This window comes from Malania oleifera, chromosome 12 (assembly GCF_029873635.1).
Source record: "Malania oleifera isolate guangnan ecotype guangnan chromosome 12, ASM2987363v1, whole genome shotgun sequence".
Taxonomy (NCBI): Eukaryota; Viridiplantae; Streptophyta; class Magnoliopsida; order Santalales; family Ximeniaceae; genus Malania; species Malania oleifera.
Genome location: NC_080428.1, coordinates 65,133,579 through 65,237,040, shown reverse-complemented (window position 1 = coordinate 65,237,040; position 103,462 = coordinate 65,133,579). Strand labels below are relative to the sequence as shown.

Below are 103,462 nucleotides of genomic sequence, written 5' to 3'. Positions count from 1 at the left end.
TTCGTTTCGGGTGTTTTCGAGTTTTGGCTCGAAATCGAGGTAAGGTTCGATTTTCAGTTCTGATTCTGTAGTCTTGTAGGTAACAGAGTTGTGAGTAAGTTTTGTACTATGGGTTGTAGGTTTTGGAACTCAGTTCGCAGTTTTGGGGCCTTGGAGTTCGGGATTTGTTATTCGGGGAAAAGGTAAAGAGATTCAGTTTATGTCGGTTATTTTTTAAATCGGACTCGGTAGAACTGTGGTTCACAGTCATGTGTGTGTTTTGGTTACTCATTTGGGGAAATCTAACTGGTAAAATTGTGGGTTTTTCATGTAACAATTTTTGGGAAAAAGGGGTACTAGGCTGCATTCCCTGGTCTTATTCGAAAACCTTTGGTATATTGTGTTACGTATTGTGTTAGGGATGATCGTACCTTGAATTTGTTAAACTGTGTACGTTTGAAAATTCATGATTTATGGATTACCAAATACATGCATGGTTGTGTTTTAAAATGATATGCAATAGGAACTGGGATCCAAGTTGTTCCAGGTACTGAAAGAGTGTCCGATTTTATATCCGAGGGCGTGTGTTTATCGCCTGCCACGTTGGCAAGAATGTCCGGCTCTATATCCGAGGGCATAAGCCCTACCGGCTGATCACCAAAGGGTGTGAATCCACCAGTTTGTACCATCACGATGCCATAGGAGCCTAGGGTTCGCCATGTGTCGGGGACGTCGTGTATCGCGGGCCGACGCTGGGTATTACGAGCTGGCTACGGACCGAAGGGTGTGACAACACCAGGTTGATCATGTGTGTGTGTGCGTGTATGCACTGTTTTGAAACTAGTACTGGAACTGCATTTAACTGTGTATGTTTTGCTGTCATGATAACACTCAAATGTCACACACCGATATAACCTGTATCTACCTTACTGAGAGGTGTCTCACCCCTACTGTACGTACATATTTTTTAGGTCCATCAAGTAACCGAAACTATCGTCCTAGTGTGGGAGCGTAGTGGTCGGTGTACTGTGAGAGGTACTTGGGTAAGTACTAGGACTATACTGGGTGGTCTTTTGGTGGTTTTGGCTAACACTCGGGGTTGTGTGGTATTTTGCGAAGTTTGACTCCTTTGTGTAGACTCTGGTATGTTACTGTGTATGTATAGAAAGACTTATTTTCCGGTGTGTATATGGTTGTATATGAATGTGTATAGGGTGCCTAGGAACCCCATAGGGTCGGACCCTCATTCATCGTATTGTATCTTGGTGATTTGTATTATACCGGGACATGTTAGATTACTATTTCACCCTTGGTCCCATCTGGGTTTGGGGCGTGACAACTTGGTATTAGAGCTAACCAGGTTGTTAGGTCTTATAGACTTGGTCAGGCGTAGCTGTGTGTACATACCAAAGTATAAGATGTTGGAAATGGGTATAGTAGGTCAAGGGTTGTTTTGTTGCCAAATAGGGACTCATTGGATGTGTTCTGTGTTTTTCCGAGAATGACGATTTTAGTAAAATCATGGCAAACCATTGATGATATTCGTGTCGGTGTGATAGGACAGACCTGGACCCGTGAGGTGGTAGTTAACATGTTTAGTCATAGATGACTGTGTTAACGGTACGTGTAGTAGGGATATTGATAGATTCCTATTGTACTTTCAGAATGGAGCCCAAGGATAACGACCTGGGAAGTGGCTCCGAGGAGACAGCGAGTGATGAGTCTCCTACTGTGCCTTGAGGACTGATGAGACAGGTCCTACGGGAGATCGGTCGGAGTGTCAGGAGACGCGAACGCCCTCCTATGTCTGTGGGATGCACCATTGAGGGGTTCACACATATGCATCCTCTGACGTTCTCAAGAGGACACAACTCAACGATGGCATAGGACTAGGTTAAGAAGATTGAGAGGATCTTGGAGGTCGTACATTGCACAGACAGGAAGAGAGTTCTTTATGCTACCTTCCATTTATCTGGGGAGGCAGGGCGATGGTGGACTGCGGTGAGTTTGCTAGAGAAGCAGAGAACCGATCTAGTAGAGATGACGTGGAGCCGTTTTAAGGAAGTGTTCTTTGACAGATACTTCCCGGCTTCTGTACGTGACATTAAGGCAAATGAGTTTTCTGCATTGACTCAGGGGAGTATGACGTTGCAGGGGTTTGTTGCTCGGTATATAGAGCTATCCTAGTTTGCCCTGTGTTTGATCTCGAACGAGTACGAGAAGACTCGGAGGTTCGAGAAGGGCCTGAGGAAGGACATCCGCAGATTAGTGGGTATGTTTCAGATCTGTGAGTTTTCGGTTTTGGTGGATAAAGCCACTGTGATTGAGACTGGTATCCGAGAAGACGAGATGGATCAGGAGTCGAAGAAGAGGCCAATACCTTCTAGTTCTCAGTATAGATCTCGTCAGGGATTGTGGAAGAAGAGGAACAAGGGCTCGGGTTACCGACAGAATACCGAGCATCAAGGTTCTCAGATGAGCCAAGTGGGTGATCGTTGTACCAGGTGCCGCAGATGGCATAGCGGTTAGTGCCAGCCATACCTTGATACATTTACCCTGACGCTTCTCCGTTTCTGCCTTAAATACCTTGAATTTCTCAAAGCATTTAGACTTACGGTGCATCAAATAAATATACCCATACCTTGAGTAATTATCAGTGAAAGTAATGAAATTCTCAAAGCCACCTCTAGCCTGGATATTCATGGGGCCACACAAATCATAGTGAACTAGTTCTAATGTCTCTATTGCTTTATAGCCCTTGACCGAAAAGGGTCTCTTGGTCATCTTACCTTTTAAGCCGGATTCACAGACTGGTAGTGCCTCCACTTCTAATGAACCTAATGGATCATTCTGAACCAGCCTTTAAATCCGTCTCAAGTTAATATAACCTAGACGTAAGTGCCAAAGATAAGTTTGGTTCAATTTAGAAGGTTTATTTCTCTTACATGATAGTTTATCAGTGTTATTCAATTCATTTAGTTGCACTTTAGCATAAACATGATAAATAATATAAAGACCATCCACCAATGTACTAGAATAGATAAAATGTTTATTTAACTTAATAACAACTGAGTTATTAAAATAAACGGAATATCCATGATCAACCAACTTGGAAACTGAGATCAAATTCCATCTAATGAAAGGTACATAAAGAGAGTCTTTCAATATTAAAATCCTATCTCTACCAAAAGAAATTTGAATATCTCCTACTGCAACTACTAACACTCTCGTGTCATCTCCTAAAAATACGTAAATCTCCCCATCACTTAGCTAGCGAGTTTGCTGGAACCTCTGCCCAAAAATACAAATATAATTAGTGGCTCCCATATCTACACACCAAGTACTAGTAAATATCACAGCTAAACATTTTTCAACTACTAGTGAATGAGATATACCTTTGTTGTTTTGTTTGGCGAGATAAACTGGACATTGTGATTTCTAGTGCCCTGGTGAAAACACTTGCCCTTGGGATTTTTCACTCCATCATGCGACCCACGTAATTCTGGAGGAGCTCCCTATGGTTTCTGAATTTTTTTCTACTTCTTTCAGCCTTTTGGCCTAGAAGAAGAACCTTTCTCAGTCACAAAAGTAATAGTTGGCTTCCTGATGAGGCCCTCAACTGCTTGAAGCTCTTTAAGTAGTTCTACTAATGAGTAAGAGAGCTTATTCATGTTGTAGTCCAGGCAAAACTGCTTGAAAGAGTCAGGCAGCGACTGGAGAACGATATCGACCTGGGTTTCCCCATCGATTTCAACTCCAAGGATCTTTAGCTCATTGAGAAGACCAATCATCTTCAAAACATGATTCCTCACTGGGGTCCCTTTTGCCATAATAGTATTCATAAGTTCCTTCATAGCAGTCTACCTAGCAGCACGATTTTGATCCTCAAACATTTCTTTGAGGTTCTGCATTATATCATAAGTAGAAGGCATAGATTGGTGCTGATGTTGTAGAACAATCGACATAGATGCCAAAATGTAACACCGCGCCATCTCATCAGCCTTAATCCATTTTTGGTAAGCTTGGGTCTCCTCATCGATTGCCCCTTCACCGGGTTTCTGTGGACATACCTCTACGAGCACATACTTGTACTCCTCTACAGTCAATACAACATCCAAGTTTCTTTTCCAATCAATATAATTAGGTCCAACCAGTTTCTTTTCTTTGAGAATAACAGCCAGGGGATTTAAATTCATTTTAATCCTGAGAATCACATATTATAACAAAATATGATGAGCAATAATAAACTTTTAATTCAATTAAAAGAATATGGTTCCCTCTACCAATTTTTTTTTTTAAAAGATGTCAGCAATCTAGCACACCGTGAGTAGTGTACCTCGATGGGAGGTCGTATACTATTCAACATTTGTGTAGACAAGTGAGGACCTATTAATTTTACTATCTAGGCAAGTAACTATGCCAAGCAAAATTAAACTGTTGACTTAACTTTGGTCCTATAAACAATAGCAGTGACTCAAATGGTGAGGATATTATTATTCATAGTTAAGTGTATACCAGCATATGATACTAGACCTATTGTCCCGTAGTGAATCCCCAGATGAAGATGTGCCCCAATACTAACAATTACTAGAGTTTATACTTGATGAGTTTGTAATTAATTCCATCCGATGGGGAGGAAGATACTAATATCATCACATAAAATTAATTTACTTCACCTATAAACTAGTGATGAAGACCATGAGATTTATATGTAATAAATTCCCTCACCCACTTAGCTATTTAATTCATAAGGGATACAAATACGTGTTTAATATTCCAATATTGGTAACTAAAATAAATGCAACAAATTAAATTCCAAATTCCCTTAATTATTTTTTTTATAAAAAAGTATATTATAACTTGGGAATTAATTTTATTCTCTAATTGCACATGCATAAATCAACATTGAAATTATAAATTTTACATGCTAATGACATAACACAAGAACAACAAACACGCCTAGCAATATGATATAATAAATATTCTAGCTATTATGGTCAAGCAGCTTGCATCAAAATACCGTGAATCCTTGTTTGCCATTACGCAATGCTGGGGATAGGCGAAAAACTGCATCACTATTCTAGGGTTTTTCCTATTTTTCTCCATTGCTATGCGCCGCTATGAACCATCTAATCATCATTCTGTAACTAGGATTTCACCCAATTTTCGACCGCTATTCACATGCCGCAACCGTGTCTCCTTCTCGGATGAAGCTGCATCAGATTACAAAATCCTATGCCTTCATAACCGAAGTTCACATGCTACGAATCTTGTAATAAAAAATCGCAATCACAAAACATACATTCGTGTGACCATAATTTCCGGACATAACGCTGCAAAACAAAGGTTAGTGCATACACACGTTCTACCATAAGCATGCATTGGTTCAATTTTGAAAGACCATGGTATTATTATCCGTATACAGTATCAACCGAGGCTCTGATACCAATTGAAGGGACTTACGGAATAGTCCTAAGATCCGATTGTAGTGCATACGGATAACCAAAAAAAATAATAATATGATCATGCAAACCCTAATTCTATGATAGGATTATACCTGCGAGATCTTCCTCGTTTGATCCCAAATCCGTACATACGAAAACGATCTCTTGAAGACGACCATGAATCTTCTACTGTATTCCTTAAACACGCCTTGCTCCTGTGAGAGTGAGCTCGTAAGCGGCTGCTAGGGTTTCCTTCTCTCACGAAAACGTCTGCCTCTGTGAGAGTTCACTCGTCTTACCCTAGCTGTTGAATGGAGCGTGTGTATATAGGCTACAACAGAGACCTCTGGGCAAATATGACTAGGGCTTCGCACGTAATTAAGAATTCCTAATCCGACCTGAATTCATCCTTAATTATGTTAATTATAATTCATACCACTAAAGGATTATAATTGCACTCCCCTGTCATATTCGAAATTAAATTTCGAGCTCCTATTATTAAATGCTTATTATCTCCCCACGTAAAGATTACATATACTCATCTATTAAATTAAATTACTGATAATTTAATTAATTGACATATTAATTCCCTGAGACCTTTCACTTAACTTATTTGATGTGTTAGATTCAAAATCCACCTACAAGGTTTGACACAATCAAAACTTATAAGCTTCCTCGAGGGGGTATCATCAATCCTGATACCGGGATGTGGATTCCATCAATAATTAATGTTCACCATACACATAATGTCATCACCCAACTCATTGAGTTTTTTTTACCCATAAAGAATCTCACACTTCTATGAATCAAAGTAATAAACACTATATGCATGTGTCCAATAATCATATTAGAATTAAAAGCATAAGCATTCATAATAACCATAAGGTATTAATTGTTTTATATAGTCAGAATAAAAACAATTACCCCAAGACGATCATGTTCAATACACACAAAGTGTACTAGCACAAGGTGTTGGAACTGTATCATTCCCAATAGTGAAAACAGACCTATTAAAACCTTGTGCTACAGTCCTGCTAATGGAGTATCCAATTTCTTTTAAGACTGTGAATAATAAACTTATATTCTATAAGAACTGATGATCTAATCTTTTGTGTATAAGTTGTACTCTACATACTAGATCACCTAATATATAGAATAAAAGACGCACATGCATAATCATTAAATAAATAATGTCAGGCAAACATTACTCACAAAGATTCTCATTAAAATAAAATAACTGAAGTTATTAATAAATACTAAAATCAATTACATAAAGCATGTCTTTCAATATAAATCCCTAACAAGTTGGTGGTCGTTTTGACTTGCCCGAAGGCCCTCCCCTCTTAGTCACAAAGAATAGTACTTAATTGGTTGATTTGACTCACCTCCTCTAGGGAGACTCTGTTGTTCACATGGTTAGTACATGATGAACTTGACTTACCCTTAATGGGTAAATTCTCTCTTAAGCATGTGGTTGTCATGTGATTGACCTTATTTATGTCCTTTTGACACATGACTAACTTGATTTGCCCCTCTATGTTGGCTCTTTGATTATGTGGTTAGTCCGTGGTTGGCCTAATATGTCTCTTTTTGGGGAGGCTCTCCCGATCATGCGTTGAGCACATGACTAACTTGATTTACCCCCTCCTAGAGAGGCTTTTCCAAGTATGTAGTTAGCGTGTGCCCTATTTGATCTATATTCCCCCAACAATATACATGAGCTAGACACCCTATAAAAAAAGGCTGCAGTATCGTAAATACATAATTGGAAAGTGAATACTTAAATAAGAACCTTGACCTTTGATGACGTAACTAGTTATCATAGTCCTTTGGGTTCAATATATCTTCTCGAATCCTTGTGAAAGACAATAGCTCCTATCTTTGTACAGTCACGAGAGAGTACAAAATGGATGAGTTTGGGTAGATAGATAAATGCTTTGGTGAGAATTATTGTTCAAATTTGTTTCAAATATTAAACAAACTTAAAAGACTTAATTGCAAAATTCTCTTTTTGTTTGTGTTTTTTTTTCAAGCACAATTCTAAAGTTGACTTATTTTTATTTTTATTTTATGTTTTTATTGCGGCTGATCACCATTGACATCAAAGTTCAATGCAGGCAAGTTGTTCAACCACAACATTTTGTATATATATAAATTGAATGACAGAAACCACGTGCTTTTAATATATATAAATGTTGAAGTTGAATATGCCTTCAATAATAATTAAAGCATGACAGTTAACATTAATTAAAAAAGGGTTTAGATCACAATACATGATTAATTAAGGAGCAATATAAATTAACACGGCCTCAATCTGTAAGTTGGTAAACGCTTTCCCTTTTCATCATCATGGTATACAAAAAATACCATTCACACATCCTTCTTGGTTCAATGACATAATTAATATGATTATAAATATATATACATACATATTATTCTTGGGCGATATACATAAAAGTTGGTACGATCTTATAATATTTTTTATTAAGGAGTTTAGAGTTTGGTTATATTGCTCCTATTTAAAATTAATTTAAAAATTTTAATGCAAGATATGGTCGAAACATGTTTTTTTCTTTTAGACTTTTAAGTTCTATAGATCTTTGCATATAGAGATGTATTAAACATGTACTTAAAAACGACTCTTGATGAAGTTATGCTTTTAGTTGAATTGAATTAGTTTTTTGGCGAAACTCTATATGGTCCACAGTTGCATGTACATAAATTTTCTCCCGTTTATATGATATATATATATATATATATATATATATATATATATATGTTGCAACAATTTTATGGTCTTCAATTTATAAACAATTAGTTCAAGATGTGCTAACTCATAAGTTAGTTAACTAATGCATTTCGACAAAACGTGAATTATTTGTGTGAAGATCTTAAATAATGTTACTACAAAGTAGGGGTATCAGATAAGAGAACAAACATTGTTTATAAATGTAGATACCTGCATATATGGACTGATTTTTTAAAGTCTCGTATGAAATGTAAAAATATAGTGTGTCTCAAGAAGTTATTTCATTTGTACAAAACATTAGAAGTATCTTCAGGTTAAATTTCTTATTTGAATATGTCTCTCAAGAAAGGATTTGAAAAATTTTAGGGATCTTTCAGAGGGAATATAAGTTGGCGTTATTTAATAAACCTCTTCAATGAACATCTGCTTCCTCGCTCCTTTGCTGAAGTTAAATTGAATACGCCCAACATCATCAAGTTACCTCCAAGGGAAGTCGAATTTGGATTAATAAGTTTGTCTTTTTCTCCCGCTTCTTCGAAGGTAGAAAAGTAATGGCCTTCAGAGAAACTTGGTAAAAGGATGCACCCAATAAAAGGTAAAACAAAAAAAGTATGAAGTATTGAATTCTCTAGAGTTTGTAGCCTGGAATCATCTTGGCCTCAAACAAAGGGCTGCAATGGATCCACACTAATCCTCTATCTGTTCATTGAAATACTCCTAAAAGGCAAATTTTAGAGAAGTCTAATAATACCTAAACAAAAATAGATAATTTGTTTCATCTTGAATGCTTTTTGTTTGAACCTCTATATATACCTGATTATTGAAGAGTTTTGAGTAGAAAACTCCTTTTCTTTTTTGGGTCTTCAATAATTCATACTTATTGGCAAATCTAATTTCGCGCGCGCGCACACACACATACACACACACACACACACACACACACACACATATATATATATATATATATGTGTGTGTGTGTGTGTGTGTGTGTGTGTGTGTGTGTGTGTATAGATCATATATTAAGCATGTTCAATCTCATTCCATGAGATCTAGAAACCATTTTAGTATTTCTCTAATATGCCCATGCACTTAAAAAAATTGGACCAGAAGAGTGAGTAAAGTATAGACTCACTGTACCTTGTGTTATAATTTTAATGAAAAGAATAGGATGATAAAAAGATTCAAAAACTTGGTTCTAGAGAATTAGTTTTCTTGAAAACTTGGATCTACAAGCAAGTCATCGAGAGAAATAGATTTGTATATCTCTCTAAGAAAAGTGATACAGATAAGAAATTATTGCAGAACTTTAGAATGTTTATCTCGTTGGAGAAAGACTAATTGTAAAGAAAGAGGTATCTAACATAGTATTTAAAATCATTTAATCACACAATCTGATACTACTACTTGAATCCATACAAATGATAAATATATTTGAGTTTTCGTTTTAAAAGTATAGACCTCGTCCACTTTGGCCGCCGGTCTAATTATTGATATAAAACCCTTTAATTGATGGATTTACTTCTAAACATTATGTGTAAAAATCTTTTAAATTGAACCCTATCCGGCTTGTCAAAATTGAAATCATAGGACCAACTAAACTTTTCGAAAAATCAATTTTAGGAATATCCTCAAAACAGTTAAGGTATGGACAAGACTCAATCCCTAATTGATGGATTTACTTCTAAACATTATATGTAAAAATCTTTTAAGCTGAATCCTACATGTCTGTCAAAATTGAAATCATAAGATCAACTAAACTTCTCGAAAGATTAATCTTAAGAATATCTCAAAAACTCTCAAGATATAGATGAGACTCAATACCCAATTGGATAAACTTTGTTGAAAAATTAATACGTCTAAAATATTCTAAAAAGATACAGGATGAAATGGCGCCTATGCTCATATGGTGGGCCCACCTTCCGGAATTTACCTTTCATGGAAGCCATCATTTTTGTCTTTTGAATTAAAATGCGGCGGTGGCTTTCATTGATTTTCGTCATCTACGATTTATCTTGTGTTGTAATGAGCAGTTCCGCTGGCGCCGCTGCTAGCTGTAGTCTTGTAATTCAGACAGCCAGCCATTCACAACTCCTCGCGTAAATCTAAGACTTTCTTTTAACAAATGAATACGTAGAGAATGTATAAACTGGTCACCTACCCGCCGCCGGCGAAAATTTTACTGTGTTCATTCTCTTCCGTTGAAACTTGGAACTATATATATATATATATATATATATACCAGTCAGATGAAAAAGCTACCATCAGCTGAAATTCTTCTGTCCAAGGCACCCCCAGTAATTTATCGGAATAAATTCTCATATAAGAATGGGATCATGATTCCAATAAAGTTATAAATCACCTTTACCACTTAAGTCAATTCGATTTGATTACGTACTTATTTATATATAATAATTCTTTACTTTTTCATAGATGATGACTAACCTACGTAGGTACTTACGAATTATTGTGCAATAAGAAAAAATAATGATAAAATACAGATCCCCTTATTTTTACTAATCATGCACAAAGCGGATTTTTTTTTGACTAATTAGAAAAATGGAAAAATCCAAAGCAACCAATCTTGTAACTAATTAATAAAAAGCTAGCCATAGGCGCACATGTACTATATGCCTGTTTCATGGTTCTCTATTTTTAAAATTTTAAAAAAATTATAAAAAAATAAAAAAGAATTAAATAGCATAAGAGCATTTCAGAAATTGAATGAAGAGGTTAAAGGAAAAGAAAAACTTCCTAATTTTTTAGGAAGGGTAAGCGTGGATTGAACTGTGTTTTTTTTTTTTCACATTTATACCCTTAAGTAGTTAAGTGTTCATTTTTTAATAAATGAAAAAAAAAATTAAATGAGGTTAATTTTAGGTTTTAGAAAGATGATCCCAAATAGGAGAATCCTCTTTATAATAGTATATAGATATAGATGAAGCATAAAAACGATATCATGGTTTTGAATTTTAAAAGAGTTTGGAATTTATAAGACTACACTTTTCTTATGTTTTTATATTTAAAATTTAAAATAGATTAATATAGATTTAGGAAAAATAGGATATAAATTTAAATTGAGATTCCTCAAAATTCACACATATCTAAATTTAAATTTAAAAATAATATTCTAAATATGACCTAATATTGGAGTATGCACGTCATGTACTTACATATATAGGTGAAATTTCTTAATAATACCCCAAAAAAAAAACTGTAAATATCTCCCTTCTTTATATTTAATTGCTTCCAAACAAAGCATTTGTTTTTTAGGCGCTTTCATAATTAAGAAATTAAACTATCTAATTCTGATATATAATAACACATTCATTTATTTGTTCAAAATTCGTTGAGCCTTTTAAAGATTGTTTAGTTAATAAATTCAAGATTTTTTTGATTACATGACAGAATTCGAATTTTAAAGATTATGATTTTCTAATTGAGATTAAGTATTGATATTTAAGAGAAAAAAAAATAGAGAAATGAACTGGGTATCGATCAAGTAGGCAAGAAACCTTGATTCCATCATATAAAATAATTATAAAAATAATTCCTTAATTTGCTTCATAAAGTGACAGCATCTGGGAGGGCAGTGAGAGATGCTCTTCTGAAACTTGTATAAAAAGGGTTTGATTCTATATTAAATTCTATTAAAATCTTATGAAAAGTAAAAATTTTATGATTGTAAAATGTGTTAAAACTTGAATTTTATATTAAAGGTTTCATGTTTTAAAGTTAAGAAAGGACTAAAAGTGATTAGTTTAGAATAATGAGTTTTTGTATTATTGTTTTTCAAAATGTAAATACGGGTATTGCGTATTTTTTTTATCTTGAAAAAACATTTTAGTTTAGTTGTTTTTGAAATTATTTTTGAAAAGAGAAATAGTAAAATTGCATTAGATTAAGATTTGTTCAAGTGACAATTCATTGATAAAATAATAAAAATACTGATAATTATTATAATTAGTATGATTATTATTAAAATAAAATAAAAAAAACCCGTGTTTTCATTTTATTCAAAAAAAATATACAAATCCAAAAACACAAAAAACACATTAAAATTATTTTTTTACAAAAATAATTTCAAAAAACACTTAATCGAGCAGATAAATCATCCCGTTGTACAGCTTAAGCCTAATGAAACTTTCGATTGACATAAAAACATGATTATACACTAACACACACATATAACAACTTCGATGCTACGAATAATATCGCAATTACTTAAATATTTTTTTCTAGAAAGTAAAATTATATTTAAGGATATATCTTTAATTGCACAAAACTTCCACAATATCAAAAGTCTGATCAAAGTATGAAGTAATAAATAGTCTTGACATATGAAGAGATTTTTTTTTTGGCAACTTAAACATATAGTCTTCAAATTTAAATGTAACACCTGCTCTTACCATTTATTAGGTCAAGGCCTATATATTTTAAGTTTGGTTGGCAACTATCTATTTCACAATCACAACAACTACAGTGTATTCTATTCTATTTGAAGGAAAAAAAAAAAAAAAAAGCCCCGTTGAAATTTTCAACATTCCATTCCTAATTAATTTAAACTTATGTGTATAAACTCTCACGAGCATTGTTGGGAATTGGGAAGCACAGAGACTAGGGAGAAATAACTGCTGATTTTCCTGGAAGAGGCGTATGCCATTATCCAAACCCCTAAACCCTAACCACAAAGTCAAATTAACTAAAACGAAGACCATTTGAACGCATCTACTCTTCACCTCCTTTCTCCTCTCAATTTTTCACATCGACTTTCCTTTTAAATTTTTTTTTTCAAAGGGTAGATGGCAAGTAGCTAAGCAACCGACGTGGCCACACTTGGCACCCCCAAAAAACACTTTAAAAATGTCCAAACGCGGCACAATCCAGCGCAGGAAATACACAAGAACAATTAATTAATTAATAAAACGCTGCAAAAGTGGCTTCTCTAGGAAGCGCCTTGCACCTCACGGATCGTAACCAGCAAGCCCCCCTCTATTTAAGCTCCCCCTTTTCGCCTCTCCCTTCTTTCTTGACTTCTCTCTCTCTCTCTCTCCGCGTTTTCTGTGTTCATATTGATCCCAAAGCTGCTGGTTTTATGATCTTCCAAGCAAAAATCAACTGGGCTTTTGTGATTAACTGGGGTTTTGGTGAATTGGGTTTGTGTTGATTCTTAGTTTGGTGCAGATTTTTGGTTTCGGGTGGTTTTGATTAATTTGTCACCATGGAAGAAGAAGCTTCAGCACTGGTGAACGTGTACAGAGCAGATGATGATGGTATAATGGATTTGCCTCCGGGGTTTCGGTTTCACCCCACAGACGAAGAAATTATAACCCATTATCTCACAGCAAAGATCACCAACAGCTGCTTCACTGCCAGAGCCATCGGCGAAGCCGATTTGAACAAGTCCGAGCCCTGGGATTTACCCAGTAATTCCTCTCTCTATCTCTCTCTCTCTGATCTCTGTCTCTCTCTAATTGTTAATTCCATGGCCTGGTTTGCGAATTTTCTTAAAAAAATTTGATCTTTTTTTTGCAGAGAAAGCTAAGATGGGAGAGAAAGAGTGGTACTTCTTCTGCCAGAAAGACAGAAAGTATCCAACAGGCATGAGGACGAACAGGGCGACTGAGTCAGGATACTGGAAGGCCACGGGAAAAGACAAAGAGATTTACAGAGCAAAAGGGTGTCTTGTGGGAATGAAGAAGACGCTTGTGTTCTACATAGGGAGGGCTCCCAAAGGACAGAAAACCAATTGGGTCATGCATGAATATAGGATAGAAGGCAAATTCTCCTACCATGCCCTCCCCAAGCCTGCAAAGGTATTACTTTTTCTCTTTTCTTGTTTTGGGCCGAAAAAAAAAGGGTATAGGGTTTAACTATTTGCATGACAAGCTTTGTGGTTTCTTCTTCTTCTTCCTTTTTTTTTTTTTCGTCAATCACCTTTTTCCCTTCCTTTTGTGAGTTGGTTGAGGTTCTTTCTCTTTTCGTAGTGCCCTTTCTTTTTTGCTTTTGTTTGCAATTTCAAGATTCTCAAATGGGTTATTCTCAAATTTTCTTTTCGGTGCTGCAGGATGAATGGGTTGTGTGTAGGGTTTTTCACAAGAGCACAGGAATTAAAAAAGCCCCAATTGCTCCAAGCCTTGCGAGGATGAGCTCTTTTGGGGATGACCTATTGCTAGACTGCTCTTCACCAATACCACCACCACCTCTAATAGAAATAAACCCTAATTCCTCCAACTTCAGCCAACCTCATGAAGACAGCTTCAAAAGGGAGACTACTGCACCATCTACAGCGAGATCAACCGACTCCGCCGCCGCCACTGCCACCACCGCCACCTATAACTTCCCCTACTACCCAGCCACCGCCGCCGCCGAATCACTAGAAGACCACAAGAACTATCTTCTACCCAACAATTACCAATTAGGGATGAGTTCAAGTGACACAACAGCAATAATTAACTCACTATTCTACCCTAAAAATCCGCCTGCAAATCCTCTTTTTCCCTTCAAAGGGTCTCCATACCCTGGCCACTTGCACCAACAAGAAGGAAGGGCTTACTATAATTCCATTCCAAGCTTTGCCAGCGCCGCCTTCCTTCATGGCCAAGCCACCTTACCACCCAGGGCCGCCGTGTCGGGCTCCGAGTGCAAGGTGGAACAACTCTCGGGGAACCAGTCGATGGTCACCGGCCTCTCGCACGACACGGTGCTCAGCGCCGATGTGACCGCTGAGATCTCGTCCGTGGTTTCGAAGCACCACAGCGGGACCAAGGCCGGGCCTTGTGAGAACCTGGGGGATCCTTCACTTGGATCCAATATGGTGGATTTGGATTGTTTGTGGAACTACTGAATGATGATCAAGAAGATGAATTTCATCAATTCTCAGCTTGCAGTCTGCATATAATATGTTCTTTAGGATATTTGGTTTTAAAGTCTAGTTCGTTAGGTAGGTATACTGCAGCAATATATTAAGGTATTTGGATTTCAAAGATATATTATGCTGTGTATAAACCTGTCATGTTTAGACATTAGACCTTTTCTGATAAGATTTTTCTTTATATAAATATATACATAATAGAAAACAAAAACCATGCATACATTTGATCTAATTTGTTAATTAAGTACATTTATTCATTTTTCTGAAATAATTATAATAAGATTATGCTGGTTTTGTATATGTATTAGCTAGCCATGGATTGGGACATACACATGTGACGTGTGTAATGTATCTTAATTTTGATGTATTTTTTATTTAATATAATGAATTATTGAACTAAGTATGCTTTAGTTTTTACTTTTTGTCTGCTTTAATTATGCCATTATCAGTTTAGGCTTGGTGGTTGATGATCTTACTATTGCTGCATGCACAAAGTATATTCATGTGGAAATAATAAAATTTTAATTTAAAATCTATTTAGGATGTTTAAAAATGAATATCGGAAAAAAAAAAAAAAAAAAGGTTAGCATTTGTGGGATTGCTATCTATTTGCTATAAATATTTGCATTAATTATGGATTATTCATGAAATATGTAGCATTTTGTATTAGTTTAGTAGTTCAATATATCAATGTCTATACAAGAGCATATTAGAAAAGAAATAAAAGTAGTAAATAAAATGATAAAATTATGCATATGTATGTATAGATATGCATATATATATATATATATATATATATATATATGCATTGATATTGTGTGAAAGAAAATAAAATATTATTCATGGAGAGACAATTGATACAAACATAAGGCTCCACCAAAACTATTGTATTTTTATTGACTAACGAAGGATTACTTCAACAAGGTATTTGAATTTCATAGGCATGCTATGTGGATTCATAATGTTTTGACCATAATTTTCTAATAAAAATTTTCTCATATTAGAAGAAATTGTAATGATTTTGTTCTTTATGTTGCAAAATGTGCCATTGTTGCGCCTTATAACTTCATTAGACATCCCCTCTTTAATCTTTTCAAATGTAAGTATAATTTCAACCTAACCTACATAGGCCAAGGCAAAATCCTATATTGCAGCTGTTGCAATGTCCCAAAGAATGGTCTCGGGATGGTGAGGAAATAATCATATTGAAATGTTAGAACACCTAATTAACTGCTCATTTAATTGGTCACTGGACTAAACCTAGGCCAAAGGAACCAATAGTCTCGGTCTGTTTTTACCAAAGTGGGGATCGAGAGTTCAGTTATGTGAGGGGAAGGTATTCACACTCCCTACACACCTATTCGACGAACGGTACCTAATTAAGTATGAAATATCCCCAAATTGAATTTAATAACCTTTAATTAATTATTTCTTAAAATAAATAAATAAACAAAATTGAGAGGAGGTAAAGACCTCAGTACGATTTAGGAATACTTAATAAGACTTTTAAACGAGTGGATCTTGTTAAATAAATTTCTCTTAGAACTAATATAGGGTGAGGTCCAAAATACCTTATTACCCTTTTTTAAATCATAGGGACCACACATAGGCGAAAAAATGGGGGAAAATGTCAAATTATAAGCAAAAAAATCTTTAAATTGTATCCCCAGATTTTTCAAAATTTTTCAAAGTTTTTCTAAAATTTTATAATATTTTTAAAGAGTTTTTCTCATTTTTTTTCAGCTTGAAATAGCCCAAAATATTTTTTTTTTCCCTTATTTTTCTAGCCTTCAAAATATTTTTCCTAATTTTTTTGAATTTTTTTCTATTTTTAGAGTTTTTTTTCAATTATAAAACTAATTAACAATTAAATTAATCAAATAAATAAATAAACTATATATTTTGATATATTTCTAACATCACACAACATTCTAACAACACCATCAAACATTTTAATTCTACTATTCTCTATTCCACCAAGTTTACATGATGTATCGTTACCCATTAGAACATAACCAGAATTTACTAAGCTATATGTGTCAAACTAATCTTTATTGGATGTCATGTGATAGGAGCATGTCGAATCTAAGTTCCAAGAATTTATGAGATAATTTGAAACCAAATGAAACAGAAAACATATCCTCGTCACTGCTCTCTGAGTCTTCTACTTCCACTACATTCATAGACCTTGATAGACCCTATTTATTCTTTGCTTTCTCCTTCTTTTTTCTCTAGACAATCTTGATAAGGATCTAGGAACAATAATCACACACACAAGCAAAATAAGCATACAAAATAAAAACACCAAATTTATGTGGTTTGGTCTAATCTGACCTACGTCCACGGAGCACACCAAATATACTATAACCTGGAAGAAACACAAGAGAAGGAGACACACACTCAACTCAACTCTTCTCACACTTTTCTCTCTCTCTCTCTCTCTCTCTCTCTCTCTCACCTTCAGCACTCTCACACTCCTCGCTCACTCACTTCACTTGCACTTACACACAACACAAATGTTCTTATTTATAGGTATATAGGATAGATATAGAAGGAAAGTTATTGCATTCTAATGGGATAATGAGCATGTGGTATTTAATGGATTATTTTAGCACGTGATAATTGTGTTTTCAAAGGAATGAATTTGGTAAGCAGTTGCAGCTCATCCTCTTTAAGGCGTTTCCATTTTCTCCGTTTCCATTTCAACTCAACAATCTCCTACTTGGAGACGGAGATACTATCTCAACCAGTATATAATATAATGATATGCTCAAATCTGTCTTCAAGCATGAAGACCAACTGAAATTGAGCACAAATTCAACTTTTCTGTAGTCACCACCTTTGTCAACATATTTGCTGGATTCTTGCTACTTTGGATTTTTTCCAGTGCCAACACTCCATCCTCTAACAGAGATTTGACGAAATGATAACGTAATCCAATATGTTTGGTTCTAGAATGAAATGCAAAGTTCTTTGTCAGATGTATCGCACTCTGATTGTCGCTGTGCAAGACATTTCTTTCCTGCTTTATTTCGAGCTCTATTAACAAACCTTGAAGTCAAATCATGTCTTTACTAGCTTCTATCACTACTACATACTCAGCTTCTGTAGTGGATAAAATAATAATCTTCTGTATCTGTGACATCCAGTTGTTGTGCCAACAGTGAACACATATCCGATGGTGCTTCTGCGATCACCTGCAAAATCGGTATCAACATATCCTCGAATTTTCAAATATCCTTTACCGAAACATAGACACTTATCAATAGTGTCACGTACATATCTCAAAATCCACTTCACTACTTCCTAGTGAGTCTTCTTGGATTTGATATAAACCTGCTGACAGATCCCACTGCTTGACTAATGTCTGGTCTAGTACCAAGCATGACGTACATGAGACTTCCAATGGTTGAGGCGTACGGTACCTTAGCCATGAAGTTCTTCTCTTCATCTGTTTGAGGAGCCTGATCCTTGGACAGACGAAAGTGACCAACCAATGGCATATTTACTACCTTGGCGCTGCTCATGTTGAATCTCTGTAATACACAGCTAATATACTTCGACTGAGATAATCGCAACGTTCCTTGTTGCTTATCTCTAGAGATCTGCATCCCAAGTATCTGCTTTGCTAAACCCAAGCCCTTCATGTCAAACTCCTCTGACATTTGCAGCTTCAATTTCCTGATTTCTCCAATATCTAGTCATGCAACTAACATGTCATCGGCATATAGCAATAGTATTATATATCTAGAATGATACCTCTTGAAGTAGTAATAATGGTCGACATTACACTTCTGAAAATCTTTTCTACACATAAAGTTGTCAAATTTTATGTACCATTGCTTGGGAGCTTGTTTGAGACCATACAAGCTCTTCTTCAATATGCACACAAGATCTTCTTTATCTTTTACTGAGAATCCTTTTGGTTGGTGCATGTAAATCTCCTCATCAATATCACTGTGAAGAAATGTTGTCTTCACATCCAACTACTCGAGATGTAGCTAGACCCTCTGAGGCAACAATGCTAAAGACTGATCTGATGGTTGTTAACTTCACAACCGGTGCAAAAATGTCAGTATAGTAAATTCCTTCCTTCTGCTCGAAGCCTTTGACTACCAATCGGGCTTTGTATCTCTTGGATCCATCATGCTTCTCTTTGATCCTGTACACCCATTTGTTGTGAAGAGTCTTTTTACCTTTGGGCAACTTAGCTAGTTCCCACATTTTGTTGGAGTTGAAGGACTTTATCTCATCCTTCATTGCAAGCTCCGCACTTGCTCGAATCTCCCGCCTGACATGCTTTATCATAGCATTCCAGTTATCTTCCATCTATAAGAAGTAAATAATTCATATACCTCTTATTTGATACATGCTGCCGAGAAGATCTCCTAAGCTCCGGAGCTGGAGTAGGAGACGGTGGTGCGACAATCTGCTCCACAGGTTCCTCTACGTGAAGAATCTTGGCATTTTTATGTTGTGTCTCCTCTACCTGAGGATTCTTGGTGTTTCGCTGTTATGTCTTGACACCTTCTAGGACATCATCCAAGTTTACATAGGTTGTTTCATTTTGAACTGGTTCTATGAGTTCTGTTGGTTATGTTGTGTGTCTGTCTTTGTACATCCCCTTTTCATTAAAGATCACATCTCTGCTTCTAATCACCTTCTTGTTTTCATCATCCCACATGCCATACCCATACTCATCTTCACCATAACCGATGAATGTGCATTTCCGGGACTTTGGACCAAGCTTGTTTCTAACATGATCATTAACATGCACATATGCTACACCACCAAAAACTTTAAAATGTGAAAGTATCACCTTTTTTCCGCTCCAAACATCTTCTGGTAGATTGTTGTCCAATGGTACTAATGGACTCCTATTAATCAAGTATGTTGTTGTATTGACTACGTCTGCCTAGAACTATTTTGGTAAGCCTAACTGCATACGAATGCTTTTAGCTCTTTCAGTCAATGACCGGTTCATCCACTCAACTATGCCGTTGTGTTGAGGCGTACCTGGCATAGTTTTTTCCATCCTGATACCATGCTTATAGCAGAATTTATTGAACCCAGTGTCATCATACTCACCACCATTATCAGTTCTCAGCTTCTTGATTTTCAAACCAATTTCATTTTCAACCATTGCTTTCCACATCTCAAAAGCATCAAAGACATCAGATTTGTATTTCAGGAAGTAAACACATTCCTTCCGAGAATAATCGTCAATAAAGGTCATGAAGTAATTCCTTCCACCTGGAGATAAAACGGTCGTCAGTCCCCATACATTTGAGTGGACTAATTCAAGTCTCTCCTTCTTTGGGGTACCGGTGTATGTCTGGAAACTGACTCTCTTTTGTTTCCCGAGTATACAATCATTGCACATATCAATCTCTACTGACCGTAGATCACTCAACTTTCCCTTTGAGTGCATCACCCTGAATCCCTTCTCACTAATGTGACCAATTCGTTGATGCCAAATGTTGCTATCGACATTTCTTATAGCAACTGAAATAGAAATACATGTATTAGAAATCACATAAAGTGTTCCACTTTTCTTACCTTGTGCAATTGAAAGTGCACCCTTTGAAATATTTAATTCATCACCAATGAATGTTGTGATGTATCCTTTATCTGCCAGTTGACCAAATGAGATCAAGTTCTTTCTCAGATCTGAAACATATCTGACATCTTTCAGCTTCCATACTAACCCGTTCATCTTGATCTTCACAATTCTTTTGTCAATTATGTTGCAAGGTTGATCATTGCCAAGATATACCTTACCGAAGTCACTTGGTATATATTCCTCTAAGCAATCTTTATTGCAAATGACATGAAATGAGGCTCCAGAGTCTAAGACCCAAGACTCCTTCTTGCTTTCCAAAAAGCATATCAACATATCACCTTCTTCTGAAGCAACATTTGCTTCTGCCTTCGCTTTATATTCATTTCTTGGACATTTGCACTAGTTTCTAAAATGATCGAACTTTCTACAGTTCCAACACTCAATGTTCTTTCTGCCCTGGGAACCTTTGGGATTTCTAGATTTGGATCACCTGGATCTAGATCTGCCGCGATTATTTGATCATCCATGCCCGCTTCCTTTCCATGAATCTCTCCCTCGGCTTTCCACATTTAATGTTGAACTTGAAGTGGAAGTAGTGTTTGACATCCTGATCTCTTCCGTCAAAATAATGCTAACGACTTCATTAAAATTCAACTCTAATTTTCCTGCAGAACTACTAATCGCAGTAACAATGCATTTCCAACTCTCAGGCAATTGACTAAGAATCAGTAAGGCACGGATCTCACTATAAAACTTGATTTCAACTGAGGCGAGTTGATCTGACAACTCGTTGAAATTATTTAGATGTATATTAAAACTTTCACCTATGGGCATGTTCATGGTGAATAACTTCTTCATTAAATGTACCTTATTAGCGGTTAATGGTTGCTCATACATGTTGGAGAGCACGTCCATAAGAGACTTGGTGGTTGTCATGTGCTTGATATTAAAGGCAACAGACTTTGCTAGTGTCATCCTGATAGCTCTGAGAGCTTTTCAATTAAGCAACTCCCACTCGTCCTCCTTTATGGAATCTAGTTTACCCTTCAATGGTAAGTGCAACTTCTTACCAAACAAGTGGTCCTCGATCCGCATCTTCCAGAAACCGAAGTTAGTGTCATTAAACATCTCAATCTTTGAGTTATTTTCATTCAACATCTAGATTCATCGATCTAGAGATGGAATTAGCTCAAAAGGATAGCACGGTTGGATTTGAAATGGCTGAAAATCTTTAAAATGGTTTAAGTCGTTCAAAAAACGAACTTGAAATGACTCTGAAAACCTAGTCAAACCTTCTAGTCAAAATTGGTCAACTTTCCATTAAACTTAACGGAATATACTCCCACTTAACAAAATATTCTGATGTCGTTACTAACGATGTTAATTAAAGTAGTTAACTAACTACTGACGTGATAGGTGGAACTCGGTGATGATATGGCACTGATGTGGCAAGTGGCGCTGACGTGGCAAATGGGGCCTAATGATGGTGTAGTAGTGGGGCCTCGTGTTGATGTGTCTACTGACGTGGTAGTGGAGCCTAGTGATGATTGTGCTAAATTACACCAAGTAAATTTACAGGGAAATGGGGGGTCATAATGGACCACTTAAGTCCCACTTTCCTAGATAGAATTTTTCTTAGACATGTAATTAGCACAATATAGCTCCTAGGACCTTCGATCTGGAAATTTTTCTCTGATCTGGAGACTTTGCTCCAACCTGGCTCTGATACCACTTAATAGGGATCTAGGAACAATAATCACACACACAAGCAAAACCAGCACACAAAATAAAAACACCAGATTTACATGGTTTGGTCTAATCTGACCTACGTCCATGGAACACACCAAATATACTATAACCTGTAAGAAAAACAAAAGGAGGAGACACACACTCAACTCAACTCTTCTCACACTTTTCTCTCTCTCTCTCTCTCACCTGCAACACTCTCACACTCCTCGCTCACTCACTTCACTTGCACTTACACACAACACAAATGTTCTTATTTATAGATACATAGGATAGATATAGAAGGAAAGGATTTATTGCATTCTAATGGGATAATGAGCACGTGGTATTTAATAAATTATTTTAGCGCCTGATAATTTTTTTTTTGAAGGAATGAATTTGGTACGCGGCTGCAGCTCATCCTCTTTAAGGCGTTTCCATTTTCTCTGTTTCCATATTTTCTCCGTTTCCATTTCAGCTTAACAAATCTCATTTTATGTGCCCCTTTTTCCCGCGCTTAAAACATCGTATGTCCTTCCTCTACCTGGAATTAGACTGAGATTTATTGTTACTCGATCCGCTCCGGGACTTGCTTCTCCCACGTTTTTGGTTACCTCTCACCACAAGCCCTTCATCTTGTAAATTTTTATTGCTAACTTTCTTCCTCTGATGAAAACCTAAAAGAGCACTTGTGATCTCCTCTAATTCGAGAGTTTATTTTCCACACATCAGAGTTGTAACCAAATTTCGTACATAGGAGAAGCAGGTAGGGAATTCAGTAACACCAACGCCTTGTCTTCGTCTTTGAACTTCACATTAACTTGCTTCAAATCACTGATGATCTGGTTAAACATGTTGATGTGCTGGTTTATATTGAAATCCTTTGACATCTTAAGATTATACAGTTTTTTCTTAAGATAAAACTTGTTCGTCAACGACTTAAACATATATCGACTTTCCAGTTACAACCAAACTGCCGCCGGTAATTCCTCATCCACGACATGATACATCACATCATCAGTAAAACAAAGTATGATAGTTGTCATAGCCTTCACTTCCATTTCCTTCCAATTAATATTGTTCATGCCTTCCAACTTCTTTCCGCATAACACCTTCACCATGCCCTGCCGCACTAACAAATCATTGACCCTTCTCTGCCATAATCTGAAATTTCTAGATCCGTTGAACATGACCATGTCGAACTTCGTAAAAGAAATCCCAGCCATCGTAACTTGGGGTCTAATACCAATTATTGTGATGAATGATCGATGTAGCAATTATAATGAATGATACGAAAAACACACAGAGATAAGGAAAATAAGAAATACATATGAATTTAACGTGGTTCGACAGAATGCCTACGTTCATGGGAGCAAGCGGCAACTAAAATTCACTATCATCAAAATTAGAGTTACATCATTGTATTTATACTAACCCTAACCCTACATAGGTATTAGAAAAATTCCTCAAATACCCATGTACAGTGTTGTGGTGGCGTTGTCACCGCACACCCAACCTATTAATCATCCCAAACAATGAAAACAATCTAATGTCGAATAAAACCATTGACGGTTTCATCAAATCGCTGATAGTTTTCTTCCTAATTGGCTTTAGAAGAAATTGTCAATGTATCTATAGAAACCCATCGACGATTTTCTTTAGACTAGCTTCCTTATTTTTTTCAGTCTGCTTTCTTTATACATGTATTCCTTTCGATATGAGCCACATACTACAATAGAGTGAGAGAAATTATCCAATATTTTTGTTTATTTAACTTTCCTGATAAGATCTTATAGGTAATTCAAACTTTTATGTTCTTAAATTTCGTGAAGTAACAGAAAATGCTTTCACGTACACGTTTTCATTTTCTTCTAATTGTTTATTTTAAATTTTATAATTAATAAAATTATCCAATAATTGTCGATTTTGCACCCTATAATAATAACATTTTATGTTAAAATACAACTGGTTCACCAAGGAAGCACAACGACCTTTTTTGGACTCCTTGTTTTTAACCATACAATTATAAATTTAGGTTATACTCCATTGCTTTAAACATCATAAAACACATTTTTTTTTTTCAAATATACTTTCAAGTTTCAAAAACCCCAAAAAAAAATTTAAAAAAAAAATAGCAATAGTAAGTACTCTTGTTATTAATAATTATAATGGGTTTAACATACTTCAATAATCTGATAGGAAGTTTTTTTTTTTTTTAAAGAAGGGCAATACCTCCATTTATTTATTGATAACCCCTCACTTTTGACGGAGGAATACCATGGTTCAAAGACAATCAATGAGAGATAACAAAAGACAAACGTTAAAAAACTCCCAAAGAACAACACCAACATCCAACCAAAATCGGGTTATAAGTCCAAACAAAACGAAACAAATCAGGACCTACAAAACAAATCTCACACAACAAAACAAAACAAAAGATAAACAGTAAAAAACATAAGCAAAAACCAAAAGGAAATCAGCTAAACATATCTCATATAAGTCATACCCATCTTCTCCAATTTATACAAACCATTGCTAACTCTAGGGAGTTGACTACTATTTGTAAACAAACTATTCCTCCCCATAGCACCTTGTTGAGCCAAGGCATCTGCTACTTTGTTCCCTTCTCTATACGAATGATTTATCGAAAAATCCACTCCCTCCAATAAACCACTAAGCTGCTCCCAAAAATCCCACAAATACCACAATGAGCACTTCCTGACTCTAATCCAATCACATTCAATATTGATACAGGTATGACCCAACTGTTTGCAAATCTTTATTCCCTCCAACACAACTCTCAATTCAGCTTCATTATTTGAACAAGAACCAAAATATTTTGAAAAACCAAATACAAAAAACCTGTATGGTCTCTAAGGATGCCACCACCACCCGCCGGCACTGGGTTCCCCAGGCTGCTCCCATCCAAATTTAGTTTCAACCTCCCTTGCCTCGGTTTTAGCCATCTTACACTTTGCATAGTTTTAATTTTTTTATTGACAATTTGCACTTCCAGATTCTGCAAAACCCGAAAATCAGTATCCTTCAACTGAATCATTTCTGTCATGTTCCTACTCAAAACCCCCACCCAATACTTAATGGAGAGCCACACATCAATACTACTATCTAATTTTCCTCCCATTCTAGCCACACATCTCCTTCTCCACAGCCTCCAAACTACTAAACAAGGAATCAAACCCATCAATGAACCCAGTTGAGAGAACCTAGAAGCCCTATTAAATCACATTTGAACTCTTTCTTTCCAACTTTATTGCCTAAGGAAAGGAACACCTACCTCCACCGAAACCTTCCTCCAAACCTCAGAAGTAAGGTCTCCCTTATTTAACACATGCTCCAAATCTTCTGATTGCCTCATCTCACAACAATTACACGCCGAAACCAGAGAAACCCCCACCCTTCTCACCTTTTCATCAACACTTAGGCACTCAAAAGTAGCCTTCCACATACAAATAGAAATTTTCTTCGGTAACAATTTGTTCCAAACCCCCTTAGCCCAATCAAATTTTGGAGTTCTAACTCTGATAACATCCCATGCGGATTTTGTATTAAAGCAGCTATCCTTTTCCGGGAGCCATAACAGAATTTCCGAAGAATTTCTAAAATTTCCCACCTTTTCCATCACTTCATCTGCTTTACTGAACCCCAGAATCTTCTGCAAATTTTCCACATCCCACGCATATTATTACTTGGAAACTTCTAAAAAATTCTTCTACTAGGAAAAATTAATAACATATTTCTTGTCGTCAATGATTTTTAGTGTCTATCACTATTTTTTAATTCTAATTATAACAATCGGGGACAAAGAGACTTGAACTAATCACTACTGAATTTTTAATCTCAAAATTTTGTTTAGAATAGAGCTTTTTTGTTTATTATTACACCACACGAATCAACTTGAAAACTTTTATTCGCCATTTTTATTTTTTAATTTTGCTTTTTCCCTAATAAATATGAATAATTTAAATCCAACTCAGTATATTAATATACACAAGATCTCATCACTTGAATAGACAATATATCATACGCACTAGAAATTTTTATTAATAATAAGTCATATTTAACTAAAAAATACATAAATTTTGTGTCAATATCTAAGTTTGTCAATCAAAAAACTTAGTGGTGAAGTACTTTGTAAAATAATTAAAATATTTTTATGGTGATTTGATAGGTTGAAAACTTTGTATTATATATTTTAGTTTTTTTATATAAAAAAAACAATAATAATAAATTATCTTTGCTTTTGCGAAGACTTTAGCGACACCCAAACAACCCTGAGTGTTGCTTTCATATTTGTTAAATTTATTTATTTATTTTTTTACTAAAATGTGCAGCCACGTTTATCGAATGAAGAAGTGTTCTACTACAAGGCCAAACATAGTTTTTTATTTTTTTAAATCTTCAGTGTGTTTATTAACTTTTTAAAAAATAATATATAAATTATTTAATTAAAGTAGACCTCTTTTAAGATATAAAAATTAGGGATGATCATAATTCAGTTAAAACTGAATTAATCGAGTAAATTCGATCGGTTCGGTTCGGTTCGGTTCGGTTTGGTTTGTTTAAAAATTTATTCAGTTCGGTTCAGTTCGATTTTCATTTTTCGTTGAATTTTGATTTTCGATTTTCGGTTTGGTTTTTGTGTTCAGTTAATTCGGTTAACCGAATTAACCAAATAGTATAAATTAATAATAAATAATTATATATATATATATTATATATTCATATTTTATATATATATATATATATATTAAATTGGCTAAAATCGGTTATCTGATTTAGACAAAATTCGATTAGGTCGATTTTGAATTTGGTTAATATGAAATTTCGGTTGGTTTTTAATCAATTTTTTTTTATTAATTTGGTTAATTAACCGAATTAATCAAACCAACCGAATGCTCATCCCTATCAAAAATTGTATAAACCTCCCTATAATTTTTTTTTTTTGGAAAACCTCTTTGAAGTTCTAAAAACATTATTAATCTTCCCTAATAGTTGAACATTCCAACATTTATTGTTTTATATATACTCTCTTCTTAAACTTGTGTTTTATTAAATATTAGGGAAGATTTGTGTCTTTACCGGAGTTTAAGAACGGTTTATGAAATTTTTGAAACTTCAAAATTGATATGTATTTCTCTGTCAAACATCAAGTGAGGTTCATATGATTTTTGAAACCTCACGACATATCTGTATCCTTTACCAAATCTCAATAAAGGTCAGTGTTTTTTATTATTATTTTAAACATAGAAATTATGAAAGCTACAAATCTTATACAAAATAATTTTTGAAACATAGAAAGAATTATTGATAATCATTTAGTTCCCTTTGGAACACAGAAAATATTGAAAAAAGGAAAGGAAAATATCAAGGAATCCAGATTTTCATCTTTGGTTATCGAGAAAAGTGAAAAAAAAAAAAAAAAACCAAATCCATAAACAAAGTTTCAATTTTACACAATTAATATTTATTTTTTCTTATTTTTTAATCGTATTTGTAGGAACCTGAACCAAGAAAAGAAAAGAAATAAATATAAGAAAAGAGAAAGAAAAGAATAGGAGAGAAAATCGGTTTGGCAAGACCAAAACCGTCGACAGTTTTGAGGTATCTCAAAAAACCGTCGACGGTAAAAACTACCAAGAGCAGTTATTATCGACGATTTTGCAAAGCGCAGAAAAACCATCGACGGTTTTCTATGAGGCAGGGGCTTATAAGTTAGAATCTTATGTTTTTCTTTCATTTCATCTCATATCTCTCTCTCTCTCTCTCTCAAAAATTAGGGCTCATGTCTCTCTCTCTCTCTCTCTCTCTCTCTCTCTCTCTCTCTCTCTCTCTCTCTCCTACGGCCTCCCAAGGCTCCGACAAGTCCCTCCAATCACTCTCCTAGTTCTTGCTCGGCTTGCCAGATTGTTTTCCTGCGGTAGGATCGTGAAAGCTAGGGTTCGTTCTGATCGTTTTAAGCAGTTTTTCAGGAATAGGTAAGGGGAATAAATTATGTCAATTTTTTTCTTAAATTTGAACCGATTAAATTCGAGTATATGAACTCGTATATGTTATATATGATTTTCTAGTTGATTCAGGCAAATGATATGAATTACTATACGTATTTGGGAAAAAACCTAAAATGTGTTGGTTGATCATTTCTGTTTCCTAAAAATATAGTTTTGGTTAAATAAAATTGTGGAGATGATCAAACCTTATTTTCATTGAAAATATATTTTCCCTGGCAATTTGGTATATATTGTGTGGTATGAGGTTATTCATATTTTACTGCATAATTGAATCTAAGTATTTTGTGGTATTATATTGTGAAAATGAAATTTGGACTATTTGATGGAAATACTGGAAATGTGGTGGAATTTGTGAAATGGGATATGACGGTTGAATTCAAGTTAGATATGACAGTTGAATGTCGGGTTTCGATATGACAGGTTTTATATGAAAATGTGTAGATGTCATGTTTTATACAGAGTTACGAAAATGAGAATTTAATTATAGTTTTATTACTTAAATTGCATTATATGGTTTAAGAACCTTAAGAACTAGATGTGATGAGAGTACGGTACCGTAACTAGTATTTTAGATAGTGCAACCACATTGTTCTGGATAGAAGTGTTGGTAATGAAAAGTCAATTTGGCCACGGAAGGGTTATATACCATCCCCCCCTCTGGAGTCTAAATCAGGTTGGGTAGGCAAATCAGACTTGCAGACATGAGGTTTGACTTAACCTAGTGGTGGGCTAGCCAAGTCTAGGTCCAGTCTTCGGACCTATTAGAAATATATATACACTTTCCATTTTTCATTTATTCTGTAATTATTATAGAGCAGATATTTAGGAGTAATTTTGGGATATTATTCGTGGACTCATGTATATAAATACAGACTTGTATTATTGAATAATATACAGAAAATTCATTTATTCAAATTTAACATGGTATTAGAGCAAACCTGTAACGCCTCGAATCCATAAACCTGGGTCCGATGCATTAAACCTGATAATATCCTAATAATCCATAACAAAAATTTCATACATATGTAGCGGAAAACATAAACATAATCTCTATATCATAATACCGTAATACCACAATACCGTAATACCAGAGTTTGCTATATCCTAACTAAAAATCCATAAAATTTATCCATCATCTGCATTTCCATATATACATATCCCCTAAAACATTTCAGTATTTTCACAATCATTCATCCCTTAACATCCTTAAAACATAACGACATAAAACATAAACATATATATTTATATCCCCAAAATAGTATCTACATATACCCTTTCTTTTACAGTCCTAAAAAATGTTAAAATACCCTCGAGCTCCTAAGCCCAACCTCGAGAATGTCTTGAAAGAGAAACATTCATATTCGGGTGAGACACATCTCAATAAGGGAAGAAATACACATATTAAAATAGCGTGTGGCTAACATGAGGTATATAGATATCATTTTAATACATTTGCAAATCATTAACATAACTCTGAAATCATTTTCTGAACCTAATCAAACACATGCAAAGATTTAGTCCATGAGATTGCTCAAGGATAGGTGTGATTACCCGCCCATATAAGTAGCACCCCTCTGCTCTGATACTTAGGTAACCCTAAGGTCACAACGAAAGCATGTCAGGACACTTACCTTACTCAATAAGCCCTCAAGTGTTAACTTGATATCGTACTCACGCATTCAACAATAATTTGTCGACAAAGGCCCTAAGAATAGGAAAATCTACCCACCCATACAAATAGGTTCCCTCTACCCTAGTACGTTATGCAGCTACTGTCACATCTGAAACTACTAGTGCACTCGCCTTTTCAGCAAGCCCTCAGGCGAAGAGTTTGCCTCGCCCAATCATAACATGTTCTACGTACATACATACTTCTAATATCATAATACATCATTCCTTTCTGTCATTATACATTCATACACATTCATTCATGTTCATAACTTAACTTTGCATTTCGTTTCACTTTAAGTGACTCTTTTCCATTTGTATCATTCACATTTGTCATTTCATTTCATTGTCATTTCATTGCATAACATTTTCATTTCATTCCTTCGTACTACAGCTGATTTTTAGCCATCATCAGTTAGTCCACATAGAAATGTGTTAAAATCTACTACAGTTAGTCCACATAGAAATGCGCTAGAATCTGCTAACATGGTTGTCTTTCAGCTGTCTTACATTTACTGGTTGCATTTAACATACATAGGCAACATTGTCCATATCACATTTTATCTCAATACCTTACTTACTTAGCCTGCATCTCATATATTTATCATATATTTGCACAGAATCCCATGCCACACAATTTAATAGTAAGATTCATATACATTCTTGTAAAATAAGTCAACCCACATTTAACATTTATATGCTGAAAATACATTTCATTTCTTACTTAATTCCTCAGAAAATTCATTTCACTTTCATCCATTTACTTTCACATATAAATAGCTATATAAACAATCCTAGGCTCAGAAAACACGAATTTCATGGCTGGCATTTTAAACCCACATAAAAAACATATATATTTAAATAACATATAATCTATTTCAATTCATGAAAAACCTGATTTAATACATAAATTTCCTCCTTACCTGACTTTCAAACTACGCTAGCAGGATCCCCGAACCGATACCCGCAGTGTTCACTTAGACCCTGAATTAAAAATCCTAACTTAATTAAAATAAATTCCAATTAACTTAAATCTTAAGAAAAATATTTATTTACTATTTCGTAGGCTCCATACAACATTATTCATTAAGGAAATTCCAAAATAATTCACTTACCCTAATTTTGGGATGTTTCCCAAACCTCTCAAACCAACTGTCAACTTCTACAGTCTTACAGAAAACAATCCTACGAACCTCATGGCGATTCCGGATCGTCAAACTGGGTCAAAATCGGCCCGAAATCGAAGAGAGAAGGTGGGAAAACCATTTAGAGAGAGAGAGTTTTTCTAATTCTCACTGAAAAATGACGAATTCTCTATTTATAGGCAGGGCTTCATTGACGAGACACGTAGATTCGTCGACGAGGCGTTATAGAGACTTCGACGATGACAAGATACATTCGTTGACGAAATTCAGAGTTCCAAATATACTCTCTTGGGATTCCTTCGTCGACGAGAAATCGAGTTCGTCGACAAGCTTAGAAGGACACTCATCGACGAATACAGGACATTCGTTGACGAAACCTGTTATTTTCTTAAAAATTCTTCCTTTCTTCCCCTTATTTTCCTTTAATCCATTTAATTTATTATATTTTCTAATTATTTTAATTCTGGGTCATTACAAAACCTTTTTTTTTTTTTTCTAATCTTCTTGCCACCGACCACCCTTGCTACACCCTTGTGGCCTCCCCTCTTCGCAACTTCACCGGCAGCTGGCACTCCTGATCTCAATCCTCGTTCCCTTCAACTTCATCTTCCCTTCCCCATTCCCTTCCCACTTCGCAGCTCCAACACAGTTGGGGATAGCAAGTTCGAACCTCTTGTTCCAAATAGGCAGACCCAGTCTTCCCCTTTGGACTTGGGCTTCCACCTTCCCGTCACCTCCCTTTTTCCGAATACATGCCACAGACTTCTGTTCGGTGGCAGCAATCCCTCCGCTTGGTTGCCGGTTCTGCGACATCATCTTCATCATCTTCAGCGCCTCAACAAACACACTGGTTCTTCCTTGTGCAGGTGTCGTCTTCATCGTCTCTAGCTTTCCCTAGTTTTTCTTCGTTCCGGCAAAGTTCCCTTCACTCTCCAATTTTTCTTCACGGCTGACTTGCAGTTGCTCCTCCATTCGTCTTCTTCGATTATAGCCTTCAGCGTTTTAGTTCAATGTCAGTTTTCAGTTCTAGCTGGTGCTTCTCCGGTCCTCCCTGTCTCCGACATCCTTTTAGCTGTTTCTTGATTTTTCAGCGGTGTTTTTTCAGCGTTTTCTCTCTCTGCTTCTGATTGTTGTCTTCGCAGTTCTCCTCGTTCCCAATTAGGCCTTTTTTTATTTATTTGAACTAATTTGACGATTATGTCCAACATCACATCAGCAGAGGTTTCCTCCTCCAATCCACAATCCCTGGACGTGTTTTCTCCATATTTTCTCCATTCTGTTGATCACCTAGGTGCCATACTCGTCTCCACTCTTCTCAATGATGACAATTATCTTGCCCGGAAGAGGGCTATTAAATGGCCTTGAATGCAAAAAAAATTTTGGTTTTGTTAATGGTACCCTTCCCAAAACAACATTCCCCTCAGCAGAAACTCAATTGTGGGAACGTTGCAATGATATGGTCTTATCATGGATCCTCAACTCCATTGATCCATCCATTGTTCACAGTCTGATCTATCATGAATGCCCCCATGATGTATGGCTAGATCTTGAGAATCGTTTTTCTCAAAGCAACAATCCTCAAATTTTCAAATTGAAGCATGACATTGCTACTCTTATCCAAGGCTCCATAATCATCTCTATGTATTTTAAACCACTTAAAGGTTATTGGGATGAACTTTCCATGCTTGCCTCCGCACCACAGTGCACTCGTGGTGCCTTAACCAAATTAATCCTAATGTATGAGACTGAGCGAGTTTTTCAGTTTTTGATGGGGCTACATGACTATATGCTTCCATCCGCAACCAAATTTTGGCCATGGATCCTTTACCTTCCGTCACCAAAGTATATTCAATTTTGCATCAAGAATAAAAACAATGCCTTCTTCATATCTCTAACGTTCCAACAGAATCTACTGCCATGGTGAGTCCTCGTAATTTTTCTCATTTTTTTGATAACAAGGAGCGAGGGTGTGGTCGTCCAAAATGTGATCACTATGGTCATAATGGTCATTGGAAAACACAATGTTATAAGCTGCATGGTTATCCCAACAACAAGTCTCCATCTCGTGGAACACCCGATAAAAAATCTGGTTCTTCAATGGCTGCAAATAATGTCACAGGTTCTTCACCTTCTTTTGAGATTGTTGTCCCTGGTCTCACCAGCGAACAATACTGGCAACTATTGGATCTCTTATTGCCCTCGAATGCCAACTTTGCTGGTAACCTTGCCTCTTGTCATTCTACTTCTTTTTATAATAATGAATGGATTGTTGATTCAGGTGCATCAGATCATATGACTTCCACTTTGACTTCTCTTGACAATGTTCAACTACTTACTCAGCCATGCCCCATTAAGCTTCCTAATGGTGACATTGTTCCTATAACTCATACCGGTACTATGCGTTTTTCTCCTAATCTCTCTTTTTCTAATGTTCTTTATGTCCCTTCATTTAAATTTAATTTATTATCCATTAGCAAACTCACCACTGATCTCAATTGTGTTGCTCTCTTCTTTCCTACCTTTTGTGTTTTTCAGGACCTATCAACGAGGAGGCTAATTGGAACGGGTGAAGTACGGGATGGACTTTACCACGAAAAACCTCTCTCCACGTCAGTTTTCCACTCTCAGCGTATTTCTGACACTACTCTTTGGCATCAACGTCTTGGTCACCTTTCTATTTCATGTCTTCCGAAAAAGAGCACATTTTTTTTAATCGGATTTATTGTGATATATGGGGTGGTTATACTATAGTTTCACTTTCTAGTGCACATTATTTTTTAACAATCGTGGATGACTACTCACGTGCTACATAGGTTTATCTTATACATATGAAATCTGATACTTTTACTTGCCTTAAAATTTTTTGCGCCATGATTAAAAATCAATTCAATTGCACCATTAAGCACATGCGAACTGATAATGGAAGAGAATTTCTATCCACTCTACTTCAAACCTTTTTTCATGATCAAGGCATTCTTTATGAGCGCACATATGTGGATACCCCTCAACAGAATGGTGTTGCTGAGCATAAACATCACCATCTTCTTAATGTGGCTTGGTATTTACGTTTTCAAGCTAATCTTCCCATCTCTTTTTGGGGTGAATGCATTTTCACAACCACTAATTTAGTTAACAACACTCCTTCACCCAGTCTCAATCATAAGTCCCCTTATGAACTTCTTTTTCAGAAACCACCATCGTATACACACTTGCAAGTGTTTGGGTGCTTGTGCTATGCCCAAACCACTCGCCAACATCGCGATAAATTCTCTCCTCGTGCTTTTCAATGTGTTTTCTTAGGTTATCCTACTCATCATAAGGCTTATAGTGTATATGATCTTGAAAACAAAAAAAAAAAATTCATCTCCCGTGATGTCACTTTTGAAGAAAGTGTTTTTTCCTATCATCTCATTCCTCCAACCCCTCTATCTTCTTCCGTCCTTCCTCTTCCTATTCCTGATGTACACCCTTCCTACACTTTACCTAACCAACCAACCACACATAACCCTAGCCCCTCATCTATCCCTCTTTCTTCCTTGGTCTCCTCCCCGACACCCTAACCCTTACCCCCTTCCCCACCACCCCCTCCGCCCATCTCTTCACGGCCCAAATGAGCTATCACACATCCCTCTTACTTGGATGATTACATCTGCCCAATTTTACCAAAGTCCTCCACGGCTTCACAAGTTTCAAGAACTTCCTCAGGTACGGTTCATTGTCTCTCCTCTTTTTTATCTTATAATCATTTTTCTCATCAGCATTTGGATTTCCTTTCTATTTTGTCCCAACATCCCGAACCACCTTATATTCTTAAGCTGTGCTACACCCACATTGGCGTGATGTCATGGCTTCTGAAATCCAAGCCTTAGAAGCCAATCATATATGGGTTCTTCAACACCTTCCCCGTGGAAAAAAATCAATTGGCTGTAAATGGGTGTTCAAAACAAAACTTCGAGCCGATGGATCCATAAAGCGATAGAAGGCTCGCTTGGTGGCCAAGGGTTACACTCAGGTAGAAGGTTTGGATACCATGACACTTTTGCTCATGTTGCTAAACTTGTTACTGTTAGGTGTGTTCTTGCAGTGGCTGCAGCTTGGAACTGGCATCTCCTGCAATTGGATGTCAACAATGCTTTTCTCCATGGTGACCTCGATGAGGAGGTTTATATGACTCCTCCACCAGGTTATTGCAAATAGGGGGAGAATCGAGTTTGTTGTCTTCAGAAATCCCTTTATGGCCTTAAGCAAGCCTCTCACAATTGGTTCTCTAAATTATCTTCTGTTTTACTTGCTGAGAGTTTCACCTAATATCAGGCCGATCACTCTCTCTTCATTCACTCTCGGGGTCAGTCTTTTACTCTCCTACTTGTTTATGTTGATGACATTCTCCTGGCAGGCAATGATCTCTCTGATATTAGCACTTTCAAAGTCATGCTGGCTCAAAAATTCAAACGAAACGATCTTGACAAACTGAAATATTTCCTTGGCCTCGAAATTGCTCGCTCTCCCACTGGCATATTTCTTAATCGACGAAAATATGCTCTTGACATCCTCACTGATAGCGGTCATTTTGGTGCTCGTCCTGTCAATTTTCTTATGGAACAAAATCTTAAGCTCAATAATACTGATGGTGATCTTCTCTCTGATCCAAATTCGTTTTGGCGACTCGTTGAATGTTTGATATATCTCACCAGCATCCATCTTGACATTGTATTCCCAGTCAACATTCTTAGTCAATTAATGCATCAGCCTAGACAACCACATTATGATGTTGTTGTTTGTGTTCTTCGCTACATCAAGGCATCTCCAGGCCAGGGCTTATTTTTTTGTACTGCCAACACTCTTCAAGTCTCCACCTATTCTGATTCGGATTGGGCTAGTTGTCCACTCACTCGCCGCTCCACCACTGGTTTTTTCATTAAGCTGGGCACTAGTCCAATTTCCTGGCGCACTAAGAAACAACCTATAGTGTCTCGCTCCTCTACCGAAGCTGAGTACCAGGTGTTCGCTTCCACTACTTGTGAACTTACATGGCTTAAGACCCTTTTAAATGATCTCGGTGTACCGCATTCCCAGCCTATGCTATTATATTATGACAACCAAGCAACTCTTCACATTACTCAGAATCCTGTTTTCCACGAACGTACAAAATATATAGAAATCGATTGTCATATTGTTCGTGAAAAGTTACGGGCTGACGTCTTCTTCACTAAGCATATTCGTACCCATAGTCAGCTTGCTGATATCTTCACCAAAGCCTTGAGTCATGAACATTTCCTCGACGTATCACGCAAGTTGGGCATTACGGATCTCTATGCTCCAACTTGAGGGGGAGTATTAGAAATATATATACACTTTTCATTTTTCATTTATTCTATAATTATTATAGAGCAGATATTTAGGAGTAATTTTGGGATATTATTCCTGGACTCATGTATATAAATACACAATTGTATTATTGAATAATAATAAAAAAATTCCTTTATTCAAATTTAACAGGACCGTACAACCCAATCATAGGGGTTTATACATGATGATGTTGTTTGTCCAAAATAAGGTTTCTTCTATGCATATATGTGAATTTATGTAAATGGGGTTATTTATCTAATTGCTTTATATTATGAAAGAAATGTGTATTTTCAACTGTATAGGTGTGAATTATACTACACAAATGTCATATCTGTCAAATAAAGTAAATTTAAGAATGCGTTTAACTTCACTAAAACTCATATTAGCCACATACTGATAATAATTTATTCCACCTTACTGAGAAGTGTCTCATTCCAGTAAATATATCAATTTTTCAGGACCTATAGGAAACCAAGTGTAGGAGCTCCGGGGCGAGACCTAGACGATTTAGCTGAGAGTGAGCTTCCTAGGATACTATTTTGTTATGTTTAGTTGTTTTCGAACATTTTGGATTGTATAATGCTTTGAGAAAAAATTGATAAGACTGGTTGAGAGTAGTACTCTGATATGCATGGTTGTAAAAGTATATTTTGTTTCTACTGTTTATTTGTTTAAATTAATTATAGGGTGATATTACTTTGGACCCCACTGGGTCTGAGGATATGGTGTGTGTGGTATCAAAAATAGCATTGATGATGTCATTATTATGATTATTTGTGGATTAATTTCAAGGGCGTTACAATATTAAAACAAACTTTTATTTTTTATAATGTTTAATGGAGAAGAAAAATGCAAAAGAAAATAAATTTCCCCTTTATGCAAGTGAGATCCACATTTTTTCCTACTTACATAAAAAATACATTGCAAAACTACATAAATGTGTCATTAATTTTATGTCGTGTTCTTATTATTGTAAGCTTTTTATGCTTATGATGAGAAAGAGTTGCTTAATATTTTTATATTAACCAGGCATCACTTCATGAAAGTGAAGATTTTGCAAACATGTTTTATATGCTTAAAATTTGTAAAAATATTATAAATATTTTAAAATATATATAAATGTTCACTCCATGATTGGAATTTGGGTCCGAGCATTTTATTATGTAAGTCGCTTTATATTGTGTAAGTTTAGATAAGATAAAATATTATATTAAATTATATTAATTTATACTACTATTATAAGGGGAATTCCCCTATTTGGTATCATCTTTCAAAAATGTCAAATTTATCCATATAACCACCAATGATTATTTCAAATACTCCTCTAATTACCCACAACTCTCCTAAAATACCTTTATAATTATGTCAAATTGATCACTATAACTACTCATAATTATTTCAAAAGACCCTATAACTATCTACAACTATCTCAAAATATCCTTATACTATTTAATTTTTTTATTTTTAATAATTATTTTAAAATTTTAAAAAATAAAAGGTCGTAGAGCACGCCCTATATGGCTAGTTTCTTTAAATACATAAGAAAATAAATTTGAGACTCCAAATTCATATTCTCAAAGATATATTTTAACCTTATATTCGGAGAGAAATTGAATTTAGATTTGTATTAGAATTGGATAAAATGTGATACAAAATTGTATTGAAATTTATCTAAATCAATCAAAATTAAAATCAAAGATTCAAAATTCATACTTTCAAACAAAGCGCAAGTTTAAATGAAAAATTAGATTAAATTTAAATAAGACTAATAAATTTTAAAACTTAAATTTTAATTTTTATGAATTTCATATAAATTTAATGTAGTTTTAAATTCATACTTTCAAATACAATGAGATCAAATTTAGATAAGATTAATAAATTTTAAAACTTAAATTTAATTTTTTATGAATTTGATATAAATTTAATACAGTTTTATACTTAAGTTTTGTTCAATTACACATTGGGTTAAATTCAAGTTCTGAATTTTATGGTTGCGAACATATTGTTTTTAAAAATATAAATATTTTGAAAAATAAAAATAAAATGGCAGAGAAGGAAAGTGTGAGATTTTAAAAAGCGCGCGGCACTGCCACTCCCACATTGGACCGACGACGACGCCACTCCTCTCCCTCCCTCTCTCTCTCTCTCTTCTCCCCCCCCCCCCCCCCCCCCCCCCCCCCCGGGGTGGGATTGAATTGGGAATTGCAGGGGATTTTGTTGAGAGAAGGAGGGGACGAGGCCCAGGTCGACTCGGCAACAGAGGGCTTCGTTCGATCTTCCGGACATTCTCGCCGGAGCTCTCCCGTTCTCCGATCAATTTCCAGGTGCTTTCGTTGTTCTCATTGTTTTTTTCTCCCCTTCTAACAGCCCCATTCTCTCTATTTTCTTTCTGTTCTTCGCTTTCCAATTCGGTCTCTTTATATATGCTTTCAATTTCGCAAATTTATCATCAATAATCACGTCGTAATTCATTCTCTCCTTGATTTTGATGGTTTTCTTGTTTATTGTTGTTAATTTCTGTTTTCCGGATTTGCATTTTCCCCAGACGGCTCAAGAATTTTGCCTTTTTATTATCTGTTGCATTATGTGATGCGGATTCGCCTGTGTTGTTGTCTCATTTTTCGTCCTCCGAAATTTCGTGTTCTACTTGTTATTTAAAAGAAGAGCAGCTTTGTTTCTCTTCCAGTCATCCTTTGAATTTTTTTCTTTTAGCCGATATTTCTGGCGGCAGATGTGCATTTATATGTTTTCCCCTGAGTTGTTTGGTTTGGGTAGGTAGTCATTTATATAATTTTTAAAAGAAGTAGAATGTGACTTTTTGCATTCAATATTAGAAAGATTCTTGTAGTTTTGAGTTCCAATATCAAGGTACCCATCATTCTACATCTGAATATTTTAGTCAAATGCAGGTTTCTCGGGAGCTGGAGTCGAATTGATGTTCCCATTTGATATCCCACATGTATTTCCATTAATTTGAAATACAATTTTCTATTCAAAGATGATTTTTGCGCATGAGAGCTACCCTAAATTCCCTTAAAGTTCAAGCCTTCAAAGTACTGATTAGATTCTAAATTCTAAAAAGGAAAATGAAAATTTTTATTTTTCTAATAATCAGAATATTAGTAGGATAAACACGACTCTAAATTCATGTTTTGCTTTTGTTGCAATGGGTGAATATTTCTTAACCTTCATAGAAAGATTACATTTAGAATATCATCCTAGGAGTTTGAAGTACTGTTAGGGAATACCCAAACTCTATTCAACACTTGTTCTTGAAGTTCAGCATTTTTTGAGCATTCCTACATCAAGCAAAAGATTGAGGTTATGCCAATAAGTTTCCTTTTGATCCTTATAGAACATGTCCTCTTCAGCCTAGTTTTTCCGGCTGAACTGATGTTATGATTTTGTTTGTATTGGTAACTGTGACATTAATCTGACCATTGTAATAATTTGTTCTATCATTATGATTCTGTTTGCCAGCTCTTCTTGTGAAGTTGGCATCCCATATTAAGGGAAACATTCATCATAACTGGGCTTTGTAAAACAAATTCCTCATTGTAGGCCTCTGTGTTTCAACACCAGATAAAAAAACTAAATCACATATTAGGTACTTACAAGCCAGAAAATGCCAAAGAAAAATTTCCACTTCCATCGCTGATGAACCTATGAAACAGGTTAGTGATGCTGGGAATTGTGTGAGAGATTTTCAATTTGTGAATTTGTTGATGTTGACTTTGAGAAGGGCGCTACAACCACCTGCAGAAGATCACAGGTTTCAAATTTGACCTTTCATCTCATCCAGCTGCAATGTAACCACAGTCAAATTGATGCAAATGGTATTTTCTCTTCAATAAATTAAAGGGCAAAAGACACCAACCTCCCTTGAAGTTTGACAAAAAGACAGAGACTTTCCATGAGGTTTCAAAAATCTCATGAGCTTCCCGTAAGGTTTCAAAAATGCCACAAACCTCCCTTGACCTTTGATTTTTTTGGTAACACTTACACCCTTTAAAGCACTTGTCTTTTTGCAAAATGCGATAGGGGGTTTGTGTCTTTTTAGCAAACATTAAGGGAGGTTTCTAGAATTCTTGAAATCTTAAGGGAGGTCCCTCAAAATTTTGAAATCTTGGGTGAGTTAGTATCTTTTTTCCAAACCTCAAGGGAGGTTAGTGTATTTTGTCTTTCCCATGAGGAAATCAAGAAAACATGATTATTGATCGGGTAATCTTGACTCGTAAATCACCTTATATGGGATCCTTAGAAAGGGCTAGCAGTACTGAATAAGAATAGAAATGGAAGAGATTGTTACCATTTGTCAATTTTTAGGCGGGTCTTTTTGTCCCGAAGCTCTCCAAGGTTGGACTATAAGTACTAGAGACAGCTCATCATATGCAATATTAATATGCTTGTATATGGCTGTCACCATCAGTCACTGAATCAGTTTAAGTAGATTTTCACATTTGTTACATTTTAAATTGCATATATCTTATCCATATCTATCATATATATAAGAATAAGAGGCATTATCTAAGTCTTGACCATAGAAATGATGAACCTCATATAAGTCTGTAGCATAGTTGAAATCAAAGAAGAAAAGCAGGTCTTCATTTGCATGAAATTCAGAATTCTTCATTAATTGCTCAGAATTAGATTTTGTGTTGATTTATAAAAATCTGAGTACCTCCAAGTATTTGAATATTGTATGTTGAGAGTGATCTTTTGTAGAGACCCGAACCCATAAAATAGGGAAATAAATAAATAAAAAAAAGGTAAAAAGGTAGTTTTAGCAGGCTTCGTCAGTGAAGCCAAGGTTCTCGTTGATGAAGGCCCTTCTGCGCTTTGTCGTCAAAATTCAAAGCCTTGGTGACGAAGAGATCCCGACCGACAAGAAAAATATCATACTAGGGTTCGTCGATGAGGGAAGAGGTTCGTCAACGAAGATCCTTCTGTGGCTCGTTGACGAGGGCACAATTCGTCGATGAATTTGACCGGGTCAAGGGGTCTATAAATATCATTTTTCATTGCTTAGGGGTGAAGAAATCACAGAAGCTCTCTCTCTCTCTCTTTAGAACCACCGAGCTCCCTCTCTCTCTCTTCGATCCTTTGCTGTTCATCACCCGAATCAATGATCCGACGTTACTATGTCGATCAGGGGGAAAACCTCTACGATTATAGCGGATTGGATCTTCGTTTTGAGGAATTTCCAGGTTTTATCCCGAAATTGAGGTAAGAGTCTAAGTTCGTTTTTGGTTCAGTAGATTTGTAGTAAATAGGATTGTATTAAAGTATCATCATTTTGTTTTTAGGTTTTGGGAACTCGGCTCGTTGTTTTGAAGCCGTATAGTTTGTGTTTCAGTGTTCGGCGAAATAGGTAAGGGGATTTGTTTACATCAGAATTTTTAGGAAACTAAACTACTAAAAAGTTAGCTTATGTTTATATGCACGTATTGACTACTTATTTGTAAAGTTTTACCAGGTAAAAATGCCGGTTTTACGATTTTACGGTTTTGGTAAAAATGAGTGTGTTGGCGTACGATCTCCAAACTTTTCAAAACTTCTTTATTTGCAATAAACTTAACGTAGGAGATGCTTGAAACCCCTTGTTTCCCTTTTAAATGTTACTTTTCGAGTTATATGCTATATATAGCGGATTTTTGTCCAAATGAGTGTGGCATATGATATGAAATATGAATCTAGTTAAATACGTATATGAACTATGGGAATTGAAGTTCCATTTTGCTATCTGAAAATGTGAAAAACAGGTGTCGGTTATATACCGAACTTTATATGTGAAAAAGGTTAAAACGAAAGTGTGTGTGCCGATTTATACCACAGTATGAATGAATGAGTTTGTGAAAATACTAGAACTGTACAGGTGATTTGTAATTGGAAACAAGTTAATTGTTTTATTGTAAATTATATATATGATATTGGGACCGCAGCTTGTTACTATGAGAGCCTTAAAAAGCTCAATGTTATATGAAGCCTTAAAAAGCTTAAGCGCGGTTCCGTTGCTATATTCTGGATACAATGCAACCACACATCTGATTTTCAGTGTGGGTATCAAGATAGTCGGCTGGGTAGGTGTGTGCCACTGGTGGATTAATGAACCAGGTGGATTCAGTCGGACTATAGTAACCATAATGACTGACAAGTTCCTGCGTAGGGTAAGACTTGTTCAGGAATTTATGATCGCATAACCTACCCCAAGGGGTAGTGTTGGCATTTGTTATGAAGTTTCTAAGCTGGGCGGTGTACATGATTTAAAAACTAAAATGGGTAAAGTCATAGGTTTGAGTACTAGGCGGAGGGATTGTACAGTGTATGAGCCTGTATCCTCCCCTAACCTCGGGAACTCTCGCCTTGCAACGATGCTGAATTATCTATTGCAGGAAATATATAAATATCTCCTATGTTACAGTATTGAGAATATGTTTTATATGTAACTGCTTTCTACTGGCTTGAATATGTATTGTCACACACTAATGTAATATCTTTCACCTTACTGGGAAGTGTCTCACCCCAGCATACAACTTTTGTTTCAGGTCCTGCAGGATGTCGGTCCTAGTTGCTAGAGGGACTTGGAGTCTCGTATTGTGTATAGATCACGTAAGTGTTTTGTATATGTAATAGACTTAGTTCAGAATGTCTTTTTGGGGAATTGTAAGAACAGGTTATGTTTTAAGCACGATCATATGTATGTGAGGATACAGTTAGAAACTCTGGTTTGTCTTATAGATTCCATATGAATGTTTATGTTTTTTGGTGTGCATTAGATTACAGATTAGTATGAAACACCCGTATGTCCCTATTCAGGGCGGGTTGTACATGTATGTTTATCAAAGACAAGTGTATTATACAGGTGTAGTAGCACTCCGGGGCCGTATATAAGGCTAGGGCGTTACAGTTGGTATCAGAGCCGTAGCCAACCAGAAGTGTGATATGGTTCACACTGCCTAATTAGGGAAATATTCAGAGCTTAGGTTGTTAGGTTCTATAGATTAGACTATACCAGAGTTTAGGATGGGAATAAGATCTTGAGTTTAGCTTTGTACAGCTAGAGACAGAAATCCATTGACAGACTTCTATATTTTTTTGGATCAATCGAAAGGTTCAGAAAATTATGGCAATCCATCGACGGTTTTCTTTCCGAGTGGAAGGGCGGAACTTGAGTTAGAATGAGAATGTTGAGTTATCTGAGTACGTCAGTAGTAGGAATGTGGATTTAGGGAACTGAGTCCCTAGTATTTTAGTATTAGCTGATACTTAGGGTATTAAGCTTCTAATCGATTTTCTTAAATTGCATCTTCAGGATGGAGTCCAGGGATAATACTGCCAACGTAGGAGGCAATAGTAGTGAGAGAGCAGGCCATGAGGTTGGCAGCGACTCCACAAGTGTACTACGGACAGCTTACGATTGAGGTGGTGCGAACGAATAAGGCGCAGGACCGCCCTATGGCTGAGTTGGGCTGTTCTATCGACCAATTCACTAGACTGAAACCTTCTATTTTCATAGGAAGTGCATATTCGATTCGAGTTGAGAATTGGATCCAGGAGATAGAGAAGATCCTGGATGTTCTGAACTACATAAAGAAGCAGAAAGTAACCTTTGCAACGTTCAAGTTGTAAGGGGAGGCAGAGAGATGGTGGGTGTTGGTAAAGAAAATGGAGGAGCATCAACCGATACCAGTAGTGATGAAGTGGGCCTGTTTCAGAGAGTTATTCTTTGATTAGTACTTTTCGGCCATGATCAGAAATGCGAAGATGGAGGAATTTATGAGTTTGACACAGGGGCAGCTAACAGTTCAGCAGTACGCTGCCAGATTCCAGGAGCTATCCCGATTTGCTTCATTCATGATACCGAATGAGGCAATGAAGGCCTAGAAGTTTCAGAGGGGCCTGAAGAAGGAAATTCAGAGGCAAACAACAATCTTGCAGTTGCAGGACTTTGCTACTCTGGTAGACAAAGCCACTGTAGTAGAGGAGAGCCTACAGGAGGACACAGAGGTCCAGGTTCCGAAGAAAAGGCCAGAGTCTCCTAGTTCTTACTCTGGCGCGAGGTAGGGCACCTAGAAGAAGGGCAACGGTGGTACATCTCAGAGTACCTCATCCACTCATGTTTGTCCTACGCGTGGTATTAGGCACTCCGGAGAGTGTAGGCGGGGTGTAGGGGCTTGCTTTCGGTGTGGTAAGCAGGGACATCAGATAAGAGATTGTCGCATGCTGAGGAATGATGGAGCCTTACCACAGCCATACAGAGGAGGTACACAGGCGCAACGTGGTGCTCAACAAGGGGGTACAACCCAGGCAAGGGTGTATTCCCTGACTCCAGGCGACGCAGAGAACGCTGGTGATGTAGTCACAGGTATCATTTACATGCTTTCTCATAAAGCTATTATATTATTTGATTCAGGGGCAACGCATTCCTTTATCTCCCGGGGATTTGTTAAACTGTGTGGGTTAGAGGTTCAACAGTTAGATTATGAACTGGTAGTGGCTATGCCATCTAGGTCTGTAGTCATGTGTAGTAAAGTAATCCATGACTTTTCAGTAGAAATTCAGGAGAGGGTACTACCAGTCAATCTTATTGTATTTGACATGTATGTCTTTGATATTATCCTAGGGATGGATTGGTTATTTATCAGTTATGCCAGTATCGATTGCCACAGGAGAGAGGTGGTATTTAGACCTCCAGGGGAGTAGGAATTCAAGTTCTTAGGGTCGTGTGTGCGTTCAACACCACGGATTCTTTTAGTTATGCAAGTTAGGAGATTACTCCTCGAGGGATGCCCAGGGTACCTGGTGTTTGTGAAAGACACGCCGGAAGAAGAACGTAAACTGGAGGGGATTCCTGTAGTGTGCGAGTTTCTAGACGTGTTTCCAGAGGACTTGCCAGGATTACCTTTAGATCGTGAGGTGGAGTTTGTTATAGAGTTGGTTCCAGGTACGGCCCCAATATCGAAAACTCTATATCGTATGGCTCTAGCAGAATTGAGAGAGTTGAAGGAGCAACTTCAGGAGCTACTAGGTAAGGGGTACATTCGACCGAGTGTTTCACCCTGGGGAGCACCGGTGATGTTTGTAAAGAAGAAGAACGAGTCGATGAGGATGTGCATCGACTACAGAGACCTTAACAAGGTGACGATGAAGAATAAATACTTGCTACCCAAGATCGATGATCTGTTTGACCAGCTACAGGGCATGCAGATCTTGTTTAAGATCGATCTACAATCTGTGTATCACCAACTGAAGGTGAAAGCGGAGGACGTTCCGAAGACAGCTTTCCGAACCCGGTATGGTCATTACAAATTCATGGTTATGCCATTCGGTCTGACAAATGCACCTGCGACATTTATGGATCTGATGAACCGGGTCTTTCAAGAATACTTAGACCAGTTCGTCGGGGTATTTATAGATGACATTGTAGTGTATTCCAGGAATGCTGCAGAACATGAAGTTCATTTGAGACTGGTACTACAAATGCTAAGGGAGAAGAGGTTATATGCTAAACTGAAGAAATGCAAGTTCTGATCGGAACAGATTGCATTTCTAGGGCATGTGGTGTCCAAAGAAGGAGTATCAGTGGATCCAAGTAAAATAGAAGCGGTAGTGGACTGGGCGAGATAGAAGAATGTTCAGGAGGTCAGAAGTTTTCTGGTTCTTGTAGGATACTACCGACGGTTCGTAGAAGGGTTCTCCAGTTTAGCAGGTCCTTTGACACAACTCACGAGAAAGAACGTGAAGTATGATTGGACGGATGAGTGCGAGGTGAGTTTCCAGGAGCTAAAACAGCGGTTGGTTTTTGCTCTAGTTCTAACCATTCCATCTGGGGATGGTGGATTTGTTATCTTTAGTGACGCCTCTAAGAAAGGTCTCAGGTGTGTTCTAATGCAACAGGGAAGGGTGATTGCTTATGCTTCTCGTCAACTCAAAGAGTACGAGAAGAACTACCCGACATATGATATGGAATTATCAGCGATAGTGTTTGCATTGAAAATCTGAAGGCACTACCTATACGGTGAAAGGTGCGAGATTTTTACCAACCATAAAAGTCTTAAGTACATTTTCACCTAGAAAGAGTTGAATATGAGGCAGCATAGATGACTTGAGTTGATAAAGGATTACGACTGTACCATTAGCTATCATCTAGGAAAAGCAAATGTGGTAGTTGATGCTCTGAGCCGGAAGTCCGTTGATGCGTCAGTCTCAACAGTGGGAGTTCAGCATCAGATCTGTATGGACCTGGAAAGGTTGGGCTTAGAGGTTGTGGAAGGAAATCACTAGGCTCTTCTTGCTAGTTTAGTGGTATAACCGACCTTATAGGAGAGGATCAGAACAGCTCAGAAGGAGGACGAAGAGTTGGTAGAGGTTGTGGAAGTGGTACATAGTGGTTTAAATTCGGATTTCAATATCTCTGATGATGGGATATTGAGATTCCACAGTAGGGTTTGTGTACCGAATGACGCCAAGATTAAACGGGTCATTCTAGAGGAGGCACATCGTTCGCTCTACACCGTACATCCAGGAAGTACGAAAATGTAACGAAACCTGAGGGAATCTTTCTAATGGTTGAATATAAAAAGAGAGATTGCCCGTTTCGTAGAGCAGTGTCTGACATGTCAGCAGGTCAAGGCAGAGCACCAGGGGCCAACAGGACCCCTTTGGCCACTTGACATTCCCAAGTGGAAATGGGAGCATATCTCGATAGATTTTGTATCGGAGTTACCTACGGCAGTGCATGGGCAGAATGCTATATGGGTTGTGGTAGATCGGCTGACAAAGACTGCACATTTCATTCCAATCAGAGTCGGCTATTCTTTGAATCTGCTGGCAGAACTATATGTGCAGAAGATTGTATGACTTCATGGTATCCCAGTTTCTATCGTTTCAGATCGAGACCCACATTTTACTTCTCGATTCTGAAAGAGTCTATAGGATGCCTTGGGATTGCAGCTTACATTCAATACGTCATTTCACCCGCAGACGGATGGACAGTCTGAGAGGACTATTCAGACATTAGAGGATATGTTGCGAGCATATGTACTAGATTTTGGAGACAGTTGGATACAGTATCTACCGCTTGTGGAATTTGTGTATAATAACAACTACCAGACCAGCATTGAGATGACACCATATGAGGCATTGTATGGTCGTCAGTGTCAGTCTCCGTTGTATTGGGATCAAGTAGGCGAGCGGCAGATATTAGGACCGGAACTGATTCAGTAGGCCTTTGCAAAGGTCGGGCTGATCAGAGAGAGAATCAAGGTAGTTCAAAGTCGGTAGAAGAGTTATGCAAATACTCGCCGACGAGAGCTAGAGTTCGAGGCAGGAGATATGGTATTCCTGAAGGTTGCTCCGATGAAAGGGGTGATAAGATTTGGGAAGAAAGGGAAACTAAGCCCTCGGCACATTGGATCATTTGAGATCCTGGAAAGGATAGGTCCGGTTGCTTATCAAGTGGCATTACCCCCAGCACTATCCAGAGTTCACGGCGTGTTTCACGTGTTAGTGCTAAGGAAATATGTGCCCAATCCTTCGCACGTGTTGAGTTACGAGCCTTTAGAGATCAGTGATGCTTTAGTATACGAAGAGGTTTCGGTGCAGATATTAGATCAGAAGGTGAAAAAATTACGGACTAAGGAGATATCGTTAGTGAAGGTATTATGGCGTAATCACGCAGTGGAGGAAGTTTTATGGAAATTAGAGTCAGAGATACACCAGAAGTACTCTTAGTTATTTAGAGATAGTTAGAGTTAGATAGGTCAAGTAGAATAGGTGGTTCAGGTTATTTTAGATATGGTTTTCGGGAGAGTTTTGTATGTGTATTGTAATCTCCCGAAGCATCACATTGTAACCATGGTATTCCTTCGCCATATGTGAGGATATGTAATAAACTTGGGTCGGAGCCGCTATGTGGGTGGCTGCCGACTCTTCTGTAGAACTGAGTCATAAGATAAGGTTATGCTTAGAAACAGTTAACAAATTTCGAGGACGAAATTTTTATAAGGAGAGAAGAGATTGTAGAGACCCTAACCCATAAAATAAGGAAAAAAAAAAAGGTAATTTTAGCAGGTTTCGTCAACAAAGCCAAGGTTCTCGTCAACAAAGGCCCTTCTACGTTTGCGCTTCGTTGCCCAAATTCAAAGCCTTGGCGATGAAGAGATCCTGATCGACAGGAAAAAAATCATACTAGAGTTCGTCGACGAGGGAAGAGGTTCGTCAACGAAAATCATTCTGTGGCTCGTTGACGAGGGCACAATTTGTCGACGAGTTTGACCGGGTCAAGGGGTCTATAAATATCATTTTTCATTGCTCAAGGGTGAAGAAGTCATGAAAGCTCTCTCTCTCTCTCTAGAACCGGTGAGCTCTCTTTCTCTCTCTTCAATCCTTCGTTGTTCGTCACTCGAATCAATGATCCGACGTTACTACGTGGATCAGGGGGAAAACCTCTACGATTATAGCGGATTAGATCTTCATTTTGAGGAATTTTCAGGTTTTATCCCGAAATCGAGGTAAGAGTCTAAGTTCGTTTTTGGTTCGGTAGATATGTAGTAAATAGGATTGTATTAAAGTATTGTCCTTTGGTTTTTAGGTTTTGGAAACTCGGCTCGTTGTTTTAGAGCTGTATAGTTCGTGTTTCAATGTTCGGGGAAATAGGTAAGAGAATTTGTTTACATTAGACTTTTTAGAAAAATAAACCGCTAAAAAGTTAGCTTATGTTTATATGTACGTATTGACTGCTTATTTGCAAAGTTTAACCGGATAAAAATGCCGGTTTAACGATTTTACGGTTTTGGTAAAAATGAGGGTGTTGGCGTACGATTTCCAAACTTTTCAAAACTTCTTTATTTGCATTAAACTTAATGTAGAAGATGCTTGAAACTCCTTGTTTCCTGTTTAAATGTTACTTTTCGAGTTATATACTATATATAGCGGATTTTTGTCCCAATGAGTGTGGCATATGATATGAAATGGAATATGTGAATCTAGTTAAATATGTATATGAACTATGGGAATTGAAGTTCCATTTTGCTATGAGAGGCTTAAAAAGCTCAACGTTATATGAAACCTTAAAAAGCTTAAACGCGGTTCTGTTGCTATATTCTGGATACAGTGCAACCACACATCTGATTTTCAGTGTGGGTATCAAGATAGTCGGCTTGGTAGGTGTGTGCCACTAGTGGATTAATGGACCAGGTGGATTCAGTCGGACTATAGTAACCATAATGACTGACAAGTGCCTACGTTGGGTAGGGCTTGTACAGTGTATGAGCCTGTACCCTCCCCTAACCTCAGGAACTCTCGTTTGCAACGATGCTGAATTATCTATTGCAGGAAATATATAAATATCTCCTATATTACAGTATTGAGAATATGTTTTATATGTAACTGCTTTCTACTGGCTTGAATATGTATTGTCACACACTGATTTAATATCTTCCACCTTATTGAGAAGTGTCTCACCCCAACATACAACCTTTGTTTCAGGTCCTGCAGGACATCGGTCCTAGTTACTAGAGGGACTTGGAGTGTCGTATTGTGTATAGATCACGTAATTGTTTTGTATATATAATAGACTTAGTTCAAAATGTCCTTTTGGGGAATTGTAAGAACAGGTTATGTTTTAAGCACGATCGTATGTATGTGAGGATACAGTTAGAAACTCTGGTTTGTCTTATAGATTCCATATAATTGTTTATGCTTTCCATTGTGCATTAGATTACAGATCAGTATGAAACACCCGTATGTCCCTATTCAGGGCGGGTTGTACATGTATGTTTATCAAAGACAGGTGTATTATACAGGTGTAGTAGCACTCCGGAGCCATATATAGGGCTGGGGCGTTACATCTGTGGCCATGATTCATGTCTAGTAGAATTTTTTGGTTCTGTCTGAACTCCAACTTGCTCTATTTGCATCCTGAAAATTCTCATTGTTTCAATACAAAGAGTTCTTTCACGGTCACTTATATGTAGTTTAGACCTTTGATGGAGGGTTTGCTTATTCCTTGGGGTCTATATGAATAATTTCTCTATGATAGAAGTTCATTTATCTGCAGGAATATGCCTGGAGGAAACCTGGTTTGATTCTGTCGGCGTTTTGGAGTCTGATTCAGATGAAGTGCACGGAGGTAGTGTACTTTATCTCATTGCAACTCATTTTGTGTTTGCAGAATTTTTTTTTAGATGCTAATTTCTGTTTCTCTATTTTTTGATTGCCAGGGTCCTTCCTATTGGTAGGCAGTACGCTTGCAAACATGTCAAACACCAAATTGCTCCAGTTTGGAAGTGCGTCATGCTTTGTAGAATCTGGTTGTAAGTATCAGGGATTTTATGGAAGTTACCTCAAAATAGATGGAGGCAAAGCTGATAAATTCTTGAGCAAAGATGACTGCAGAGAATCGGGTAGATTCTCACATTTAAGTGATGAGCTTTCATGCTTACCGAATGAGGATGACACTTCTATCAGGAGCAAAGAAGTATTAGATGATCCTTATGAAAGCTTTAATGGCTTAAGCGAGATTCAAGATTCTAAAGAGAAAATTCAAGAAAGCCTATTGACTCGGTCTCAGTTGCTTCCCTTGGTCTGCTTTAATGACAAGAATGAACCACCGTTGAGCTCCCCTTCAGCACAGGGGAAGAACTCAATGGCTGTCATGTTTTCCTTAAAGTCAAAATCCTATGAAGGAGATGAAATAACTGAATTTTGTAAGTATTTGATCAAGTTGATTTTTTTTCCTTCTTGGGCTTTGGTCTTCTTTAGTTGTTATATGGGTGTTCAAATCATAAATTTTTTTTCCCTCATGAAGTTTGGTGTGTATGTCATAATTCACAATATTGTGCACCTTAGTACCACTCCCACTCTGATCCTATAAGCTATAATCTATCCTAAGTTCTTATTTATTTGGATCGGTTGGCACAGCATATGAAAATGTGCATGAACAAAATTAGATGTATATGTTGTCATGGTAAGGGAAGAAAAGGTCTCCCACCCTCCATTCTCTAATTTCTTTTTATCGAATTGCTGTTTTTCAGGGAAAAAAAAAAGACTGGGACAGAATATTTAATATTATAACTTCTTAAAATCAATCATAACTACTCTCATTATTAATATTTTAAAATTTTTTTATATTTCTTAGTGTGTTTGCACACTAAAATAGTTTTTTAATCCTTTTTAGTTATAGTATTTTCTTGATCCCCATTTCCCCAGTGAGGAATACAAAGCGATATAATTTATGTATGACGTTGCAGGTGATGAAACCATGTTTTGGCATTAAATATGTGATATAAATATGTTTCAAAAAACCTTCATGAGCTCTAAATGGAGGATTTCAACTCACATGCAAAAGTAAATTTTTAGTTCTTTTTAATTATAGCATTTGCTCTATCCACAGTGAGGTTTATAATGCAACATAAAATGTGTAGTTATCTCATTGGAGGTGGTGAAGCCATGTTTTGGCATTAAAGTGATATACATATATTTCGCAAGACGACCCTTCATAAGCTTTGGATGGAGGATTTTAACAAGTAAAGTGACTTATATAACTCTAAGTAAAATATATATATTTTTCTAAGTTCTGTTTTTTCCCTTAACCTGAGGATATATTACAGATTGGTTATCTAATCTGAATAGATATGAAAATGGCTGGTTATTTGGTTTTTTCTGTACATTACTATAACTTTGTCTACAATTAATAATTTTGCAAATTTATCTTCAATGATTCTGTATCAGTGTAAAATATGTGGTATAATAATATTTTGTAATTTCCATTAGACCTCCTTATGCTGTGAATGAAAGAATTGTAAAAAAATAAGATAAGATGTCATCTAGTACTTCTTTTTCTAAGATCAACTTTTTACCCTATGCTTATAGATATAACTATGGGTTAAAAAGAAAAAGGCTTGTAATGTAAATTACTGCAACCTTGTGTAAATGCTTACAGTGTTAACGATTTTGCAAATTTAGTTTTTAATGATTTTTCAACATTTGTGCTTAACAGTGCCAAAAATTATGAACATTGGAATTTTTTAGCAGGTGAGTCCAAGAGGTTTGTATATCGTCCCAGAGCAGGACTTTTGATTCCATGTTCAACAGTAGAGAAGCCAACAAGAGGTACTTGGTCTGCAGTTGCACCTTCAGTCTTTAAGCTCCGCAGCGAAAATTATTTCAGGCATGTGACTGAGTTGCTTCTGCCCAAATTTTTCTAGTTTATGCGCACCAATTATTTGTGCATCGTTTATGTTCTCAATCTTCCCTAACTGTCCAAACATGAACCAGAATTTTTTAGTAGTTTAGGAGCTAAACATGAACAGTCCTTCATGCAGAGACAAAAGGAAAACACCCGCTCCAAATTGTAGCCCATATTTCCCAATTGGTGTTGATTTATTTATTTGCCCACGAAAGATGCCTCACATTGCTCAGCACCTTGAACTTCCCTCTGTAAAAACACACGAGAAAGTACCAGCACTGTTAATTGTGAATATACAGGTTACTTATTTTGCTTTACATTTTTTTTATAAAATTTTTTTTGTATCTTTCATGTTGAATTTAGCGGTTTTGTTGGTTGGAGGTGAAGAGATGGGTTTGGGTTGCCTCCATTACTCCATTTTATGGTTCGTCTGGCTCCTTTTGTGATTGCCACTTACAACACAACAAAAAAATGTCATGTGCATGCCGTGGTTGGGAACTGAAGTATGAATAAAAGGGATACCCAAGGTTATGTTGCCTATGTGGATTAGGCATTGTTTGTGAAAAACAGGACAGCAATTTCATTGGTTTATAAGAACATGTTAAACCCTTTGACCTTCTTTATCTTTTCATGTGCTTTGGCAGCTGCCGACCTATCCTCCAGCAATATTTCTTGGTGCGAGCGATGGAGAAGGTATGAGTCTTGTGTTATATTTCCAGGTGTCAGAGAGTTTTGAAGAGATCTCTTCTCATTTTCAGGACAGCATCAAGGTATTTCATATTGCCTTTTACCATGATCCTCTAGTACGACTTTGAGCATTAGAAAAAATAAAAAATAAATGTTTGCTATTTTACTATTCCTGATGGTTTATTCCATTTCCTTTTGGATCAAGTGTTGAAGGAGGATTAAAAGCAGATATGAATGGGTTCTTTTTCTACCTATCTTCTGCAATTATGTTGAAGTATAGGACTTAATTTGATTCATATCAAACTTTGTTTAAATGTTGCTTGTGTTTTTCACTCTCAAATTTTACATTTAGAACTATTGGTGTCTTATTTTGTTTACCTCTTTGAGTGACACCTCAGTTGACTGTCATTTTTTGGTTCCTGCTGCAGAGATTGGTAGATGATGAGATTGAGAAGGTTAAATATTTTGCGAAGGAATCAAAAGTTCCTTTTAGAGAAAGGCTTAAAATTATGGCGGGGGTGGTTAATCCAGAGGAACTCCAATTAAGCTCTGCTGAATATAAGCTTTTACAGACTTATAACGACAAGCCAGTGCTTTCACGCCCTCAACACAATTTTTTTAGGGTACTCAAAATTTCTACAATTTCATGATTGCAATGATAAAATCTTTGTTATTCCTCCTCTTCATGGATCATAGTGATAGACTGATAGCTGTTCCTTTGTCGTCAGCATTGGGAAGCTCATTTTGTCAGTATCTTGTAAAATTTTATGCTATGAACTGATCATGGGACGATCGTATCTCAGGTTTACACATATTTTACCACACACTGCCGTACATGTTATCTAGAAAATTTTAAATATTTTTGGCACTTTTGGTCTAAACATTCAATCTTTAATGCAATTGTTAAAATTTTCATTTATCAAATATGATTTTTGAAGCCACTGATTCTAGCTCCTACCTATAAAAATTAATGGATTACTTGCAGTTCAGGATTCTCCCATTGTTCTTTGCCCATTCTGAATGGCCTGTAACCATTTCCTTGTTTAGCTTTTAGTATTGTATCAACACTAATTTGGTCTCTGCCTTTTACTATGGATGTAGGGACCTAATTATTTTGAGATTGACCTCGATATACACTGTTTTAGTTACATATCTAGGAAAGGACTCCATGCATTCCGAGAACGATTGAAACATGGGATACTTGATCTTGGTTTAACCATCCAGGTATAATTATTTTCTTACCACTTGTATTTGTGTTAATGGTTGGATTTCAATGCTGGTGCGTTTACTTAACAGGAGAACTGTTTGGAACTCCATAAAATCACTCACCCTATGTTTGGTGAGGTTTTGGATTTGGATTTGCATTAGATTTGGATAAGATGTGATGTAAAATTGTGTTGAAATTTATCGAAATCTACCCAAATCCAAATCTAAGGTTTGAAATCCATACTCCTGAATGCAGTGTCAGAATTTTTCACATTTGTAGAAGTTGACATGCATTTGACCTGAAAGAATGCAAAAAAAAAAAAAAAAAAAATCCTCCCACCCGTAGTCTTTCACTTGATCAATCAGCTTTGGAAACTGAAAAAATTTTTGAGGTTCTCTTCCAAATATTTATACTTTGTACAATTATAGTAGTGGATGGAACCCACTATTCAACTCTCTAAATTAAGTTGCATGTGGGAACTGCCAAATGGATTGAGGAAATAAAGACAAGATGCTCAAAGAGAGTGCAAGGGAAAGAGAAGGGCACTCAAATGGCACATGCCACCTTTCTGGTCCATACTATTTTATAAAGGAAATAGAGTTTTTTTTTTTCCACCTCTGAAGACGCAGAGGGCATACACTCACTTTCCTAAAGATTCTCATCTCTTGGAAGGAAATGTTGGTTCTTAAAAATTCACATGGTCTAGCCACCAAAGCCTTGGACTGTAGCAGGTTGGGGATTGGTGTGGTTAAGGCCTGTTTGGGAACTTTTTGTCCTTAAAACTAACCAGCTGTTCCTTTGATGTTGCTTTCAGGCACAAAAGCCAGAGGAACTACCAGAGCAAGTCCTGTGCTGTGTGCGATTGAATAAGATTGAGTTCATGAATCATGGCCAAATACCTACAATCGTGACCCATGATTGACTTTTGATGGGGAGCAGTAGCAAGTGCATTTGAAGCCAGTGCTGCTTACAGATACGGGTAAAGGAAAGCATTTTTTTTTTTTCGGGTAAGATTTTGTATGGATGGGAGAAGGGTTATGAGATTTGGAGAACGTTTCAAGTGCCCTACCCATTCAAATGACAGAAAACAAAGAAAGAGAATAGAAAATCCATTTTCAAATAATAAGTGGATTCACTTCTCATGTATACTCTGATTATAATTGAAAGAAGAAACTCATGCTGATATGGCATTTTTATAGAATTCTGCACGCGTTTTGCATTGCTATGCGAGTTGGGCTTGTTTGAATTTTGAATTAAGTTAGAATTATAATTTTATAAAAAAAAAAAAAAAATTGAATTGAATCTGGCATAAAATCAATTCAATGGTGATTCTGAAATTTAGTAAAATAATGCTAAGTAGCATTAATTTCTAAGCTTGAATTTAACTTCGTGTAGAAAAAAAAAAACTATATATTATATTTTGTTCAAATGAATACTAATCTAGAATTAAAATACAAACCCCATGTTCTCAAATAAAGCAGAATCAGGCTTGGCTTGGGGTTGTTTTTTAGTAGTTCCATTCTTATGACTTAATTAGTAAATCACATTTTAAAGTAGAAAATTGATTCAAATCTTTGGCAACCTTAGGATCTATATGGTATCGTTATTATTTTTTATTTTTATTTTTGTTTTTACATAGTGAAGAAGCATATTATAAAAATACGTTTGTTTATGTTTTCAATTTTTAACTGTAATTTTCTATTGTTTGCGAAAAAATTAAAAATTAGATTTTATGATTTTAGTTATTTTAATAACTTGTTAGATATTTTAAAATCCAAAAATATTTCTTTTAAATTAAATCATTCATTTTATACACTTTTAAATTAAAATTAAAATTAAAATAAAATGATCATATGAATTTTAATATAATTCAAATAAAAACATAATAATTTTTAAAAAAAAATAATAAGCTTAAATACATTATATTTTAACTATTTTTCAATTATCATGTTTTATTGTAAAATAAATTTTAAAAGTATAACAATTAAGTAAAATAATTACAACTTTTATTTTTATTATAGTATTTTTTTAATAAGCATTATTTTGCAGTTTTATTATTTTAATTATATTTTTATAATTTTATTTGATTTAAAGACAAAAATAAGTATTTTTTAAATTAAAATTTTTATTTATTTTAATTTTATAAATATTAACCAAATAGATTGTTAGTTTTAAATTTAAAATTTCTATTTTTTATTTTTTATTTTCTTTTATTTTTTATTTCTATAATTTTTTATGGTGATATCAAATAGCCCCTTAACATATCATCACCCAAAAACACTAGATTCCATGATCTGATTCTAAAATCATATTTATTAGCCCTTTTAAAAATCCAATTCCAAAGAACATATACAACCTTAAATAGCTTTACAAGTGGCATATATTACACAAGCTACAATCAAAGGCCTAGAAATGCCACATCAGAACACCCATTTATGTGATATAGTTGAAGAGTGTTCACTGTTTTTTTTTTTTTTTTAACCTAAGCTTATTCCTTCTATATTTGTATTCCTGAGTCTTGACATGGAACCTTCACCTGTTCACGGCAAATTTGGAAGCCATTGGAGAGGGGGGAGACCAAAGCTCAAATGCCCTCTTGGACTTGTTATGGCAAGCTTGTCGTGGTAGTCACATCATCTAACCATTGAGACTGGCATGGGGCTTACTGGAGACTGAACCAGGATGTTGCACCACCAGCTCAAACTGCTAAAGCCCAAAGTGATCTCTGCATAACTGGCTGGATGCCTGCCTAAACAAAGCAGAAACAAACAGCTCTCAAGGTATATGAATAGAAGGAAAAAATGAAAATCAGATATCATCTCCAAATTCAGCAAAAGCCAACACAAAACATTATATTCCCACGTATGGACGAATGCTATATATGTGTATATGTTAATTCAATTCAATTAGCCCCACCACTTGATAAACAACAATCGAAGTTCAATCCTTGCGAGTGTGTTCCATCCAGGAGCCCTTAGGGCTCAACTGACCTGTGTCCGAGTCTCCTTCCTCTTTTTTCCTTCTATTATACATCATCCACACCCCAAAACCCCCAGCAAGGTGTAGGCGCCCTATGCACTGGGCGTTCTTTCCTTATTGTTTTAAACAAATAGGGTTGATGAAAACTATGTCCTCCAGTGTGAGGCAAAGATAACTTACAGCAGTGCCTGAATTCTAATATGGGTTTTTGTTGCTCTCTTTGGATGCCCTCATGCTTCTTTAGTTGCCAGAAAATCTGAGAACTATATTGGTTGCTCTTCCTTTAATTGTGCAAGTGCTAGGGGTTGTTGACCATTGCTCCAAATATCTGCCTTCTTATCAATCAAGGCATTCTTGTCAGGTACCAAACTGGGGGGTCTTAGCCGTGATGCATTACTGTTGGCTGTGTTGTGGCTGCTATTTTTAGCCATTGGTACATCATGATTATGTTTGCCCTCATAAGTTGTTATGACGGCTTTATGATCTGTTGCAGCCCTTTCGACATGCTTACGGACATTGCACCCTGGGGTTGTGCATTTATAGTAACTCCTGCACACAGTAAAAAGATGCATCAGGAATGTCATGAAACAATCCACTGAAGCAAACAGCAGCTAAAACGAACTTACTATAGGAGTTTAGAAATACATGGAATAACAAAAAAAAAAAATGGAAACAAACTACTAATTAAGGGGCATACATAATTGCAAATAAGTGCTGCACAGATCATTATAAGCCACACAGAATATTGTCTATGAAGATGAATACCATATTGATCAAAGGAAATCATAAGACAGGTTTTGTTCCTCCCCCATCCCTCACCCGCCCAGGCCCCTGCCCCTGCCCCTGTTCTTTGTTGAGATCAAGATTTTGGTAATAATGAGTACTGAGCAGTTACCGCTTTTGCCTTCTTGTTTCCCTAGTTTTACTACCAAAGAATTTGATTTGAATGAAAGCAATTTAGTATTCAAATCTTTTATGCATGAGATCATCAATGATCAGTATGGATATGGATCCTCTTTACTCTACCTAGAGTTCTGGAAATCTGAATCATCTAAATTTTTTTCAACAGTTCAGATAATGTCACATCCACCATTATGTCTGTGCAAGAGTTTAGTAGGGAGAAATGCAATCTTTTCAACTTTACGCATATCTAGAGGATCTTGATCCAAAATATATAATCAACTGAATCAAGTATAACACCTATTACTATTGTCTATTTGTCAGCACTATAATTCCCTAAATGAAAGGAAGCTGGGGACTACAAAACAGAGGACAGACCATGTGGTGCTTCTCAAAGGGGCATCCAAATCTCTTACAAACACACATTCTGCTAAGAGAGTGTCAAGCAAGGGGGGACCATGGCTCACCCAACAAATACCATGAACTGATCATTATCAAAACTAAGAAGACAAGATAAAATCATACCCGCTTTCAAACCATCACTCTTGCAGGCATGCACCCTATGAGTTTGCAACATTAGAGTAAATTTTACGTGAGTTCGCATATCAAATCTCCTTTTTTTGGAGGTTTATATAATCAGTTGAAGTTTTTTGTCATATTAGGGCTATGTATGCCTTTGGTGTGTCATTTGGGAGCAGCTCATAAACCTATTTGCTTAAACCACCATCTTACATTCTACCTCCACCAAACAGCCACCATTGGCAATACAACATCCAGTTACCACCATATCACTATCATGGACTACACATATAACAAACATTCCCAATACCTCCTAAATCCCAACTGCTCAATACAAAATCCAAAAGCACCACCACCATCCCTAATTCACAGCCTCCAACTCCAGCTCACCATGGTTGCGTGCAAAATTTCCTCAATAATGCCACCATCAGCTCCACTAGTACCAAAATGTTCTCGTCCCATTAAGAAATGTAGCTTCGACTGGGATCAAACCTGTGTTCAAGTAGACAGCCATGTCAGGAGATTGCTGCACTAGATGTCCCAAAGATTGCAGACCCCCTGTCAGCCCAAAAAATAATTGAGAAAGGAAGTACCAGTATCAACTTGCCACTATCTTAGTAGCAACACCACTGCCACACAGGAAGACAATATAAGGTTTTTAACCTTGGCCTCCTGCCTACTCAACTACCAAGGATGAGGAAAATATAACAATGGGTACTCTAGGATTTGATAGAGACTGAACAAGTTCTCTCGATGATTCAATTCCTAACAATAAAGAAAACAAATATCCACAGACAAGTATCAGTTGTCATTTAAAAATGTTCGTGACCTGAAATATCTGATGTCAATACCTTACTGAGTTCATGCCACAGGGATTGTCATCTAAAATTTTGCATATCCATTCAGATTATTAAAACTTCTTAAATTCCAATTTGGTGAAGCTTATATGACAAAGCAGAAGAGGGAAAAAGAGGAAGCCAGAATCAATGTCATAATCTCCACATTAAAATTACAGTTCACTAAAAGGATAAGAGAATAATAAACAGAATGCAAATGCACAGAAAGAACTCATCAATATACAATTTTGCTTCTCTAATATAGTTTCCAACTTTCTAACAATAGGTGACTCTGTTTGTTGTCACATAATCCTATAAGAGATGTAAAAAAATATTTTTTTATAAAATGTGTGCATTCAAAGATCAATTACTTGGCAAACACAGCTACCAGGAAAAGGCAATTACAGCTACTAGCACTCAACTGATCCATATCTAAATCAATGATACATAGGTAAGAGAACTTTTCCGTCTTGATCTGCCAACAATGATCATACGTAAAGAAGGTAGGGGCACTCTATTGCCCCAACTGTAAGCTCACTTATATAAATTATAGCGACAAAAATTTTCAGGTCTTAATTTTCCCACAATGCTATGATGTTACTTTGAATGGGTGTGAGCTGCAATCTTCAAGGAAATATACAAAATCCAAACATAAAATGCTCGTAAGCATGGTGGAACACTATTTGAGAATATTTATGTAAGCAAATACTATTATTTTGATTATATGTTGCACAAGTGATATGTGATGGGATAGGAAGTACATCATTTGGTGCATAAGGGAAAAAATCTTGTAATACACTTGATTGTCAAAAGCAGACAATTTATTATAAACTGATAAGAAAACAACTTCTATCACACAAACAAGAGGCTACCTTGGATAGGGATTTCCTTTGACAACTTTTTGCCCATACTTGCGCCACCTATAACCATCATCCAAAAGATCAACTTCACTGGTTGTCTGCACAATTATCCTAGGTTCAGTGACTGTCCTATGAGAACAAGCTGGCTCTGAAACTCTGCCCTCCATGTTGCTGCATATTACAGGAAAGATTTGATTAATAAAAGAAAATAAACTGATCATAGACATGAAAAACTGTAAGATCAGACTCCTATCTAGGTAAGCCTACCGTCTCTTGGAATCAGGTTCATCTTCATCCCTTTCTTCTACTCTTGTTTCATTGTCAGCCACTTCCTCATTGTCACTAGATCCAGATAACTGTTCAGGTGTAGCTTGACTGAATTCCTGATCCATCTTAGACACTGAAGAAGCAGCAGCTACATCTTCTTTTGATTTGTTCAAATTCTTAGTCTGAACCTGTGAAACCAATTCAGAACTTGCCTGATAATTTGAATGTCCATTTACATTTCTAGTATCTTTTAAACGTTTGTTGGTCTGAGGTGGCTGATGGTTATGTTGGCCCTTGTAGATAATTTCAGTTATTTGGCCATCAAGAGAACGCTCAACCTTTTTCTTCACAGGGCAATTTGGATGTGTGCATTTGTAATAACTACGAGGATACTCACTCCCCTTCACCTGCTTCTGCCCATATTTCCGCCAGTTGTAACCATCATTGGCTGGCTTATCAACAGTAAAGGAAGTAGGTTGGGATTTTTGATCAGATTGAGAAAATTCTGATAACTCTTTCATCTCAGATGTTGGATCAGATGCTATGGACGGCATCTGCTGATGTGTAGTTGTACTAGAAGCAAATGACAAAACTTGCATCATTGATGTAGAAGGTGCAGTGGACAGTGAAGATGTGTAGTCAGCTTGAACATGCATATAGTTCGCCTGTGCAGCTTGAGCTGTAACTTGTGCCAGCGCCTGCTGATGAGACATTCCAAAGGGACCCTATACAAATATCAAGAATAACAAAAATAAATAGCTGATATAAGAATGGACTTTGAATCTAAATGTTCATTTGACATTACCATTTATCAAAATACAAATTACGTCCATTCATATTATATGAGAGCCCTACCTATGGATGAATTGGAAAGTTTTCCAGTTGGTGGACCACCCCTTTCTGTTGTGAAGCATCATACAGAAACCATTTGTGAAGCTTTAATAGTCAAATTCATTCAATACTAACTAAAAAGTGCCGCTACTTCTATCAATCCTCAAATTTTCAGGTTGCAAGCTAATCCTTTGCCACACCTCCCTAATCATAAAGTTGGGAGCACACACCACCATTACAGATCAACTCAACTAATTCTTTCCAAAATTGTATATTGTGTGCATTGGAATTAAGCACAAATCACAACAAGATAACTTCAAGGATCAACCATTGGAAAACATTCATAATGATTAAGATATAAATTGCATGCACGAGAAAATTAAGCATGGCTCACAACAGGAAAACTTTGATCAGCAACCATGGGAAGACATTCATAGTGAGTGATTAAAATGTTTGATTCCTATTGTTCTATTGTATAAAATGGATGAATAAATGGCACAAGCCCTCACTATTTAATGAAAAGACCAGGTTGCACTTGATGTCCACAAAGTCCCCATAATTTTGTCAAATATTACAATTTCATGGTTAAATGTTTTTTGTGGATGAAAAAAATCCATCAACCTTAGATTCTCAACCCCACAATCCATCCCATCTCAATCCTCTCTCTATTCTCAAGTTATGAAGACAATAATTTAATAAATGAAAACCTACATGCCACTCAATAGAAAGCATAAAATATATTAACCCCATATTTGGGAGCTTGGAGTTTGGACATTGGATTTGGATGTATGTGGATTTGGATCAAATGCAATAAAAACATACTGAGTTTTTGCTTAAATCCAAGCCTCAAATTCATGCTCCTAAACACAACCTAAGAGACATTATTGAAGTATAATATTCAGGATTTCAACACATGCTGTGGTTTTCATGATGACAATAACGCACTCTATTAAAAAAATGCTGCATATTTTTAAAAATGGAAATAATTATCCTCTTCTATCAGTGGGATACCATGTTTTATATCAAGATATCTTTCTTCTCTAGAAGTGCAACAAGTGTTAAATGAATTATGGGAATTTGTGCCCTAAGAAGGTGTAGAAGTAAGATGACATTTGATTTGCGAAATGCATATTCTCAGGAATAGATTAGTTTTAGTAAGTTAATTATAATCAGTTATATAAGAAATTATGTTATTGTAAAACAAATAAAAATGTGAAATGTTTTATGAGTCCATAATAAAGAATAAACAAGGAATAACTAAAATAACTACTCCCTTAAATTTGATTCCCAAAATTTAAACTATATTCCATCTTATTCCAAGGAATAACTATTCCGCTAAACCAAACAAGCCATTAGTACTAGCAAAAAAGTTTAATGGCAGGACATACCAGCTTCATTTAGGTCATGATATGTCAATTCTTCATCTGAATAGCACAGATTGCATTCAATTGCATTGGTTGGAGTTTTATCATGGATATTGGAATCTTGAATGCCAATCACAATTCCAGAGTTTGATGCCTTAGGTTGTGTTTGGGAGCATAGATTTTGGAATTGGAATTGGAATTGGCATTATGCGAATTCGAGCAAAATCAACCCAATCTTATATTGCGATTTATGACCCAAAATCCAAGCTTCCAATAAACGGTCAACGTATTGCACGATTAGGAAGAGTATTAAACTCATATTTGTTAGACCACCCAATACTCACAATCACAAAAATCCACTATTCAGTTTCCTAATATAGTAATTGATTTGGAATAACGTATTTATTCATTTCTGTATTTGCACGCCCATCATCCACAATAAAAATCCCCCCGGAAACTAATACCAAGCTTGAGATCATAGAGTTGAAACCTTAGATTTGGAATTGTGCTAAATGGAACATGGCTCAATACAACATATGAAATCCAAATACATTCAGAAAAATGAAATCGCAGCCTCCGCAAAAAAAAAACTAACATATTATGGGCAGCCTCATTAATTACCACGAACACATTAATTAACTTCTTCTTTGTTTCACTAAAGTCAATACTCCAAGCACCATTTCCAAACCGACAGACAGAGAGAGAGAGAGCAAAAAGTAACAAGTGGTTTCAGATGTCCCACGAATCGACGTAATAAAGACTGCTGCAACTGTCGCTAAAACACTCTGTTTAGAAGAATTCTAAAATTACCTGACCACCGGAAAACAAAGCTGGCGAATCAAGCAGGGTGGCGGGGCTCAATCCAGGCGGGACCGTGAACACCGGCGGCTGAGAAATCATCAAACCGGTAGGCCGGTTCTGCTTGAACCGGAAATCAGCGTCGGCATCATCGCCCGACGACTTCTTCTCCTTGGAAGAACCCTGCGCCGAATAGGGCGGCGGAAGAGGGGGCGGCTTCTGGGCCGGCGGCGACGCCATGGCTCCGGCGAGGAGCTGGGAAAAAGAGCGGCAGTCGGAGTCGGGGTCGTTGTCGGCGAAGAAAGAGGAGACCAGGGTCATGGGACCGGGGCTGGCGCCGAGCCCGCCGGTGAAGAGGGTCTCCATGGAAGAGCGGGGAGGGAGAGTAATCGTCGGCCGAGAAGAAGGAGGGACAGGGGGTGGAGGAGAGGAAGAAGAAGCCATTGACGTCGCCAGGAAGGAAGGCGAAGCAACGTCGTTTTCGGCCATGGATGAAAAGAAGCTTGAAGTTGAAAGAGAGCCTTGGGGAGCAGGAATTAGCGTTCACAAGAGCAAACCCAAACCGTCCATCGTAGGGCTTTTCAGAAGCACAAAAGAGTTGCAGAAGTAGAAATCCTTCTTCCTCTCTCTCTCTCTTAGTGTTTCTCTCTCAGCTGTGGGGAAGAGGATCTGAAAGTCCACGCTGCAGATACGAAAAAAGGCCTACGGATTTTTCCTTTTATTTTTTTAAATAATAAATTTATAGATATATAATGATTTATTTTTAATGAAATAAAGAAAAATAGGGGAGTGAGGGCAGAAATAGGGGGAAGTTAAATGGCAATAATGTCCCCGACGACTTCAGAAATGACGTTTGGGGTGTCATTAGGATCTGCTGGCGCGTCCTTATCTATCTGCAGGCTGTAATGGTGACGGCGAGGAGTTGCCAGCTGCCACCACAAAAATGCCAAACCTCTCTCTCTTTCTTATTTATTAATATTAGATGGAAAAACAAAGTGGGGGCGGCGCCGGCGGCGGCTACATAGATCGGCTACCGTCAATCCTAAATCCTACCACCGTCGTAGGCGTTAATGTTTTAACCGACACACTCTTCTCACGCCTCAGCAGTGACTGAGAGAGGCAGAGAGTTTTGTTAAATAATTGCGGATAGAATATTGATGAGAAGAAGATGGGAAGAGTTTTAAAAAAAATAAATTGAGAAAAAACCTTTATCATTTTTTTCTCAGTTTATTTTTAAATAATATCTTCTTTTTTTTAATAATTTTCAAAATAGTCCTGATATAATCTCGTTACTTGATCCAGCGAGATTTGTTTAAATCTCGTTAGACCAAGTAGCGAGATTTGTTTAAATCTCGTTAGACCAAGTAGCGAGATTTAACCAGCAAAGGGAATTTATATGTTGACGCGTGGCGGTCAAATTTTGTTATTCCATCTAACGAGATTTGTATGGACTAGAAGAATAAGACAATTCATGGTGTACTTCTTGAGCACTGGCACCTATAGCACTAGTCAACCTGACCACGACAGGCAATGCCCAATTAGGTATATGCACCCCAATGTCCAGTTCTTACCCTTTGCGTCTCCCAGCGCCAAGAAAAGCGGCGTCGTTTGGTGTAGCGACGACGCTAGATTGTATATCATCGACCCCTTGTATAACGTAATCACCGTCGCCCCCGCCACGCACAGAGCTTATGGGTGGCATCAAAGAAGGCCTTGAATTGGGCAGACATCATTCCGAAACGAGAAGGAAACCCAAAGAGAAAGCCATCAGCATCTACAAGTTGTTCTGGCTGGTGCTGCAGGCACCAATGCTCAAGAAGTACACCATGAACTGCCTGATGCTTTTAATCCATGCAAATCTTGCTGGACCAAATAGTAAGATTACGTCAGAGTCATTTCGAGAAATATTTTCCCAAAAAAGGTACTATTTAATTATTTTTTAAAAAAATAAAAAGAAAAAAAACTCAAGATCGAAAGACCCTATATAGGGGCATAATCCTTAAGCTTTATATATATATATATATATATATATATATATATATATATATTATTGTAAAATATGTATATTTATGTGAAGGACTATTTAGATAATAGGTTACAACCTTTGGTATGCTCACATAATGGTTCATTATATGGTTAACCTTTGAGATGCCAATGTGGACATGCTTTACAACAAAATGATATAATAAGATGATTAGTAACATTTAGTTTTTGAAGAATTAGACTGTTGAATTTTTATAACTTCAAATTTTTTTATATTCCTCTTTATTTCATTTATAACACATTATCAGTACGATTAAGTTTAAATGGTATAATAAGTTTCGTTGGTATTATTCTAAAGTAAGAATTTTGTTTCCTTTAACATTTGTTATCTATATAACTTTAATTTTTCGTCAAATTATATTTATATGTTATCTATATCTCTTATCTTGAATACATGTCCCTCAATATTTATATGTTGGGATATATGTGAGAATAACACTTCTATTTAATATTTACCTAACTTTGAATTTTATATATTTTCAAAGTGACTTTATGATGTCAAACCTCACAAATCTTGAATTCGTTACCCTTGATATTTCTAGAAGAAATTATCTGTCACGGGTACTTGATGCTAAGATTCATCTTAATGCTATGAATTTTTGAAGTACAATTGAAGAAGGAAATCAAGCATCCTTGCAAGATCGCGCAAAAACAATGATTTTCCTTCGATACCATTTACACGAAGAATTGCAAATTGAGTACCTTACTATTAAGGATTCATTAGTCATTTGGAACAACTTAAAAGAGATATGAACACCAAAAAATGGTAATTCTTCCAAAAGTTTGATATGATTGGATACACTTACGACTGCAAGATTTTAAAACTGTAAGTGAATATAATTCAATCTTGTTCAAAATTAGCTCTCAATTGAAATTATGTGGAGAAAAAATTACCGATGATGATATGTTAGAAAAAACATATTCGACTTTTCATGCCTCGAATGTGCTCCTGCAGCAGTAATATCAAGAGTGTAGATTTACAAAATATTCTGAGTTAATTTCTTGTGTACTTGTGGTTGAACAAACTAATGAGCTTTTATTGACAAATCATCGATCTCGTCCAATTGGCTCAACACTATTCCCTGACGTGAATGTGACTTTTTCTTGAGGTCATGAATGAGGTCGTGGTGGTAAAAGGGGTTGTGATAAGAAAAATTGTTGGACTCATGATGATCATCCTTCAAAGTTTGAAAGCAACGGTACTGAAAAGACTCAAAAGAAATGGGCAAAGAATAAAGAAAGTTCTGAACAAAATAACAAAGTACAAAATAATGACAATATTTGCTATAGGTGAAGAACAAAATGTCATTGGTCTTGAATATGTCGCACTCCTAAACGCCTAGTTGATCTTTACAAGACATCGTTAAAAGGAAAAGGAAAAATTGCTGAAGTGAATTTGTCTGAACCCATTGATGCTAAGTATGAGTCTTCTTTGGATATTGATTTTGATGTTTCTGATTTTTTTGTGGATCCTAGTGGCAAAATTGATCATTTGATTGGGAATGAAAATGTCTACTATTAAATTATCTTTATGTTTATGTTATTTTTGAAAAATTAACTTATGTAATTTTTTTATTAAAAGTTTTACATATAATATGCTTGATAATATTTTGTTATCTTTCCTAATTCTTAAATTTTACTTTTCATTTACTAGATCATATAAAATAAACTTGATAAAATGGAGGATTGTAATGACCTTAAAATTAAGACATTTTTTTTTTTCACATGAATTGTTCTAATACCCCTGCTATGAAATCTCAGACCCTAAAGGACACTGGGGTATTCCTGTATACAATAAACATATCTACGCAACAGAAACATAAATCATATAACTACATATACTATACAATACCAGAATCCAGTATATACAGACCATAGTCATGCAAAATAATTCCCTTCAGTGTCATCTACCCCAAAGATACAAAACTCTGTCAAAAACTCACCCTACAACTAGGGTAATCAAATAAACTCCCTATCCGCAAGCCTGATCTACTCGCCTAACTGATTCACATGAAAAATGATAAAGTAATAGGGTGAGACGACGCTCAGTAAGTGGAAATATGCTATTACTAGTGTGTGGCGACCGAGTCATAAAATTATAACATTAATATATATAACTGCATGATTTGGCAAATCTATAAAACATATGTATAGTAGCTTAAAACATTTGTATCATCTGAACTTTATATCATTCATACTGCTATATCATACTATATATGACAAAAGCTGTAAAACTGTATACATATACATAACAGTGCTCTTTCCCTGGGACTCTGTATGTCATGATTTAACCACTCATGATAGGGTTGTGCGGCCCATAGGCGGGACTTAACCAGGTCAGCCCTCCAAGTAAGTCATCATACTCTACACTATCTCAGCCTGATCAAACTGCATCCACTCCTAAACTCGGGACTGGCTGCTACCTCGTCTAATCGGCCCCCTCAACCCAGCGTACTGGGAAGCTGCATTCTCTCCGAGCGCGATTAGACGGTACCCACACACTATCTGAGATATGTGGTTGCACTCTATCTATATATAGCAACGGTACCGTGCTCTATATTCTTTATCTGTATCTGTATGTAATCATTCCTCAGGGATCTGATAATATATTTATACATGTATACTCTTTTACTGTTTTCATCATGTTTCCAAAATTACCATAACACTATCTTTTGTACTATAAATACTGTAATCTCTGTATGCTGTATTTGTAGCATCTTGATGCTATATCTCTATATCTATCTGTATACTTTGTCTATATACTCTATCTGTATACTCTGTATGTTATGGTAATAGGAAATATAGCATACTATAAATATTGTATATACTGTTCTGAATAAAACTGTAATATACTGATCTGAGTAAAACTGTAATATACTATTCTGAATAAATATATGTAATATACTGATCTGTATAAAATTATAACATACTGATCTGAGTAAAATTGTAATATACTGTTTTGGATAAATATCTATAATATACTGTATATATCTGTGTATTCAGTATAGTATGACATACTGTAAAAACTATATAAGTTCTTCATCACATAAATATCTACTCAGGCCACACAAGCATTTAAAACTCATATGCTGTAAAACTGGGTAATAAGCTGGTATATACATATGTGTGAAATCTCTAATAATATTATAAAAATTCCTAGCATAGCATATTTCCCTTACCTTAAATCTGAAAAGTCCCTACTGTACTCTAACTCTACATTGACAGGGTTCTCCACTCAACATCCTAAAAATGACATTCTCCAGAACAAAATATCAGTATTTTCTTACCTACAACATTTCTTTAACTGTAGGGGAATCACATTCTGAACAAAACACCTTACCCTGAATTTGGGACAAATTTCAAACCTCTTCCACTGACGATCCGCTCCGACAGACTTGTAGAGAACTTCACCAAGAGTGTCGTGGTGGCTTCAGATCAATGATTCGGCGTGAAACGGGGCTGGGATAAAAGAGAGAAGGAGGGAGAGGCATTTTTAGAGAGAGAAAGAGCCTTTTGCGCCAGAATTTTGTTGAAAAATCCTGGTTTTGGCAATTTATAGCCCTGGATTCGTCGACGAGACAAATCATCTTGTCAACGAGTCTTTAAGGAATTTCGTCGACGAATCTTCCTCCCTCGTCGACGAATTTCAGACTGTCCCCAAAACCTCTCTCGGTATTTTCTCGTCGACGAGACGTGGCTTTGTCGATGAGACCTACTTATGCGCTCGTCGACGAACTCCCTGTGTTCGTCGATGAGACCCTGTGTAAAAATTTTTGAGTTATTATATTCAAAGTGTAATGTCGTCGACGAAGCCTGTCGTCTCCTTCTATTTCTGTTTTCATTCCCATCTCTCTTTATTATTTAAATACCATTATTATTTGGGTAGTTACAAGGATGACATGTGTTTGGTGGACAGTGGCACGACTGACACAATTCTTCGTGTTAAAAAATATTTCTTGCAATTAACATTAGCTGAAATTAATGTTAATCCAATATCTAGCTCTATAAAAGTAATAGATGGCTCTGGAAGAGTTCACATTATGTTTCCAAATTGGACAAAATTGTATATTGATGATGCATTGTATTCTAGTAGATTTCAAAGAAATCTAGTAAGTTTAAAGATATAAGTCACAATAGATATCATGTTGAAACAAAAAATGAAGGAGATAGAGAATATCTTTTTATTACATCATCAAAATTGTATATTGATGATGCATTGTATTCTAGTAGATTTCAAAGAAATCTAGTAAGTTTAAAGATATAAGTCACAATAGATATCATGTTGAAACAAAAAATGAAGGAGATAGAGAATATCTTTTTATTACATCTACAGTTTCAAACCAGAAGATCATATTAGAAAAATTTTCAAGTTTTTCATTTGGCTTATATTTCACAAAAATAAGGATGGTTGAATCAAATTTTATGCACAGAAAGTGCTCTGAGCCCAGAAGTTTTATACTTTGGCATGATTGTCTTGGCCATCCTGGTTCAACTATGATGCAACGAATCATTGAAAATACACATGGACATCCATTAAAGGATCAGAAAGTTCTTTTACCTAGTGATTATTTTGTACTTCTTATGCTTAAGGAAAACTACTTGTTAGAACTTCTCCATCTAAATTTAGAGTCTCCATCTTTTCTGTAAAGAATACAAGGAGATATTTGTGGTCCAATCCATCCATCTTGCGGACCATTTCGATATTTCATGCTTTTAATTAATGTTTCCACTTAATGGTCACATGTTTGTCTACTTTCAACTCGTAATGTTGCTTTTGCTAAATTTCTTACTCAAATAATAAAGTTAAGATTAAGTTTTCCTAATCATCCCATTCAAACTGTCCGTTTAGATAATGCAGGTGAATTTTCTTCAAAAGCATTTTATGACTATTGCATGTCAATAGGAATGAGTGTTGAACATTCTATTGCACATGTTCATACACAAAATGGTTTAGCTGAATCCTTCATTAAGCATTTACAATTTATTTCTAGACCTATGCTTATGCGATCAAAGCTTCTTGCATATGCTTCGGGTCATGCTATAATGCATGTTGCGTCTTTGATTAGAGAATAAGGATGGTTGAATCAAATTTTATGAATTGGAAGTGCTCCAAGCCTAGAAGTTTTATACTTTGGCATGATCGTCTTGGTCATTCTGGTTCAACTATGATGCAACGAATCATTGAAAATACACATGGACATCCATTAAAAGATTAGAAAGTTCTTTTACTTGGTGATTATTTTTGTATTTCTTGTGCTCAAGGAAAACTACTTGTTAGACTTTATCCATCTAAATTACCTTTAGAGTCTCCATCTTTTCTGCAAAGAATACAAGGAGATATTTGTAGCCCAATTCATCCATCTTGTGAACCATTTCGATATTTCATGGTTTTAATTTATGCTTCCACTCGATGGTCACATGTTTGTCTACTTTCAACTCGTAATATTGCTTTTACTAAATTTCTTGCTCAAATAATAAAGTTATGATCAAGTTTTCCTGATCATCCCATTTAGACTGTCCATTTAGATAATGCAAGTGAATTTTCTTCAAAAGCATTTTATGACTTTTGCATGTCAATAGGAATAAGTGTTGAACATTCTATTGCATATGTTCATATACAAAATTATTTAGCGGAATCCTTCATTAAGCGTTTACAATTTATTGCTAGACTTATGCTTATGCGATCAAAGCTTCTTGCATCTACTTGCGGTCATGCTATAGTGCATATTGCTTCTTTGATTAGAATTAGACCAACTCCATATCACAAGTTTTCACCTTCACAATTCGTGTTTAACCACCAACTTAATATATCTCATCTTAGAATTTTTGGTTGCGCAGTATATGTTCCTATTGCACCTGTGCAACGAAGTAAGATGGGACCACAATGTTGGTTTGGTATTTATGTTGGTTTTGATTCTCCTTCTATCATTAGATATTTTGAACCACTAACAAGTGATCTTTTTAGAGCAAGATTTCTAGATTGTCAATTTGATGAATCAATTTTCCCATCATTAGGAGAAGAAAAAGGTAAAGGATTAAAAACACAAGAAATTTATTGGAACACACTAACTTTGTCTAATCTTGATACACGCACAAATCAATGTGAACTTGAAGTTCAAAAAATAATTCATTTGCAGAATGCTGCAAATCAATTGCCAAATGTTTTTACAAACACCAAAAGGGTCACTCAATCACATGTTCCAGCCGCAAATATTCCTGTTAGATCGATTGTTCTTGAAGAACACCCAATGAGAATAGCATCTAATGAATCTAAAATGTGTCAGAAGCGTGGTAGACCAATTGGTGCAAAGGATACTATTCCTCGAAAGAAAAGGAAATGAATAAAAGTGACACTCCAAAAGAGGTCATTAACACTCAAGAAGAGGTTAAAAGAAATATAGATTGTAATAACCCCAAAAAGGGATATAGAAGATTAGTAGAGTGATTCCAAATAAATAAATAAATAAATATAAAAATAAAAAAATTAATTAATTAATTAATTAATCAATCGAATTTTTTAAAAAAGAAAAAAATTAATTAAAATTTATTTTTATTTCTTTTAATAAAATATATTATTATTAATATTAATTAAATATATTATTATTATTATTATTCTCCTGAAGCTAGATTCATTTTTTTACTTTTAGTTTTCTTTTTTTGGTTCTTTCTTCTTCTTCTTCTTCTTCTTCTTCTTCCTGTTGCGTGCAGACTCTCTCTCTCTCTCTCTTCATTCTCTCTCCCTCTCTCCTCAGTTACGTGGCGGATTTTCGCTCAATCGAAAATCGAAAGATACCGCTGGACTTCATTCTCCGCTACCGTCATTTCTGCCGGAGCGGATTGGTGAGAAGAGCGGCGTAGGCATATCTCCTAGGGTAAGTTAATTTTCCTTTTTTCTTTAATTTCTTGCAAATTATGAATCTAATTGACGAATGGACACCACCACGAGAATTTAAGGATGATTCTCTACAAGTCTAGTGGGATGGAATTCTCGTGGGGCCGTCGTGGGTAAAACCCCAAATTTGGGGTACGGGGGTTATTAAGGGGCTTATTTTTAATTAATTAGTATTAATTTAGAAATGCTAAAATGTTGAGTATCTGGAGTTGAAGTAGGATTTCTGAAATTTAGGGTCTAGGTAAGCGCTGCGGGTGTAATTTTGAGACCCGCAGACAAAATTTAGAAAATTAAGTGGGGCTGTTAAATGTTAGTTTAAATATTAATTTGAGGTATATGGAGCCTAGGGAAGGTTATATGGGTATTATTTTGGAGAAATAGATTAATTAATCTGGAAAAAATATGAATTTCAGGATTTGAGTTTCGGGCGCCAAGGGCGTAAGATCTGGGTGTTAACGAGACTCTCAGTAAGCCAGGTAAGAGGAATAAATTATAATAGTATTTTTATAATTACTATTTAAATTAATATGTGAAAATGTGTTTATGGTATTTTGTCTGAAAATTATTATGATATAAATATCAGATAAATTGTTCGGCATTTAAGTGTTTAAATTGTGATATTTTGGAGTGTGAAAATAATATGTTATGAATATTAGATGAAAACTATGTGGCACATGACATGTGTTGAAAAATGTGAAATATAACGATGGATATTTTCTGAGAAAATATTAAAATGAGAATGATTGATGTGATTAGTGAAAAATAACGAAATGTGATATTTATATGTGAGTGGAAATTATTTGCATGAGAAATGAGTTTGTACAAATTGTTGGTATGAGTATTTTGGAAAAATGTGAAAATACGTTAAATATGATATATATTATTACGAGATGATGAAATGTGCACAGAAAATGATGAGAATATTTATATTGAACTGAATTGGGATATACTGGAATGTGATTGATAAAATGTCAATATCGTATAATGATTGCAGGTATGTGGTAGTAAACCCTGTTGGATGGTTATGATATTGAGCATGGTACCGTTGCTAGTGGTGTTAGTGCAACCACACGGACTCTTGGAGCGTGTGGCGTGACAATCAACTGAGCCATTTTGTAGGGTTGTGGGCCTCCTGAGTCTAGATCAGGGTTATAGGTCGACCAGTCATACTACAGACGCGATATGTGATATGATATTTGATCTAACCGAGTCAGCCAACCATGGTTAGATCCAGCCTTCGGGCCGCACAACCTTGACCATGGGAGGAAGCATGGCGTGGATAGAAAGATCATCAGGGTGGCTATGAGTTACAGACGCAATGTTGGTATTTGATACTGAGGATACTCATGAGCTGGAAAGTAAAATGGAAACGAAAAGTGAAAGAATGATAAAATTAGTTAAAATGAGAAATGAAAGAAAGAATGGGAATTGAGAAATAAAGAATGATAAAATTGAGAAATGAAACCATGTGAGTTAATAATTTTAATAATTGAGGTGAAGTGAAACTCTCCGTATGAGGGCTTACTGAGTAAGGTGAGTGCCCCGGTAGGTATCAGATGTGGCCATATTTGGCTGCATAACGTGTTAGGGTAGAGGGAAGCTACATGTATGGGCAGGTAACCTTCCCTATTTTCAGGAACTTCATGGTAAATATGTGTTAGAAATTATTGAATTTAAGAAATGGTTTTAAAACTTATAAAAGCTTGGGTTGTATATCTATATGACTATGAGAATATATTTGTCAGTGTATTTTCTCATGTGAAATGTGATTTTGAAGAGTAAAGCATGTTATAACTGAACTCATATTGTCACACTGTAAATAATTTATTCCTTCTTACTGAGATGTCTCTCACCCAAATTATCTAAATTTTTCAGGAAACAGGGATAGATCAGGCAATAGAGTTCCGTGACCATTAGGAGCTGAGACCCTGATACACAGGGTGAGTTTCTGGACTAGGGGAGGTGTAATTCCCCTAGTGTTGAGTAGTTTTTGAGTTTGTGATAATGATGTATATGTGTGTATATAGATACTCTGAGTATTGTATTCTGGATGATATGAATATATTGTCTTCCGCTCTTAGGTTTTATAAATAAAATAACTTTTTACCTAGTACCCAATGTGGGTTGGGTCGTATGAATGATAATAGGATTGTTGACGTGACCGATTTGTGAATGTTGTGGATGACGAGTGAATATTTCATTAATTTATTATTATTGGAAAAAAAATTGTACGAAAATCGGGGCGTCACATAGATCAACAATCCCATATTTCTATAGAAGCAACACCAGAAGTGTTTCTAGTACCGAAAAATTATGAGATCTCATTAAAATTTGAAAATATGCGGAGAAGAAATGAAGTTGTTGTTGACAATGTGTTTGCATATGTGATTGCTTCAAAAATTATTAATGATAGTAAGCCTGAACCTCATGCTGTAGAAGAATGTCAATATCGAAATGATTGACTAAAATGGAAAGAAGCAATACGGGCTGAGTTAGACTCATTAGCCAAACGTAAGGTATTTGTCTAGTAGTCCAAACACCTAAGAATGTCAAACTTGTTGGGTATAAATGGTTTTTTGTATGTAAAAGAAATGAAACGAATGAAATTGTGAGATACAAGACGCGTCTTGTAGCACAAGGTTTCTCACAAATTATAATGAGACCTATTCCCTTATTATGGATGCAGTTACTTTCAGATTTCTGATTAGTTTAGCGGTTTCTAAAGGACTTGATATTTGCCTCATGGACGTAGTAACAACTTACTTGTATGGCTCATTGGATAATGAAAATCCCTAAAGGATTTAAAATGCCTGAAGCATATAATCCAAAACAATCTGAACGAATGTGGTACAATTGTCTAAGTGAATATTTGTTGAAAATTGGATATGAAAATAATCTTATCTATCCTTGTATATTTATCAAGAAGATAAATTTTGGATTTACTATAGTCGCAGTTTATGTTGATGACATAAACATAGTAGGAACTCCAGAAGAGATCTCAACGACTGCTGACTACTTAATGGAAGAATTTGAAATGAAGGATCTTGGGAAGACAAAATTTTGTCTTGTGTAATGCCCTAGAAAAATATATGTTTGGGAATGTAAAAAAGAAAATAAAAATAAATAAATTATTTAAGATTTAAAATTAAATTGAACAATAAATAAATTAATTAAATAATAAGAATTATGAATTAAGTAATATAATATATATATGTGTGTGTGTGTGTGTGTTAAAAGTTATTAATATTATATATATATATATATATATATATATAGGTTAAAAGTTATTATTCTTATTATATTATTTAAATATATATGTTTAGCTGAAGCTTTAGGATTTCAAAATTTTTGAAGAAGCAGAACGCCCCCACTTTGCTTCTCATGTCGTCTCTCCTTTCGTCTCTTTCGTTCTCTCTCCCACTCTCCTCAATTTCTTGACTGATATTCGTCCGATCGAAAATCAAAAAATACTGCTACGCTCCATTCTCCGCCACCGTCATTTCTAATGGAGCGGATTTGTCGTAAGAGCGGCATAGGCATATCTCCTGGGATAAGCTAAATTCTCACTCTTACCTCAATTTTTTTTAAATCTTAAGCCTACGATCGGACACCACCACAAGAATTTAGGGATGATTCTCTATAAGTCTAGCAAAGTGGATTTCTCGTGAGGTCGTCGTAGGCATAATCCCAAAATTACAATAAGGGGATTATTAATGAGCTAATTATTATTTAATTAATGTAGAATTAGAAATGTTAGAATAGTAGGTATTCTGAGGTTGAACTAGGGTTATTGAATTCAGGATTCGAGTAAGCGTCGCGGGTGTAATTTCGAGACCTTGTAGACATAGTTTAGGAAACTAGGTAAGGGTGTTAAATATTAGTTTAAATGTTAATTTGGAGTATATGGAGCCTAGGGAAGGTTATATGAGTATTATTTTGGGAAATGAGTTAATTAATTTGGAGAAAACACAAATTGCAAGATTTAAGTTTTGGGTGGGGACGTAGGATCTGGGTTTTAATGAGACTCTCAGTAAGTCAGGTAGGGGGAATAAATTATAGCAGTATTTTTGATATTATTGATTAAATGAATATGTGAAAAATAAAGCTATGATAATTTTTCCTGTGAAATTAGTATATTATAAATATTAGATGAAAATTATGTGGCTTATAATGTATATTGAAAAATGTGAAATTTGATGAGGAGTATTTTCTAAGAAAATGATGAAATGAGAACTATCGATATGCTTGTTGGAAATGATGAAAATGATATATAAATACGTGTATAGAAATGATTTTTATAAAAATGGGAAAGTATGAATACTGATTTGAATATGTTGAGAAGAATTGAAAAACATGAAATGAGTTATATGCTAACATGAGAATGAAATGAATGTGAAAAGAGATATATATGTATTACCATGAAATTAATTATGAAATGTGGGAATATTGCAATGTAAATTCTGCAATATGAACATTAAAATGTGGGAGTTTAAATATGAATACTGAAATGTAAATATTGAAATGAGTATACTGGGAAATGTGAACATTACAAAGTGCAAAGTTGTAATGGGATCATTGGAAATATGATTGATGAAATGTCAATACCGCATAATGATTGCGGGTATGTGGTAATGATAACCCTGATGGATGGATATGGAAACCCTAATGATGAGTTGTGATATTGAGCACGGTGTCATTGCTTGTGGTGTTAGTGCAACCACACGGACTCGTGGAGAGTGTGGCCTGACAGTCGACTGAGTTGTATAGTAGAGTTGTTGTGCCCCCTGAGTCTAGACCAGGGCTATAGGCCGGCCAGTTGTATTACAGATACAGGATATGCGATATGATATTTTGATCTAACCGAGTCAGCCAACTGCGGTTAGATCCAATCTTCGGGCTGCACAATCCTGACCATGGGGGGAGCATGGCGTAGTGAATATCCTCAAAGCAGCCATGACTTACAAACACGAGTAAATTGGTTAATAGGGACACTCATAAGCTAGATGAAAATGGAAATGCAATGAAATAAAATGAGAGAAGAAATAGTGTGAGTTAATAATATAAATAAATGAGGTGAAGTAAAACTTTTCGCCTGAGGGCTTACTGAGTAAGGTGAGTGCCCTGATAATTATCAGTTACAGCTGAACCCAAGTAATCCGGTTGCAAACGATATCAGGGCAGAGAGAAGCTGCTTGTATGGGCGGGTAAGCTTCCCTATTCTCAGGAACTTCGCTGGTAAACATAAGTTGTGTATGAATGATTTTGGAAACAAAATTAAAAGTTTTTAAAAGCTTGTCATGTATATCTATACGAGTATGAAAATAAACTTGTATACTTTCTCAAATGGAAATCATTTTAATGAGTATTTTGATATAACTGAACTCATATTGTCACGCACTGTAAGTAATTTATTCCGCCTTACTGAGATGTATCTCACCCAAATTATCTAAACTTTTTAAGGTACAGAGACAGACTAGGTGATAGAGTTCCGAGATAGAGTGGAGCGAATACCTTGATATACAGGGTGAGTGTTGGACTAAGGAGGTGTAATTCCCCTAGGATTGTGTTGTTTTGGGTATGATAGAAATGTATATGTTCATGTATAATGATATTTTGGGTATTGTATTCTGAATAGTTTGTATTTTATGACTTCCGCTGCTAGGTTTATATAAATGAAATGCTTGTTTACCCGGTGCCTAATGCAGGTCGGGTCATGTGAGTGGTATCAGAGGTGTTGACGTGGCCGATGTGATGTGTATGATTTAATTTTTATTGAGGATAAAAAAATTGGGTACAAAAATCGAGGCATCACAGTTTGGTATCAAAGCCTAGGTTGCTAGGTTCTGCAGACTTTAGTAACAGCGGAATACAATACCTGAGTATAGGAATGGATTATGGGGAGAATAAGATATGGGTGGTGTGAGATATGAATTAGTTATTGTTAGAGGATGAGATTGGGAATTTAGGGTTCTATCAAGCAGCTTGGAGGTAGGAGTTTCATGATTGTTTCTGTGTTTTTCCTAGGGTGACGATTTCAGGAAAACCATGGATGCTATCGCCGGTTCTTGTTTCTGAGTGATAGGACTGAATCTTAAATTGGGATTGAGGATGTTAGGATGAATGGTTATAGAATAATGTTTCATGAGTTATATTTTGATAAGTGTATTGGTTGCGTGATAGTAATTGAGTTTTGAGACTGGTTGTTCCCTTTTCAAGATAGACCCCGGGAATAACAACGTAAATACTGAAAGTAGTGGGAACGAGGGGGCTTCCAGCATAGGTGGCAGAGACCTTGAATAGGTGCTGCGTAGTGCAAGCTAGGAAGTCATGGCAAGGATTGTGTGGAACTATAGGGGACAGGATTGCCCACCAGCTAACCCAGGCTGCACTTTCGAGCAATTTATCCACATGAATCCCCCGACTTTTGCAGGGAGAGTTGATCAAATCATTGCAGAGGAATGGATCCAAGAGATGGAAGATATATTGGCAAGTCTCTGCTGTGATGCAAAGGAGTTTATGAATATGAACTAGAAGAAGAGATCTATGCCTCTTAAATTTCAGGCAGGTACTAATTAGGGGACTTGGAGAAGACATGGTGGCAGTGTAGGCCAAAGACAGGGAATGGGAGACCGAGTGGCACAAGGCATCTCTGTTCCCTATGCTATAAGAGACACCCAAAAGAGTGTCGGGTCTGGAAGGTGATATGCTACCGATGCCACCAGTTGGGCCACATAGCGAGAAACTACTAGGCGCTGCCAGCGATAGCGGCTGCTCCTCGACCATATAGAGGAGGCACTCAAGCACCTTGAGGTAGACAACAGAGGAATACTGCTCCGACACGAGTTTATGTATTGACACCGGAAGATGCTGAGGTGGCATGAGACATGGTGACAAGAATCATAGTTATAATTTTAGTTAAAGTTATTGTTTTATGTGATTTAGAAGCAATATGTTCGTTTATTTCTTGGGAATATATCAGACTGTGTAAGATGGAAACTTAATTGTTAGACACCAAATTATTTGTAACCACACCAATAGGAACAATGGTAAAATGTAGAAAGGTGTTTAAGGATTGTCCAGTGGATATTTAGGGAAGGATATTGTTTGCTGGTCTTGTAGTGCTTTATAGGCACAGGTTTATTCTGATCTTGGCAATGGATTGGCTAGCTGTTAGTTATGCCAGTATTGATTATTATCAGAAAGAGGTAGTTTCAAACCTCCAAGAGGATAGGAGTATAGATTTGTGGGGTCATGTGTGTACACTCTACCACGATTGTTACCCGCCATTCAGGCGAAGGGGTTGTTGCTAAAGCATTGCCAAGGATATTTGAATTGTGTGAAGGAGGTACTAGAAAGGGAGTTGTGATTAGAGGATATACTGGTAGTGAGGGATTTTCTTGATGTATTCCTTGAGGATTTGCCGAGACTACCTCCTGAATGTGAGATAGAATTTTTTATTGATTTGATTCTGAGGACAGCATTGAATTCTAAAGTGTCGTATAGAATGACACCGACATAACTAAAATAGTTGAGGGAGCGGTTGCAAGAATTGTTGGATAAGAGGTTTATCAGGCCCAACGTCTCACCTTGGGGAACGCCGGTATTGTTTGGGAAAAAGAAAGGTGGGTCGATGAGAATGTGCATCGACTACATATTTTCATATTTCCATAAGTCGGCCAAAATAGTGGGGACAATTTAGTCCTGAAATTAAGATGCCCATAAGAATGTAAGGTACTAAATGGGCAACAATTGGACTTCCATGTTTTGTGGGAATTCTTTATTCCCTGGAAAGTTGTTATCATCATAATCTGAAAACAAACATGAGAATAAGATGTCATGGGCATCGCATTGCCAAGTATCCCCAAAGACCCTGTGAATCAAATAACACCTAACAGAATCATCTTTAGAAACTTACCTAGAAGAAAAATCATAATGATACTTGGACCTTTTAGCAATCTGCTATCCAGAAGGAAAACCATGTATGCTAGGGCCTAGAGTTTTATTTTTTATTTTTTTGTTATATCCGTGCGAATCCTACTTGGCAATGGGACACCAATTTAACCGCTTAGGCATCGGGTTAGTTGGGATTTAACTTATATATAACTTCATGTGAAATCTTATGTGGTTATCTACAATTGATTATGGCTTTTGAAGCCATCTTCAGAATCTAATCCTTCTACCATTAGCAGCTCTTTAGTACAAATGAATATCACCCTTTCCTTCCTAGTCCATTTCACACAAGATGTATGCTGCCAGATAATATCCGATCACTGATCATAGCTGACTAAACAACTTCATCTGTATTGTATTTGTCACACCCCAATCCCGAAAATAGGCCCTAGGGTGTGACTCAGTAACCTAGCATGTCCCTGTATCATACAATCATCCATGATACTACACAATGTAAAGGTTTGACCCCGTAGGGTTCATATATACCCTATCCACAATTACATACCTAATATATGCAATGGAAATATTCAACCTATTATATCATAATACCATACTAGAGTCTATACAAAACCAGGAACTAGTCTCATAATAAAACACATACCCCCGGGCGCCTACTTAACCCAAAAATGACACCCCAGCCTAAGATCAGTACTTGCCCAAGTACTTAGACAATGCTAACCAACCACCACACTCCTGAAATGCTAGGAAGATGGTGTCAACTACTCGAAGGACCTGAAAAATATTTGTATGATTAGAGTGAGACACCTCTCAGTAAGGGAGAAATAGGTTATATTAGTGTGTGGACACATGAGTGTTAATTCAACAGTAAAACATAAACATCTCACAATTTCAGTATTTTCACAATACAGTTCTAGTATATCTCACAAAACATGATCTATCTATCCAGTGTCGTCACACTCTTTGGCCTAAGCCAGCCGCATTACACACCCCCTCGATAACCTGACATAGCATAAGCTCCCACGGCGTTTGTACCGGCGCTAACATGGTAAACCCACACCCTTCGGTGATCAATCGGTATAGAAAGTGATATTTCACACTCTCCGCCTACTATATTATTTCAACCCACCTCCACATCTCAGCCTTCGGGGATAAGCTGACGTGCTTCAGGCGTTTGGGCTGATTCTGACTCGACAGCCTATGGTAGTTAATCGACTCGACTTTTTCACAAAACTTAGAATAATTTGGAACTCCTATTCCTATATCTCATTTTAACAACTTACAACCTACGATAGTTAATTGGCACGCTTTTTCAAAAAATATATCATTCAATACATCAGCTTATTCCACACTTATTTAGGTAAACAAATAATCTCATATCAAATACTTCGAAAATAAATTTTAACATAATCAAAAGGTATGGTCATCTCTATATTACAATTTAACCATATATAAAATTTTCCAATAGAAAAAAAGATGATACCCGAAACCCCCAATTTTCCCAAAAATCATAAACCTGAAAATCCCGTTATTTCACCCAATAGATTTTTCCAAATAAGTAACCAAAACATTCGTATAATCGTAAACCACAATTTTACCGATTCAAATTACAAAATAACTTATATAAATAGAAACCCATTACCTTTCCCTGAAAATCAATACACGAACTAAACGGCTCCAAAACAGCAAACCGAGTTCCCAAAACCTAAAAACCGAGGAACAATACTTAAACACAACCCTACCTACTACAGATCTACTGAATTGAAAACGAATTCAGACCCTTACCTCAATTTTGAAACAAAACCCAAAAATCCTCAAAATGAAGATCTGATCTGCTATAACTGTAGAGATTCTCCTCATAATCCACGTAGCAATGTCAAATCGTTGATTCGGGTAACAGACGGCTCGAAACCTCAGAAAGAGAGAGTGGTTCGAGTTCTAGAGAGAGAGAGAGAGAGAGGATTTTTATGTTTCTTAACCATTAAGAAAATGAAATTTTAACTTATAGAACTTTGACCCGGCCAACCACGTCGACGAATTGGAGCACTCGTCAACGAGCAGAAGAAGGGCGTTCGTCGACGACGGCATAGCCTCGTTGATGAGCCTGAGATTTCAAAATTCCCAAAATCTCATAGTATTCACTCATCAACGAACCTCTAAATTTCATCGTCAAGCTGTAGAAGGGACTTTATCAACGAGAAAAGGAACCTCGTCGATATGCCCTACTATTTTCACCTTTTTAAATTCCTTCCCCTTTTCCTGGGTTTGGTTCTTACAACCTCCCCTCCTTACAAAAATTTCGTCCTTGAAATTTGCAATCTCTCACTCGTTAACTCACCAATTACCTAAATGCAGACCCGACTCTAGAAAAAGCCGGCGGCCACCCACATCGCAGCCCCGTCACAATATATATTACATACCCTCACTTATGGCAGAAGAATACTGTGGTTACAAACAGAGCGTGTCAGGAGCTCACAATATCACAAAACTCTCCTAGAGACTAACCGCATATCACTCTGAATAACAGATACATCACATACTTACCCAAACCGTTCTTGTAAACATCACTCTTCAGAATAGTTTTGGATAATTCCGTCGTATTTCCGTCTCTAATTCCCAAGAAACTTCCTCAACTGCGTGATTCTGCCAAAGTACTTTCACTAACCGTAACTCCTTGGTTCGCAGCTTCTGAACTTTCTGGTCTAGAATCTGAACGGGTATCTTCGCATACGCCAACATATCCCCAATCTGCAAAGATTCATTACTAATCATATGTGATGGATCCGGCATGTATCTTGTAATGACCCGAAGAATAATAGTATTTAAATAATAAAGAGGGAAAGAAATGGAAACAATAATAGAAGAAGGCAGTCAACTTCGTCGACGAACACAGGGGATTCGTTGACGAGGGTACAAGAGGGTCTCGTCGACGAGGGCAAGTTTCGTTGACAAGAAGATGCCAAGAGGACTTCTAGAAGTCTAAAATTCATCGATGAGGGTGCAGGTTCGTCGATGAACTTTTTACAGGACTCGTCAATGAGGTGACGTGACTCGTCAACGAATCCTGCAATATAAATAGCCCTAAACTGATTTTAATCGTAGAAATTCGGCCGCAGTCTCTCTCTCTCTCTCTCTCCTTTACCCTACGATTCCTTCCTCTTCTTTCTTCGATTTCGGCTCTTACAATCGCCAAATCGATGATTGGAGGCCACCACGACGCTCCTGGCAGAGTTCTCTGCAAGTCTGCCGGAGCAGATTGTCGGTGGGACAAAGTTGGAATTCATCCCAAATCTAGGGTAAGGTCTTTTATTCGGAATTTGACTTTCCAGTAGTTGTAAGAAATCCTGTAGACGTAGAAATAGTGACATTTTATTCTGGGATATATGGTTTTTAGGGTGTTGAGTGGAGAATCCTGTGGGTGTAGGACCCGTCTCAGTAGGGGGATTTTAATAGAAATCAGGTAAGGGAAATATGTTATGCTAGGTAGTTCTAAAATGATTTCCAGTATGAAATGTATATTTTTACTAGGTTATTATTCACAGCAGGACTTTATACAGTTTATTAATTATGAATATTATGTATTAAATTACTGTGTGACTTGAGAATATAAATATAGTACATAAGCATATTTACAGCATTTTCAGGGTATGTTTTACAGAATATACAGCAAGTGGATATGTTTTATATTAATTACAGAATACCATGATTATACAGTTTTCAGTACCATGACTATACAGTTTTCAGTACCATGATTATACAGTTTTCAGTACTATGATTATACATTTTTTAGTACCATGACTTACAGATTACAGTTCAGTTCAAAAATACAGTTGACACAGTTACAATTTATTTCAGTGTCATGGTTAATATAGTTATTCTAGAATCATGGTAAATCAGATAGTTGTATATAGAAATATTTTATATAGTATCAGACCCTGTTGGACCATACAATAGAGCACGGTACCGTAGCTTCAGATATTCAGTTCAGAGTGCAACCACCTATTCAGATAATACGTGGTAGTAGGTCGATCGTGCCCATATGTGAACAGGCTCCCCATCAGATATGGGTTGAGGAGTGGCCGATCTGACTGAGGGAGTATAGTGGTTTACCCTGGTCGGCCAGTCAGGGTAGATCCCACCTACGGGCCGCACAACCTTATCATGAGGGGTTAAATCATGGCATACAGTTAGTCACAGGGAAGTTTTCAGTTATTATTATGTATATATAGATTTACAGAGACAGAGAATATACTTATGTACATTAGAAGTATTTTGAGTAGAAACCTAAAGTATAGATATGCTAAGCAACCTGGAAAGGATGGTGATTTATATTACTTGTATTGTAATTACAGATTTATTTATACATGATTATATAACAACAGATTTACATAGTATTGTAACTCATTTGCCACACACTAGCAATAGCATATTTCGTCTTACTGAGCATTGGCTCATCCCATTACTTTAACATTTTTCAGGTGATCCAGGTAGGCGAGCAGGCTAGGCTCACAGATAGAGGGGCCTCAGTATTGCCCTGACAGCAGAGTGAGTATTTTTGTATAGCCCTAGCCAGTTGAGGGTATTTTAGGGAAACAGTCATATATGTATATTTTGGGAAACATTTTAGCACTCTGGTATTGTATATAATTACATATGGTTATGTTTATTTGATTTCTGCTTCTTGCTGCTTAGGTTGATGGTTGGGTTTAATCCAATTTGGTATCAGAGCATGGTAAATTTTACAGTATATAAAAAAAAAAACCAAGTTAAACAACAGGTCGTGACATACCTCCTTAACATAGATACGTGGAACACATTGTGGATCTGAGAGAGCGCTGGGGGTAGTGCAATTCTGTAGGCCAGCGAACCCACTTGCTCAAATACCTCGAACGGGCCAATATACCTCGAGCTCAGCTTACCCTTCTTCTCAAATCTCATCACTCCCTTTATCGGAGCAATCCTCAGGAATAACTTACAACTACCTCGAATTCCAACTCTCGATGGCGAACATCCGCGTAATTCTTCTGCCGACTCTGAGCTAATTTAATTCTAACCTTGATCAATCTAACCTTCTCGAAAGCCTTTTATACAAGCTTGGGACCCAATATCTACCATTCACCGACCTCATCCAAGTACAAAGGAGACCAACATCTCTAACCATACAATGCCTCGAACAGTGTCATACCAATACTAGCTTGAAAACTATTGTTATAGGCGAACTCCACCAATGATAGGAACCGCATCCAACTACCGCCGAAGTCTAACACACATGCTCGTAACATATCCTCCAAGATTTGTATCATCCTATCTGACTGTCCGCCAGTTTGGGGGTGGAATGTTGTATTGAAAGTAAGCTTCGTCCTCAGTGCTTCCTGTAAGCTCTTCTAGAATTAAGAAGTGAATCTCAGGTCTCGATCTAAAAAAATGGACACTGGTACTCCGTGCATTCTAACGATCTCCTACATATATAGGTTTGCTAGCCTACTCAAGGAGTAGCTAACCTTCATCAATACAAAGTGAGCAGATTTAGTCAACCTGTCCACGATCACCTAGATTGCATTCTACCCATGAACTGCTGGTGGCAACCTGATGACAAAGTCCATGGAGATATGCTCCCATTTCCACTTTGGGATACTCAATGGCTGCAACGGCTCTGCTGGCCTTTGATGCTCAGCCTTTACCTGCTGACACATTAGACATTGCTCCACAAATCGAGCAATCTCCCTTTTCATGCCACTCCACCAGAAAGAATCGCGCAGATCTCAATACATCTTTGTGCTACCCGGACGTATCATGTATAAAGAACGATGCGCCTCTTCCAGTCATCCTCCTTATCTCCTCATCGTTTGGAACACACAGTGTAAGAACCCGACCTAAGATATATAGATTGAATAAATAACAAAAAGGTAAAAAGTAAATTTTGCAGGCTTTGTCGACAAAACCATTGTTCTTGTCGACGAAGGCCCTCACACTCTTCGTCACCAAAATTCAGAGTCTCGTTGACGAAGAGATACCGAATGGGTTGTAAAAAAAATAAGAATAGGGTTTGTCGCCGAAGGAGCCGGTTCATCAATGAAATGTGTGGATGATTCGTTGAGGAAGGCGTTGTTTCGTCGATGAGGTTGGGCGAGTCAAAGGGGCTATAAATATCCTATTTCTTTGCTTAGAGGCTAAGTAAACTCAAACTCTCTCTCTCTCTCTCTCTCTCTCTCTCTCTCTCTCTCTTTCTTTCTCACTAGCACCAGCGAAATCTCTCCTTCTCTCTTCGATTCTTTGTTGTTCGTCACTTGAAACGACAATCCGACGTTACTGCATGGATTAGGGGAGGAATCTCTATGTTTTTAGTGGATCGAAAATTCGTTTCAAGAATTTTCGGGTTTTGACCCAAAACCGAGGTAAGGGTTCGATTTTAGTTTCATTTCGGTATATATGTAGTAGTAAGAATTATAGTGAAGTATAGTTCTTGGATGTTTAGGTTTTGGGAACTCGGTTCATAGTTTTGGAGCCATAGAGTTCGTATTTTGGTATTCGAGAAAAGGGTAAGGGGATTCTATTAATATCAGTTATTTTTGGAAATCGGAATCGATAAACATGTAGTTTATGATTGTATGTATGTTTTGGTTACTTATTTGGAAAAATCTATTAGGTGAAAATGCGGGATTTTCAGGTTATAGTTTTTAAGAAAATTTGGGGGTTTCGATTATCATCTCTATTTCTATTGGAAAATTGTATGTTGTATAAAACTGTAGTTTTAAGATGACCGTACCTGTATTTATATTAAACTGTACTACTCGAATTGAAAATGATATGATTGTTGTATACTCAAATAAGTGTGGAATGAAATGTTGTATGTAAAATGTTCCAGGGTTTTGTAAATAGCTAGGGGCGGCTAATTACCATACGCTGATGGGTATAGGAAAATGAGTTCCAAAATTGTTTCAGGTTTTGTAAATCAAGTAGAGGCAGCTAATTACCATACGCTAACGCCATGTCTCAACTAATTATCATGAGCGAGAGTATCCGGCTTAATATCCAAGGGTGTGAAATATCGTCTATTTGTTCCGGCTGGTCACCGATGGGTGTGAGTGGACACCATACTGGCAATGATATCGCTATGAGGCTTTGGTTATTGCAGGGTATCAAGTGCTTAAGTGTGACGACATTGACCATATGTTTGGTATCATATGTACTAGAACTGATTTGTGAATATACTGGAATTGTATTGTGTTATGTTTTATGTTGAAATAACACTTGTATGACATACACTGATACAACCTGTTTTCTTCCTTACTGAGAGGTGTCTCCCCCCAAATATAAAAATGTTTTTCAGGTCCTTCGGGTAGCCGAAACTAGCATCCTAGTGTCTGGAAGAGTGGGTGTCAGTTAGCTACGTAGAGTACCTGTGTAAGTACGAATGTTGTAATCAGGTTGTCATTATTGGGTTTTGTAAACACCCGAGGTATGTTTGGTATTTTGGAATGTAGATCCTAATTATGTATAGACTCTGGTATGGTACGTTGTATGGTATGATGTATATATAGAAAGAACATTTTCGCTTTGTATTTGGTGTATGGACATGTATGTGATTGTGTATAGTGTTTACGTGTACCCCATGGGGTCGAACCCTCATTTAGTATAGTAACATGTATGCTTTAAATGATACAGAGACATATTAGCTTACTAAAATCACACATGGGACCCATCCGCGGGTTTGGGGCATGACACACATTTTGGTTCCAAACCTTAATACACCTCTCTCAAAGATGTTAAAATCTGCAGCCAGCCCCTGCTGCACATTCTCTACAACCTCGACTAACTCTTCATCATTAGCCTACGCGGTTTTAATCCTTTCTAGTAATGTCAGCTGGATCACCAAGATAGCAAGGAAAGCTTGATGATTACCATCCACCAACTCTGCGCCAAGACTCTCCAGATCCCATCTTATATGATGTTGACCTACTACTGTCGATACTGACGTGTGCTTTGACTTCAAACTCAACGCATCAGTTATCACGTTAGCTTTCCTTATATGATAGCTAATGGTGCAATCGTAGTCCTTAATCAGTTCTAGCCACCTTCTCTACCTCATGTTCAACTCCTTCTGTGTGAAAAAGTATTTGAGGCTCATGTGGTCCGTGAAGATCTCACACTATTCATCGTACAAATAGTGTCTCTAGATCTTTAGCGCATACACCACTACCGCCAAGTCCAAATCATGCGTGGGATAATTCTTCTCATACTCCTTGAGTTCCCGAAAAGCATAAGCTATTACTTTCCCCTATTGCATCAGCACACATCCCAAACCTTTCAGAGATGCATCGCTGTAAATCACAAAACCACCATCCCTAGATGGGATGGTTAAAACCGAAGCAGTGGCCAGTCGGTGTTTCAACTCCTAGAAACTCTACTTGCAGTCTTTGGTCCAATCAAATCTCACATCCTTCCTTGCTAACCATGTCAAAGGGCCAGATAACTTAGAACGAACCGCCGATAGTACCCAACCAGTCCTAGGAAACTCCAAACATCCTGCACGCTCTTTGGTTTCACCCAATCAACCACTGCTTCAATTTTACCTGGATCAACTGAGATACCACCTCCCAACATGACATGGCCTAGAAATGCGACCTGCTTCAACCATAACTCACATTTATTCAGCTTAGCGTACAACTTCCTTTCCCGCAATACTTGAAGCACCAACCTCAAATGGTTTTCATGCTCTTCCAAACTCCTAGAGGATACCAGAATATCGTCAATGAATACCACTATGAACTGGTCCAGGTATTCATGGAAAACCCTATTCATCAGGTCTATAAATACTGCCGGAGCATTAGTCAACCCAAAAGGCATGACTAGAAACTCATAGTGACCATATCTAGTTCGGAAAGTAGTCTCCGCAGCATCCTCGGTCTTAACTTTCACCTGATGATACCCTAACCGTAGATCGATCTTCAAAAAGACCCGCGTTCCTTGCAACTGATCAAACAAATCATCTATACGAGGCAACATGTATCGGTTCTTCACTATTATCTTGTTGATCTCACGGTAATCAATGCACATCCTCATTGACCCATCTTTCTTCTTCACGAACAATACTGGAGCTCCCTAGGGTGAAACACTAGGACTAATAAAGCCCTTATCCAGTAGTTCCTATAAGTGCTCCTTCAACTCTTTAAGTTCAGGTGGAGTCATCCAATATGGAGCTTTAGAAATTGACGCCTTGCCTGGCAGCAATTTAATAGCGAACTCCATCTCACGATCAAGAGGTAAATCGGGTAAGTCTTCCGGGAATACATCCGGAAATTCATTAACCACTCGAATATCTTCAAGTTTCAGATCATCCCAAGGTGGTTCCTCCACACAAGTTAGATACCTCTGACACCCATCCAAGAGTAACCTTCTTACCTGGATCGCCGATAGAATATGTGGCGTCGAACGCACACACGATCCTACGAACTCATACTCCTATTCCTCAATAGGTCTAAACACCACCGCTTTCCTACGATAGTTAGTCACAACAAAACTAGGGGATAACCAATCCATCCCCAATATAACATCAAAACTGAAAATATCATACACCACCAGATTCACTGGTAGCGACCTTCCCTAAATTACCACTGGACAGTTCCCTAACATCTTCCTATAGATCACCACACTCCCAAACGGTGTAGCCACAAACAATCCCTCATCCATCACTTGGGTTTCAACCCCACACAGTTTCACAAAGTTTGCAAATATAAAGGAGTGGATTGTTCCTGAATCAAATAAAACAACAGCTTTATTTGAAAGTAGTAACATGGTACCTGTCACCATGTTGCCAGCATGCTCTGCATCAGCTGGAGCAAGCTAGTACACCCTCGACTGAGCTTTGTTTCCTAGAAAGTTTTCCCGAGGTACCTGATCCTTTCCTCGGTTCTGACTCTGTGTAGGCAAATCGTTCATCTGCGTACAACAATCTCGAATCCTGTGGCCCGATTTGCCACAACGGTAACAGTTACCCCCAAACGGCTAGTATTCACCATCATGCCATCTGTTGCACCTGGTACAAAGCTCATGAGATCGGTGCACCTATGGACCCTACAGTTCCGTACCCTAGTGATTACCCAAACCATAGTTCCTCTTCTTCCACCACCCCTGACGAGAACCAGTATGAGCACCAAAAGGCACCGACCTCTTCTTCTGATCCTGTACCACCTTATCCTCCGAGAGACCAGCCTCAACCACGGCGGTTTTATTCACCAGAATAGGAAACTCCCGAATCTACAGAATTCCCACTAGTCTATCCTTCCTCAGACCTTTCTCGAACCTCCGAGTCCTTTTGTACTCGTTTGCGATCATACATGGCACAAAGTGAGACAGCTCGATGTATCTAGCTGCATAACTCTGCACTATTAGGGTCCCTTGGGTCAGACTCGAGAATTCGTCTACCTTTGCATCACGAGTGGAAGCTGGGAAGTATCTCTTGAAGAATACCTCCTTAAAACGGCCCCACATCATCCCTGATGAATCGGCTCCCTGCTCCTAAAGCAGACTCACAACCGTCCACCATCTCTCAGCTTCCCTTGCCAGCTGGAACGTAGCATAGAGAACTTTTTGCTTATCGGTGTAGTGCAGAACTTTCACTATCTTTTCTGTCTTCTGCACCCAGTTCTCTACCACAATCGGGTCAGACCCTCCAGTAAACGTCAGAGGATGCATGCGGTTGAACTTCTCAATGGTGCAACCCGCAGTTGTAGGTGGACGCTCCAGTCCCCTAACACTTCGTCCGATCTCCCGCATAATCTGCCTGGTTAATCCCCAAGGTATAGAAGGAGACCCTTCACTCACAATCCCTTCCGAGCTACTATCCCAGTTGCTATCCTTGGGGATCTATTATGAAAATAGTATAGGAATATATTAGTATTTCTCTATCATAGCACAATTAACACAATCATTGCTGAATAATAATGTTAACTTCTAGACTCTCGGGTCCAGGTCTGCCCTACCACACAAACACAAAACCATCAATGGTTTGCCGTGGTTTTACTAAAATTGTTATTTTAGGAAAAACACAGAACACTGTCAATGAATCCCTTTCTAGCTACAAGACAACCCTCGACCTACTCTACCCATTCCCTACATTCTTATACTCTGGTATGTTCACCTAATCAAGCCTAACCAAGTATACAAGACCTAACAACCTGGTTAGTTCTGATACCAAGTTGTCACGTCCCGAACCCGATAATGGGCCCCAGGGTGTGATTTAGTAACCTAGCATGTCCTTGTATCATACAACCATCCATGATACTACACAATGTAAGGGTCCGACCATGTAGGGTTCACGTATACCCTATCCACAATTATATACACAATATACGCAACGGAATAATTCAACCTATTACATCATAATACCATACCAGAGTCTATACAAAACCAGGAACTAGTCTCATAATACAACATATACCCCCGGGTGCCTACCTAACCCAAAAATGACAACCTGGCCTAAGATTAGTACTTACCCAAGTACTTAGACAATACTAACCAACCACCATGCTCCTGAAACTCTAGGCGCTAGTGTCGACTACACAAAGGACCTGAAAAACATTTGTATGATAGAGGTGAGACACCTCTCAGTAAAGGAGAAACAAATTATATTAGTGTGCGGACACATGAGTGTTAATTCAACAGTAAAACTTAAACATTTCACAATTCCAGTATTTTCACAATATAGTTCCAGTATATTTCACCAAACATGATAGGTCTATTTAGTGTCAGCACACTCTTCGACCTAAGCCGACCGCATTACACGGTGCCCCTAATAACCTGGCATAACATAAGCTCCCACGACATTGTACCAATGTTAACATGGTGAACCCACACCCTTTGGTAATCAACCGGTATAGAAAGTGATATTTCACACTCTCCGCCTATGGTATTATTCTGACCGCCTTCACATCTCAGCCTTCGGGGATAAGCCGACGCCCTTCAATTATCCTCGGTGTTTGGGCTAATTCCGACTTGGAAGCCTACAATAGTTAATCGACTCAGCTTTTTTCACAAAACCTGAAACAATTTGGAACTCTTGTTCCTATATCTCATTTCAACAACTCACAACCTACGGTACACAAATAATCTCATATCAGATACTTTGAAAATACATTTTAACATAATCAAAGGTACAGTCATCTCTATATAAAATTTTCCAACAGAAAAGGAGATGATACCCGAAACCCCCAATTTTACCAAAAATCGTAAACCCGAAAATCCCATAATTTCACCCAATAGATTTTCCCAAATAAGTAATCAAAACATCCGTATATTCATAAACCACAGTTTTACCGATTCACATTACAAAATAACTAATATAAACATAAACCCCTTACCTTTCCCCGAAAATCAATACATGAATTAAAGAGCTCCAAAATAGTGAACCGAATTCCCAAAACCTAAAAACTGAGGAACAACTTCAATACAACCCTACCTATTACAAATCTATTGAACCGAAAACGAATTTAGACCCTTTCCTCAATTTTGAAACAAAACCCAAAAATCCTTAAAACAAAGATCTGATCTGCTATAATTGTAGAGATTCTCCTCCTAATCCTTGTAGCAACGTCGACTCGTTGATTTGGGTAACATACGACTTGAAACCTTAGAGAGAGAGAGTGGTTCAAGTTCTAGGGAAAGAGAGAGGATTTTTATGTTTCTTAACCATTAAGCAAATGAAAATTCAACTTATAGACCTTCGACTCGGCCAGCCTCATCGACGAATTGGAGCACTCTTCGACGAGCAGAAGAGGGACGTTCATCGACGATAGCGTGGCCTCGTCGATGAGCTCGAGATTTTGGAATTCCCAAAATCTCTTGGTATTCACTCATCGACGAACCTTTGAATTAGAAGGGGCTACGTCGACGAGAAAAGGAGCCTCGTCGACGAGCCCTGCTATTTTCACCTTTTTAAATTCCTTCCCCTTTTCTCATTTATTTAATCCAAAATTCTCGGGTCGAGTTCTTACTGTATTTAATATCGAAAAACCAAGACACGTGTTTATTGCATATTTGTCTAGTCACTGGAGCAAGGTTAGGGTTGGCTTGAGTCAGTATACCAGGACTTAGACTTGCCATAATTGCAATCCTTGTTTTTCATTAAGGATATTTTCCAACTATATTTTGATATTCAACATTTGCCAACATATGCTAGAAGTGGAATCTTAAAAATGTTGGAAGCAATGAAAAAAAAAATCTAGGAACTAGTTTGGTAGGGAAATGATACCTTACCTTGATTTAAAAGTGTAAGCCCATGCATTAGTTTGACATTGAAAAGAAATTGGGTGATTAGAATTTCAGGGAATGTTTGGGAGTTCATATAATTTTTACTCAAACGAATTACAAAGTTATGGTGAGAGTTTTGAAGTGCCTTTTATACAATTGATCTAACGGGTAAATGATTACACATCCTTGTCTGAGATGTACTAGAAAATATAGTTCTTGATGAGTATAAGTCACTATTACAAGTTCTCTGTTTAAAGATGAGGCTAACCATTGGTGGTTATCTATTGATCATTCATCTAGTTGTTTGTTTTTAAAAGAAAATAGTACTCATAAATCCAAATGGAGTGAGAGTTTTCTTTCCAACTAACAACCTCTCATACTTGACATCTTGAGTGCTAGTGAAATGATAGAATTTGGGCACATGTTTGGGGTTTGTAGGAGCAATGAAAGAAATATACGAGTTAACGAATCCCAACTTCTTTACCCATAGGTAATAAATTTTTAGATATTCTTCTCAAATTAATTATCAGAGCTACCCCCAAGAGGAAATTGAATTTAACATTGATTTGGTGCTAGGAACGGAGCCTGCGTCGATTGCTTCCAAAAGAATGACATCAATTGAACTAAGGCAACCTAAGGTGCAACTAGAAGATTTCCTTGACAAGGAATTTGTTCGACCTAGTATATCATTATAGGTTGCACCTGTGTTATTTATTAAGAGACATAATGGGGACTCGGGGTTATACATTGATCATTGGAAGTTGAATCACATTACAGTTGAAATTGGTATTGACTTTCAGATATTGTTGGATTATTTGATTAAGTGGTAAAATCCCAATTTTTTTTAAAATTGATTTGCAATTAAATTATCACTAATTAAGATTTGGGAATTATGCATCCCAAAGACAAAATTGAGTACACAGTAAGGTCACTATAAGTTTCTAGTGTTACCAATTGGGGTTATCAATGCACCTTGCATTTTCATAGATATAATGAATCAAGTCATTCCATCATACTTGGATCAATTTATTGTAATTTTTATGGATGATTATTGGGGTATTCAAACACTCAGGAAAAGTATGAACAACATTTGCGATTAATTTTACAAATATTATGGGAGCATCAATTATATACAAAACAAGAAATGTGGGTTCTGGACAACTAATACAAAATTTTTGGGCCATGTCATAATCAAAGGATAGTTATTTATTAATTATTCTAAGGTTACGTTAGTGTTAGATCTTTGGAAAACTCGAGGTAAAAATTGAAGTTGTCGAGTGTTGGTGCTGAAGCAAGATGTATTAGGACAAAATGTATAATCCATCGATTTATGTTAGTTACCAATTCTAATAGGGTGATTTACAAGATTAACTCAAAACTTGTTAGGTTAGTGATGAGTTTTACTTGGGGTTCTATTCAATAAATTTCGAGGACGAAATTTTTATAAGGAGGGAAGAATGTAATGCCCTAGAAAATGATATGTTTGGGAATGTAAAAATAAATAAATAAATAAATAATTTAAGATTTAAAATTAAATTGAATAATAAATAAATTAATTAAATAATAAGACTTATGAATTAAGTAATATTATATATATATTCAAAGAAGCTTCAGGATTTCAAAATTTTTGAAGAAGCAGAACGCCCCCACTTTGCTTCTCATGCCATCTCTCCTTTCGTCTCCTTCATTCTTTCTCCCACTCTCCTCAATTTTTCAACTGATATTCGTCCGATTGAAAATTAGAAAATCCCGCTAGGCTCCATTCTCCGTCACCGTCATTTTTATCGGAGCGAATTTTCGTAGAAGCGGTATAGGCATATCTCTTGGAGTAAGTTAAATTGTCACTTTTACCTCAATTTTTTGTAAATATTAAGCCTCATTGACGATCAGACACCACCGAGATGATTCATTACAAGTCTACTGGAGTGGATTTCTCGTGAGGTCGTCGTAGGCATAACCCCAAAATTAGGATAAGAGGATTATTAAGGGGCTAGTTATTATTTAATTAATATAGAATTATAAATGTTAGAATATTGGGCATTCTAAGGTTGAATTAGGGTTATTGAATTCAAGGTTCGGGTAAGCGCCACGGGTGTAATTTTGGGTGTAAAAACCCAAAAAAAGAAATATAAAATATTAGTGGATTGATTTCCAAAAAAAAAAAAAATAATAAAATAAAAAAAAATAAAAAATTAATTAATTAATTGATCAGATTTAAAAAGAAAAAGAAAAAAAAAGAAAAAAAAATTAATTAAAATTTATTTTTATTTATTAATAAAATATATTATTATTATTAATTAAATATATTATTATTATTATTATTATTATTATTATTATTATTATTATATCCTCCTAAAGCTTCAGCAAGCTTCAGGAGATTCAAGTTACTTTTTTTTCTTCTTCTTCTTATTCTTCTTCTTCTTTATTTATTTATTTATCTTTTGACCTGCAACTCTCAGAACTTTTTCTCTCTCCTCACGTTCTCTCTCCCTCTCTCCTTGATTTCGTGACGGATTTTTGCCCGATCGAAAATCTGAAGATACCACTGGACTCCATTCGCTGCTGCCGTCATTTCTACCGAAGCGGATCGGTGATAGGAGCGGCGTAAGCGTTTTCCCTAGGGTAAGCCATTTCCCCATTTTTCTTTAATTTCTTGCAAAATATAAGCCCAATTGACGAACGGACACCACCACGAGAATCTAGGGATGATTCTCTACAAGTCTAGTGGGACGGAATTCTCGTGGGGGTGTCGGGCCAAAACTCCAAATTTGGGGTACGACGATTATTAAGGGGCTTATTTTTAATTAATTAGCATTAATTTAAAAATGCTAAAATATTAAGCATCTGAGACTGAAGTAAGATTTCTGAAATTCATTAATTTAAAAATGCTAAAATATTAAGCATCTGAGACTGAAGTAAGATTTCTGAAATTTAGGGTTCGGGTGAGCGCCGCGGGTATAATTTTGGGACCCGCAGGCAAAATTTGAAAAAATTAAGTAGGCATATTAAATAATAGTTTAAATATTAATTTGAGGTATTTGGAGCCTAGGGAAGCTAGATAAGTATTATTGTGGAGAAATAAATTAATTAATCGGGGGAAACTATAAATTGCAGGAATTATATTTCGGGCGCCAAGGGCGTGAAATTTTGGGTCCTAAGGAATTTCTTAATAGTCAGGTAAGGGAATAAACTAAAACAGTAATTTTCCATACAAATTATTATTGATTATGAGTAAATTTATTTTCAGAAAAACATATGTTATATTGTGTATTTCGAATGAAATGTACGATTGGGAAAATACTGCTATGATGATTAAAATGTATATGTATGTATGAGATGTAAGAAATTCACGATTTTAGAATATGAAGTATGACTTTTAACAGCATATGTGTGGCATGAATATTATTTTATGTGAAATGTATTATGATGTGAAAGATTTTACGAACCAAGCATTTATGGAAATATGAGTTATGTTGTGATAAATGATGTATTTTCAGTATATATATACCTGAAACAATTTTGGCGCGAGGCCATATATTTATGTTATCGGCACGAGGCCGTATTTATGTTATTGGCGCGAGGCCATGTATTTATGTTATCGGCACGAGGCCGAATCTATGCTATCGGCACGAGGCCGTATTTATATTATTGGCGCAAGGCCATATTTACTATGATTTTGGCGCGAGGCCATATGTATGATTTCGGCGCGAGGCCGTATCTATGTTTTCGGCACGAGGCCGTAATGATGTTACGTATGATCATGTATTATATGTTTTCACAACCAGGATGTTAGTTTAGTTCAGACCAGGAGCTCGGTACCGTAGCTATGGGTTCATTTTGGCACGAGGCCTTATTAGTGCTATCGTCCCACGAGGGGATGGGAGATGGATAGTCGATGTGGCTTTCAGTAGAGTGTGGACGTCCACCTGGCAGTCCGGACCAGGGTGTGGCGGGCTCATCGTACTTACAGACATATTTGATTCGGCAGTGGTCTGCCAGCCATTGTCGGGTCCCGCCTTCGGGCTGCACAATCCGTCATGGGGGGTAATACATGACACCAGCTAGCTATTCATCCTGGGTTTGTTTTCAGTACTACAGTTATAACAGATGACTTTATATATGATATGATTTGTTAACAGATGTGAAAATATATGTTTACCCAGTACGATATGATTATGTTTATAGAATTATGAAATGTACTGTATACGTACAAATGCATTAAATATTCATGTTGCCACACAGCTGTATTTAGTTTATTTTCCCTTACTGAGAAGTGTCTTACCCCCAAACTTAATTAATTTTTCAGGAGCTCCTGAGAGACTGGCGGGTCAGGGCCGCCGTTGAGCTAGTGAGATTACCCTATGAGAAGGGTAAGATTTTGTAATAGTGTCAGAGTTATTTTGTGTTTGACCCTAGAGATATTTGGATGTATGTGAGGATGTATAGAATGCTCTGGTATTATATTTTATGACTGGATGTTTGAGATTTTATGTGTACTGCTGCTAGGTTTTCCGCTGTGTATGACAGGTGTCCCCGCTACCCACGGGTTCGGGTTGACCATTTTATTTAGTATGTGATATTTTATGTTAAGAAATTGAGGGACGTTACATTGGGACCCAGTTAGAGTGTTAAATATTAGTTTAAATGTTAATTTGGAGTATATGGAGCTTAAGGAAGGTTATATGGGTATTATTTTAGGAAATGAGTTAATTAATCCGGGGAAAACGCGAATTACAAGATTTGAGTTTCGGGCGCCAGGGGCGTAGGATTTGGATTTTAACGAGACTCTCAGTAAGTCAGGTAAGGGGAATAAATTATAGCAGTATTTTTGATATTATTGATTGAATGAAAATGTGAAAAATGAAGCTATAATATCTTTCCCTGTGAAATTAGTATATTATAAATATTAGATGAAAATTATGTGGCTTATGATGTATATTGAAAAATGTGAAATTTGATGAGGAGTATTTTCTAAGAAAATGATAAAATGAGAACTATCGATATGCTTGTTGGAAATGATGAAATTGATATATAAATACGTATATAGAAATGATTTTTATGAAATTAGGAAAGTATGAATACTGATTTGAGTATGTTGAGAAGTATTGAAAAACGTGAAATGAGTTATATGCTAACATGAGAATGAAATGATTGTGAAAAGATATATATATTACTATGAAATGAATTTTGAAATGTGGGAATATTGCAATGTAAATTCTGCAATATGAACATTGAAATGTGGGGGTTGAAATATGAATACTGAAATGTAAATATTGAAATGAGTATACTGGGAAATGTGAACATTGCAAAGTGCGAAAGCTGCAATGGGATCATTGGAAATATGATTGATGAAATGCCAATATCGCATAATGATTGTGGGTATGTGGTAATGATAGCCCTGATGGATGGATATGGAAATCCTAATGATCGATTGTGTTATTGAACACGATATCATTGCTAGTGGTGTTAGTGCAACCACACAGACTCATGGAGCGTGTGGCGTGACAGTCGAATGAGTTATATAGTAAAGTTGTTGTACCCCTTAAGTCCGAATTAGGGCTATAGACCGACCAATTGTACTACAGATACGGGATATGTGATATGATATTTTGATCTAACTGAGTCGACCAACTGCGGTTAGATTCAGCCTTCAGATCGCAAAACCCTGACCATGGGGTGAAGCATGACATAGTGAATATCCTCATGGCAGCCATGAGTTACAGACACGAGTAAATTGGTTAACAAGGACACTCATAAGCTAGATGAGAATGGAAATGCAATGAAAATGGAAATGCAATGAAAGAAAATAAGGGAAGAAATAGTGTGAGTTAATAATATAAATAAATGAGGAGAAGTAAAACTCCCTACCTGAGGGCTTACTGAGTAAGGTGAGTGCGCTGATAATTATCAGTTGCAGTTGAACCCGAGTAATTGGGTAAGGTTGCAAACGATATCAAGACAAAGGGAAGCTGCTTGTATGGGCGGGCAAGCTTCCTTATTCTTAAGAACTTCGCTGGTAAACATGAGTTATGTACAAATGATTTTGGAAATGAAATTAAAAGCTTTTAAAAGCTTGTGATGTATATTTATACGAGTATGAAAATAAACTTGTATACTTTCTCAGATGAAAATCATTTTAATGAGTATTTTGATATAACTGAAGTCATATTGTCACACACTGTAAGTAATTTATTCCATCTTACTGAGATGTGTCTCACCCAAATTATCTAAACTTTTCAAGGAACAGAGACAGACAAGGTGATAGAGCTCCGAAATAGAGTGGAGCGGATACCCTAATATACAGGGTGAGTGTTGGACTAGGGTGGTGTAATTCCCCTAGGGTTGTGTTGTTGGGTATGATAGAAATGTATATGTTTATGTATAATGATACTCTGGGTATTGTATTTTGAATAGTTTGTATTTTATGACTTCCGCTGTTAGGTTAATATAAATGAAATGCCCGTTTACCAGGTGCCTAATGCAGGTTGGGTCATGTGAGTGGTATCAGAGGTGTTGACGTGGCTGATGTGATGTGTATGATTTAATTTTTATTCATGATAAAAAAATTGGTACAAAAATTGGGGCGTCACATCGTGGTTTTCAAGTTAAACATTTAACAAGTGGAATTCTTATTCATCAATCATCTTATGTAGAAAAAAATTTTGAAACAATTTTATATGGATAAGTCTTATCCATTAAGCTCCCTGATGGTTGTTCATTCACTTGATGTCAAAAAGGATCTTTCGTCCTCGAGAAGATGATGAAGAAAACCTTGGTCCTGAAGTACCCTATCTTAGTGCAATTGGAGCACTCTTGTATCATACAAATTGCATTAGACCAGATATAGATTTTGCAGTAAATTTTTTGGTAAGATTTAGTTTTACACCAACTCAGAGTCATTGGAATGGAGTAAAACATGTTCTTCGTTATCTCCGCGGCGCATTTGATATGAGTTTGTTTTACCCAAAGGGAGTAAATTATGTGTTGAAAGGATATGCTGATGTTGGATATCTTTCTGATCCTCATAAAACTCGATCACAAACTGTTGACCTTATAGGTCACGCCCGGTTTTGATTATGACAAGTACTCATTGTATCTAATAAGTGTTTGAGGTTTTATGCAGGAACCAAAATTGTTAAGATCGAGATGTGCACAAAGAGGAACTAAAGCTGAAGACCCATTTATTAATTGTATTGTATTTAATTCATGTGCAAAAGGTTTGTAATAGTAAATAGGATTTAGTTTGTAATAAGCTCACACACATCACATGCATGATAATATGTAAGCTCAAACAAATCGTAATGCGAAAATGACCTTAGGTCGACCGACACTGGACTCTTTTGGTGTCTTTATTTTGGACCCAAAGTGACCTTAGGACACTCACCTTTGCACTTGCATGTATTAGGAACTTGAATAGGGTAAATGTGTATTGAAATAGGACCGAAATGCACACATTGTGCACTTTCGGTCGACCGACCAAGGCAGTTCATTCTATCCTGGTCGACCGAAATAGGCCTGAGTCAACAATTGACCAAGGCCCTGGTCGATCGAACCAGTATAATTCAAAAACCCCCTGAGGCCAACACTTTGATCATCTGGTCGACCGAGCAAAATTTGTATACCAACTACCTGGTCGACCGAGAGTCCTCGAGAAAAATCCCAACGATCTGGTCGACCGAACTAGCCAGTTCAAAATGGCCCGGTTGACCGAACCTCGAAGAAATGGGAAATCGCCCACTTTTGGTCGACCGACCATTTAGTTCAAAAGTGCCCCGGTCGACTGAACCATCTGAGATCTGGTCGATCAAAACTGTTATGGTCGACCGGAGCTCTCGGGTTGCCCTGATTTTTATCACGGTTAAACATTTTTTAAACAGGGTTAAAATATTTGAAATGTTATTAAACTTTCCTAATAATACCCAATAGGTCCCTAACGGTCATAACTTGTCCCATGTCTATATATATGTGATCATTTGTGCAAATTAGTATGAGATTAGAAGATTAGATTAGGGAGAAATTCTTTGAAAATCCAAAAACCCATAATACTCATCTTTGAGCCTCCAACACTTATTATTACCAGATCTTACTACTGAAACTTCTTTGTAAGTGTGTTTAAGTGTGGTTGTGCATATAGGTTTGCTCTCCTTGCTCTAATTTTTTGATATATTTTTATTAATAGCAAAACTTTAAAGACTCTTAGGGGACTTTGTTAATAAGTCTATCATAAGGAGACTTTGTTAATAAGTCTATCATAAGGAGAATTTGTTAGATCTTCTAAGATTGCACCTTCATTGCAACATCTTGAGAAAATTGTATTTGTTTTTGTTTGCAAAATCCTTTTAAAATCATTTTCAAATATCTAGTGTGCTTTATATTGAAAAATATATTTGAAGAGATATTTGTTTATGAGATAAAGATCTTTGTTGCAATATTTATTGACTTACATATTATTTGCTGATACAAAGATTAAATATATTTTGCAAACCAAGCATATACATTATTTGATATCTGCACGATTGAGACATCCTATTGATTGAAATATTTGAGACTTGACATCTTTGTGTGAACGTACTTATTGAATATCTTGTGATACAAAAATTGCTTGATTGACACTCTCACGTATGCATTACACTAATAGAAAATATATTTGAGAGTTGACCTATTAGACCACATTGAGCTTACATATTATATCATTGGTGGTGTATGTGATTGAACGTAACTGGGTACACATCTGCTTTACACGAAAGCATAATCACTGTACCGTTTCACTTATTGAGCAAAACTGTTGTATTCCAGGCACGGGCCTGAAGAGGGAGACTAGCCCTAGAAGAGTCTTGAATTAACTTAAACCCGGTTAGGAAAGTTAGGTGTGTCATCCTATTAAGGCGTGTAGGTTTAGGTCAGCCCCGCTAATTGAATTACTTAAGGTTGCGGTTAGCCCTGTGCTATCTGACCTGGTTGTAATCGGTGCCGCTTCATCCTTAAGTGAGGTATTAGTGGAATCCTCGAGCTTGCGAGTCAGAGGCGGGGACGTAGGCATAGTTGGCTGAACCCCGATAACATATTATGTGTCTGTTCGTATTTCTGCACTTCATATTTACCGTATGTTTATGTTATTATGTGAATGATGCACTTGATTTAATTTTCTGTATAGTATATTTATCGGCGTATTTTGAACTGCACCCTAGGTTCTAATATTTAGCTAACATCTAGTTCAACCTAAGAGAAAAGTTTAAAATTCCAATTCACCCCTCTTTTGGGAATATACAAATTCTAACACAAACAAACTATATTTTTACATGTGGTGATACTGCTATATCATGGCAATCTGTAAAACAAACGACCACTGCTATCTCTTCAAATCATTCAGAAATATTGGCAGCTCACAAAGTAAGTCGTAAATGTGTATGGT

At 36.6% G+C, this 103,462-nt stretch overlaps 3 protein-coding genes and 1 pseudogene across 6 annotated transcripts; 2 read left to right on the top strand and 2 right to left on the bottom strand.

Moving 5' to 3' along the window:
- Positions 1 to 3,494: 3,494 nt before the first annotated feature.
- Positions 3,495 to 4,175, bottom strand: LOC131143976 (uncharacterized; annotated as a pseudogene).
- An 8,942-nt stretch (positions 4,176 to 13,117) lies between these two features.
- Positions 13,118 to 15,446, top strand: LOC131143738 (NAC domain-containing protein 46-like). The gene is made up of 3 exons (XM_058092018.1): positions 13,118 to 13,595; positions 13,705 to 13,985; positions 14,237 to 15,446. The coding sequence occupies exons 1-3, from the start codon at positions 13,391 to 13,393 to the stop codon at positions 15,014 to 15,016; spliced, it is 1,266 nt and encodes a 421-aa protein (XP_057948001.1). The 5' UTR covers positions 13,118 to 13,390; the 3' UTR covers positions 15,017 to 15,446.
- Positions 15,447 to 38,624: 23,178 nt separating this feature from the next.
- On the top strand, positions 38,625 to 55,806 carry LOC131143737 (uncharacterized). 2 transcript variants are annotated; one of them, XM_058092017.1, is made up of 9 exons: positions 38,625 to 38,846; positions 50,582 to 50,653; positions 50,745 to 51,230; positions 52,558 to 52,693; positions 52,848 to 53,010; positions 53,356 to 53,481; positions 53,827 to 54,021; positions 54,500 to 54,622; positions 55,420 to 55,806. In XM_058092017.1, exons 3-9 carry the CDS (start codon positions 50,780 to 50,782, stop codon positions 55,525 to 55,527), a joined length of 1,302 nt encoding a protein of 433 aa, XP_057948000.1. In that variant the 5' UTR covers positions 38,625 to 38,846; positions 50,582 to 50,653; positions 50,745 to 50,779; the 3' UTR covers positions 55,528 to 55,806. The 2 variants fall into 2 exon arrangements, with proteins under 2 accessions (XP_057948000.1, XP_057947999.1); XM_058092016.1 differs by having other exon boundaries at positions 52,555 to 52,693.
- A 1,094-nt stretch (positions 55,807 to 56,900) lies between these two features.
- LOC131143735 (probable WRKY transcription factor 4) lies at positions 56,901 to 64,744 on the bottom strand. Of its 3 annotated transcripts, none has more exons than XR_009133664.1 (5): positions 63,972 to 64,679; positions 60,967 to 61,691; positions 60,712 to 60,870; positions 57,765 to 58,133; positions 56,901 to 57,350 (listed from the first exon to the last, which is right to left on the bottom strand). XR_009133664.1 is itself a non-coding variant. In XM_058092015.1 (4 exons), the coding sequence occupies exons 1-4, from the start codon at positions 64,446 to 64,448 to the stop codon at positions 57,848 to 57,850; spliced, it is 1,647 nt and encodes a 548-aa protein (XP_057947998.1). In that variant the 5' UTR covers positions 64,449 to 64,744; the 3' UTR covers positions 56,901 to 57,847. The 3 variants fall into 3 exon arrangements, 1 of the variants encoding a protein (XP_057947998.1); XR_009133663.1 differs by having other exon boundaries at positions 56,901 to 57,354; positions 63,972 to 64,658; XM_058092015.1 differs by having other exon boundaries at positions 56,901 to 58,133; positions 63,972 to 64,744.
- Between the last annotated feature and the right edge of the window lie 38,718 nt (positions 64,745 to 103,462).

Bases quoted from the DNA above. Each gene is read 5' to 3' on its own strand.
- LOC131143738 (XM_058092018.1), top strand. From the start codon at position 13,391: ATGGAAGAAGAAGCTTCAGCACTGGTGAACGTGTACAGAGCAGATGAT. The intron at 13,596-13,704 runs GTAATTCCTCTC...TTTTTTTTGCAG, and splicing joins CGAGCCCTGGGATTTACCCA to AGAAAGCTAAGATGGGAGAG. The intron at 13,986-14,236 runs GTATTACTTTTT...TCGGTGCTGCAG, and splicing joins CCCTCCCCAAGCCTGCAAAG to GATGAATGGGTTGTGTGTAG.
- LOC131143737 (XM_058092016.1), top strand. From the start codon at position 50,780: ATGTCAAACACCAAATTGCTCCAGTTTGGAAGTGCGTCATGCTTTGTA. The intron at 52,694-52,847 runs GCATGTGACTGA...TCCTTCATGCAG, and splicing joins CGCAGCGAAAATTATTTCAG to AGACAAAAGGAAAACACCCG. The intron at 53,011-53,355 runs GTTACTTATTTT...GTGCTTTGGCAG, and splicing joins TGTTAATTGTGAATATACAG to CTGCCGACCTATCCTCCAGC.
- LOC131143735 (XM_058092015.1), bottom strand. From the start codon at position 64,448: ATGGCCGAAAACGACGTTGCTTCGCCTTCCTTCCTGGCGACGTCAATG. The intron at 60,871-60,966 runs GTAGGCTTACCT...TGTAATATGCAG, and splicing joins GAACCTGATTCCAAGAGACG to CAACATGGAGGGCAGAGTTT. The intron at 58,134-60,711 runs GTAGCCTCTTGT...TACTGTGTGCAG, and splicing joins AAAGGAAATCCCTATCCAAG to GAGTTACTATAAATGCACAA.